The sequence below is a fragment of the Coffea arabica genome, chromosome 11e (genome assembly GCF_036785885.1).
Source record: "Coffea arabica cultivar ET-39 chromosome 11e, Coffea Arabica ET-39 HiFi, whole genome shotgun sequence".
Lineage (NCBI taxonomy): Eukaryota > Viridiplantae > Streptophyta > Magnoliopsida > Gentianales > Rubiaceae > Coffea > Coffea arabica.
The window spans coordinates 55,117,140-55,261,318 of record NC_092331.1 but is presented as its reverse complement, the minus strand read 5'-3'; the positions used below and the strand labels follow the sequence as shown (position 1 = coordinate 55,261,318).

General features: G+C 35.3%; 12 protein-coding genes and 1 long non-coding RNA gene across 34 annotated transcripts; 1 reads left to right on the top strand and 12 right to left on the bottom strand.

The window, feature by feature from the left end:
- Nucleotides 1-10,328: 10,328 nt before the first annotated feature.
- LOC113719107 (auxin efflux carrier component 7-like) lies at nt 10,329-14,138 on the bottom strand. Its single transcript, XM_072072390.1, has 6 exons — nt 12,689-14,138; nt 12,301-12,598; nt 12,116-12,201; nt 11,436-11,593; nt 11,234-11,310; nt 10,329-11,126 (listed from the first exon to the last, which is right to left on the bottom strand). The coding sequence occupies exons 1-6, from the start codon at nt 13,995-13,997 to the stop codon at nt 11,060-11,062; spliced, it is 1,995 nt and encodes a 664-aa protein (XP_071928491.1). The 5' UTR covers nt 13,998-14,138; the 3' UTR covers nt 10,329-11,059.
- Nucleotides 14,139-29,744: 15,606 nt separating this feature from the next.
- LOC140021639 (homeobox-leucine zipper protein HOX3-like) lies at nt 29,745-33,171 on the bottom strand. Its single transcript, XM_072072928.1, has 4 exons — nt 32,813-33,171; nt 32,168-32,361; nt 31,933-32,012; nt 29,745-30,277 (listed from the first exon to the last, which is right to left on the bottom strand). Exons 1-4 carry the CDS (start codon nt 32,898-32,900, stop codon nt 29,938-29,940), a joined length of 702 nt encoding a protein of 233 aa, XP_071929029.1. The 5' UTR covers nt 32,901-33,171; the 3' UTR covers nt 29,745-29,937.
- Nucleotides 33,172-40,745: 7,574 nt separating this feature from the next.
- Nucleotides 40,746-58,498, bottom strand: LOC113716407 (ATP-dependent DNA helicase homolog RECG1, chloroplastic/mitochondrial). Of its 21 annotated transcripts, none has more exons than XR_011825084.1 (19): nt 58,287-58,471; nt 56,913-56,964; nt 55,067-55,149; nt 54,849-54,984; nt 53,799-54,332; nt 53,587-53,699; nt 51,906-52,140; nt 50,651-50,814; nt 48,565-48,646; nt 47,808-47,897; nt 46,548-46,781; nt 45,854-45,925; nt 45,262-45,414; nt 45,036-45,179; nt 44,450-44,608; nt 43,316-43,399; nt 41,925-42,497; nt 41,049-41,223; nt 40,746-40,831 (listed from the first exon to the last, which is right to left on the bottom strand). XR_011825084.1 is itself a non-coding variant. In XM_072071850.1 (19 exons), exons 2-19 carry the CDS (start codon nt 56,949-56,951, stop codon nt 41,131-41,133), a joined length of 2,904 nt encoding a protein of 967 aa, XP_071927951.1. In that variant the 5' UTR covers nt 56,952-56,964; nt 58,287-58,472; the 3' UTR covers nt 40,842-41,130. The 21 variants fall into 21 exon arrangements, 20 of the variants coding, with proteins under 20 accessions (XP_071927951.1, XP_071927952.1, XP_071927954.1 ...); XM_072071850.1 differs by lacking the exon at nt 40,746-40,831 and having other exon boundaries at nt 40,842-41,223; nt 41,925-42,235; nt 42,320-42,497; nt 58,287-58,472; XM_072071851.1 differs by lacking the exon at nt 40,746-40,831 and adding an exon at nt 56,265-56,369 and having other exon boundaries at nt 40,842-41,223; nt 58,287-58,470.
- A 1,656-nt stretch (nt 58,499-60,154) lies between these two features.
- On the bottom strand, nt 60,155-62,065 carry LOC140021606 (serine carboxypeptidase-like 50). The gene has a single exon (XM_072072864.1). The coding sequence runs from the start codon at nt 61,743-61,745 to the stop codon at nt 60,429-60,431; it is 1,317 nt and encodes a 438-aa protein (XP_071928965.1). The 5' UTR covers nt 61,746-62,065; the 3' UTR covers nt 60,155-60,428.
- Nucleotides 62,066-70,766: 8,701 nt separating this feature from the next.
- Nucleotides 70,767-72,509, bottom strand: LOC113716547 (serine carboxypeptidase-like 50). The gene has a single exon (XM_027240933.2). The coding sequence runs from the start codon at nt 72,221-72,223 to the stop codon at nt 70,907-70,909; it is 1,317 nt and encodes a 438-aa protein (XP_027096734.2). The 5' UTR covers nt 72,224-72,509; the 3' UTR covers nt 70,767-70,906.
- Nucleotides 72,510-75,022: 2,513 nt separating this feature from the next.
- Nucleotides 75,023-76,790, bottom strand: LOC113719482 (serine carboxypeptidase-like 50). The gene has a single exon (XM_027244680.2). The coding sequence runs from the start codon at nt 76,578-76,580 to the stop codon at nt 75,231-75,233; it is 1,350 nt and encodes a 449-aa protein (XP_027100481.1). The 5' UTR covers nt 76,581-76,790; the 3' UTR covers nt 75,023-75,230.
- Nucleotides 76,791-77,689: 899 nt separating this feature from the next.
- On the top strand, nt 77,690-80,133 carry LOC113718800 (uncharacterized). 2 transcript variants are annotated; one of them, XR_003454632.2, is made up of 6 exons: nt 77,691-77,828; nt 77,987-78,143; nt 78,405-78,486; nt 78,588-78,704; nt 79,697-79,866; nt 79,969-80,133. XR_003454632.2 is itself a non-coding variant. In XM_027243715.2 (5 exons), the coding sequence occupies exons 2-5, from the start codon at nt 77,995-77,997 to the stop codon at nt 79,745-79,747; spliced, it is 399 nt and encodes a 132-aa protein (XP_027099516.1). In that variant the 5' UTR covers nt 77,690-77,828; nt 77,987-77,994; the 3' UTR covers nt 79,748-80,133. The 2 variants fall into 2 exon arrangements, 1 of the variants encoding a protein (XP_027099516.1); XM_027243715.2 differs by having other exon boundaries at nt 77,690-77,828; nt 79,697-80,133.
- Nucleotides 80,134-80,634: 501 nt separating this feature from the next.
- Nucleotides 80,635-86,046, bottom strand: LOC113719139 (mitogen-activated protein kinase 9-like). Its single transcript, XM_027244218.2, has 11 exons — nt 85,824-86,046; nt 84,569-84,962; nt 84,352-84,479; nt 84,085-84,144; nt 83,489-83,638; nt 83,225-83,380; nt 82,980-83,117; nt 82,824-82,897; nt 81,644-81,745; nt 81,288-81,546; nt 80,635-80,868 (listed from the first exon to the last, which is right to left on the bottom strand). The coding sequence occupies exons 1-11, from the start codon at nt 85,824-85,826 to the stop codon at nt 80,797-80,799; spliced, it is 1,536 nt and encodes a 511-aa protein (XP_027100019.1). The 5' UTR covers nt 85,827-86,046; the 3' UTR covers nt 80,635-80,796.
- Nucleotides 86,047-91,017: 4,971 nt separating this feature from the next.
- On the bottom strand, nt 91,018-94,558 carry LOC113717756 (uncharacterized). The gene is made up of 2 exons (XM_027242555.2): nt 94,119-94,558; nt 91,018-93,422 (listed from the first exon to the last, which is right to left on the bottom strand). The coding sequence occupies exons 1-2, from the start codon at nt 94,347-94,349 to the stop codon at nt 91,245-91,247; spliced, it is 2,409 nt and encodes an 802-aa protein (XP_027098356.1). The 5' UTR covers nt 94,350-94,558; the 3' UTR covers nt 91,018-91,244.
- A 10,290-nt stretch (nt 94,559-104,848) lies between these two features.
- LOC113718680 (uncharacterized) lies at nt 104,849-109,578 on the bottom strand. Its single transcript, XM_072072163.1, has 2 exons — nt 109,224-109,578; nt 104,849-106,654 (listed from the first exon to the last, which is right to left on the bottom strand). Exons 1-2 carry the CDS (start codon nt 109,512-109,514, stop codon nt 104,849-104,851), a joined length of 2,097 nt encoding a protein of 698 aa, XP_071928264.1. The 5' UTR covers nt 109,515-109,578.
- A 1,369-nt stretch (nt 109,579-110,947) lies between these two features.
- On the bottom strand, nt 110,948-114,407 carry LOC113717905 (uncharacterized). The gene is made up of 2 exons (XM_072072749.1): nt 114,272-114,407; nt 110,948-113,072 (listed from the first exon to the last, which is right to left on the bottom strand). The coding sequence occupies exon 2, from the start codon at nt 113,008-113,010 to the stop codon at nt 111,109-111,111; it is 1,902 nt and encodes a 633-aa protein (XP_071928850.1). The 5' UTR covers nt 113,011-113,072; nt 114,272-114,407; the 3' UTR covers nt 110,948-111,108.
- Nucleotides 114,408-116,478: 2,071 nt separating this feature from the next.
- Nucleotides 116,479-119,842, bottom strand: LOC113717970 (nudix hydrolase 25-like). The gene is made up of 6 exons (XM_072073011.1): nt 119,627-119,842; nt 118,302-118,352; nt 117,888-117,980; nt 117,320-117,417; nt 116,827-116,938; nt 116,479-116,733 (listed from the first exon to the last, which is right to left on the bottom strand). Exons 1-6 carry the CDS (start codon nt 119,690-119,692, stop codon nt 116,629-116,631), a joined length of 525 nt encoding a protein of 174 aa, XP_071929112.1. The 5' UTR covers nt 119,693-119,842; the 3' UTR covers nt 116,479-116,628.
- A 9,354-nt stretch (nt 119,843-129,196) lies between these two features.
- Nucleotides 129,197-134,149, bottom strand: LOC140021772 (uncharacterized). The gene is made up of 2 exons (XR_011825752.1): nt 133,714-134,149; nt 129,197-129,871 (listed from the first exon to the last, which is right to left on the bottom strand). It is a non-coding gene; the product is annotated as an uncharacterized lncRNA (long non-coding RNA).
- Between the last annotated feature and the right edge of the window lie 10,030 nt (nt 134,150-144,179).

Sequence of the window (144,179 nt, the reverse complement as noted above, 5' to 3'; positions counted from 1 at the left end):
CGATGTCTCACCTCTAACAACTCAACACCACGTGTGTATGTGTGTTTGTGATTCTGAAATAAATGTACCAAGATTTCTTCACAATGTACCCATCAATTTCCAAGGGCAATAACTTATGATTGGACTAAGTTAAATTTTGGAATAGTTTAATCACTTTTTTTTTTTTTTATCTTTCACCTATTTTCACACCCTCTGCGTTCCTAACTGTTAGGTCTGAGATTCGAATCCTGAACTTGACAGTAAGAAGAACTCCACGTTAAACTTGAAATAGATTAATCCCCTTCGACACACTCCATCATGCAGTATATTCAAAAGGTATTGAGTGATTTTCGCTATCCTTACTTAAATAAAAAAGCAAATTGTTTTGTATATTTATGTCCAAATATTTTGTACATCATAAACGTGCTTTCTTATGCATTCACACTATTCATTGGCCCAATTTTTTACTGGTCGTGCAATGAAAGGTTGAGATTCTCTCCACTGAATTTATCTCTATTTATTTATCTTTAAATTATTGTATTTTTTTAATAAAATCATCTGATTATGTTATTACTTTCCTTTTAATTTCCAGACCAACATATTAAAACGTGATATTTCTTGAAGAATATTTTGTCATTCAATTTGCACAAATATTTAAACAGTGAAAAACGAATCAAAATCATAAAAATATTTATAATAACTAAAAAAACTTAATCAATTTCATACAACACTTTCGTGTATGACAAACATCAAAAATACTTTTTTCAAATTAATTTCGTGCAACGAACGATACACATTCAGTCAGTCAGTTAGCTTCGATCACTTACCCATTGTAGTACGGTTCCTGCAAGGGAAGCTCAAGGATCGTTGTTTCAATATGTCTACGTCGTTTAGGGTTGGGGTGTTGGGCGCCATTGATTGAGTCCATGCGCATTTGCTTGTCGTATTAGTCCATAATTGATTGTTCCGTGCATGCCACATGATCCGTCCGATCATTATCAAATGGTCATTGTCGCTTCTCTTTGGATGGTCAATGAGAATAAAGGCCAATCAAAGATTTGACTCATGATGGTGCCTAATGGAATGTGACTTATGATGAGGAGCAAAGCAAATTCCAGTAGATTTTGTAGTAGCTGCAATGAATTATTCAAGATCTAATTGCTTTATACAACTGTAATTACGGGTACTGTGGCAGACAACACAACACAGCCTTTGAAGTGCTTCCATTGGAGATGTGGAGTCGAGGGACATCAAAAAAAATCTCCTCGTAAAAGGGACATGCATAATAATGCAAGAATGTCGACCTCATAAGCAATACTGCAATCTGCATCAGTTAGCTAAAACATAAGTACCCCAACGATCTGTATTTAAGCTTTTAGTACCTTATTTGTATGTTTGATTATCAGAAAGGGATGAAACCCGCATGACGAAGCATAAAAATGAAACAGTTTGCCACAAATACATGATAAGAAATTGTTCGAATGCAGGAGAATTAATGCAGTAATATGGGATAAGATTTGTTGTTAAGTTTATCTTGCTTGTATTTGACCACACAAAACTTCCTACAGAAAATAGGCTGCTATTAGCAGTGACTAGATAATTATGTTTAACTAACATTTTCCAGCAAATTCTGGCAAACATTAGCTGGGCAGAAAATGAAATGTGTTTCCTGTACTATGCCCACAACTTTCCTTTGTAGAAAAGGCACCACGAATTTCTATAAGGCTTTATTTCTTTCTTTTGCTTTCTTGTTTAGATGCCAAAAATGGAACTAAAAGGCACGATAATCTACACTACATTGACATGTTTGTAGAGATATTTAAAAGAAAAGATACCATTTCCTTATGATATCTCTGGGGCATCCAGAACTGCAGAATGACTAACATACGACCCCAAAAAAGATGACGTATACCTTTCGTAGAACTCCCCATCTGGACTTGGAATAATAGCTGGTATACCAATAAGAATTTACATTGTCAAAGGAGTTAATTTTCTAGAAAGTTGTAAGCTTTCACGATTGAAATATTTGCTTTTTCAAGATAAGATTTTATGCATGATTTTTGAAAACCATGTGTGCTAGGAGATATTAAAGGCATACGAGTTATTATGAGCATTTTAAAAACAGCTGTGCTCTATATTTCCTTATGGTTTTTTGGTTATACATAAGTATGTCATCCTAGGAAAAATCATATTATAGAAATTTGAAACAAAACCATTAAAAGCTGAAAAAAATTCTCAATTGCTATCCTACATTTCTAGATTTATCTTAAAAGAACATTATTGTTCATTATAATATTGTCTATGACCAATAGAGTAATAAAGTAAAGATCAATGATACCAAGGGAAAGTCATGAAGGTGGACCATCTTGTCTCTAAAGCAAGGAACACTAGAGAACCCGTCTAAAACAAGAAATTCCAACATTCTTAAGCTGATCAGACGAGATACTATCAAGCAACTTATAGATTAAAAGGAAACCACGTTTCTTCATCCCATTAGTTTAAAAGGAAAAAATCTCAAGTGAAACATGGAGTTGAAGGCACCCACAATATACAGAAGGATAAGAGATGAATTGATGAAAGTTTCGTCATTCTTGCATTTGCTTTCAACTATCAAGTTAAATTATTTCTCTCAAAAGATTTGATGTAAAAAAAAAAAAAGGAAGGGAGTAGAGGTGTTTGTTTGCAAAGTCCAAGCAATTGAATTCGCATATATTTGGGCTGATTTTCAGTGTTCGTTCTTGCGTCTCTTGACATTTAATTCGTCTAGTATTAACTCCTAAGAAGATGGCTCTTTGGTACCAAATTACAAGGACAATAGCAACCTTCTAATCCCACATCGGAGCGTAAATTTCCACATTTACAGTTTCATTGCTCATACGGGTTTCTCTTGGTGGTTAAATATATTCTGGTTGAAACTTAAATATAGAAGAAGAAGGGATAATTTCAGAAACCTCCCCTAAGGTTTCTGACAATTTCACTGAGTTCCCTTGAAGTTTAAAAAATTATACCTACCCCCTTGATTTGATAGTTTTAGTAACAAAACCTTAAAATAATATTGACTTGGTCAAATTTTTAAATGAATACCCAAAAATGCCCTTGTATAATGAATTTTAATTTATTTTCCTATACAATTATAAGATTATCTAATATACTTTATAAAAAAGGTGCTAAAATTTTCATGTCCATACCTAATATTTGATAAACAACTATAATAATAATAATTTTATCTCTATGATAGAATATTTTTTATGGTATTTTATTAGGGATTTAAATTTATAATACAGAAAAGAAAATATTGAAATAATTCATTTAGAATTTATGAATTTTTTGAGTATTGGAATTATTATAACTCAGTAGTGGTATTGGACCGTTTCCTTTTGATTGTATTGTTAATTTTAATACCAAAAAATAGAAAACAAAAATCAACAAAAACATTGGATTGCATATAAAGTTAATTCATCAAAAAAAATTATTAGTTAGACATTTGGTTATAATAGAAACTAGAGAAGATAGTGGTAGTTCTACAATTTTATTCACAAAAAATAAAAAAAATGAATAAGAAGGAAAAAGAATAAAAAATAATTTTAGAAGTCATTCTAAATATAAGCATACCAAACAAGAGGATTTCATTAAAATTATAAGGGTAGTATTGTCATTTTAAATGATAAAGGACGTATGTATAATTTTTAAAATCTCGAGGGGGTTAAATGAAATTGTTAGAAATCTTAAAGGAGGTTTATGAAATTATCCCGAAGAAGAATTAGGTAGGAAACCATAAATAAGGATAACTTTTCCATTGAACATTCATTAAAAGCTAAGGATAGTAAAAGAAGTATATCTAGTTTATTTTTATGCTCGTTAACGACATGTTTAACTAGTTAATAATGTGTTTAACTAATTAAAGACTAGTGGCTTTTTCTACTCTATGTTTAACTAGTTAACATGTTTAAATAGGAATGGGTGCAGTTTTACATGGAATATTTAAACGCTGATAGATACAGTATTACTGTCTCGACCTTTTATCCTGTGCCTTTAAGATACATAATAGAAAAAACCAACACTAATAATCATATACTCCTACTACAGTCTTCGTTTCAAAACACTTTCTTTGAAAGGTTAAAGATTTCCAGGAAGCAAACAAGTAAAGGACGGTTAACATTTTTGACACCCATCACTCTTAATAGATTTTTCGTGAGTAAATATACTTTTCACTTAGAAGTTTTCTAGCAATTTTGGTCTGCGTTCATATCAAGGATACGAAGATGATTAAATCGGATTGAGTGCTGATTTTTGTCCAAGCTGAAAGCTACAGCATGATCATGACAAAGCTGAGGAGTTTTATACTTATCCTAATTGGGACATGTCAATACTATTAATATAAAGGAAGATTTTGTCAATGAAACTGTACATCAACTATAAAGCTACAAAAAAATTCTGGCATAAGTTTGTCAAACATCACATTTTTCTTCAAGGTCAATTCTAATTTACAGCAGTGGGATTAATCGCATGATCAAAGCCACACAAAACACTGAATCGATCCCGAAAGCTTTCTTGAAGATGCTTCAAGAAAATATGCCATCAAATATCAAAATTAGTAGTATTTTTAGGCAAAATATTAAGATTATTTCTGGGGTTATATAGTGAGAAATCAATTTCTTTAGAGCAACTGCACATCACAAAGAAATTTATTTCTTCCGCTTCAAATGGACCATGTGGGAATGGGACTGCGTACGTGCATAGCTTGCAGCTGCAACGATTTCTTGGACAAGGAATGTGATAGTCCAGCTGCTTCGAATTAACATTTTGACCATTCTGGTCCCGACAAAATTATTTTGCCTTGTTCCGTAGACTTTTTTCCTCCAATTCAACACAGCTATAGAAATTCAATGGATGATTTGCCTAAAAGGTAAACACGTTTGGGAGGTGTACAAAAATAGTCGTTAACAACTTCTTTGAAATTCTGCATCATCTCCGTCAGTTGATTTCCATATATAGGTTGACATTTATCAAACATCTATTGAACTGTCAAGAATCCATTGGATTTCATGTCTAATTGAAAGTTCAGAAAAGCCATAACGTGTTTAGTTGAAAGGAGACTTGTAGAAGAAAGTTCAGTGGTCAAAAAGGCAAAATTATTCACTGGACTGTTGTGCTTTTCAGTTTCTTGGTAAATTATTTTTTTTTTCAAAGATACATAACAAAAAAATAAGAAGATATTGTTATATCTTGGTAGTAGATGCACCTAACAAAAGTTCCTTCAACATAACGGAATTTTTTTACCTAAGCATGCCTATAAGAAACTTAAAAAAAAAAAAATGAACTGCTCTATGTCCTTTCATGAATATGAGATCTCACTTAAGTTCTCCAAGTTTGAGGCCTCAAATTATATTTGTCATCCAATTTTTTGACTCCACATGGGATTTGTAGTTACTTTTGTCCACTACAAATATTCTAATGTGTGCCATTTAGCTGTACAATAAATTAGCCACCAAATTCAAAACATAATATCTAGCTGAAATTTTGAAAAGATTGAAGTAACAATGTAGATTTCAATTGTTAAGAATATGCTGCCTCAACACTTGCGTGTGAAATATCTACCTACAAACATGCAAAATAAAATTTGTGAGAGTAATAAGATATAGCAAGCAGTCTTATAATCCTAGGGCATCTGGTTCTAAATTCTGATAACTACTTGGGACGAATAACATAGCAGATATTTGGCATTCTCGAAACCTGAAAAGATGGAGAAAGGAAAAGGATGAATGAGTGTATTAGATTATATGGAATCACAGAAAAAGTACATGCAGCGCATGCATCAAGATTCTTCTCTTTTCTTGGATCAAAGAAAACTGGAATAGAACCTGTTGAGGACAGCAGACCGGCAAAAATTTCTACGTCTGGCAGATTTGATAAAAAAGTATGGTTGATGGTACATAGACCTCCTAAATATGATTGATAGCATGCTTTGAGAATAAAATCCTGTTGAAAAGCGTAGTTTAGGGTGAAGGGATGAGTTGCCCTTGTTGCTCAAGTTTGAACCTTTTCTCTCATAGACTTTGACAAGGGGCGTGGTAAAATACATTGGATCATGGGAATTTTGTGGGATTTTTATCCCTTCATACTCAACTTGTTTCTGCTTTCAATTGATTAATTAGACCATTTAATTTAATTCTTTTTATAGCAAAAGACTGAATTTACATTACGACAAACAATAGATTCATTACAAATTAAAGCAGTGCAGGTAAAAAGAGGCAGTGAAAATGTTCATTCCTTGAAATATAAATATAGAAATGATCAGGGACATATGTATAATTGTTGTAAGGTTAAATTGTTGAGACATTCTAGGATAAAGATTTGCTACAAGTTGAGCAAAAAATAATGTAATGTAAATTACTCGAAAATTTGATAATTTCTCATTCTGGTTTCATGAACTAGATGATGAGTCTTTGATATCATCTTATCTTATAATTTATATATATATATATATATATATATATATATATATATATATATATGTAAATCGAGAGTACGTTGGTCTGTACTTTGGTGATATCTTCATTTAACTCTAACATTCATCAACAAATTTTAGGAAGAAAAAGAGCTCCTTTTAAATCAATTAGTAATTCAATTAAAGTATCTAATTGTATGAAACAAAATATTCAAAATTTTAGTACAATATTCTATGGTCCTATGAATTTATTATTTGTTTATATTAAGCTAATGAAATTTGTAAAGATAATTTATTTCCTTATTTTTATGAAAGTTACACACATTCCACTGCATCTCCGTTAGCAAGGAAAATCTAACTAAAAACAAGAGTACATTTATAAAAAATAACTAAAAATGATAAGCAAAAAATACAAATATAAAAAAGAAGATCGACCATCATTTAATTTGTGTTTATCGTCCATATAATGTATGTATGTCACTTAGAATAAAATTTTCTAAAAAAAAGAAGGAAAAAAAGCCTTGACTCTTGAGTCAACCCATCAAAGAGTGTGCAACCCAACAGAGTCGTAGCGCGTAAAATCAGGAGTCCGCAGTAAAAGAAGCCGCATTTCTTTACTACATTCCTACAGATCACGTGACTCGTGAGAATCGCGGCGTCTTCTATGTAAACTCGCTGGATGACTCGTAAAACTCGAATGACCAATCGCTTTCTAGGCTTCTGGCAAGGGTATGTTGGTTCGCGTTATTTAATGGCAGAAGAGTCTATCTTTCCATTTCCCAAATCACCCCTACATTTTTTCCATCTTGACAGAAACACCCTTGTTATTGCTTTTCGGTCTTTTTCTTTCTTTTTTTTTTGAAACCCAAAAAAAATCACCATGTCCATTGAGAAGTTGAAATTCATTCCCTGATTAAATTCATTTATCGCTAATGCTCGAATTGAATCAGTCTTTTTACTACTCTTTCATAGATATATATATATATTGCTCCAATTAATTTTTAGTTATTGGTTTGAAAATATACTGAAGAATTCATTGTAGTTCAACATAGATTTTAGGTTCGTTTTGATATACAAATTGAAGCTCGTCGAATTTTGTTTTCCCAACATGAGCTATTTAGTGAATGGCTCGTGCCATTAATGAAACATTTAATTTGTTATCGAATTTTAGAAAAGGAAATATTGTTGTGAGTTATTATATGGATTTTCATATTGTTGGCGACAAAAAGAATTAGACAATTTTTAATCAAAAAAAAATTCTCTAAACTATTGGTGGAAATGACATTAGATGATCTTGTAAGTGATGAATGTGTTACAATTTTGCTGACCTCCTAAACAGGTCAAATTTCTTGAAAAACTCAAAAAATTGAACTCACATTTTTCCGCAACAACTAAGTTGAGCTTGTAAATGCATCCAAGTTCGAGCTCTAGCTAAATTTATAGTGTTCATTGCTCAATTCAACTTGCTTATTGTCTTAGATATGATGTAGTCTCATGTAAATTACAGTCTCATCTACCAAAAAAAATCGTGCAAATTATGGAAAGTTTTCAAGAAAATCAGAAAGTCACATTATTGTAAATCTTGTGGAGTTGCAGGGCATATTTCAACAATGTGGGCAATGTGAATTGAAGACTCCTAGGCTATGTGCGTGTATTGCGTGTGTCCCCTTCCGGTATAACATTGCGTAATCATCGGATTTTCACTATCGCCCCTAAATGAGAATGATTCATATTAGTGAAAAATGCAATTTGGTACCCTATTTATTCGTATATTACCTGTCCTACTACTGAAAGACTCGAGGGGTTCCAAAAACTAGAGGAGATTCTATAATTCTTTGAATTAATCTTATATACATTGACAGTGTATATAATATTACAGTTGGATATATACATATACAAAATTTGAATTTCAAATTAAAATTCATATTAATTATCATGCATTCAACAGTGATGATGTATATATACTATCAGTTTGACAGTGTATAGGAAATTAATCCTAAGAGAATTCTACAATTCTGGTGGGGATTCTAGAATACGTCGATTAGCACATCTCTGCATGGTGGTGCGTAAAGGATTTAATGCATCTCGATTTAAGTTCTCTTTAAAGGAATTTGCAATATTTATTAGCATCTTGAATTTGCAAAAAGAAAGAACGAAACTAGAAGATTATGGCTGATGATTTATGATTGGAAGTACTAAATCCATATACCATTATCACGACTTCTAGTAGTCAATGCATGATTATGGATCACGAATCTTTTCTTACTTACTATTTTAGATGCTTTCGATGTCAAGACATAATTAATGAGATTAATCGGTAGTTGTTTCTTACTTACTATTTTAGATGCTTTTGATATCAATACATAATTAATGAGATTAATTGGAAGTTCTTTCTTACTTACTACAGTATTATAGATGCTTTCGATATCATGACATAATTAATGAGATTAATCGGTAGTTGCTTTGAAGTATACCGAAGTCGTAGTACTGTTTCTCAGTCCATCTTTGAAAGAAGACCAGGCCATTGAAAACATTGCTGTTTTATTAAAACGGACAAAGAATTAGGTAAATTGTCTGGTATATTTCCGTGGCATATTTTGATATACTATGCAAATATCATATTAAAAGTTCGCTCTCTAAAACCGAGTAAACTTTGAGTCCCAAACCCTTCTCTTTTGTCCCTTTTTTTTTTTTTTTGCTTCTTTTTTTTTTTTTTTTTTTTTTTTTGTGAAACAGAGGCGTACCGGCCATCACACAAAAATTAAACGATGATGGAAGGCTCTCATCAAATTTTTGATTTTTTTTTTGGTAGCTAATTGATTTATTCGGATCAGGAGAATCTTGAATAAAGTCACCTTCAATTACAGGTTGAACCTCATTTCGGCCAAGATTGATTGGTCCAAATGATCAAAGACAACTTTTAACATCACATAGTTGTTATGGTGGTATGATATTTACTCACGTGCGAGCATTTTGCATGTAGCATCACATAGTTGTACCACCTGCACAAAGTGCCCTTTTGAGAGGGATGATTTATTATTATTATTATTATTATTTTTTGAGATGGATGATTTTTATTTTATTTTTTGCAATTAAATGTCAATAATTTACACCTATTCCTACTTGTATACTATCGAGAGGGATATACCCAAAAAATCGAAGGAGACTGAAACAAAAAAAATTATTGAGTCATTGAGAATCGAAGAAGACTAAACCATCTTTGAACCAAACAAGTCTCAAAGGCATCCATTAAATTTGAAGAAATTACGTAGAGTAGAGGGCAATTGACGATGAGAGGTAAGATTCCAAACTCTGACTTCTCACCCTACAAAAACCTTGAATGCCTTTGTGGTGGCTAACAAGTGATGGATTAGCGGATCTTGGCAATTTGGCGTAGGATAGGGCAATAGGGGTGTAGTAGGGTTAGGATTGTGGGCGCATCAAAGAGCCAGAAAAAAAAAAAAAGAAACAGTACTAAAAAGCAAAAGCAAGCAGCTTTTGACTTTGATCATCTTTCTGCTTTCTCTTATCTCACATTCCTCTCAAGAAAGAAAGAAAAGAAAGAAAGAAAGCCCCCCTAAAGTGCTTGTGTGCCAAAAAAATTGCAAAGATCCACTGAGCAAGCAGAAAGATGATGTCCTTTCAAGCAGTCTCTCACTCTCTTATCTTTTCTTCCCAATTGCTTTCTCACCAAGTGAAAGCAGAAAGTGCAAAATTATGCCTCTGTCAATGGAAATGAAAGCTCCACTATTTTCATATTCCCAACCAAAATGCCTTTGGTATCATATATCTGGATGGTCAAATTCCTGCTTCATAAAAGGATGAAAATAACTCCTCTTTCTATTGATTCTAGAAGAACAAATATAATATAAGTGCCAAGAAAGAGAGATGACCCTAACTCTTTGATGATGAACGCATACTCTAAACTCTGATGTAATTAATTAATTACACGACAACATTGAACAGTTTAATAAAATTACAATACAACCCGACCCAAAATTAACTGATCAAAAGCTGAGGAAAAGAATTGAAGCCAAGAGCCAGCAAAAGGACTAGACATAGAAAAGATGATACCAAAAGAAAAAAAAAAGGTAAGAGATCCTATAACTAACTATTCCTCTGCGCTCCAATTCAAGAGAGCCTTGACTCAAGTTGCAAAGAAATGATTTTTCCAAATTGCATTCTTTACACGCGCAATGATTACTGATGAGAAATTCTCAGTTTACAACTCATCTCTCTATCATTCCCTCCCTCCTTGATTTACTGCCTCCTGTTCCCTTTCTACCAGACTAGCTTTCCTCCAAATTTGAAGAATTTTACATAACGTGCCTGCTTTAGATGGGAGCATGACCCTTACATCAGGGATTCAACTTAAAATTACTAAGCCAGAATTTTTTTTTTTTTTTTTTTTTGGCTCCCTCCTTCTACTTTGGATGCAGTCATTTTCTTTAGATTCCTCGACACTTTCTGACTTAAATCAACAGAGTCAAAGAGTAATTATGCCTTCATCAGCCTCCTGCTCTCAACAAGTAAGCAATCACCCCATCCAAACTTTAGAAACATTTATCAGTCAATGGAATGGAAAATTTCTTCTTTCATATTCACTCTATCTTTGCTTGCTCCGTGAAGATCTCATAATCCAAGAAGAATGTAGTAGACCAATGTAATTGGTAATGCAATCAACATCCCAAAAATGACCCTGAAATTAACACAAAATTTAAAACGAGAAACTTGTTAGTTGTTAACTTGGAAGAATTTTTTTTTTTTTTTTGTTAAAAAAAAAAGATCGATAATCTTTTGAGTTACCCTGTGCTAAGAATAGCTGGATGGATGTTATATTCTTTGGCAAACACAAATGGAACAATCCCTTGTGGAAGTGCAGCCTACAATGAAACAACCCATAGTTAGTTTGTAGTATATATCAGTCAAATTCACAGCAGAAATGCTTCAAGCGTATGATAATTTTGCTAAGCAACTAGAAAATGCCTCTCAAAAGTTGTTAAATTACCTGAACAATGGCTACATGGAGAAGGGTACCACGAAGGCCAATGGCAATGGAGGCAGCTGCCATAACTGCTGGACCAGTGAGAAACCTGACAGCCATAGCAAAGGTGGCCACCGAGTTTCCACATGCAATAATCTTTGGCTGAAGAGCCATAAACAGACCTATCAAATCAAATCAAAATTCATTATAGTACTGGTAATTAGCCAGACAACTCACAGAAAAATATGTTTCAATTAAATTCCAACTACCCTTTACAACTCCACCATACATACATATGCTACATGATCATGATTCATGATTATACACAACAAGTTAACGGCATCAATCAATCATCCACCGATTCCTGGACCGCTAGGGGACATTGCTCCTCCTCGGTCCCATATGTCGGGTAGATGATGGTGATAATGGATGAACATTTTCTTCAAGACAAGTGGTAGTAGTAGTAGTAGTAGTAACAACACCTTTATTTATCAAGAATCAAGGAAAGAAAAGAAGATGGATGGTCAAAAAAATTTACAGTGTCCATGAAAAAGATTACATGGGCATTGACCACCAACCATTTTTCACATTGCCGGGGTCACTCCCCAAGTTTTGAGTAAAAAGGGTCATTCTCATTCATTTAATACCAATCATGTGACCCTATGGACTTGTTAGATTCTTCACTCTTGTCGTCGAGAACTTACCTAAGCTAAACATTGCCATTCCAAGCCCAGCATCGGATAAAATAGAAATAGAATTCTTTACAATTGCCGGCATATGCACATTCCACCTGTGCGTACCAATTGAGCAGCCATGATGATTAGGTAATTAACCAAAGATCATAATTATCACAATTAGGTTAGGACTCAGGAGTGTTTAGTTTAATTACCGGAACGCAATTAAGGCCCAGATGACACCGATAAGGCTGGAGTAGGTGTTGGGATTTCGGATAAGCTTCCTCCAAACCATGATTAAGATGAGCCTAGTCATAACACTGGCCGGAGGCAGCTGTTTTCCGGCACCGGCATCTTGGCCTCCGGCTGCCTTCGGATGAAGCTCAGCGGTGGAGCTGGACCCCAGTTTGGACAGCCCTGTGGGACCCTCTTTCTCTTTTTCCTCATCTCCATCCCTTCCACCACCGCCGAAGGTGAAATCCGCCCCGCCGAAATCCCCGACTTGTGGAGCGGCTTCACACATTAAATTCCAACATTACCATCAAAAGAAAACCATACTTCAAATAACAACTAAAAAAAAAAAAGAAAAATATTGATATTCACCTTTGTTTTCCCCATTTTGGGGGTGATCAGCAACCAACATCCTGATTTCCTTGGCACCATGATCGGACCGTCCAGATTGTTGCTCGTTGGCCCCGAAATCGGGACCACCGAACACGTGGAGCCCACCAACTTCCGACACCGGGGAGGCACTAGAGCTCCATACGAACATGTGAAGCTCCTTAGCGTCATGGTTGGGTTTATTCCCGCTCGTCTGCTGCTGCGGGGGCTGCTGCTGCTGCTGCTGCTGATTATTATTATTAGTAGCACTAGTTTTGCCCTGTTTGGGAGCGGCTGATGCAATTTCCGGATTTGGAGCAGGATAGGATGACGGATTGACGGGTTGTCCCGGATAAAATCCGAATCTAGGGGAGCTCATTAGACCTCCCGGGGCACAATTTTCTTCGAAATTGGACGGCCTAGGAGTAGGCGCTCTGGAGGAATGAACAGAGTACATGTCCGCTGGACCAAAATTTGACAGCCTCCCAGTGTCAGAATTCCCAAAATTGGATAATCTGCCTCCGAATCCCATCATGGAGTAAAAATCTGAATGATTGAAATTTGACCCTCTTGGCGTAGGATTTCTTGAGGAGCTCAAGCTGTAAATTTCAGCTCCAGTGAGATTGGATGGCCTAGGAGTCAATGCAGGGAGGGAACAATGTCCTAGGGATCTTCGGGAAGCATTTGATTTCCTTACGGTCACATGGAGTTTCCCATCGTCACCAATTTCAGCGTCTGTTTCGAGAAAATCTTGTCCGTCGAGGGAAACAACGTCGGACTCAACCTTGAAGGATACGATTGAGGCGGCAGTTTCCGGGAATTGTTCCATGATAAGCATCTTGGCGCCCCGATATTCGAACAAAAATAGCAACAGGGTGTACCAAATGATGCATTGCAAGACAACAATTTGTACCATTAGGCTCCCAGCATACGGGTTGTACATGGCAATTAGCAGTGGAATGCCCATGACGAGTGTGTTTGGAAGCGTGGATAGGGAAAAGATTGTGATGCTCCACTCTAGGCTGCCATTTTTGGTGAAGTTAGCCCAGAGAGCAAGCACCACTAGCATGATGACTTTCTGGAGTGTATCGGCCGCGATGAACTTAAGGTTCATTTCATAAGGGTTGTTGGTGGAGATGAAGTGGAAGGAGAGTAAAGGGACCGCGAAAACCGCCACAAATCGGTTGATACCGGAGCATTGGTCCGGCGTAAAGATTTTCCACCAGCGGACAGAGCCATAGGCCAGAATCATGGCCACATAAAGAGGGATCACGGCTGATAAGACCACATAAAGGTCGTGCCAACTGATCATTTTTCTTCTTAAATTTTCAGAGAATATACTGCAAGAAACTTTGAGCTAGCTAGAGGGATTTCTTGTTTTTGGCTTTTTGGGTTTGCAGATCTAAGAGTGGTTGTTGAGCTTGAGAGTTGAGTAGTAGCAGCAGCAGCAGCAGCAGCAGTATTGTTATAGGGAGGAGCAGAAGGGTAGAATGGGGAGGGAAAAGGTCGTTATTTAACTGTAAAGAGGAGGAGGGTACTGCTGCACTGACTGAAGGGATTTATGTCTTCTGCCGTGCTGTACTCTTTTAACTGTTGTACATATGCTTGAGAAGCTTTAAGATTGATTGAATCAAGAAACTCCTTCACTGGCTACTACTGACTCCAGTGACTTTAAAAAAAAAAGGGTTGAGCTTGAGAGTCTGTGTGGAGGGTTGGAGACAGTGAAAAATACATGGGGTGTAACAATGGCTCAATTATATATAGGGAAAAGTCAGTACCTATGTGTGTGTGAAAGAGTGCGTGCGCCCCCTAGTTGCTTTAATTAGTTGATTTCTTTATTTATTTTTTCTTTAAATGATACTTACAATTGAATATGTATATGTATACATGTATATGTATATCTTGATGAAATCGGACATAAGGAGTTGCTACACGTAGCTACGTTACAAAGTCCGTCTTAGATCTCGAGAAAGAAAAATCATACTTATTTTGTTAAACAATTTAATCAAGCGTTAAAACCTTTTCATAAATTTGAATCCAGAATTCATAATTCGAAGATGAATAGTTATTTCATTTTATCTAGTCAATGAACTGGACGAATCCGATTAGTTTCGAAACTTGTACGTAAGTAAGAAGATGCAGATTTAGAAAGAAGACGTGTGAATTTAGCCCCTTCAAGAATTGGATTAGAGTGTGAACTAAGCAGCATTATCTAGTTATTTACTTCAGTTGATGCCTAGTTGGGAGTATTATGAGAGTTCACGAACTCGTATAGAAAAAAGGGAAATTAATTGGGATTGGGAAAGCTTGGAGTTGGGGACCAGATGAGCTAGCTAAGTCCGGATGTAATTGTTCCGAGGATGTGTTCTGTGAACGTGGCCAGTCTTGTATGGCATGGCTTGTTTTTGTGGACGTGGACGCTTTTTTGTCTTTGCAAAATTTCTTTTGTTATATGTCAAAGTTTTGGACTTTGGGTCTGGTTTTTCGCCCTGTAGTTCAAGCTAAGATGCTGGCCGGGTTGAATGTGGCCCTGTATGGGAGATGCTTTGCCATTTTAGTTGCTTAATTTAATTTTAGAGGGGAAGAGTGAAGACCTTAATTAGATTAAAATAGCATATCTTAATTGATTTCTTATCAATTACGTGACAAACAATATGACATTTTTCTCATGTTGATTTTGATGAAATCATGGTGTATTATTAATATGTACTTTAGTTTATGTGGTTGTACAGTCAATAAAACATAATGATATTTTAGTGCATCATGATCCCTTCATAAAGATCTAGCAAGAATGGATTCTTTTTTTTTTTTCCTTCTTTTTTTTTTGTCCAGAGAGAAACTTAACCATGTCGTGGGAGATTGAAGTAGTTATTGGTTTTGTCAGACAACATAATTAATTTTCCAGCCAAAATCATATGCATTTATATTTGGAAAGAAATGTTTTAAGAGATTAATATTTGTTCTCTCTCTAGTTACTGCTAGGAGTGCAAACGAGTCGAATCGAGTCGAGTTTTGGTCTAATCAAGTCGAGGTTCAAGTTAATTTTATTAAACTCGAACTCGAGCTTGAGTTCGACGAGCTTAAAATATCAAACTCGATCTCCAGCTCGACTCACTCAAGATTAAAAAAATATAAAAATAATTATATTTTTAAAAAAATAAAAAATAATTATTTTATTTTTAAAAATGAATAAAATAATTATTTTTTAACAAATAATAAAATATTGGAGATATATATGTAATTTTACTATTAAAATAAAAAATAAAAAAATATATATATATAATCGAGCTCGCGAGCTAACGAACTTGGTATTTTTTAGCTTGAATTCGATTTGATTAGCTCGATCTCGACTCGAGTTTGATATTGACTGATCTCGACTCGAACTCGTATTTGAACTGCTCACATTGCAGCCCTAATTACTACCCTAGTTACACCAAAACTGTGTTGATGTAAATTGACTTCCAATCCAAAAGAGGCTAACAAATTCGCACATAGTCTAACTCCTAATGCAAAATCTACCAATTGTAGTAACTCTTTACAGAACGCCTCTTCTAGTTTTGTTAAGCAAATTGTAAAGAATTAATTTTCTATACACGGATAGTGCATATATTTTCATCATTAAATACATGACATATAATCCAAATTTGAATTTGAAATTCAAGTTTTGTATATGTACCATATATCTAACCGTGACAATATATATATATAATTACTTAATTATAAATTGTGCTAAACGATTTGCAACCATCTTATCAGTAAGTCTTCCTTATTTATAAAAAATACCCTTGTTTTCATATCCTATTTGGGAGACAGCACGCACTTCAGTTGCATAAATTTGTGAAACCCCTTTTCTGGCAAAGTTATCCACTAAGCAATGATGCATAGCTTGCTCTTATAAAAATGTGCTTACCCTAGAATGGCACATTCCTCCCATTGCTCTTCTTTCTTATTTTTGATTGGTCAAAGTTTTGCAGCGTGAAGGTGCAAAACTGACATCTTACCTAGTCATCCTGTTAGATTTGAGAGAACATAAGTCAGAAGGAATGTGACTGGTTAATTGCCATAATACTACCCGAGAAGAAATCAATATGAATACGGAAAACTATTCAAATAGTCAAATTCCCAAAGAATAAGCAATGGAAGACTCAAAACAGTATTCAGGTGGCGCTGATGCTTACTGACAGACTAAAACCACACAGAACAACTGAACTATTCAATCAATCCATTGATCTTCCAATCTTGTCTTTAATTCAGCAGTCTAGTTTTATATTCGGAGGGAAAAACAAAAACCATACATGCTCAAATGAGGCTTATGAAATTTGCACTCTTTTTTTTTTTTCTTTAAAAAAAGTCACTTCTCTATGTATCGGTAATGAAATAATTACAATTGTAATTGCATGTTGCTTGCAACTGCTAGTTAGTCATTGTATGTCTCCTCTACAAACTACACAGAGAAGATCCTTTCACCTAATATGATTTACAAGGTTAATGGCTATTTCAGGCACTTTTAATGCAAAAAAAAAAAAAAAAAAAAAATCCAATGCCAAAGGAATATTCTCAAAAGTTTGATGTATCTATGACCACACCTAGCTAATTGATTGGATATGAATTTTACAAGAGGGTTACAAATTCAAACAGGTCTCAAGTTCGAAGAAGTAAGTTCAAGAAAAAAGTAGAGGATATTAGTAAGAGCCTTGTGAAAGTAGAGGAAATTAAATACAGGATTGAAGAGGTGAAACTTTGAGGAATTCAGTCTATTTTTTGCTTGGTAAAACTATCAAGGAAAACATGCTCATGCTTATTTGTCACTGTTTTTGTCAAATAACTTTTTTGTTTCCAATTTTAGAGGATGTTTAGACAATAATTCATACATCACATGCCCTAGTTTGCTGGATTTTGTCTGTCCGTGACTAAATTTGATAGTTAAGTAGCATACACTATACAACAAATATTGGAATGTTAGTTGACCCTTGATTTTTATATTTCTTTTCTTTTACCACTTATTAATTAAGAAGAAATAATTCAACACTTTGTTTCTCTTAGGATCTTAAGATGCCATAATACTTTGTGAAAGGGACTTCGACTATGAAACCTAATTTTTTTTTGTTGTGTTGTCTACGTGTCTTGGATTTATCTTCTTTGAGTTGTTTTTATTGGGGAGATGAACTTCCATTACTACTGGAAAAGTTTGACAATAGAAACCTTTGAGGGTTTCAGCCTCCAAATTCTTTAAGTTGAGACACCTACTAAACCGTAATATGCGGAAGACCTTCTTCGCTATGAAAAAGTCAAGTTTCTGCCCAAATGCTTCGTAAGTGATTTTGAAAGCAAAAAAGAAAAAGAAAAAAAAATGATGTTAGAGGTAGATATTTCAATAATACAACTAAACGTCTATTTTACATAACAGGATCTGTCTAACAGATATCCATTAAGATGCACTTTAAATAATAAACTTTATGAAAAGTAAAGTTAATCGAGAAATATATATATATATATGAGGGAGAGTAATAATTATTAGTATGCGTATTTATATGATAATTTAAGTGTGATTTAGATGTGCTAATGAGTAAACCTTACGTAATAATGATAAACTGGTCTGGCTTTCAAAATATATAAGCAATATCTAAAATATTTTAGAATTTTTTAAGGGGATTCATTGGAAACTCGTTAAGACACCTAAATTCCATATAAATTACACATACTAACAATTATTTCCCTCTCTTGCATTTATACACTTTTTCTAATTAATCTTGTCTTTTAAAAAAATTTAACGCTTGAACGACATTTTAATAAGTGCCCAATGGACATCCATTAGACAGACCCAATATTTTATTATTCTTTTCACAACATACGATAACAATGGAAAATAGAGACTATTTTACTAATAATTAACAAGATAAGATAACGATGGAAAATAGAAAATCATTTCTTGTTGCGATCTTTATTAGCACTGTTTTTTTTTTTCTAAGTTGACCCCAGAATTTGGGGGCAAAATGACGAATTTTACAAATTCCCTTTATATTCTTTTCCTCTGTCCTTCATGATTCTTTACTTTTTAATTGGTCTTGCATTTGAGATTGAGTTTGCTGGAATTACTTAATAATCACTGACGTCATATGATTTTTTATTTTATCCCTTGTCAATTGATAAAAGAGTCCTCTTTTACTTTAGCACAAACCTTAAGCAAGTCTACTGACGTTTAGTTGTTTACATTATTTTTTTGTACATCAACTATTTTCGTTGTTGCATCTGGTTAAGTTCTTTTCAATTGCTCAAACGGCCAACGAATTCCTTCCCCCTACCCCACCAAAAATTATAAAAGAATCCTAATATATATTTAACAATATCCAAAATCGAGTAATAAAAAAGTTACAAGAAGATAGAAAAAGTTATGCCATTTTGATTTAACATGAGATTAGAAGCCAAATTTCAGAACCTGGAAAAAAAAAACAAAGAACAACTTGCACCTTCTCATTTTCCATTGTTGGTTATCTGTCTAATACCAAAAACTGGTCTCCTATGTTTCAGCATATCATGCTAGATAATATGCAAAAACAAAATAAGGAGGTTGCAACCACATGAAGAGTGTAAATTACTAAGCACTGCTGGAATTATGCTGTTTTTTTTTTCACAAAAATTTTTTTTAGTAGGAGAACGGCGGAATTTAAGAAACAGAGAGGAGCAAGAAGGATTTGAACCAAAAACCTCTAAATTTTGAAGTTTCAAACTTAATCACTAGACTAACCTGGTCAGCTGGAGAACTGTGATGCTTAAAATTGGTCTTTTTGGATCTTTGTTACATCATTATCGTCAAAGAAGCTTAGAGAAGACTTGACATGTGAATTGAAATTGGATATGTCGAGGTATCACATTTGTACAAAACTTAAACTATGCAACAACAATGAAAGATCTCTCTCCAAACAAATGATTTGAATAGTAATATAAATCCAAGCGAATAGTTTAAGGGCTTAAGTTTTGGAGTAATTAACATCTGTCACATTCACATACCTAAACTATCAGTCACCTTCGTGCCAGCATGATTGAGTAATCACTATCATATTCAGGAAAAGAGGACGTATGCCTTTTTTTTTTTTTTTAAGACCTCACAAATAATTAATCTCCTCTCAAGAAGACCCTATAATAGAGTTAATTTTGGACCTAAGTTATGCCAGAACTACACATTATCATATACATTTGACGTTTGATGGAAGGCTTTATCACAAATTCTTGGCATCCCCATTGCGTTGAATAATTCAAGATATATTGCAGTGAAATTTAATATTCTCAGAAAATCTTTAGCCAGATAAATCGTTTTGGCCGATAACATCTAGACCTTTGCTTCTTTTTTTTTTTTCCCCCTTGTTTTGGGGATCTAAATTTGAATTCAAAAAATAAACATTCATTGGAGTGTTCCATGAAAATCTCTGATGATTAAGTGATCAATAATTGAAGCCCTCATTCCAAGAAGAAATGTCTAAAATTTGGTACTACATGCATCTTAAAACAGTGTTAAATTTCATGCATAATATCTATGAAGATGGGGTCATTTAATTATGCACAAAACATATGCTAACATGCCCTATGGTCCTTCAGGACATAGAGAGAGGTGGGTAGGATAAAGAAAAAAGTGTAAGGTAGTAATAGTACGTAGTAGGGTAGTAAGCAACTTCACTCAAGGACCATATCTCCTATGGATCAACTCGATTGTACACATCCGATTACGAATCTCACCAGTCAAAATCCCGTTATAATTCATAAAGGAGATAATAAATAAGATTCTTTTGTTAGGTTAGGACTTAGGATCCAGACCAAATTCAAACCACCCCAAAAGAAATGCACTAGCATCACAGATGTCGGCATTTATATACATATATTCAAGGTCATATTTTACTACCATGCACTCACAGGTTTTGATACACCTTTATTCAGGGAGGATTCTGAAACCCTTTGAAACACAATTAATTAATAGTGATTCGCCCCTGTAAAGGCAACCTTTTTATGTACTTATATGTTCTTTCTATGTTAATGATGCTTGGACCAAATAGGACCTTGATTAGGCTTTTGTTCGTACATGAGAAATTTTGTTTTGGTATTTGTTGTGGAAATGTCTTGTTAAATTGGACAATTTTCTACTAAGCTAAAGATTTCTAATCTTGAAACCTTTGACTTGATTTTCTCACCTTTTCTTGGGTATCAAAATTTAATGAAAGGAAATGATCGTCTGTACAGTTTATATGGCGGAAAATGTTATTAGCATTCTATTTTTTGTTATTTGCATTTTGACTATTTATTTTATCATATAATCTAATAAATGAAAATTATATGATCAAAATAATAGTGGGAGTGTGACTAACAAAAAGAGAAGTGTAAATAACGTTTTCCATAAGAATTTGACAAATTGACAGTGCTTTGCAACATTTTTTTTTTTCTGTCCTGTATTTTCCTCCATGATAATTCTATCATTTTGACATTAGGAAAGAAAATAGTCAAAGAAAAGACAATGAACAAGACATCACGTATGTGAATAAAATGCGACTAGAGCATGTGCGTGTTAATTGAGTATCACAGGCTAAGACTTTCAACGAAACAATTCCTTCTTCTTCTTGTTTTTTTTCCCAATGAAACCAATTCGTTCAGTAGAAAAGTAATTCTCAAATTTCAAAAGGTGAAAAAGTATACTGTATTAATAGTAAGCACTGACCAGTTTACACGCCAATAATTCTTGAAAGCAACGTAATTGCTGATAAACTTTACATAAGCATGGAATAGGAGGCCCTTGTAAGTAGGAAGTTCTGAATTCAAAACCTCCCACTTGCAAAAAAAAAAAAAAAAAAAGACGAAAATTACATAGAGGAAAGGCAAAATACCTAATAAAAAGTTCTCAACAATATTGGTTTTTTCAATTCAAAAAAAAAATTAAAAGAATAAAATGTTGCCTAGAAACCTTTATGGTTGTGCTCAAAATGTAGATACCCTAGTACGTCACCATGAAGAGCAATTCTAATGAAAGCGACTTGTGATGCCAGTTCTATTGCTAATATAATCTCACTTTGTTGTACAAGGATTGATTTAGTAAAAGCATTATGTCTCCCATGATGTTTGGTTAAACTATTATAAAAGAATGGCTGCTGACAACAATATGAATGTGTGTTAAAAAAAAAAAAAAAAAAAAGCTGAAATAAAGCCATTGATGAGTAAAGCTAAATGAGCTTTGGTAACTAGGAGCTGAATCCAAACCGAGATATCATATGGGTTCTATAAGGAAGAGAGATTAAGACAGAAGAGATTACACCTAAAAAAAATTTAATAGAAAAAGTCACAAGACATAGTACAAAGTTGAGTGGTTCCAAGTCGCTCTCGTGTCTCTAAATACGTGCAATTTGGTGAGACTTGAAATTAGAGTAGGGAAAGGCATGTGAGTCAAAAGCGGTGCGCCGTCGGCCCAAGGGGACTCCCCACCACCCAACCTCCCCCACGCTCATCTTACCATCGTATTGGAGCCCCCATGTAAAACCCCACCACTAATCCCTTTCTTTATTGCCTCTTGCCCCCAATGGCCCAACTGTTTTTTTTTTCCTTCTTTTTTGGGATAAACTTCAACCTACTATTTTTATTGAACAATTTACATGTCATACTCACAACCATAATATGCGTGCAACCTTTATCTTTGTTCTTTCTTTTCTTCGATCTTTTCTTTTTTGTTGTGATTTGTATAACTTGAGTACTCTTTCGTCTCATTAAAAGTTTCATACTTTTTTAATTTTGAGACGTTTTTTAAATGTTTGTCATCTTACCAAAGTCAAAATTACTTTTGATCTTCTTTTTCAATATTATTCCTATCTTTATCCATATTTCATACTGAATCTGAATTTTTGAGAGAAATTTTGAAAATAAATTCACTAATATCACCATCAAACCATTGTTTTTTAAAAATTGAATTTTCAAAATGCGACAAACAATTTGGGATGGAAAGAGTGGTAGTTTGCATAGGCAATTGACCGGTCAACAACGATATGTATTAGTTTGAGCTTTATATAAATTAATCAATTATGAGTAAATTTTATATGCACTTATGATGTATAATATACGACACATATGCAAAATTTGATTTTCAAATTTATATTCAAATTATGTGTCATACATCTAATGGTGAAAGTGTATATACTGTCAGTGCATAGAAGATTAATCCATCAATTATTCATGCAACAAGTTGCAAAGTGTGTATTCCTAAAAGTCAATTCAATTGGCAAAAACATTAGGTAAACAATAACAAGAATCGCAATTTGATTTTGAGTTCTCTTCTTTTTGCTTTTCTTTTGTAAAGTTTAAAGTTTCGTTGAATGGAAAAAAGAATGAGTGACAATATGTTAATGACAAGATTTAAAAAGGGTGAGTGGTAATGAAATTTATGTGTACGCATTGTTGAGGTTTAAACCGGACAACTTATCTATCTGTCATCTATCTTAATTAAAATGTCAGCCATAATAAAAAAGGAAAACAAATCCAACTACACCTTATATTGCATAGAAAAACCACTTAGTAATGATCTCACTTTCCCTTTGTAAAACTTCAAGTGATTTTCTGGATGGTTTTTTGTTTTTGTGAGAGGAGGAGGAGGAGGGGGGGGGGGGGGCGGCGGGGGGATTGGTTTATAGATTCAGATGATTGCTAAGATCAAATTCACGGGGCTTGACACTCATAATGTTTTCCACCACACTCTTAAGTTATCTCTCATATCCTTCACCTTTTTACCTTTTATCTTTGCCCATTCATTCATCCTCTTTAGATAAGAAATGACCATTTTAACAACCCCATTGATGCCAAATGTGTACTAATTAACTTTAACACAACTAATCAAGCACATTATCCACGACCCGTGCTAGCTACTGACTGCAGATCAAACGATGCATGATTCCTCAAGAAACCAGCCGAATGATTTACCATATCGAATTGCTCCAAATGGATGAGTAATCAAAATAAAATCATGATCACAAGTTTTGTGACCCGTGCAAGTATAAATGATTAATATCTTCCCACGTATTTTGTTTGCTTTGGATAAGCACCAACTTCAGAAATGATTAATGAGTCCTAAAAAACCACTACCAATTGTTGCTTTCATCTTTTATACCTGCAAGCCATTTTTTTTTCTTTTTAAATCACTTGACACTATGATACCTTTAATAACCTTTTGGCTTTAAAGGGTAACATCAAAATTTTGCAATTTGGACTCAAAGATTGAAAATTCTAATGTTTGAGTATCATGAGAGTAAGACATGTCTTGTTCTAAGATGTATGATAAAAAGTATTGAATACTTGCAACATTTGGTTCCTGCATAATGGAGAATTTAGTTTTCACTTTTCTCTAATTCAAAAGCCAACCCGACAATTAGCTCCTCTTTTTAGTTTTTTTTATTATTTTTATTTTTATTTTTTGTCGAAATTGAGGGTAGGAGCCAGAATTACACTGAAATAATAAGACCGGAATAGACAGCAGTCCTGAAATGGTTTCATGCATTTTAACAAAATTTAAACCGATTTATTCAGAATATAAACCAATGTAAACACGACGTAAATTTAATACATTTTTTTATGAGTCCCTCACATGATATTAATATGGACATATATCTTCTAATTTAACTCGCTATATTCAAAAAATCCAAAACATTAAACCTTTTAGGAATGGTTGTCGAATTAAAACGACCATGATGCCTCCAAAATTTGGCGGACAATCAAGTCTGTCTATTAAGGTCTTGTCCCGCAGTAGTGGGCTTTTCTTTTTTAAAGGTGGTCTTTGCCCACGAGGCCTAGTCGACTAAACCTAATACTTTGGGACTTATACTATTCCATGTGGCATTAACAAGTCCTGAGCCTTGTTTTGGCCTCTTGGCTTTCTTGCGGTAATTGAATCCTACTTAATGAAATTGTGGTTTTCCCCTCCCAAAGAACTAAGGAATAAACAAAGGGAACAGAAAAGAAAGATGGTTGACGCCCGACAGATCTCACCAAAATCCATTTTCATAATTGATTATGAGTTTCGAGAATTATTTTCTGATTAAGTCAGTCTCATGAATATAGATAATGGTACCAAACCCCAGAGGGTACCCTAATCAAGTTTAGCCTCTAGTGCTTCTTTGATAGTGCCAATGAACCTAATATTTCATACATAGAACGCAGCGATTTTGATACTTGTGAGGTTATATTGTCATGTGATGGTGCTACGTTCCATGTTGACTCCAAAAACTGAAGAATGTGAATCGACCACTCTACTTCCACAACCCTCAAGTCTAACTGTTTTGGTCTTGGCTTTGCTTTTTTTGTCATTACAAATGAGTAATTTAAAGTAAAATAAAAACAAGTCTTGAAGACTTCAATTTTAATTCCAAAACCCCTGGTAACTCATGCAAACTTGTGACTTGAATGTTCAGGATTCAAAAAATATATATATATTTATAAACCGTTACAGAAATACAAACTCCAAATTATAATTCATTTGAAGCTAATATCAGTACGAAGCAATTTATCAAAAGCAAAAAAAAAAATTATCAAAATATATATGGAGTGCAGGCAATTTCCAAGAAGTAGTACAGAATAGTAGTAGATAAGAATGATACCCACTTTTGGACATTTTAAGATTGGTTTGAATGGAAATGGGGGCAAATGTTAGTGGGATTGGAGACATGTCTTGGGTATGGCTTGGCAAAGTTCAGGTTAGGGAAGCAAATGGATCTGACAATGTGTTCTTGGTGCTGAAATCAATTCTCTCAGACCCCTATATATGCTATGGTTCAGGTGTGTAACTGGCCACGAAATTGTGCCATGTTCGGTTGTAAGGGAGTTCTTTTAAATGTCAGGGACAATTCCATCTTTATTTTTGACTAAGCACATTGGAGAATTGTCATATCATGTCTAACTTTCTAGTTTTGTGGCTTGTAGGTACGTACATAGGCTAATACTACTGATTCATTTGGTCCTTGGTCATAATCCTATAATGATTGAAAAGTTTTATTCTGAAAACACTTGTATTTTATTTTTCAGCATTTTTTCTTGGAGCACTATCTATCGATTAAACCTTTTCTCTTAGCTAGTAACGATATTGCTGATTCGTTTCAATGCTCTTTCATTTGACCAAGAACAAAAATTTCGTAAATTTCAATGCTTAGATATATGATGTTGTGGTGCCTCTTTCACAACTATAAGGTCTATCATAATACTTCTTTTTTTTTCGATCAATTATTCTATGCTACGGGAAAAGGAGGACCTGAAGAGATCGAGGAGAAATCGAAGGGGACTGAACCACCTATCGGCTCAGATGACGCACTCGTCTGGAAGCCACTTGAAGTGGCCAACGATGGGAGGCAGGGTTCGATCCCCCTGACCTCCTACCCCACCAACTTTGATGGTGGCCACTGAGCTTCTATCATAATGCTTCTTGTGCAATAGTGAGTTTCGAAAGCACAGAAACTTAGGTGCTAATAATGCCCAACAAGAACAGAAGAGAAAAGATGAAGTGAAATGACAGAAGGCATGGGACTCTTTAACAGTTTTGTATAATTCCCAAAACCAATATAGGACAAATGAGACCGCACAAAATTAATGGAATTCATCCCATATGCCTTATGATGGAGTGAGATTTTGGGACTTAGATTTTGGTGTATGTCCTACAAAATAAGATTAGTTGTAGGGCGTGATTCTTGTCCCAGACAGGATTAAAAGTGTCTATTAAGGGAAGAAGCTAGTCTGCATCCTTTTGCTGTTGGTTCCCTCTGCCTGTTCTCTCCTCCATTCCCTTGTCATCTTCTGTTTGCCTTTACACAAACCACCCTACCTCCCATTATTTTCCTTTTGGGTTTAACTTTTTTCGTCATGGCGGAGGCAAAGTTATAAAGTACCTCACAAATATATATTTTTTTTTGTTGCAAGATATAAAAGCTAAATGACAATCCAATTGGAACCTAAAGTACTGTTGACATTCCAATTATATATATCTTTAAAAATGTACGAAATTTGTTTCTTTTTAGGTGTAGTTTTTCTCTCTTACACAATAATATACAATAATTCATGAAATTATTTGGGACAATTGAGCTTCAACCGTCAAAACCCCTAATCCATGCGGACCATACCTGTCATAGTTGGTTGGCAAGTCTTGAAATGATCTGCCAACTGCCCTACGTACCCTTGGCTGAATGATGCAAAGAATCCTAAGCACATTATTATCACACCCTTTTCTCACTCGGATTTATATTCTGGTCGTTTTGCCTCCTTTGAGTTTTTCTAAAGTCACTTAAACTTGTCTTCTTAATTTGATTATGTGAACATGAAAAAATAGCTTAAACACACTAAACTGCACCTATTAAAATAAAGCTCATTGGCGTCCAAGAGAGTTTTTTAAGGTACCCAAAAAGAAGAGAAAATTATGAGGAATATCGAAGTCAAAAGAACTATAATCGAACACTAATAATGTCTAAACATTAAGTACTGAGTTTTGGGGAAGAGGTAAACCATCTTGACATAAGAACATTCAAGCTCGGAAATCCTTCTGATTCATAGCTACTAGAACAAATTAGATTCTTCCTACAAACCATCAATAGGAATTGCAGCTAAAATTCATGCATTTTGACAAAATTTTGTATGGTTTCGCTGAAATTTTGAAGTTTGTAAGCATTGCTTCAATGGCTTTCACCTGAAAAACACATTAGTCCAATAATAATGTAAGGATGAAACTGGCGGAAAATGAATAGGTTAGGGACCGTATCCATTTTAGTGAAAATTTGAAGGACTGAAATTGTTATTTTCCCTAATTTTTTTTTTTCTTAAATTTGACTTATGGGCTCGAAGAATATAATGAGCTGTTGTATCCATCTGTTTAGTCAAAGCTTGGGCTTTGGTTTGATCCGGGCCAACAGAAGAAAAATTCCAGTTCACGCATAGAACTTGTAGGACAAGTTTCGGTTCATACATGAGGCTAAATTGTGTCCTACACAGGCCCAAAAGGGGAACCGATTTCCAGCTTCAAAATCGATAAAAAAAAAAAATCAAATTAAGTTTAATGAGTTTGATAAGTATCGTCAATACAAGTTAGTTTAATTGATAACGATGAACCACTTTCTCACAAAAGATCGTATATTCTATTTCGCTGTCGATATGGGGGTTATGTTAGTAAGGGAATTGTTAGAACCCCTATAAGTAACTTACGGTCCAAGGGTGTGTTTTAATCTGTGGTGCTGATCGGAATTAAAACTACCCAAACTAAGACTCTAATCAGGGGCATGTTTTGACCCGTGGTGCTAATCAAAATTGAACCCATCCAAACTAAGACTTTGATCTGTATATAATCGGAGAATTTCCACCAAATAGAATTTTACGATCTATGACTAAGTTCCTGGTGTTAAATTTTTCTTTTTTATCAAGAAACTACAGTTCTGTGGTAGTCATTCTTGCTTCGTCACAAAAGTCAACAACTGGATTCTTTGAAAAAATGAGAAACCTTCAACTGTTAATGGTCTTGTATGAGATGCGCATTGAAATAATACCCCAGATGTTATTTCTTTCAACTTTGACTTTTGATAGACCATGCTAAACATGCCACGTTCACAACGAATAATATGTTTTCCTACCATATCATACAACATTGCTAAATTGCAAGAAAATTCATTTTTCATAGATACAAAAACCAGACAATTTGAATCCAATATTTGATTTATATTGGTTAATTCCGTCACCTTTTAGTCTTTTACATTCTTGGTTCACTTAAATATTAATACTACTACTATAACTTAAGTTTTTTCTGTTCATGAAAAAATAATATTCATGATGTGCCATGTATTTTAAATTGCTTTGACATAAAACCAACTTAAATTTTTTGGATTTCTTTTTTCTTTCCTTCACTATACATAAATTCAGAAAACCAACTTTAGTTGATTACAAAAAAAAAAAAAAAAAAGGATCTGTTATTTAGGGCACGTTAAATGTAATTTTAAAGTCTAGCTCCTTGCGCATTGGACTTCAAGTTGTTGAAAGCTTCAAGGTTTCTGTTACAGGATAGAAAATGTCAGATTCTGGAATATCAAATGTTTGAAAAATCTTTCAAGAAAACTGATGATACTTTTACAACTTTTCAACCTTAGAAACGTATGTGCTTTTTTACTTTGTAAGTTTCGCTTTTGTCAGCAATTCAATACGCAGGTTGACTACTTATAGAGTTAGGTTTATGATCAATAATTGAGATGATTTTTTTTCCACATTTACATCTTCAAAATTTTTCACAAGGGGTTGTCTAGAATGACACGTGCACGTAGATACCGTACTCAGCTAATTTTGCCATAGTCCCATTCATGAGATAGTAGTTGGAAGCTCGAAAGCAAAAGGCAAATTTTGGTGAAAAGAAGAAGAAATGTTGTGAAATCTTGGACATTGTCTAAAGTTTGGGGAGCAAAAAAATGTTTGACGGTAAGTACTTCAAGGTCTAAGACCAACGACATTTCATGTGAGAATTGAACACTTGGATTTCCAATCAACATATACAATAATTGGAACGCCAACCACACATGACCTTAATACTCAGTAACTTTTGATTATTATCATATCTTGTAGCCAATTTGAAGTGGATATCTCTTTCTTCCTACATTACATTATGGCCTTGTTTGGTAAGCAAGTTTTTAGTCAAGTTTGTTTGCTACAATTTTTTAAATAACTTTAGATACAGTAACCTTAAAAAATTTCTCAAAATTTTTAAATTATACATTTCAAAATATCCAAAAATTTTACAACCTTTACAGTAAGATACAGTAAAATTTTAGACAAACACCCAAAAAACTTACTTGCCAAACATGGCCATATATTGGAGAAAACTCTCTGTTGCGCTCTAATAAAAATTATTTTCAAAAATCAACATTATTTATAATATATTTCATTATTTTTATTAAATTTCATATAGAATTGACTAAATCCATATACATTTTTTTGAGTCAGATGTGAATATATTGAGGGAATACAGAAAAATGCATATGGACTAAAACTGGAGGATACCAAATTGAGTTGGTTAGCTTAGTAGTAATATATAGATGCCAAGTTAGTGCTTTGAATACCGAGTTCCCACTACATTGTACGCCCTACAGCCATTACTATTGAATTCCTAACAAAAAGAGAAAAGCAAAAACTATTAATACTACTATGAACAAATCTTCAACAATCTTCTACCATCTTTTTTTCCTTTCTTCCCTTGCTCATTGCAACATAATGAGAAGCTTTCTTGACTAGCAAGCTGCGGAAGGATGTCGGGGCCGAACAAAGCCCACTTTAGCCGACAACGTGGGGTTGGCCGAAGTGGTGGTGCCGGTGGCGGTGGTGGTGGTAGGGCCGGCCCTGTCTTGCTGGACAGCAATGGTGGCTGTGACACGCTCGCACCTAGGACACATGGTCAAGGTGGATGCTGGAAGAGGCTCACAATTGTGCGGGGATAGCACGGTTGGTGGACCAACTTTCATTGCCCTCAGCTCTTCCACCTCCTTCTGCAGCCTCCTGTTTTGTTCTGTTAATGATCCAAACCACCTTTTTAGGTACTCGCACTCCATTTCTGTTTGCTTCAGCTTGCTCCTGTTTAGAGCAAATCATGCATGAGAAATTGATATAGAAATCTCCATTACCAGCGAATAGAGAAAATGACACACGGACAAAAAAAATATTCATGTGAAACGAGGAAATGTTATCAGTTTATTTTGCAGGCCACATTGACAAGTAAAATCTAATTTCACACTAGCTTACATGTCTAGAAGGGATGATATAATGTTAACCACGTAAAATTTAAATATAAATTGTTAAAGTTTGAGGAATTCTAGCTAAGAACAGAAAGTATAATCCTTGAATATGTGAACTTGTGGATACGAGATAATGAATCTTACACTAATTGACATATTTCGAACTCATTGAATTTTGTAAAATTAAATAAAAATAAAAAATAAAAGTAACATATCTATGTACTGGATGAATCACTAAAACATGCATTTGTCTGATTTTTTGTCTAAGACAATTATACTACCAAAGGATAAGTTCTGACGACCTTTAAAGACCCGTGGTTTTCAGGTGATTCCTGCAAAATCTGTATAGAAAACCTCTTAAAAGTAGTTTGTGAATGGTACTTTCAAAGTTGTCTGCTATTATTAGCTGAGTGCACAAACCATCAATATGTTCCCATCGTACAAGAAATGAAGGCACATAATTCACGCTATTCTCAATCCCATGAGTCATTTTTATGGTCCCAAAACTCCAGGATTAATGACCTATAATATATTCTTCGTTGTTATGGGTATAAACAATGACAAATCACCTAGAATTATGCAAACATGAGTCTTGGATGTTTCTTGTCCCCAAAAGAGGGTATACAATCAACCTTTTTTTTTCCCCCAAAACTCAAACTCGAGCTACGTGAAGAAACTACAAACACTTTAAGCACTCATGATTATCATACACATTGGAAAGATTTCGGTTTGCGAACAGTATAAGAAGGTGTATAAAATTGTGCGTCGTGCAAGCACCACTCTCACATGAACAAAATATCAAAAAAAAAAAAAAAAAATCTTACGTGCACATACAAATACTTGAAATTTATTAACGGTTGAGGGTGGAAAGGGTATAAAGAGAGGTGGGAGGGTTAAAAAAATACTTGAAATTTATTCTCTCAATGGTACATATGCACATATATATGTAGGAATCGTATTAATATAGCTATCTTGGAAATCAATGAATTAGTCGCACCATGTGTCAAAATTTTGAAGATTCATTCTTTTGAACAATTTTGTTTGTTCCCGTTACTTAATACCCCTTTTCCAAGGAATCAATTATTTCAACGGTCTATGTAGACTTTGAAGCAAGTAACGTTCTCAGAAAATGAGGTAAATAGTTTTTAGTCTTGAAATTTAATGCATTGGGCGTCAGCCTCGTGCCGTAGACTTAACAATATTCCAACACTTCTAGACTTAAATGCTGTATTGACTTCCAACCGGCATTCAAGAATGAAACCCCAACACAAGATACCCAAAAAAAAAAAAATTTTACATCAAGATGGTAAAGAATGTGGTACCAAAGCAAAACGATGACCATCTATTTTCTCTACTCTTTAAGGTATTGCCAAGAATGGTCAAGGCTCGGACCCGTCTAAGTTGTGTTTTTGAGGAACAAAATAAATTGAGTTCAGTCGACCCATAATAATAAGGTCCATTTCACCCGTAAATTGTACTAGTAATAAGTAGTACCTTGCTCTACGGTTCTGAAACCAAACCTCCACTTGTCTCGGCTTGAGCCTTAATTGCATGGCCAAAACTTCTTTTTGTTTCTACAACAATTAATACATAACTGATTCAATTGATGTGTGAATTTTGCCATTTGGTTAAAAATAAATCACAATTAATACCTTTTTTATTTCCCCTGAGAAAATAAGTAGATGATAATCAAGAAGCACACACACAAACACACACTAGAGGTGCTCACAGGGTTCAAGGTGTGGTTTTGCCGGAAACTTTCTTCGAGAAGACGAGATTGTTCCTTTGTTAAACGGAGTTTCTTCCTTGGATGGCCTCCAAATCCATTTGGGCTCTCATCTTCATCTTCCATGCATTCTTCTTCACCTCCTGATGGGATTTGATTTATGTCCAAATCTTTCATTGAAACTCCACCACCTTCCCCTGCATTAATTATTATTAATGTTTACATTTGACCAGGTGATTTACTAGAAAGTCAGAAATTAATAACTTGAAAAATAACTTTTTCAACATGAGACTAAGAACATCAGATGATCATATGTGTATCTTTTCATATGATGAAAAGTTCATCCAAAAAATACGAGATGAGAAAGCGTAGTCCATGTATATGTGTTCGATCAGATAAACAAACCTCCATGCAGGAAGCCCTAAAAGATCTTGTTATAAGATATCAGTGTTAAGTTTTGCACCTCAAGAAATTCGTTTATCATTTCAGAAACAAGAAATCAGGATCAAAAGAGGGTTACTAGAATCCACCAAATTCGTAGAATCAAAAGAAAGAGGGTGTAACTGAACAGTTAAATTGGAGACGCACAAAAGCAAAAACAAACAAGGATAAAATCAAACTGGAAAAAGATTGATTATAGTTTCATACCTGAAGAAGGGATAGACAAAGATGAAGGTAAGCCTGGGATCGACATAGTTAGCTCCAAACAAGTAGAAGTATTAGGAAGAATCGCCATGGTGATGGTGATGCAGCCTGCAAATGAAAACACAAGAGGACCGCCTCAACAAGCACTATATATCTACACACACACACACACTTTTGTGGTGTTTGGAGAGGGCAAAAAGTAAAAAGGATGGGGGGGACAGGAATGAAAGAAAATAATGGAGAAAAGTGAAGAAACAACCAAAAAATGGTCAAAATGAACAAGGGAGAAGAGTTCGTAACAAGAGTTGTTGGAAAGAAAACTTTAATACTAATGCTACTAGTTATGTAGTTAAGACTTAAGAGTAGTAGTCCTAATGGTTTTTTGGAAGAAGGGAGATGGCTAGCTTAGCCTTAGGGTAATAGGAATCTTGACTATGGTCGTCAAGTCAAAGAGTCTAACCCTTCTGATGGAAGACACGTGTCCTTCACTTCACCATTGGGAAAAATACATTGGGTTCAAATTGTGGGTGAATAGCCAGCAGGGTGCTCTTATTCTTTTGTTTCAACTAAATGGGCGTTGTCTGGGCTGTCGGTTCAGAGGTCAGCTGCTGAAATGATTGGCAGTGGACATTGAGCCTCAAACTTGAATTAATGCCCCCTTATCTCTTTCTCTCTTTGATTTATTCCCTTCAAGATTTATTTAAATTGGCATTAAGGGCACATCCAATATGTATGAATTTAAAAATAATTAATATTATATGAATTTTATTTTACACATAAATACAATTTATATAAATTAATTGGAGAACTTTGATTTATATGGCTATATTAATTTGGTAATTATAATTTTTAAGGTAGTTATATTAGTAAAACGTGATCATGTAATTGAAATAAAAATTAGATTTTATAAGAATATAATTGAAAGTTGAAAAAATGATTAAAAAAATTTACACCAACTGTCACCCTTCTGACTTTATATATTGTACAGATATCTGTGAAATAAATTCTAATTGAAATATTTTACACGTATAGAAAGTGATATAGTAAATGATTGTCGTGACAAAAAATGTTTTAGTGTTGTAGCAAAAACACGTAAGATCTCAAAAAGGAAAAGAAAAATATAATAGGACAAAGTATGTATAATTTTCTTTCCAATATGATATTCAACCATAAAATCTACTTGGATGTAACGCTAGAAGTAAATGGTCAAGATTCTGATCTCGCAAAACTTAAATTCAGCACTATAAATGGTCCTACGCATTAGAGATGTATGAAATTGAACCCACACATGCATAGATATTTGTACAAGAAAAACACATAGTGTTACACGGTCAAAGACACGCACCAACCTGACACAGCATGTATGTAATTCTTGGTCAATCCTGAATTATAAAATCATATGAATATTCATATATATCATATATGTGCAGCAGTATTTGGTGATGATGATTGACATCATTGAGTGAGATGGGTGATCAAGTGATCAGTTGGGAAACATGTGATTCAATGGATTAATGTGCAAGGGAAACTGTAGCTCTGGTGGGAATTATATATTGGTGTGGTGCATTGTCAATGTCATCTGTTAAGAGCTTTGGAGATAATGAGGCATTTATGGCCCTTTACCTCCTTGCAGGTTTGTTCAGACTACAGATGGGAAGTATTTTGTAACGCTTCTTTCACATTAATGTCGCCAGTAGGGAGTTAAAAAGAAAGAAAAACACAGAAACACGCGGGCGCGCACACACACACACACACACACCCCTCCCCTCCTTTTTTGAGGTTATGAAATTGAACAAGTTTATTAGAGCATTTTGTTTAGTGAATTGCCCTTTCCTTCTGAAGTTTGACATAATAACCTTTGATCTTACTCTCATCTATAAAGTTGCACTTACTAAGTAACTATCTCTTCAGATTCTTTACTAAGGGTGCATTTGATAAAACTGAAATTTGAAATTTAAAGTCTGAATCCATTAAGTTATTGAATTGTTAAGTATTAAATCTAATATATTTGAGTGCATATTACATTCAATAATAAGTGAATAGATTATCACTTAATTTTAGGAGTAAGTTTTACCTAGAAAATTCAGTGCCACTTAATTAATTCAGATATTCAATTTTTTGTTATCAAACGGTCTGAATATGTTAAGATCTGAATTCATTAATTTTAAGTGCTGAATTGAATTATCAAATAGGGCCTAAGGCTAATTCTTGAGGTTTCAACATATTTTTTTGCGAGTAATAATAATTAATGAGAGATGAAGTTTATGCAACATACAATATAAAACTCAAGTAGTACGTGATTTGCTATTTTGACATAACAGCGTACCACCAAATTACTTTATGTGGCTAATTTAATGTTTCTTTTCTTGTAATTGCAATTGCTGAATACATTCATAATGACTCTCTGCGAGTGGTAACTTCTTTGAGTACTTCAATAAGTGTAATATTTAATGGACTTTCATGCATAATAATGGAGCCTTTACTCTTCTATTTCTAATAAATGGAATTTCGATATTTTATCAAACTGGAATTGAATAAAGCCTTCATGACTTCATCAGTCTCTTAATAGAAGTAACTGATGGTGGGTTTTTCTTTTTCTTCTAAAACAAAAAGAAGAAAGACAAAACATCTCCGTCAATTGACAGCCTTTCTGCCGCAAATTCCGTTGTTTGCTCCATGGCTTGAGAACCTTTTTTTTTTTTTTAAAGTTTGAATAGGTTCGACTCTCGCCGTTGTCACCGATCAGGGCAATACTCCAGAACCATAGATTGTTTGTAAAAATTCTTGTATTTACAGAGTCTCATATCGAACGTATGATCTTTTGTGAAGAAGTGACACGTTTTTATCAATTGAGTCAACTTGTGTTGGCAATTTGAGAATTAGATTTATGATATAACTTAAGAAAATAAAACAAAAAATGTGATAGGTAACAAGGGGAGGGGGACTAGAAAAAAAAAACAAGGGGAGGGGGAATAAAAAGGCTGTCAAATCATCTGCTTGTGGAAATGTTACATACGCAAAGTGACAACTTTTTGGTAAGAATCAGGCTTAATTTTACTTTATTGAGGATCTGTCAACATCCTAATGATCTGTTTCTTTGAAAATCAGAGATAATTAAACACAAGCAATTAACTTGTAGACAAGAAATTTCAAAAAAAAAAAAAAAAAAAGCTTCATGTGTTATTTTTTTCGTATGTTTTTGTCCCAAGACAAATATTATCTGTGTCCTCTAAAATCCATGCATAGGTTTATTAGTTACAGGCTAACTCCATTGTCCATATAACCTACTCAAGTTAACTACTTAGTATAGTGCATGCCTGGTAGGACAGGGATAGAGATCAAGGAGAAAGGGAAAGCTACTGCCATTGGATCCCATGAACAAGCAAAATGACATAAATTAAGACAAAAATCATCTCGAACTTTGCCTTCGGGAAACAACTATCCTTGACCTTGCTAATTCACCTTCTTTGCCATTGGACCATGAACTAGCAAAAATGACATTAATTAAGACGAAAATCATCTCACGAATAACTCTACTGCCTTCGAGAAACAACTATTCTTGACCAAAGTATGAAACGACTGATCTAATTATGTTTTCTATTTGAGAGGTACTTTGACAAAGTCTTAAAAGTGTTTTAATTGTAATCACTGCCAATTACTTGATGAAGTGGCATTGTTACTTTTGACAAACATGGGTTTAAACCTTAAACTCCTCTTTAATTAGCTACGTACAATGAACGTATATCATACAGTTTAATGTCTCATAATTTATTGTGCTGTTCATATTGTCATCTTTGGAGACAGCTTCAATGTTTGGATGAGAAACCGTACTTAGATAGCACTAAATAAGAGAAAAAGTTTAAGTCTGTTTTATTCGGTTTTTCATTGGTTAGATCAAATAAAACCCAAACAAGGAGGCTGTGAAGTCCACAATAAAATTCCAATCAAATTCACAAAGAAAGATTCAAATTAGCCAAACTAATTCGGTCAGATCAATTATATATATATATTTTTTTTTCATTTTTGGTCGAAATTATAGTGCGTGTTGATGTCTCAAATTAATATGAACTTTTCTTTTATTCTGTGAAATGGGCTATTACCCACATTTATCTTAGGCCAATCCAATCATAGCTCTGAAACAACCATACAAGGCATACCCTTGTAATTAATTTCACTTCAAACACGTAATGATAGAATTTGCAATTAGCTAGCTAAGAGTAAGGTTAGCAGCACTAATAGTATTTATTATGTTACCCCTTGGGCAGGTATAAGTATAAAATTCTAGTTCTCGTAAACTAAATTCTGTCTTGTAGACTAACACAAGCCCTAGAGATATTCAATTGTTCCCCTTGAGGTTCAGTGAATTTTAATCGTGAGCATGATAAGATCATGCAATTATTCTAAGCAAAAGAGAGAAAATGTTATAGCATGCATAAACTAGCCAATGCCATACCCACCCCCAAAAAAAAGAAAAAAAAAAAGAACGAAGAGTTGGGTGTCACCCCTTTGCTTTGGAATTCTCTTTGGAAATATAATTCAAGTCTCATCTTGGACCGGATTTAGGACGATCAATCGCAATAAAAAAAAAAACCCTTTTCATCTCATTCATGTATTTTGCTTTGTCCTTCATGCCTCAGCTCGATTCTTTATTCCCAAACAAAATACAAATCCAAGTAGCTATGGCACACAATTGCAGGAGGAGGAAGAGGGGAGGCAAGGCGGCTGCCGGACGGAAGTTTTGCTGACTTTGAGTCGTAAAAGAAGAGTCATATTCTAATCTACAGCCTCGTACATACTTGAGTTTCTTTGTCTTACTTGTATATTTTATTGGCTCCAAGTAAACGTAGAATGGTTTAGATTTTCTTGAAGAAATATACCTCCATTTGTTAGAGAATTTCAGTACCATACAATTTAAAACTTATAAGAATGATGGAAACCATACTGGTTCCAAACTAAATACTAACAAACATCAATTGAATGGTCTAAGGTGCTTAAGTTATTGGAAATCTTTAATTTGGGAACAGAGAAGATACCTTCTTCTTTTTTTCCCTAACGTTGTTATTGTTCTCTTTTATCAGAATCCTATCCGCCACAATGTGTACGTATTCCATCTTGACCAAAGTCGTGTATATATATATTCTATAGACTATTTTTTTTTCTTTACTATTTTTTATAGAATATTCTACAGAATATTTATCTACACAACAACGTTACAAGATTCTACTTTCCAAATCTGATTCTTTACCAAATCATTGTAGGATTTGTCGAACAAAAGGAAGAGTTAAGTATATGTCAATTCAGAATCTAATCACCATGTACAATTAAGAAAGAAGCCAAGTAGTTCATGCCACAAAAGGTACTAGTTTTCTATAAATCTTTCTTCTTGTTTTCATTGGAGTACTTTTTATTCTAGACCATCATCATGCCATCCAACGTGCGAACGCACATGAACGAATTCACGCTACAAGTTTTACGTTTCAATGGAGAAAATTTTGCACACACACGTTACACGATGAGTATGTTAGTGATGAGTTAGGTAAGTTTTAAGCCGTCTAGTAGTGCGTTTTCAGCATTGTTATCGAATGGTATTCAAATGTTAACGAATAAATTTGAAATATGAATCTGTTAAGTTGCCGAATTGTTAAAATATTAAATCTGATACATTTGATTGCATATCGAATTTAGTGATAAGAGAATAATTTATCGTTTATTTTTGGAATAAATTTTGTCTAGAAAATTCAATTTTACTTAATCAATTCAATTTACATGTTCTATTTTTTTATTATTAAATGAGTATGAACATGTTAACATCTAAATCCATTAAATTTAAGTGTCGTGTTCAGTTAAGAAACAGAATCTAGAAATATAAAATGGGTACTCCAAAAGTGTGAAATTAGTATTCGCTGGTAATAAATTATTCAAGAAACCGAGTTATAATTGATATTCAACATATTGTCAAATTTGATATGGTAGAACTCATCATGTTATCATTTGAAAAGTAGGAAAGAGATAAATAAATACCGACAAGAAAGAGATCGTGGAATCAGCCTTCTTTTGATGATTAGGTTTGGATAGGCCGCAACAGACGAAGAGAGAACATGCAAGGGCCTGGGTCCCGAAATGATGATTGGGTAGGGGACAATGGGGACCCAACTGTCTTCTTGGATGTCGTCCCTGCCGTCTGATCTTTTTGATTTTTGATTGCACCTTTGTGGCATTGCACCATTTTTCCTGCATCGTGAATCGTGATGTGTGGCATCAGTGGATTACATGTAGGTCCATCATACCACCAAATATATTATTATTTACAAATTGTTTTGCTGCATCTAAATTTCTTCCCCCTATGCGTGATATGTCCAATTGAATCAGAATGACAAAATCATATGAACTGCTTAATTTTCCTCTCTTGCCGACTTCTTGCCGGATTTGGGGTGTAATAATTGCAAGCAGCGGTTGCATAATAATAGTATAATGTCTAGCATCTCTACATATAGAGATTGATTGATATTCCCGTAAAGGATCTATTATCTTGAAAATACGATTTATTTGATGACGCTGATCAAATCGAACTCAATTAAATTTTTTATATTAACAAAAAAGTAGGGAATAGTCGTGTTTATGCAGTAGCTATGGCCCAATATATTTTCTTCAATCACTCAATAGAATGCTTTGGTTGGGATGTCAATACCATAATGTTCATGTACAATATGTTATCATTAGTGGCAAGGAAAATTTGTTTTGCCAAGGAGCTATGTATGTTTTGTGAAGTCACAAATATGAAGTTTCTTTGAATAATTGAACTATAATCTTTTCATTTTCTTTTCATATACAATCACGCCGTTATGAGCAAATTTTAAACGAGTTCTTATTAAATCAACCTCTATTTTATTATCAAATAGTTTGATTCATCCTTCAAGAAGGATAAAAATGTAGTTACCTAACAACGTTTACAAGCTTTAAAGACACACTTATGTTCGACTTCAATAATTACTCTTACCGAACCGAGTTTCATTTGAGTGTCAAATAGTTGACGCCCATCCAAATGGAACCATGTCTGAAAGCTTTCAAAACATGTCTGCGGCAAACATGCCCATCCAAATACAACCATGCATGTCAGTGTATCTCGATAGCGAAAGTATCTTTCAAGAATCAGATGATGGGCAAATTAGAATTATGGCCATAAGCCTGTAGGAACCACTGCAACTGGTGATCCTTTCTATTTTTTTTGTCTGAACTCAGCTCGTTGCCTTCTTGTTATATGCTCGAGTAAATCTATGTTGGACACTTCTCATTATACATCTGACTCCGAATCTAATAGGGAAAAAAAGTTTCTTTTAAGAAACGAAGTGTTAGTGTAGGGCGATGCATGCCTAGCCTAAAGTTTTTTCTGATCGAATGCTGTATTTTTAGCAGAAAAAGTTTAGTAAACAGATTATGATAATTTTGATTTGTAAGGGAGAATTTCAGTTTACGTTGGAAGAAGTCATCAAAGTTATTAGTGCACTTGATGTTTTTAGTATTTTCTTCTGAAATAAATAAATATATATAAGAATTCATATAATTGCAAACTTTTATTTTCAGCAATTTGCAACTTAAATTTTGATATGTATTTGTATGTTTTTGCAGAGGAAGGTACAGCCACAAAATCGAATCGGAATGTTTGCAACCTGCTGTTAAATGCAACTTAAAGTTTTGTTCATGAATAGGATCTGCTAACAAATTCGTTAAAATTTTCATTGTGTTTATCCTTATTTGACAAATACAACAAAAGAACAAAATATTCATCTTTTGATTCTTCATATCCCCCTCCCCTTTCGTGCTTCTTAGATTCAACCCCTTCCCTGCTGTGAATTTAACAGAGCTAAGCAGTAGTCTAGAAATGTGTTCCTGTACATCTTTTGGTTACTTTCCTCAATTACAAAAGCTGATCATCAGCTAAATGCAAACTACACCTGCTATTTATTTCAAGTAGAACCTTTCTGTTCATAATTTTCTTCTACTTCCCGTCATGGATCAATTGTCCTAGGACAAATAAAAAGTGAAGTGATTGTTCACCATATAATACACAAAAATGTACAAAAGTCATATTAGAGCCCAGTTGTATGTTGCTGCAAAACTCTTTTAACTTGCAAACTTTGTCTATTCCCAAACATATATACACAGACATGTGCAAGCAAGAATGTTCATGCAAGATGTATACTAACAGTAGATCTGCATAAGGTAACCAGGCGAAGCATACCACACTCTCAAGGCCCTTTTGTCCTTGTAGGCCTGCATAGCATTACATGTCGATGATATACACAGTGGCAGATGCACGTTGGTTAATCACCAAGAGGAGAAAGGGGCTGTCGCATGCTAAGCTCAGCTTTAAGACTAGGGAAGCTCCCCAGATCGTGAGATTCTCCCAAGATTTTCTGCATAAACAGCAAAGCAATCAGAGGCTGTAAACGCTAGGTTAAATTTAAGTGCATCAGATACTCTTCGCATGCAAGTCACATGTGCTAGCCATTCCATAATCTCACCCGAATAGTTAGAAAGTTTTACATGCGAAGAAACCTTTCAGTGATAGATTCCCAACCCCCAAAATAAATGTGTTTAGCTCATGGGTGAGTTTCATATAGTTATAGGTTCTTTACGAGGTAGATGTTCCCCTGATGTACAAATGAGTGTGTCATTTTGAGAACCCAATCACTCTGAATTGCACTTTACAAACAGGTGCATTAGCTGTAACGGTGCTTCTTTTGAATTGAATTAAATAGCTACTTATAAGGTCAAATCCAAGATACTTTCTAAACGATGCCAGTGCAAGACTTGCGAATTTGCTCATCCCAACACACTGAACTTTTATGAATAGAACAACAGTTGACCCTCGTTCTGTTTCTAGAGAAACCAAATCATACTTAGAAAACTTTTGAGGGTTGCACTCCATGTATCATTTGAACCCCATTACTGCACCGTGAATAAGCTCTAAATTTCGTGTTCATTTTGACACAAAACTTAAACTGACAAATAATATTGCTCGCTACCATAAGCAGATGCATACTTGTGGAATCGGTTCATATAGGAAAATATCATACCAACTAGATATAGAAAAGGGAAGTTAAAAATTACTCACCAGTGCAGCAAGATGTGCTTCTTGTAGGATGTTTCCATCTATCTCTAATCTAGCAATAGGAAACTCTGGAAGATGTCCTGATTGCTTTTTACCAAGTAAGTCCCCAGGTCCTCGAAGGACGAGGTCCATGCTTGCAAGCTGAAAACCATCAGATGATTTTTCCAACACCTTCAAACGATTCAAGCTACTTGGGGTGGATGCTACTAAAATACATTTAGATTTCCTATCACCACGTCCAACTCGCCCTCTAAGTTGGTGAAGCTGAGCTATCCCAAATCTCTCAGCATTCATTACAACCATCATAGATGCATCTGGAACATCAACACCAATCTCAATCACTTGCGTTGAAAGTAGAATATTTGTTTCTCCAGATCTAAATCGTCTTAGTGCTTCACCTTTCATGTCACTTTTCATTTTTCCATGTAATAACCCGCAATTATAGCCCGCAAATCTACTGGATATGGTTTTAAGGTCAGCTGAAGCAGCACGAAGCTGCGGCAGTTGCTCAGATTGCTCTATTACTGGATATACAAGATATACTTTTCCACCTGCTTCCAATTCATCCAGCATCATCTGTTGCAATTTACAATACAGAATTAGGTAAACAAGTCCTAGCGGAATGTTGAGCACCAAAATCAGAACCCATGGTATTTCTTTTAAGAAAGAAGTGATGATTAAACTGAACAGTTCTTCCTAGTCATATAGCCTGCAAACTATTCCCTTCAGAGCCCATGGTATGTTTTAAGAAAGAAGAACTGATTAAAATGAACTGTTCTTCCTAGTTGCATAGCCTGCAAACTATTTCCTCTCTGCAAGACCTAAATGCATTGGAGCCTAAGTTTACAGATAGACTGTTAAAAAATGTTCTTCAGTATCAGTAATCCTATGGATGCATAGTCATTCAAACAACAGTAGAGAAGAAGAGCAAAACAAAGTGGTATTGGACCCATTCTTAAGGCTATCCTGGAAGTAAGCGCAGGGCAAGATGCCCAACATCTTAGTTCTCAAGGAAGTGCCCTCCAACAAAGTTCTTATCCTTGGACTTTGAGCAGCTCTGCCATCAAACAAAGATCTATATTTCTGCATTAGGATATTTTAAATTTCAATTTCAATGTCAGCTTTGGCAGAGATAGCACAAGATTAACTTCAACAATGTAAGCTATTAGATTCTAGACGACAACATACTTTCCCATGGGACTCCTAGATTACCTCCATTTTCTCTTTATCTCTGCTTTTTCCAGAACACAGAACCAATAAAAGAAACCTTGTAGTACATTTCCAGAATTTTTATACCAACAGATCACGAGAGGGTCACTTTAAAACTCTTGTCCAGGATAAGTTGATTCCTATGCTTAAAAGATGCTATCAATTTGCCAAAGAAGGATCTTTACCTTATAGACGATCTCAATGCCATCTTCATTCCCTTCAATAATGTACGTCTCAATAGGTATCCTTCCTGGAGGTAGATCTGTGATCTGTCATATGAATTTGTTTTCATGTTTTGGAAGAGGTGGATTAGTGGGCAACAAAGAAAAACAAAGAACAGTAACTAACTAATGTATAAGTTATCAACTTCATCTTGAAGATTTTCAAGCTAAAAGAAAACAAGCATTCAGAATTTAGTATTTGAATCTGCTCGAACTGAGATGCTTAATGTGACTTTACTCATCATTCTTGATCCTTTGTATTTTATGTTTCTTTCCACTTTAACCAGCGGACAAATTGGTTTAAGGTGGATAGGTCAAAGTGTTGTCCCAGAAAATGAACTTCTACACTAGAACAGGTTATCTGGAACCAAAAATTTGGAAACAAGGCATAAAATGTTTAAAGCTTTTCCTTCTTGTCCACTTTACACACATGGTGGTCCACGTTAAGGTTCAGGATCAAAAAACTGAATCCAATATTATCCAGACTAAACTTGAGTCTCCTCACCGACTAACATAAAAATGCTTGAGTGGAAGACACTGGAACATACATTATGCCTCTCCAACTGTCAGCTTATGAATAATTTTGATTTTTTGTCTCTTTTTTCCTGGGGGCGGGGGGTGAAGGCAGATGAAGACCAGATCCAAGCAGGCAACAAAAGCACAGCACACAATACAAATTAAGATAAATCACCTAACAATGCAATGTATATTGGAATCGGGACAATCAAGAGGTTTTAGAAGTCAATCAAGGCCTGACAGCAAACAAGATATCAGTTATGTCTTCTACCTGCCTTTTTATCCATATAATTAAAAATGAGCACTGGTTTCTATTTGGCACTCATCTACCCACAGAAATCAGGTGTTCATGAACAGAGACTTCATTTTCTGCATAGAGTTTTGTATCGCTTACAAAACTGCACTATTCCTGATGGTATTGAAACATGAAAGCCGCAGATGCTGGTTTTACACCGATTTTCCTTTTGCAAACATGTAGAAAAACTAAAAAAGAAGATACATGGAATAAATTTAGCGGCATCTGATGTGGCATTGAATCTGATGGTATAAAATTTGGAAAGAAAAATATATAATTCCACATACTTGTGTAAGGGACATGTCTCCATATAAAGCCAGAGCAAGAGTCCTTGGAATAGGAGTAGCTGACATAGCAAGAACATGCGGAGCCATAATGTTGTCCCCTTTCGAGGAGTCATCTGACTTAGCTGATTCCAGCTTTAAACTTGCAGGGTTGAAGTATAACTGAAACATTATAAGCCCCAATCATATAATCAACACACATCAAAAGGAAACATTCCAAGCAATTTGCTAAAGCATATAAAAACCAATATCTAGGTGGGAATCTCATTGTTTTAAGTTTCTAGTTTCTGTAAGGACTAGAAATGACCACTGAAGAAACTTTCCACTTTGCTATACTTCCGATGCCTTTAACCATCGTCAAACAGTGATATTCTAGTTGTTACTGTCTTTCAATTTTTCTTATGTTTCTTCTGATCAGATTAACTATGAAACTCATCCAATTATTCCCACATTATCCATATTAACCCTCTAGCACCTCTATACTAACTCCTTGCCACAATTTTGCAAGCTCAGAGCTTCAAATGCATGCCAAGTGTGAAGAACTTATCTCATTATTGATAGGTAAAACACTTTTCTCTGCAAAGACTACCTTGCTGTTAAACAGTCCTCTCTGAATAACACCAAACCGGTGTTGCTCATCTATAACAGCAATGCGTAATGATGAAAATTCTACTTTATCAGCTATTAGACTGTGGGTACCAATGACCAAAGAGATATCTCCATTTTTGAGACCCTGGAAACCAATTAAGGGAACATAACCCGTTAGAAACTGAAATAATAAATAAAGAAAGATGAGTGGTATCTTCAAATCTTGCCTCACGAATGATATTTGACTGCCTTGACGAGGTTGAGCCTGTCAACAGAACAACAGATGGTGCCATTTGGCGGTTCTCCATATTCTCTAGCAATTTAAGAAGATGCTCATAATGCTGAACAGCAAGCAACTCAGTTGGAACCATAAAAGCTGCCTATAAATGGAAAATAGCTGTCCAATCATTATTTTTCGCATCGAATTCATGGAACAAAGTTTTGCAAATTGCTTGGGCAGAATAAAAGATACCAAACTTCCACTCAAATAATAATGTTAGTCAACACCAAAAATGTATCCAACATGGAGATTTCTCTTTCCACTTTGAGTTGTCCAGAGTTAAGTGTCATTTCTGTGAATATAGGATCCTTTTTCCATGCTATTTCAAGTTAAATAAATAACTGTATCAAATACGGAGGACCAACTTCGATCTTAGCATGAAAGCGTTAACCATCTACTAAAATATTTTCAACTCATGATCCATTTAATAAAGGGTAACCTCAAAACTTTTTTTTGCATACTTGAGGTATACAATGCGCCCTAGGGAAATACTCGATCTGGGATGTAATAAAAAAGTGCAAAATCTCACAAACGCATACCTGATACCCTGAGCCAATAACCTCCATACATGCCAAAAAGGCTACTATGGTTTTCCCACATCCAACATCCCCCTGATAAGAAAGAAGTTTCAAACTGTCAACCGTATAAAAAGATTCAGTGAAGTGACAATTACTGAAACCTCACATAGGTATCAACTTTGTTAATGTACAAGTTTGTACTAATAAAGCTTTTATCTGAAACAGATAATGCGACCACTAGCAAAGCAGTAAATAAACTAAGCATAAATATTCTTGATGCTCAATCAATTTAACAATCAACTATTATTAAATGGCCACAAAGAACATGAATTATATTATACACTACCATTGCTAGATGATAAATTGTTTAAGAAAAATCCTGGAATACTGATGTAGGAGAAGCATCCATTCAAATCCTTCATGCTTCTCATGCAGAATTAACCCACAAAATGCACCAGCTGATATTAGCAATGCCATCTTGGTAAAGCATATTTACATCCCACAATTATCCACATAAATGATCAGTCAATGGAAAAGTAGTCCTTTAGAAAAAATTCAGATTTAGTTTCATTGCCACTTTGAAAACTGACACTGAGTTTCAATTACTTTTATATAATGATTACTTCCACAAGCATCAGGGGCATTCGCATGAGAAAACATGACAACAGAACAAAGAGAGAGAAGGGGGAGGGGGGGGGGGGGAAGAGGAGCAGACCTGCAGTAGTCGATTCATTGGGACAGGTCGCTTTAGATCCCAAATAATTTGAGACACGGAGCTTAGCTGACTGGGTGTCAGGGAATATGGCAAAGCCTTAAAAAACTCCTTGGTCAGAGTAGACCAGTCTTCTACAAGTACAGCATTAAGTTCAGGTTTCCTGTATTTATCCAGTAAGCCATCTTTTTCTAGTTTGGTACCGAGACCTTCTAGCATTTGATACAGCCGTCCCAACTAAAAGAATAAAATTCAGGGACAGAATTTAGAAATATTTGAGTCAACATACCCCTATGCCTGGAAGGTAATCTTATACCAGCAAAGACTACACTATCAACCATAGACCCAGCAGAAATTCTTTAATGAAACATGAGCCACAAAAAGGCCAATATAAACAATGACTAAAAAGTTTCACGTAAGTGAATCTTCAATTGTGTAGGAAAATTTTCAGCTAGAAGAATCTTTAAGAAACATATTTTCCCTATCAGAAGAAGGGTTTTTAGGGCAAAGGATCAACATGAAACGTTGATCAACTCAGCACCTCATTCTCTTTAATTATCTCAAATTTCAAGCTGATGCAACAAAGTTCTTGATGAAGGAAATTCAAGTTATCTACTAAAACCCCGTCTATGGTATTTAAACAAATCAAGTATGTTCAACAAATTCAAATTGGAAGTCCTTCCTAGGCAAGAACTGTCAGGCAGATCTATAGTATTCATCTTTTGTTTAACAATTCCAACAATGGTTACTAAAAATAATTTATGTACTTGTCAGATGAAATGTGCATATTGACTTGAATTTCAAGAGTTACTGCAAGCTTACAGGGAAATACACTCAGCTTAGAAACAAAATAATTAAGAACAATCCCAGACTCAATTACATGCAAAGATGGAATCTGCTAAGTCACGTTCAATCTTGAATTATGACTTTACCTGAAACAAGGCCAAATTTTATAAAGCTCAATAGAGCCAATACAGCAGGTCTTAATCTTGTACACCCGTTGAAAAAAAAAAAAAACAGAAAAAAATGAAGGAAAAAAGTGGGTAATCTAAACAAGTCAGGTCAAATTGAAAATGGGGATTGTAAATGTGGCTAGTTGTCTGCAGCTCTAACAAGAGAAAGTAGAGTTATACAATCAAAATTTTCTAAGAAATGGTAGAGGATTCAGGTTACTGGTCCAAGAAATCAATAAAACTGAAAAACTATTATTTCTTGCTAAGTATAATATGATTTCAGTATGAGACAGACGGTAAGTGACCTTACCTGAAGATAAAAAAACTCATCAAATATAAGCCTCCTTCGAGCTGAATCGGCCTCAGCTAGATTCTTTGGCTGGTGAATTCCAGTATATGCCTACAACATCAATACAACTTTAATCCTGAGACTACACTGATCAAGTAGAATTATCCTGTACATTCCACGCTACACTTCCTTTATTAGTTATCTGTATGAAGTAGATTGTGAGTCTCAATTCTGTCATACAACAACATGGTGAGAGAACCAGTTGCATTTAGAGAAATGACAAATAATGGAAAAGATAGTCAGTCTCAAGGACTCGGTCAACAGTAGAAGTCTGTGCCTGCATACATCATGCATGCTTAATAAATGGCAGCATCCTTATCTAAATTCTTAAAAAGAATAAAACCTACTTCAACGGACAATAAAATCAACCTGACAAGGAACAGGTTAGAAAATGTCACATGACTAGTTTTCTTGATCTGACAAGTCAATTGTCAATCACTAAGAATTATCACAGCCATGATTTGTGAATTAAATAATAATATTTCAGCCTACTTTCAACATGGTTGCCCTTCCAGCCAATCAACCATAACTATATCAGACTTTCACGTAAAGTTCCAACTAAGCCTTTTGGTTTATGTAAAAGTTATTTTCAGTCACTCAGATTGTTGTTTTCAATATCATAAGAACTGGTAACACACCCAATGGAAAAAAATCACAGAAACACAGATAAACCATCGATCAAAAATGATACTGATCAGAAAGACAAGTAGCTGCTTACATCACGAAGGCATATAAGTTTAAAATCCTCTCGTATAACTTCAGGAATAGGATCAATATTGGGAGGCAATATTAGTAACCCTCTGAAAGAGATTAAACAAATAATACTTAGTGGATAATATAAGTAAATCAGCAATCGGAATTTCACATTCAACTGAGAAGAAGAAAAATATATCACAAAAGGAGCATTTATCCTCAAACAAGAAGTCTTCTATGGTTGACTAGACAATCTCCCCAACAAAAAGTTGGACGACTTCATGCGTAACTCAAACAGACATCATTAGCAGCTCTAGATAAATTGCTCACAACTCTTTCTGTACATTGAACTAAATGATGGGGTACTGTAATGCAACACAATTATTTATAGTTCTACTGTTTCATTTCTTAAAAATACCTGTATTGCCACAAATTCATCTTGTAACCTGTAAGACGCATTTAAAACTTATCATCTTTAAGATATAAATCTCAAACCTGGGATTCCTTATAGGATTTGATAAAAACAAAGCATTTTCTAAGTTAAGATATCAGCACATTTGCTAGCTACAGATGCCAAATCTCATCCTCAAATTCCCTACATTAGGACTATGACCATTTCGCTGAATTAGCAGCTATTGCTCATAAGCATCAGCAATTTATGATGAGCATCAACTACTACCAAGGCAATAGCAAAGCACCTAATTTGAGCCCTTTAGAAACATCAAAAGCAAGCATTTGAAATAACAGCCATCATTAGGAAAACTACAACAATAATTCACCTTTAACCAAAAGCTGTCTTCTCACAGGTAGAACCTAATAACCCATGCCTATCCTTACATTATAATATAGGACCATTAACACCTTTTTGATCCAAATCCTCACAACCTGGATAGCAACAGGAGTTCCATCCAAAATCATTAGAACAGATCATCAAACAGTTTTGAGCTACAAACCAATTAAGCAGACTATAGCCAGACTTCTAAAAGGCTATCATCCTAAGAAGCAAGATTTACAGATGATGAACTTTCATACGTGCCACTATAGCATTAAACTTGATCTGATTATATGAGATAACTCTAAATGATCTCTGAACAATTTGCAAAAAGTCCATAGCAACATTAAGCCCAGCAGCTTTGTCCTCCAGCAAATTAGATACAGCAAACTCTAGCCAAATGGACCATTACAACTCATAGACCTGATCAGGGAACATAAATTCAAACAAACTTCAACAGTTGTGGATCCAGTAAGATCCTAACTTAGATCACTACAAAAATCTAAATCACCAAGTCTTTTCCCTTTCAAGCCTATGAACCCCAAAGCATTATAACTGCAAATTTGTAGCGGCAACTAGAAGTATTGACAAAAAGTCATGGGTTAGCACCACCAGACGGGTGTCAACAGAAAAAGGAAATAAGGTCCTGAATTGCAGTTTGGCAAATGTAGTGTAGAAGAAATATAAGAACAATATAAAGGATCAAGTATTACTGGATTTATTCAAAAGGTGTCTCAAAGAGTTTGTAATTTACTAAGAACAACGCTGATAGTTAGCAAGCTAGAGGAGGAATGAAACAGGTGAAAGGAAAAAAGACTGACAAAAAGGTAAAATTAAAATTTAAGATTGTAAACACTTTCAGATTTAACGAAAGTACAAATACTCGTACAAAATGGCATGAAGAGAATATGATGGATTAGAAAATAATAATAAATAAGCACAAAAAGGACCAGAATGAGGGAAGCAAAGCAAAACAGAAGAAAGAAACATAGCTATCACTACTTAACATCTATATAATGTTTTATCTCCTTATAGATAAAATAAAAGGAAAACTTCAAAATTCAAGAAACAGTTATGCAGACAGAATAGCTTAGATATCTTTCATCAGATACAATCTCTTTTCTATGCTAGATGCTAACAAAGAAATTAGCCCCAACATAAGGAGAACAAAGAATAAGAAAGCAGCAAAGAAAGAAAAATTCGCCAGATCCAAGGTCCTTCAACCCAGAAGTTCCAGATAAATTAAGAACACAAAGAGGCTCTGACAGAATAAATTTTGAATCCATCTTCTCATACCAGGAAATTTTTTTTCAGCATGACAAGAACTAAGTATGCAAACCTTGAGATAATATCTTTAAGAAAGTTTGGTTTTAATCCTCCTTTCGAGGGATATATAGGGTAAAGAGTCTCTTTGCCACAGGTGGATGAATCTTCTTCATCCTGAAGTGTATCCAAAGTGTACTCCCTCATTTCATAGTGATCTTTTGTACGCATTGTGCGCACCTGCAAAACAAGCCGTTAAATTCAAGCTTTTGAATACAAAATCACAAGCAACAGGACATACTCTAAAAGATGCAGGAGACCAGCAAACAATGACAACCACTACAAAGTATGTATAGTGGCCTCTAAGTCCATCCAACCACCAGCCAAATGGTTTGTCATGTTCTATCATTGTTAAGCTACTATGCTTCTTCCTTGTCACATCTTATGAGCAGGACGACCAAGAAGGTGGCTGGTTGAAAGTCTGGGAATGCCTGTACTATCAATGATTGAAATTCCATTTCCTCTAGATTAGTATTACAACAACATTCAAATCCAGATTGAAGTTGGTACGGGCAAATAAGAGACGGATTTAATCACTGAAATGTCTGATTCAGTTGGATGCTTGCCAAAGTAGGAACTCCCGTGCTACTGGAAAAATGAAATTCTGTTTCCTCTAGAATAATATACAACAGAATTCAAAACCTAAATTGAGACAAATGCAGGCAAAATATGAGATAGAATTTAATCAGGAAAATGTCTGATCCAACTGGATGTGTCTCTCGTTATAATTATTTTTACCCCAGAGGAAAACAAGTAACGATTATGAGTTAAGGAAGTTTACAACTATGCATATTTGTAAAACAGAAAGACTCAACGAATGAAGTTACTTGTTGGTAACAAAATTACCCGTTTTTTTCAAATTTATGCTACAGAACGTGGCCATGACAAACATCTTTTAGCAACAGGAATCTTATTATCCACCAAGCAACACTTATTGCATCAGAATTCACAACTTCGGGTTGGGCGACAAGCTTGAAGTGAACTTACACAGACAAGGCATAGTCAAGCTTTACCATTAATTAGGAAAAAAGAAGTTTTTGAGTACCAAATGAAAATTCAAAGACTGCAAGAACGCATCACTGAAACAACTACTATGGTTACTCTCAACACAAAAGCAAGAAAGTCACTGCATGCAATCCAATTTATGGAGTCACAGTCATGCCTCTTTTGACTATTCCAAGGAAATAATCTCAAAAATAAAAGCAGTATTCATGTCAATAATATTGAGAAAGAACAAGAATAGCGCAAAACATTAGGTTTAACAACCTCACCTTACCACTAACGCATACAACATCTCCCTCCTTGTGCTTTGACTCAAGACTTCTTAGAAAAGGTTGGTATGTGAAGCGAGTACCACGGAAAAATTTTTTCAAATGTAAATGTATTGTTCTCAATTTCCTGCTTTCAGTTTCATCTACAATGCATTCAGAGGTTGACCCATTTTGCATAACTTCACAAGCAACAACAACCTCAAGAAATGAAAATGAATAACCAGCTCTAATACCCCTGCAAGAGAAACACAGTTTTCAAACTATTAAAACAGTTCGAGTCCTGCTACTTGATTCTACAGATGCAAAGCAAAACAAAACTCCTAAGTAACAAGTGAAAGGATAAATATACAATAGTCACTAACTTAATCATTCCTATTGCATTGTATGTATTTTGTATCAAACACTTCTAAGTTACATGTTATGCCTAAATGTACTGTGAAATCAAAACCAAAATGTTCAAAGGAAATCCTCATACATAAGAATTGCAGAGAAACGAGGGTTCTCAACCTGAAAAGATTAATCAATGCAGAAAGAATATGTCTAGATCAGAAGTAGAATTTTAAGTCTACAAGTTGCACCCTTTGTTATTAGGCTTGAAGCTTGACTTAAATTATCTAACTCAGATTAATTGAAAGTAAAACATATTAGTGCTTGAAAAAAATCACCGAGTAGATTATTTAGCAGGTAGACCTTATTATAAATTAAAAATTCAATTTTCTACCTTTTTAACTGAAATTATTTAGACAAGGTGGTTTGCCAATAAGATCATTGATATTTCCAGTGATATTATCCTGTCTACATGAAATTTCAGCAGCACTGATGTCCCATATTCGTTAACCTTAACTTTTATCCCAATCAATATGGTGAAATTTCAGTTAACCACTTTTATAATCTTTATCTTCAGCTAAAAGAAGTGTGATGTAAACGGCATAAAAAATCTCATTTTTGTTGCAGAACGGAGTTGAGTCAAGGAAAATAGACCCATTCTGCTGGGTATTTTAAACTCTGATTATGCAAAGTCAAGAATGGTCTAAATAGATATTTAAAACCTCAAACATGAATTGGCGCTTTTATGTATTGACAGCATTGAAGAGTAAAATAAACGCAATTGCGCAATTCCATATCCTAAGAGAAAGCAGGAGTGAGGGTTTTCAGGTGCTAAAGATCGAGGATTTTTAAGCTTAAGTCCAGGAAAAAAGATATAGAAATGTAAAATACATGCATGAGTTTTACTAAAAGAAATCTAGAATAGCAAGTAGCATATTCATGCTGAATAAGAACTTTCTGTTCCTTAACATCAGGGAGAGGACTTTCTAAGAAAAACAGGGTCAGAACAAGATGAAGAAGAACAAAAACATTTAGCAGATTTATTACTCAGCCAAGGTTTCTAAGTTTATTGGGTTTGTGGTTGGAATGCATTCATCTTTCAAATACTCATATTTGGACAGATATAAAACAGGACAGGGGTTGAATATTCTCTTCAAAAATTTTCCTGATCCAATTATATTTAAGAAACTGGATTACAAACTCCAAGTAAAATTTCAAAAAGCAGGAAGCTCAATCTTAGTTACTGACAAGCCTTTATTATGTATATATTTCAATGCATAGGAAAATTTCTAGAATGGTCATTAATCATTCCAAGCCAGATGAATACATAATCAGTTACAAATCTAGGCAGGACCTTGAAGATAATATTTTCCCGACAAAAATCAAATACTGCCCATCATCAATGCTGACTTCTGCATTTTGTAGATTGGCATATGTTCGAGGATAATGGTACAGCAATTTCCGCAGCTACAACCAAAATGTTAAAAAAAATATATCAAGAACAACAACAATTAGTTGCAGGTTGAAATCACAAATGTCAAAGCTATAATCTAAAACAATGCCCACCGTGTGGAAGCCGCAGTTTTCCAGCTGACTATACTGCCTTTTAGTGAGTCCAGGAATGCAATTTATGGATCTATCAAGAATATCTTGCATTGGTGCAGCAGTATTTTGTGTCTCAAGCATAGTGGTAGCACTGACAGGTTCGTCAAGATGGAATTCTAAGTTGCTTCCTGCCTTTGGCTTCAAAGTTGGTGACCCTGAATGCATATGTTCCGTTAAAGAAGATGAGTTCCCATCTTCTCTTCCCGGACATAAAGATGTCCATGTCTCATATAGAGAATCAGGTTCAACCAACTTAGGCTCACTAGAATTGGCTAGAAATTGTTGATAAAGCTGAGATGCTAAAAGGCCTTCATCCATGGAGCTGCATGTTGCTTCATCATACAATTCCACCGGTGGAAAGAAACCCAATGATATGGATGGGAAACGTTTACAAGCCAATGAGACATCAAAATCATCTTTTCCACCATTACACTTCTCACATAGTTCATTGTCTATCGAGTCATCAATGCCATCATAACCAAGAAGGACAGTTACCTAAAGGTAAATCAGATTGAGATAATAAAAAAAATCCCCTTTAGATGGCAAAAATCAGATACCACTAACTTTAAAATCGGAAGGGAAACTGTAAATGTAGTAATCATGTGAAAAACTAAGCAACCTTCAAGCTAACAAATATCACAAAGACTCTGATTTCTCAATATTATTACTGCTATACAATGAGTATTAGCTTAGTTGGACTAGCTCCAGAAGGATTAGAACTCAGAATTGGGTACATGAACTAAATGATCTTGTCAATAATCTATATTACTAAATACTGATAGTTTGTCTTCCCTTTCTTGAATTTTTCAGCAATCTTTGTATTTGATAATAAAAAATCCAGTTTCCATTACATGAAAGTAATATCATTTTCAAATAGACATAAAAGATCTAAGGGCATGCCTTGCAAACTAACAAGGTACATGCCTGACATAAAGGATGAAAGTGAAGATGTATGCAAAGTGCTAAAATGCAGGAGCAACAGTTGTGGACAGGTAGCCAATGCGCACACACCTTTTCGAGCAACTTTGAACGATCAGGATATTTAGCCTTCCTCTGTGCATCAACTTTCTCCAGAAAGTTTCCAGATGACTTATGCTTCGACCGAAAATACAAGTTTGAAATCTTTGGAAAGAAAAAATTACTGAACCTGCTTATCATTGCAAGAGGCCCTGATTAACAAATGGTTACAAAAAACTATATTCAGTTGAATATAGTATTACCAATTTTACCTCATATTTCCAACCAAAACATTCCTAAAACCTCTCCCAACTTCCAAAGTAACTGGCAATCTCGAGAACTGTTTAGCTAAACACTGCAGGATAGAACTCAACTTCAATCCAACTCATCCATGCATGGTAATAAAACAGGAAAGAAAGCATTTGAAATAGTATTTTCATAATTTTTAAAAAAATTAAAACAAACTTAAACACAATAGACAAACATTTCTGTGCATGTTGTAGAAATGTTAAAATTACAAAGTTCAAATGAACTTTTACGTTCTAGTGTATAATTTATAGCAACTAGGATAGTCCTTAAGTTCATAAAAAAAATAGGAATCCACGATTGGTTGCACGAGCCACAGAAAGGCACTGGTGCTGTCATTCACAAAAGGGAACAAGACAAGACAAAATAATACCTCTACAAAACATATAAGCCAAAGGGCAAAGTGACAGCAGAATAAGCCACAATGCAGAATGTACCAGAAATTTGTTACTACAAGCACCACCAGAATAGAGGAAAGAAGAGTCTTTTAAGGTCATTCAAGTCAAAGCTTTTGCACTCCGAGGGCAAAAGAATGAAAACTTTAACCAGAATGGAACTAGGGAAGAAAGCTATGCCATCTTATGTTGAACAAAAATATACAGCAATCCATCCCTCTCAAATTAGAAATAACCCGTAACTGAGCTAAGTCAGGAGATGATATTGCTGAGCCAGTCTGAAAATGTCCTGTTAGGCATTCATTTTGTGTGTTCTTTGACTTAATTCTAGTTAAAAGTGTTGGCCCCAAGCTTGTGACATAGACATGGTTTATAAACTTCTTCCATTTATAGCATGGAATTCAGACATTTTAGTAGTCATAAATTCTATGAGGGAGCTTTCAAATTAATCAAAGAAGAGTTAAATGATTATTTATATTACTGAAAAGGGACGGATTTGGGACGACCAAGCCCATGATTTTTTTTTTTTTGGCCAATTTGATGCCGTTAATTTAGGAGACTGTAGCATGACCAACTTGTTCTCACAAAATAGTACCTCTCAGGGGCACAAGAGTTGCCTAAAAAGCCATATAAAATTCTAACTTAAATTGGTGAACTCCCAATCAAAAAAGAATACTAATGAAAGCTGTGAATCAGAAACGGGAGTAGGCATAATATGAGAGTGAAGAGAACTGAAAAACAAGATTAAATAAATAAATAATAAACAAACTTATTTGGAGTATATCTGGCCACCAGCTCACTGTTCAAAGAGGTTTACTGCCCTGGTCGAGGATTAATACCCTATAAGGATGCATCTTTGCGAAGCCTTTTCACACTAAACAAAAGCAGTGGTTTCAAGAACACAATTCCCAAAATAAATGCACAGATAGTTTCATTAATAGTGTTACTATGTTGAAACACATGTACAGGCCCATTTACCAAGTATTACATCACTGACAAATGGAAAAGTTGCCTTAGTATTACATCAATGAAAAACAGAACAGTTGCGTTACTTTATTCAAATTTCATGTCAATGACCCATTTGGAATCACTCCCTACCAGTGCAATTTCATGTCTAAAAAATTTTTCCGTTTCAATTGCACTGTATTTCTTTATTATCTACATTATCCATCATCAATCATTTAAAATCACTTCTATTATTTCTCATGCAATTTAAAAAGATGCTTGTACAGATATTCAATTCTATCTTTTTCCTATTATTCCTTATCTATCTTTTATCTTTGCTAAATAAGAGATAGAGGAACCTTTTTTCATGTTATGTCCATCAGGGTTACAAACTATTCTGATGTTTTTGAGTAAATAAATTGAAAAACAGAGAACCAGCGAATAAAGGCTACAATGTGATAGTATCTTTTACCTGACAGCAACCTTGCCCAACCAATCCTGATACTGCCATGTGCACATGTCTCCTGCACAAATAAGTGGAACAACAACGATACAGATATTAAACCTGAAAAATGAAAAGGTGTGAAGAAAATATTATTATGAATGAACTAAACATAAAAATGCTAAATGACAGTAGAAAGACTTGAAAAAAATAATAAATCAGCACAAGAAGAAAAGGACCAAAGATAGAGCACTTTTTCTTTTGCAATTAGATCCTAGTGGCGCACAACCTTATCTTTTATTTTGCTTTAAAGGGAACAAAAGTTAGCACTTGTGTATCAAAGGCAACATCTCAACTCAGAGGTGACCAAGTCAAGAAAGGCATCTAGAGTAAATAGGTCAATACTGAGAATATAACAGGAATCCTTGCTAGCCAAACCAAAACCAAAGCGAACTAATCTCATTGAAGGTTTGTTTCTGACCCAATCATAAATCGAATTATCCTAATGCTTAGCTCATTGTGTACTCCAACCCTCAAGCCGTGCAACTGTTTAGCAAACCCAACCAAACTTTGTGTCAACAAGCCAATATAGAGCATAACAAGCGATGTGGAAAGCTAAATCTTTTGCCACCCTTTATTGATTAAAATTGTGGCATTGAGGTTCCAATATTCAGATAATTTAAATCACCTTCCCCACTGATGGACCCCATATTTGCTGGTCTTTTGGCAGCGTTCTACATAAAATTAAAACTGCAAGGACCTGAACATGCAGCAATTCCAACAATTATAGACACCATTGCAGTATCAGCCTATTATCTAAGCAATCAGGCAAATGCTGAGATTTTGGCCAATAATATCAGCATATTGACAAGAACTTAATGCCTTCCTCAAGGGGAATTCGCCAATATATAGCCCACACGGAAACTAAGTATATCTTGGGCAATTGATCAACCAGCTTACTGTAATTGAGCCGCCAGTTATTCAGTTCTAGAGCAGGGTCCTTACTATTTACGAATTTGCAAAACGGTCAATTCTTTTTTCCTTGTAAAAGGGCAAACAAGAATGGTGAAAGGAATCTCATTCCAATTGAAGATACCGAATCAAATCTTAAGCTCTAAACTCCACATAATTCTCAAATTTAAGCTGAATATTTCATCCAAAACTGGAACCTCCTAGACATTAAGCAAATATATACTCACGTTCAAAGAACTCAGACAACAGAGACTATATATCCAAAAGCCAAAAGGGTTCAATTCATCATGATAAAAGAAACTATCTTTCACATTCAAAGCACAAAAGCAACCCAAAATAAGGAATTTTTCACCCATGAAGCACATAATGGACTCTTCAGAGTTAAAGCTTTGAATTCTGAACAGCTAGCAGATAAGAAGACGCTACTCGTACCTTTTATATTAAATTAACTACCGCAGGTAATAGCAGAAATGTGCCTGTGAGTGAACTCACCCTGGACTGTTTGATAATTTGGAGCAGAAGAAGCTATTTCTGTTACATATAGCTGTCTACATCGGACACGTCCTTTTATCCCCTCTTTTCTTGTCAGGGTTTAAGGATTGTTTACTGGGGAATCCAAAGGTGCAATTTGCAAACTCCAAAATCCCTCTTCAGTCCTCACTTAAATACCTTTGTCTTTTTTTTTTCTTCCATCTTGCTCCTTTTTTTTTTTTTTTTTTGGGGTTAGAGAGGGCTTTTCCTGGGCAAAATACGTTTTTTCAGTTTATTTTCTTTTGCTTTTTTTTTCTGGTTGGCTTTTCTTATCTTTGCACAATGTACCAGCGAATTTCCCTAATTATAAATTTTTTTGGTACATAAATTAATTTAATTGTCAACACTACATGAAAAATAGAATCTTCTTATTCGTCAATTTATATCATGATTGTTAATCAGTTGATGTTTAATGTGAGGATGTGATAAACTCGAATTTCAATTTTAACTAAAATTATGTTGTGAGTATTAGCTAGTAATTTATTTAAAACCGAAATACATATAATTAAACAATCTAAGATAAAAAAAAAAAAAGAAAAGTTACATAAATATGTTCATTAAAGAAGATATCTTTTATCACGTTACATAAGTTTTTTGTCGATTAAACCAAAATCAATCAATAACATTGAAATAGAATTAACCGTTAACAAAGATAATTATTTCCCTCCTTTACAATCACAATTCAATCATATGACAAAAATTTTGCTTCTGCAAGGTTAAAAGTGAATTATTATGGAACCGGTCCACCTATACAAAATGATAAAAATCACTACATTCTTATTTGAAAGATATAAACAAAAGAATTGTTGAATTTTTTTTTTTAATTTGTATGTATCACTTAAGTCGTATGTTTAGTATTGAATTATTCTCATGGAACGCCACGTGCAAAGTATTTCGTGGCATTTTCATCTAACATCTTTCCTGTTTGGGCTTTACAGGACCTATATTATATATACCCAGTTTCAGAAGGCCAGAGGCAGTCACCTCTTCCTAAAGGAAGCCAGGAAACCCTAGAAGCAAAATAGAGACCTTTAGAATTTGCAGCTCTTCCACTACCATCGCCTCTCCTTTCCTTCTCCGCCCAATTTTGCCTTTTTCTTCTTTTCTCCAATTGATCATGCAATAAAGGGCTGGATGCACATAAGGGGAGAGCTCTTGTTCTAATACCTATGGCTCTGAAATACCTGCAGGTACTCTGCAGGTTGCCCTGCAACTCCATGCCCTATACAACAAACTATTATGGCATCATAGTACGGGTTTGTTTGCTTCAAGTGGGCATCTGTTAGAAGTTAGTAGTAATTCTTTTGGTCTCTTTTTGGGCCAAATTTATTTTACTTTCTTCTCATCGTTCCTCACTTGGTCCTTTTTATCACAAGCCTGCCTCCAAATGCCATTACATTTCTTAGATCCATTCTCTTTTATTGTTTATTTTTCTGATTTAGAAATTATATTCAAGTTTGGAACAAGAAAATTTAATAAGACTAACGTTATTTGTGTTGTTTTTGTGTTGTAAGTTTATTTTCAAGGTTAACTTCTGATTGACCGTTTCGGCAATGTATTGACAAATGAAACCAATTGCTTCTCAAGAAAGCAGCTGATAGTGTGTGTTTCTTGGTGAGCCGAGGCAATTCATTGGGCATGAGACAAATTTACATGCAGAAAGTAGTTGAATCAGTCATGGAGAAGAAAATTCAAGAAAAGCAATTGCATATTTTTGAAGGAGTTGAAAGCTCCAAGCTCAGCAAGATTCTACAGCAAACAATTGAACAGAGTTGAACTGGCTCCTATTGCTATTGGTATATATTCATTTGAACTCATTAGTAACTTAATGAGTATCGATTCATTAGGCTGTGCCTAAGAACAAAGATAGTAATAACTAATTTTTAATGGCTATTGAAACTGCTAATGCATCAGCCCAGATGATAAAGTTCTTGGCTTCAAGAGTAAATACTGGAGCTGAATTACTAGGACAGATGTTACAGCACACAACAAAGTAAATAAAATATGACACAACAAAGTGATATTTGGTTTGCATTTTGTTTGCTAATTGGCAAACAATCCCCTGTCCAAAACCCAGTCTTCTATCATTGCTTGAGAATTCAAAGGCTGATCAGCAGGCACAAGGTGTCCAGCATTCAACACCACAACATGACTCAAATTCTCATACTTCTGCACAGAACCTGCTAAAGTCTCATTCACTCTCCAAACTTTCTTTTCTGCTTCCAAGAACTCTCTCATTTTTTCCCACTTCAATTTCTTCACCCAAGCCTCATTCGACACCACATTATCCAGCATATCACACTGGCCCTGGTACAGTAAAACCTTAGTTTCCTGAACTAAGTAGTCAACCATATACCTCACACTCTTCATGTGATCTTCATTCAGTGCCTCTGCCACAACTTCGCTACAATCTTTGAACACAATATCTTCCTTAGCCCCTAACGCCTTTTTTACCTCTGAATTTGTTAAAAACTCAGCCACTAAATAATCTTGATATGGAACTAACCTTCTAAAATCATACATAGTTGCCAAGCCAGTCATGTCTAGCAATGTTTTGAACACTATATGCCTCGCATCAGCAGCACCAGTCCAGTTCCCAATTTGTACCAATTCAACAGCCTCCTTTTGAAGATTCTCCAAGACTTCCTTCTGCTTATCATTAATGAATCCAGAATAGTAAGCATTCAAAGCATGTGTGGTCGTTTGTGTTGCAGGATCAGTTATCCCATTCCCTATAGCTACACCAGCTAAATTGACCCTACTAGAAACTGGCAACATAGCATTCTTTGTCAATATGTAGTGGCCAAGTGCTGGAACGTATTTTCCAGCATAACTTTCCCCAGCAACATAAATTGGCCTCGTTTTAAACAAATCATCTAGCTTAATAAACTTCTTGATTGCAATGAAAAGATGTTTCGCGACATCATGCTGATTTCTTGGGATTTCTTGAGGCGAAGCGGCAATGCTGAATCCTGTTCCAATTGGATTATCAATAAAAAGGAGACCAAATATCCTGTTCCAGGCCCCTGGATTAGGCTTAACTGAAACATTAGACGAAACCAGCCAGGGGCCTAGTTCATAGAAGTTTCCAAGCATGGAGGAGCATCCAGGCCCACCTTGGAGCCAGATGAGAAGTGGGGTTTGACAGAGGGGTGTGGCGGGCTCTTGTGCCTCGTAATATGTGTAGAAAAGGGCTGAACCAGTTGTTGAGTTGACTTCGAGGTATCCAGAATTGGTCGGCAGTGCTTCTTTGGGAAGGAGATCGAGAGAGGTGGTTGAGTGTTGTAGATGGTGGAGGATGGTGAGGAAGAGGAGGAGTTTGAGGAGGTTGTGACTGTGCAATTGAATTACTGACTCCATTTGAGTTGAGAAAAGTGACAGAGCTAAGAGCTTGAATGGATTTTGATAGAGCAAACAGAGCCAACAGATTCCACTTAGCCTCCTGAAGGTCCAGACAAGTTCAACTGGCGTGCAAACAATTCAGGGTTGTATACTGTCAAATCTGGCTGCCAATTGGCAAAAAGGCTGGAAGTCGAATACAGTGGGATGAGGGAGGAGCATATGAATGAGGAGATACTAGATTATTTTGGAAAATGTTTTGAAAAAATATCATAACACTTTTTTTCATGTGATATACGAGAGATTAAAATATAGTTGAAAAATGTGTTAATAATATAAATAAATAAGTTTCTGCAATTATCCACTATCCAAACAAGCACAAATGAAGCATTGGTGGGGCTTAATATCAAGCACAAGATAAAACACTTCACAAATTTTTTTTACATCAAATGTCAGTAATTTATACCTACACTTACTCCATTCTCTTACACTGTGGGAAAGGAGATAGATTCAACAGGATCATTGATAGGGATAGCAATTGGGGCGGATGTCCTCGGGGGACTAATGGGGCGGGGCCAGGGCGAGGGGAATTTTTCCCTGCCCTGTCAGCCCATTTAAATATATGTATACATATATTTATGTGTTTATATATAATATTTAATTTAATTAGTTACAAACTTATAATAATGATATTATTAGTTATAAGTGTAATATAATGCATATTAGTATACTAATAACTATACATGTCTACTAATAAAATTTATTAATTAGTTATACTAAATTTACTATACATTTATACTAAATTCCTAATTACACTTAACAACACTTTTTTTCTCAAAAAACATATAATAATGACTTAGTGATTGTAGTTATTCAAAAGTGAAAACTTGACTACTTTAGTTGTATTTGTTTCATCATGTTAGATTGTATTCAAATAGTTTTTGTTTGATTGTTTTTATGGGTTTTAATTGTGAAATTACAATGCATAATAATTTGGTGATGTGTTGATATTTTAGTACTTAATTGTTTGTTAAAATTTGACTACAATAAAATTATATTACAAGTTTTTATTAACCTCGCAGGTGCCCCCACGGGGGAAGCGGGGCGGGGCAGGAGGAAGTAGTAGGCAGTGAGGCAGGGGGTGGGGAAGGGTCCCTCCGCCCCAAACTCGCCCCGTTGCCATTCCTAGTCATTGAGAATCTGAAAAGACTAAACCATTTCTGGACCCACTGGATTTGGAGAAGCCAACAAAGAGTGGCAACACCCGCTAGATAAGGCCTCCCCCGCCCCAAGCCCGCCCGTTGCCATTCCTAGTCATTGAGAATTTGAAAAGACTTTAAACCATTTTTGGACCTACTAGATTTGGAGAAGTCAACAAAGAGTGGCAACACCCGCTCGATAAAAGCACTCCATATGGAAATGCTTGAAGAACATCCTCTCAACCAATGGAATTATCAGTAGGAGAATAAATTAGAACTGCAAATGAATCGAGTCAAATCGAGTTTTGTTTTGATCGAGTCAAATCTAGACTTAATTTTAGAAAATTCGAATTCGAACTCGACGAGTTCTCATTGTAAAACTTGAACTCGACCTGAAATTCGAGTCAAGTCGAGTTCGCGCTCCAGTTTAAAAGGATAAAAAAATAATTTATTTTATATTTTTAAAAAATGAATAAAATAGTAATTTTTTAATAAATAATAAAATATTATAGATATATATATGTAATTTTACTATTAAAATAATATATATATATATATATATAATCGAATCGGCTCAAGAGCTAACGAGTTGAGTATTTTTGAATTCAAATTCAAGTTCGAGCCTGATTTGATTAGTTCGAACTCGAATCAAGTTTTGACTCAACTTGCTCGCGAGCGATTCGACTCGCATGCAACCATAGGACAAACTATGGCTTCTTTCCACTTCTCTTCGAAGACAAACTGTCCAACAAAATAGCTGTGTTTCGGATAATTTACTGAAATATGGTTGGATTTCTATATGTTAAAGTTGTTCTCACTTGTGGGGTCGTAGGATAAGAATATGCAATTATTCATCAGTATTTTATGTTTTTTTTTAAAAAAAAAAGTTTTTGGAGTGGCAATGATCTTGCATTCTGAAGTTGTTGACGTTTTCCTTTCGGTAAGTGTCTCTATTCTGTTTTACGAACTGATAATTCTGTTTTAATTGCTCAAATGTTGTTCAAAGGATGATTGCTTTAATTGAAGTCTAAATTGGAAGAGTGCCAGACCACTGGAAATTGTGATGCCCTCCAAAGAGAATTTCTTTTGGTGAACAAATCAACTACTGGTAAGACTATTGTACGAATGAGATTAGCAGTATTTTCTTGGGCAAATACAGAGGGCTTTTTATTTTTCCTTCTTTCCGGCTTTTCTTGGGGACAATAGGTTCTTTGCCATAGTATCCCCTTTTACTATGAATGTTTTTGGGACATGTTTCATATTAGTGGACATATATTAATTCACAAGGTACGTTAGAGATTTATCGTTGGATGGTAAAAATCAGAGATTTTGACTATTAATTGTAACAATTTAAATAATTTAAAATATACATTACTATCATTTTTAAAGAAAAATATAAATTGAGGGAATGGTTCTTTAGAGGGACCAAAGAATTGCACACTTGGTCTTTTTTATCACAAGCATGCCTCCAAATGCCATTACATTTCTTAGATCCATTCTCTTTTATTGTTTATTTTTCTGATTTAGAAATTATATTCAAGTTTGGAACAAGAAAATTTGATAAGACTAACATTGTTTGGTGTTGTTTTTGCTGTGTAAGTTTATTTTCAAGATTAACTTGTGAGACTTTGGGGAAATTGTTGGATGGAAGTCATATAATGGATGATTGACCGTTTGGGCAGTGTATTGACAAATGAAACCAATTGCTTCTCAAGAAACCGGCAGATGGTGCGTACTAGAGGTGGCAATATGGATAAATGGTTCATAATTGGTTTTGACTAAATGGATGGTGTATGAAATTTATCCAATCCATATAGATCCATTTAATAAATGGATCTAAATGGATGGATCTAAATGGATTAAATAAAAACCAATTATCCATTTATAATCCATTTAAATATTTTGGTTACTTTGTTTTTGTATTACCATTTCTTGTAATATGAATAGCTTTGAGAAAAAGCCGGAGTATTTATAAACACAATAATCTTGGACTAGTCTAAATCGCGAATTTCTGGACGTCCTAATCACTTTTTTTCTCACCTTCATTAATTTGATGCGGATCTATTCTGCAAGTTTCCGTTAATAATTCTACAGCATCTGAGATGTCAATTAACAACCACATGCCCCAAGTCTTCAGCGTGCAAAGGGCGTTGGAAATTAGTTATGTTTAAGTTGTTAAGATTTTCCCACTCAATCCTTCATTCAACAGCTGTCACATGTGGTCCTTCATTCCCAGTTGGTTCTAGTTAGAGGGATCTATCCGTTTCTTTTATTTGGTTTTTAGGGAAATGGATATATGTGGTTTTTGTGGATAATCCATATAAATCCATTTAATTTAATGGTTTTACTTGGATCAACCATTTAAAACCAATACCATAAATGGATAATCCAAATCCATTTAATTATGGATTATATGGATGGATAAATGGATCTCAATCCAAATTGCCACCTCTAGTGCGTACTTTTTGGTGAGCTGAGGCAATTCATTGGACATGATGCAGAAAGTAGTTGAACCAGTCATGGAGAAGAAAATTCAAGAAAAACAATTGCATATTTTTGAAGGAGTTGAAAGCTCCAAGCTCAGCACTATTCTACAGCACGCCATGTTGACAACTTTGTGTCCCCTTTGAACAGAGTTGAACTGGCTCCTATTGCCATTGGTTGCTTCCAAAAAGCAGCATATATTCATTTGAACTGACTAGTAACTTAATGAGTATGGATTCATTAGGCTGTGCCTAAGAACAAAGATAGTAATAACTAATTTGTAATGGCTATTGAAACTGCTAATTCATCACCCCAGATGATCAAGTTCTTGGCTTCAAGAGTAAATACTGGAGCTGAATTACTAGGACAGATGTTACAGCACACAACAAAGTAAAGAAAATATGACACAACGAAGTGATATTTGGTTTGCATTTGGTTTGCTAATTGGCAAACAATCCCCTGTCCAAAACCCAGTCTTCTATCATTGCTTGAGAATTCAAAGGCTGATCCAGAGAGGTGGCTGACCGCTGTAGATGGTGGAGGGTGGTGAGGAAGAGGAGGAGTTTGAGGAGGTTGTGACCGTGCAATGGAATCACTGACTCCATTTGAGTTTGAGAAAGTCAAAAACTGTTCTGCTCGACAAAGCTAGCTGCGTCTTGGATAATTTGGATTCCTCACTTGTTGGGTTGTAGGATAAGAATATTCATCAATTATTCATCACTAGTTTCTGCCCTTTTCTAATTTTGTGATCTTGCATGCCAAGTTTTTGAGGTTCTCCTTTCGCTAAGTGTCTCTATTCTGTTTTTGAATTCAAGGGATGATTGCTTTAATTGAAGAGTGCTAGACCACTAAATTTGTGATGATGCCCACAAGAGCCCTTGACGAGAGTTTATCTAAATACTAGCAAGAACCTCAGGGGTGGTTTCTAAAATTATCCCTAATAAATTGGAGAAAAGTTCCGTAGGATGTCAAAAAAGGGGTCAATCAATCAAAGATGTGGCATCCGGAATCTGGTAAGAGGGTAAGAAAAGTTTCTAATGCTACGTCCCTCCCAACTGCGTCCAGTCACATGACTGACAACTTCTCCTCTCTGGCTAGCTCTAGTCTAGACAGGTGTCCGGACTCATTTCAAGACAGGATTAAAGATGAGTTCAGATTTCGCTGATAGTACATAGAAATGGCAAAAAGTTCAGTGAAGACTAAAAGACACGTATCCCCACCCCAAAAAACGAAAAGGCACAGAGATAAAGTTGCTGGTGGCAGCGGAAGAGAGAGGGGTGTCCGGATTCGTTTCTCCTCTCTGGCTGGCTCTAGTCAAGACAGGTGTGCGGACTCGTTTTACTTGAGACTTCATACTTTCTAGTCATCACGGGAAGAAAACTATTTTCATTTGTGATGTAAATGGGCTTCATGCAGTTTTTGCTGAATAATTTTGCATAATGAGTCTAGCGCTTAAAAAAAACTTTTTTGCGTAATGAGTTTTCCCATAGGATGTCCTGAGCAAGTTCTTGCCCTGATGGTAATATACTATCTTTCTGTGTTGCTCAAATCGCTGGTAATTGATAGCTTTCTAGCTTCGGTTACCATATATTCTAATAAAGCACTACATACTGCTTCTTTTGGTAAACATATCAGCTACCGATAAGAAGATTGTACCAATGAGATTTTCTTGGGCAAAGACCGGGGGCCTTTTCTTGGGTAAATGCCTTATTCCAATTTTTTTGTTTTTCCTTCTTTCGCCTTTGCTTGGAGGCAATAGGCTCTTTGCCATAGTGTCCCCTTTTATTATTATTGTGAATGATGCTAAATCCACACCCCTACCTACGGTCTAAATCTACATATGGTATAACTATTAATGCTAATAGTACAAATTATCAATTCTCATGATACAAGTCATTAATGCATTAGGGGTGTGAATTTAGACTATCCCAATATAATATATGTCCAGTAATATGAAACATGTCCAAAAACATTAAGGAATGGGCTAAATCTACAATATACGTTAGAGATTTATCGTTGGATGGCAAAATAAAAGATTTTGACTATTAGATTGTAACAATTTAAATCGTTTAAAAAATAAATCACTATCATTTTTTTAAAATATAAATTGAGGAAATAGCTCTCTAGAGGGACCATAAAATTTTCTCATAAATTAGAATCTTGTGCTTCTTTACCAATTTTATATCATGATGATTGTTGATCAATTGGTGTACATAGGAGAGGACCCGACGATGATTTCAACTAGGTTATGTTGTGATCATTAATTAGTGATGTCTTTAAGATAAGATCCATTACTCAATATTGACAATGATGTAACTCCCAAATGCATATAATCTGCAACATTTTTTGTGATGTAATTTATGTGAAATAAAAAAGTAAATAAAATTTTTTGACAAAAAAAGTGTTAAAAAAGTTTTATTATGCAACAAACAAACAATTTTTTTTTTTTTTTTTTTTACAAATAATTCACTGTTTAGACAAATCAAAAAATATTCCAGTATTCCATTCTAGAGGAGGACTGGAAACCCTGCAAGCAAAACATAGACATTTACAGGTTGCAGCCCTTCTACTGTGTCACGTACGTTGCCTTCTTCTTCTGCTTCCACCTTTTCCTTCTTTTCTCCAGTTCATCATTTTAGACGAACAAAAATTGCAAGCAAGCATATCTGAAGAATACAATAAACGGCTGGACGCAAATATGGGGAGAGTTCTTGTACTAATCTTTATGGCTCTGAAATACCTGCAGGTTGCCCTGCAATTCCATGCCCTATACGAACAACAGTAATGGCAATCATAGTACGGGTTTGTTTGCTTCAAGTTGGCATCTGATCTGGTAGAAGTTAATAGTAATTCTTTTGGTCTCTTTTTTGGGCCAATTTATTTTATTTTCCTCGCATCATTGCTCACTTGGTCTTCTTCATCACAGGCTTGCCTCCAAATGTCATTACATCTCTTGAAATCTACATTATATCTGGTCTAAATAAGACTAACAGAATCTGTGTACTGTTTTCTGTATGAGATTATGATGAAGATTAACTTCTGAGACCTGGGGAATTTGTTTGGTTGAAATCATAAATATCAATGGACGATTGACCGACTGTTTAGGCAATTATGGACAAATAAAACCAATTTCTTCTCGAGGCAACCAGCTCTTATCATACATTTGTTTGGACATGAACTGATTTACATGTAGAAAGCGCTTGGAGAAGAAAATTCAAGAAAAAGTAATTGCATTTTTTGTGAAGGATTTGAAAGATTCTACTGCAAACCCTGTTGATAACTCCGCGTCTCATTGCAACACTGTATGACTCCACTAGTTTTTCTTGTATGACTCCAGAAAAACGTGTGTTTCAGGTTTTGAGTTAGTCAATTGTGACTTACCTACTTAGTCGTATGTTGGCTGTAATCAAGGGGGATCTTTGCATAAAAGTCACTTATATATTGATTGTTTACTAGGGAGAAATAATACCGTGGCATGCAAGCCATATTGGTTAAATTTGAAGTTGGCTACAAATTGGGTAACTGATCTTCAAAGTTTGAATTATGTCTGGGTTTTCAAGTTGATTTGTGAATCATGAAATGGACCTTTCATCTGTGAGCAATTTTTACTAAAGTTCGGATCAACATTACTTGGTCTAAAGCACTATTTTAGTTGGACTACAAAATGGTTCAATTCAACTAGTCGATATGTTTTAGTAATTAGATCTCAAATGTTGGTCATTGACCAATTGTGTAAAAAAAAAAAAAAAAAAAAAGCCTCGTGTTGGCATTGTTAAGCTGGTGCCTTTAGAAATGCTTAGGCAATGACTAAATTGTGATTGACCAAGTTAATACAGGGACAACTATCATATAAATAAACTCCAGATTTATAAGTAAGAAAAGTTTTGAAATCGAGGAACCTTCTGGAAAAAAAATTAAAACTTTATAAGTATTTTCTAGGAAGGGGAACCATTCTATTCTTCGGAAACTATTCAAGTACGTTTTATTGAAAATCCATATATGTTTTATAGAATTACTTGAGAAAGAAATAAGTTCTTTAAGAACAAGACATGAGAACTAATTATGGTATACATGTTATTGACAATAGGTTTGAAGCACGTTTAAGGCATGTTAGCAGTTCGAGGTAGGTGGTGCTTACCCCTTTGGGTTTTCTGAAATGTTATATATGAATTTTTCTCAAGTGAATGTTTTATTTTGATATATGCAAATTGGATCATGTATGCCTATTTGAAATTTATTTGTAGTTATGCTATATTAAATAAAATGAGTGGCATACTTTTATGAATTTAAAAGAATTATGCATGTGACATGTGAAATGATTTTAAGTTATCCAAAAGCTCTAAACGATCATGAAATAAACGATATGGGATATAGTCATATCAGTGTGACGATCAAGTGAATATTAGGGAAAATGCTTGATCGGTTATAAATAGTCATTATATGGGTAGATTAAGTGAAGATCAAGGACAATGCTTAATCTACCACCCTCCTAGAAGAGGTTCAATATCTAGGCGGAATACTCAGAAGCCGAATATTGAGTGTACTTGTTTATGAGCTATATTTATGAAATGAGATGACGTGATTGATATGTTTTATAATTTGCAAGTATGTTTAATGAATACGATCATGTCATGTTACGTGTATTTCTACGCTACGTTCGACGGAAGTCACCTCTAAAACCTGCGAGACTAAGTGCCACGTCGGACGGACGGAGGCAAATTATGTACATACCACTAGCTTTCAATGAAGTATGTTTATATAATATTTGAAATAGGATGACAAATGTTTTTAATTGATTTAGTATGCATGTGGTATGGAGTGACCGAATTTGCAAATGTATATAATATGTATATAGTTACATGATCCGACAGGGGAGTAAGTACTATCTACTGGGCGTACATCGCTTAACCCACGTCTCTTTATCTTTCTTGCAGATCAAGGAAGTCAACTCGTGTACATTTAGAAGATAAGTGAGAGAGGTAAATAGATAGATGTTTAAATTTTAAGAAGTTAGAGTAAAGCATTTTGTAGATGCAATTTAGTAAGATGTATGTATTTCATTAGTATTTGTAAGTTCTAAATTTTAGTGAAATTTTATAAGTTATGATCATGATACCTTGTATTTATGGGAGTAAGGTCTCATAGATACGATGTGCCACGTTGCAAATTCGGTCCAAGGACCCGGATTTGGAGCGTGACAGTTGAACTGATTCCTATTTGATCCTTTTTTTTTCCGGGAAGCAGAACATTTTATTTGAACGTATCGATAGAATTCAGGCTACGCCCACATCAAATCTATAATGGCTATTGAAGCTGCTTGTTCATCAGCCAAGATGGCCAAGATGATTAAGTTCTTGGCTTAAGAGTAACAATTGGAGCTAAATTACTAGGTAAATCAAATAATACAAATTATCAATTGGAGTAACAAATATAACAGCACACAACATAAAGTAAATCAAATTTGACACAGTAAAATTTGGTTTGCATGTTGTTCTACTGCTAATTTGCAAAGAGTCCCCTGTCCAAAACCCAGTCTTCTATCATAGCTTGAGAATTCAACGGCTGATCAGTAGGCACAGGGTGTCCCGCATTCAACACCACAACATGACTCAATTTCTCAAACTTCTGCACAGAGCCAGCTAAAGTCTCATTCACTCTCCAAACTTTCCTATCTGCTTCCATGAACTCTCTTAGTCTCTCCCACTTCAGTTTCTTTATCCAAGCCTCATTCGACACCACATTAAGAAGCATATCACACTGTCCCTGGTACAATAAAACCTTAGTTTCCATAACTAAATAGTCAACCATATACCTCACACTCTTCATGATATCCTCGGTTAGTGCATCTTCCACAACATCACTACATCCTTCAAACACAATATTTTCCTTAGCACCTAACGCCTTTTTTACCTCCATATTTGTTAGAAACTCCGCCACTAAATAATCTTGATATGGAACTAACCTTCTAAAATCATATACACTTGCGAAGCCAGTCATGTCTACCAATGTTTGCACCACTGTATCTCTTGCATTAGAAGCCTGAGTCCAATTCCCAATTTGTGTCAATTCAACAGCCTTCTTCTGAAGATTCTCTAAGATTTTCTTCTGCTTATCGTTAATGAATCCAGAATAGTAAGCATTCACAGCATAAGTGGCCGTTTGTGTGGCCGGATCTGTTAGTCCGTTTCCAATAGCTACACCGGCTAAATTGACCCTACTGGAAACTGGCAAAATAGCATTCTTTTTCAATATGTAGTAGCCAAGTGCCGGAACATACTTTCCAGCATAACTCTCCCCAGTAACATAAATTGGCCTCGTTTTAAACATATCATCCAGCTTAATAAACTTCTTGATAGCGATGAAAAGATGTTTCGCAACGTCATGCTGATTTCTTGGGATTTCTTGAGGCGAAGCAGCAATGCTGAATCCAGTTCCAATTGGATTATCAATAAAAAGGACCCCAAATATCCTGTTCCATGCCCCTGGATTAGGCTTAACTGAAACATTAGACGTAACCAGCCACGGACCAAGTTCATAGAAGTTTCCAAGCATGGAGGAGCAGCCAGGGCCACCTTGGAGCCAGATGAGAAGGGGGGTTTGAGATAGGGGTGTGGCCGGCTCTTGTGCCTCGTAGTATGTGTAGAAAAGGGCTGAACCAGTTGTTGAGTTGACTTCCAGGTATCCAGAATTGGTCGGCAGTGCTTCTTTGGGAAGGAGATCGAGAGAGGTGGTTGAGTGTGGTACATGGTGGACGATGGTGAGGAAGAGGAGCAGTTTGAGGAGGTTGCGACAGTGCAGAGGAATTATGAACTCCATTTGAGTTGAGAATAGTGACTACGTAAAGGGTAGTTTTTTTTTTTTTTTTTCCAGAATATTGGGTAAGGCAAGAGCTTGAATGGATTTTCAGCAATGAGATGGATGATGATTTATAGTTGGTAAGAAGGGAAAGGAGTCAATGTAAAAACAGCAAAGCCATCACCAAGCCTCCACTTCACATCATCTTATCAGTCAGAACAAAACATCTTGAGAGAATCTGCCTTACCTTGGTGTATAGAAGCTCAATTTGAAAACTGTTCATTAGATTTGAAATTGGAGTCTTAGATCATTCTAATTATATAAATATTTCACATTGACTCCTTAGATTAAATAATCCATGTCTTCAAACGTGACACGCAATTTGCTTCTAGAAATCTAAACAGCCTTTGAAAACATGACACATACATGCTTTCTTGTTAATAATGGCATGCTAATATGTCAAAGTTTTGGTTTTATGCCACTGATAATATGTTTTTTTTGGTGTACAGATGTTGTTGTTGTGACAGGTGAAAGAACGTTGGTATACCAAGGTCCTTGCTCTGAGTTTAAAAATTGTAACCAAACTTGCATTGACAGAAAATTCCCAGGGGGAGGCATTTGTGAACAGCCTGCTCCTGGTTCGCCCTTGGGTTGCCACTGCATAACCAATTGATTTGGAATAAAAGGCTTTGGATTTGAACTTGTAACTTTATTCAACTGCTCTTAATAATGCATTAAGAGTTGTTATGCATTGAGGATCTTTATTTACTAAATAAAAATAGCAATATTGGATAATATATTTTGAGTACTTCAAGGCTTTTCTATTGCCGAATTGATAAGTTTGGCGCAATCAAGATTATTATTTTGTAATTCTCTAAGGGCACGCAAGAGAGAGAGAGCAAGAGCTTATGACCCACCTCGCAAAAGAGATCGAAAACAAACACCATAGATTTGAAAAAAAAAAAAATCCCAAATATACATGCTCAAAAACATCAGTCATCATTTTTTATCGCTATGCTATCCTATGAGATGTTATCATTGATGATCTTTATTTAGTAAATAAGCATATCGATATTGGATAACAATATTTTGACCCCAAGGTTCTTCAATTCTGCAAATTAAGTAATTTTGGCATAATCATGTTTAGGGTTACAAACGAATCAAACTATTCGTGAGTGTTCGTGAGTCAGTTCGATCAAAACTCGATTCGAATTTGAGCATAGAGAAATTCAATTCATTAGCTTGCGAGCCACTCGATTATATATATATATATATATATAGTAAAATTGCATATGTATTTCTAATATTTTATTATTTGTTAAGAAAAAATTACTATTTTATTCATTTTTTAAAAGTAAAATAATTATTTTTTTAGGCTCGAGTTTAAGCTCGATTTGACTCTAATTTGAGGTTGAACTCGAGCTCGAGTTCGACTTTAATAAAATTGAATCGAAACTCATCTCGATTAAGCGAAAGGTCGACTCAACTCGACTCATTTATATCCCTAACTATCTTGAAATTCTATAAGGACACTGCACGCCTAGACAGTGCAAGATCCTATGACAGAATCTTGCAAAAGAAAATGTAAATAATGTATTGATATCTACACTTTTATGCCAATTATTTATTTTTCTTCACTACAATAAAATGTTTTCTCAAATCAAATCATCCTTGGAAAGAGCAAGAATCTACAAACGAACCAGTAATAATATAAAAATCGATTCTTTACCACCAAACATTAAAATAATTTCCCTGTGGAGCCAGAATACGCAGCATTAATAGTAGCAGTAGCATGACTACATATAACAACAATTACGCAGCAACAAACCTCTAGACAAATAATTTTCATTTTCTTCGATAAATGAAGTGATTAGAGGCACACTTTCGTAGGGGAGACCCCAAATAACCTTAGTGACATGACAATGTTGAACTCAAATAGCTGCTACGTATGATGATATACATACCAACAAACAGACTTGCTATGGTAGAAAACAGAAAATGGTGCAACGGTGCTTTATATGTAAAGTGGCTGGAATTCAAAGTTTAGTGGTTTATATGTAACTGAATAAAAGTTTTTGGGGGCCAACAACCTCTTGGGTGTTGGTACCACCAAGACTTATTAGTCTTGGTTAAGTCTTGGTGGGAGTGGGAGGTCAAGAACTGTTGGTACCACCAAAACTTAATGTCTTGCCTTCCATCTTGTCACTTAATTGTGGCTTCCTATGACGGGAAATCCCTTCGGCTCCTTTTCTCTTTAGATTAAGTTAAAGTAGGTTATACAAATATTACCGTTACGATAAAAAAAAAAAAGAATAAAAGTTTTTGGGGAGTAAATTTCAATTAGCTTCATAAAAAATTTAAGAGCTCAACTGGTTGATTGCAAACGACGTCGTCGTTCTGTCGGCAGATTGCTTGACGTCCTATTTGTCTTTGAATAGGAGCTGTTCGGTAAAATGTCTCCAAGAGCTTACATGAACATCAGTCTTGATATAGTTGCTTTTGTTACAGTAATTACCTCAGCCTACTCCAACAAGCTGATTAATTTCTTCTTCGGAATTCAGTTTATTACTCGGGAAATTATATACCGTACGTGCAGGATTTTCTATGTTTACATAATCGCTGTGTCTAAGCCAGTAAAGAAGTTTTCAGAAGTATACTGCTGAATCTTTATGTTCTTGCAAAAAATGGAGCTGGGGTACAGGAATTGTGAAGACAGACGATTCTCAGCAGCTCTACCACGGGAACTTGCAGAAATGTCTGCAAATTTTTTAAGCTGAAGTCCTGTGTAGGCTTTGTAACATAACAAAAAAAACGTAGTAGTGGCAGAATCGGATTCTGAGTAAACTATAGATCAATGGTTCCCAAAAACAGACGACACACAAGTGTGACTAATTTAGAGGCTGCTTCTACAGAGAAGAGTGTAGTTAAGTTCTGGTTTCTGAAATTAACAGCTCACTTCGGTCAGACATTCTTATGCTTGGAGCTGAATTACTATTACAACAAATAATGCAGCACACTACAGCTAAAATTAAAGCGAGCCACTAACATTGGCGTGCAATTTGTTAATCTGCTGATCAGCAAACAATCCCTTCTCCAGAACCCAATCTTCTATCATTGCCTGAGAATTAACTGCCTGATCAGTAGGCACAAGATGTCCAGCACCCAACACTACCACATGGCTTAAACTCCCCAGCTTCTGCACATAACCAGCTAATTTCCCATCCACCTTCCACACCTTCCTTGTTGCTTCCAAAAACTCTCCAATTTTCTCCCACTTCAATTTCTTCACCCACGCCTCAGTTGACACCACGCCGTCTCTCAAATCGCAGTGTCCCTGATACAACAAAACCTTTGTATTCTTAACCAAATAGTCAACCATGTATCTCACACTCTTCATCACATCTGCATGCAATAACTCGCCCACAGCATCACTACATACTTCAAAAACAATGCTTTCCTTCGCCCCTAGCGCCTTTCTGACCTCCACATTAGCCAAGAACTCGGCTACTAATTCATCTTGATAAGGAATTAGCCTTCTGAAATCATACAAAGTAGCCAAGCCAGTCATCTGCTGTAATTCGTCTAACACCCTGCTTCTTGCATTTGTAGCCTCGCTCCAGTTGCGATTTTGAGTTAATTCAACAGCCTCCTTCTGAAGATCCTCCAACACCTTCTTCTGCTTATCGTTCACGAATCCAGAATAATAAGCATTCAAAGCATGAGTAGCCACTTGTGTAATAGGATCAGTCAGTCCATTCCCTATTGCAACTCCCTGCAAATTCAGCCTCTCAGAAACTGGCAACTTAGCATTCTGTTTCAATGCATAGTATCCAAATCCCGGAACATATTTTCCAGCATAACTCTCTCCAGTTACATAGACAGGCCTCGTCTTGAACGAATCATCCAACATCAAAAACTTCTTGATCGCAATGAAAAGATGTTTCGCGACATCATGTTGATTTCTTGGGATTTCTTCAGGTGAAGCAGCAATGCTAAATCCAACTCCAATAGGATTATCAATAAAAAGCAGCCCAAAAATCCTATTCCAAGGCCCTGGATTAGGCTCAACTGACACGTTAGACGAAACCCGCCAGGGGCCGAGTTCATAGAAGTTTCCAAGCATGGAGGAGCAGCCAGGGCCACCTTGGAGCCAGATGAGAAGTGGGGTTTCAGAGAGGGGTGTGGTGGGCTTTTGTGCTTCATAAAAGGTGTAGAATATGGCTGATCCTGAAGTAGAGTTGATAGTCAGGTAGCCAGATTTTGTTGGCAGGGCTTCCTTGGGGAGAGGGGATGGTGTAGAGGATGAGATTTGAGGTGGTAGGTGGAGAAGAAAGGCGGCGAGGAAGAGGAGGAGATGGGGAAGAAATGAATCTTTCATTTCAGCCGGAGAGCGGAGTACTGACTACTGAGTAGGACTATACCAGTACAACAGCGGTCGTTGGATGGCATTTGCACTGAGTTGATTGAAAGCCAGGATATAAAACTGTAAAGTTGGCAAAGTCCGACAATTCAGAGGTTCTGGTCCCAATGAAATACTGGCAGATGGTGAGAAGATTTACCAAAGAAATTTGTGTAATTGCTGGATAGTGACAACGGGGAAATTGCAAATAAAAATAGCCCTAAACTGAAGTCTTCAATTCAGTACTGCCGCATCTTTGGAATATAGCATTTGGACCATGATTCTTCACCAAATTGGTCAATGATCCAATTTCATCTAATCATATTTTTTTAGCTTATAAAGTCATGGGCACGAGTTATGTCGTCCCATCCCATTTCATGTCTTCTTGCAGATCAGATTTGAGATTTCTTTATTGCGTCCAAGATTTTGATATTTTGTATTGAGGACTTGAGCATGAGCTTTATCGAGTAGGAAAGAACAACCAATATGGTAATAAAGACCTCTTTAGGAACTTTCAGGCATCGGAAATTTATAGGTCAAAATCAAGTTCCAACACATTACAAGTCAATTTGGTGTTGGATTACATAAATTTTGGCATTGGACTCAATTGTCACTAAGAAAATCAAAATATTTGTATTTCTTGGAAAAAGATTGACAAAGGGGCAAGTTATGATATCTTGATATAAAGGCCATTTATATTTAATTTTATTCAATACACTACATTTATGTAGTACATTATATTACTGTATTCATATCTTTTAGCGTTCGAGTATTTGGTTGGTAATACATTTGTGGCAAAATCGAAAGTCATACAAATTGGATCAAGGCTAGATAAAGCAATTGATTTTCAATTAAGTCAAATAAAAAAACCAAGCAACTGAATTTATATCATTTCATCTCGATTTGGATTTTAATTTGATTTTAATGAATAGTATAGTGCATCCCATTACAAACTTTTAATGCTAGAATGATAATTAAAAATGTGATCGAAGTTCAAATTGATCATTTTTTAAGATATGAGGGACGAATATATAAATTAGAGAAATTTGAAGACTACGTTATGAACGTGCCATCCACCCCACATCTACAGCAGTAACATGTCATGAAGTACTAGCTACTAATCGCCTATTGCGGCGTCGTTTTACCTGCTGATTCAGTCCATTGTCGTCCCCAGAGTTCTGCTGCAAACTCCGTTCTCGTTTCACCTGCTACTTTAGCTTCTCACAAGTAACTTTGTCTCCAGTCTCCATCGTTCACACACATAAATTCACAGGAACTTGCATGTTTTTACGTGTAAAAAGAAAAACAAGTTGCATTTATATGCAAATAGCATACTATGAAGATGAACTGTTTGACAAAATGTCTGACTGAAGCTTTGCTTGTAGGAGATTAGATGGCCCTCTGGTGGTTACTGAACATGAATATGAGGCTGTATGATGGGTGGAAGGAAATTTTGAAAATTCAGAAGTTCAGGAGAATAGTAGGTTACACTGGATTTTATTGTTTCACTGCCCTCATCAGCTATGCCTACACCAGCAACACGTAAGTTCAATCCCTTCTTACAGAAAATTTTGGATTACTTACAAAAATAGAGAAATTTACGTGCAAGAACTTTCTGGGATTTTAAGTTATCGAAAAATTTAGAGCTGGGTTTTTATATTTTGGTGAATATGGCTTGCTTTGGACCATTTAAATCCTGAAACTTATCATTTCAGAGGGGAAAAAATAGAGAACGGAAAAGGATAGGAAAAAAAAGTGAAATGCATGCTTAATCATATTTGTGTTGTTAATCTGGTATTGCAGAACAAGGGCTGGGTACTCTCGGGGTGACCAATTCTATGCATCTTATCCGGCTGGCACTGAGCTCTTAACTGACACTGCCAAGGTATGTTGTATGATTGGGAATGTTATGTATTTTTTATGCCAATTATTGTTGTTTTGAGAAGTATTTGTTGATTGTAGTGATGAATATTTGGTTTTCGATAGTTATACAAAGCGGCACTTGGTAATTGTTTTGAAGAGGAAGAGTGGGGACCTATTGAATGGTTGGTTTTGGCTAAACATTTTGAACGCCAAGGGAAATCTCCATATGCATATCATGCAGTAAGTCAAAAGTTTGATCACTATCTGCCTTTTTTCACCATATGCATATATAATGATAGTTATTGAGTTTGCACTTCTGAAAAGATGTCTCTATTCTGTTTTACAGCCTAACGATCTTTGTTTGAATAGCTCTATGTTGCTTGTAACAATGGTTGGTTGTTGGGGAAAAATTGGTGCTAGTTTACAACATTGTGATTAATTCCGTACTCCATAGTGGTGTCCTGATGATCTTAGATGTTGAATTAAAGGCTTATAGTTATGTCTGCTTTAGATGAGAACATCTTCTTAAATGAATATAGATGACATGTCATACTGAGAAATTAAGATAAAATTTGAGGTAGTGATAATTTGTGGCGCTATTCTGTGGTGCTTGTTCTTTTGCATCTCAGTTTAGTCCAGTTAGTAAGCTGACTTTAGATTCTTGCCGAGGCCTTTGATCCACCCCAGTAAAGGTTCAATATCTTTCATGAGTTTCTAGAACCAACTGCACTGAACTTGCTCCACTAGGTGTAGAGATTTCTAGTCTGAAGCCGGTAATGGAAGAAACCCCACATGACATGAATGCCTGAAGAAAAGGAAACTTTGGCCTAATTGATGTTGCTGCAAATCTGATATATCCTTAGAAAGACTTTCAAAATTTCTTGTTAATCTTCTCAAAAAGTCAACTGTCAGATCGCGGACAAGTATAATTACTCATGTCTCATCAACTAGTAAAATATGTATGTGCATCTCCATGTGGTCTGATAGAATCCAAATTGTAGAATACTACATGTTTTTGGAACTGCTGATTCTTTTACATATAATGCTTATTCTGAAAATATACAAGTGTCTTATCCAATAAAGCTTCTTCTTCTTCCTTTTTTTTCAAGGAAAAAATTTATATGAGGCTGCAAACTTTATTGTGTTTGTTCCCTCTGGTAAAGTAGTAGTTGTGGATGGTTTTGCACACTTTAATCTAACTAATATTCTGAAACAATCTTTCACTGCTGCAGCAATACATGGCACACCTTGCCTCCCATGGACAAGTTGATGGAAGTGGTTAGCCCCAAAGATGCCAACACTCAGCAGTAATAATATGTTACGGAGGACATGCGACCAAAGTGAAAGAAGCAACACATGCTCTTGATTAATGACTTCAAAGTGCAATCTGATTCACAGAGAAGTATGTTGTATACTTTTTAGTTGCATAAACAAATTATCCACAACTCAGCAAAATGTGCACCGTAAAGCTGAAGTTTGTGCGTCTTCTATTACTTGATTGTAGCTTCCCTAGAGGTGCAAGTAGCAGTATCATTTACTTCCTAGAGCTTCCCCTCGAGGGCAGAAATCCACCGATGGAGTATATCGTCTATCCTTTCAGAACAATCTGTTTGTAGTTACATTTGACGGCTAAGCAGTGATTGAGGATATGGTTTATCCTTCCACAATATTTTTTAAGGTTTGTGGGGATGCAGAATGCTCTGATGGAGTATATAGTTTATTCTTTCATAAAAATCCGTCTGTAGTGACATTTGCTGGCTTGTGGGGAAGCAGAGATGTACTGATGGAGGATATGGTTTATCCTTCCAGAACAGTTTCTATGTTCTGTTTTCAGCACAAAAGAACAGCATATGTAGAGCTAAACAAGAATTAAAAACCTAATCTGGTTGAGGCTAATCTAGATCAGGCATTGACTTCATTGTTGATTTCTTCCAAGCAATGATTATGCCGATTTGAAACGAATGATTATGCCGATTTGAAACGAATGATTATGTCGATTTGAAACGAATGATTATGTCAATTTGAAACGATACATTCTTTTCAGGTTTTAGCCGCAAATTTGCGGAATTCTTTCTACCTTCTACTGATTTGCGCAAAGGTGTAGGGTGCATGGTGTGCCAGCACTTGATACATTGACCAGAACAAGGACACAGCACAAAGATTTCACAAGTCAGAAAAGAAAATCTGTAACGTGATTCCTATTGAGTTACACCAGAATGATTGTTGACAGTTTAACAACAATGAAAGTGGTAAAGTTGGTAGCATACATCAGCAACTACAGAATCACACTTGAGACATTAGCAACAAATCTTAATTAGCCAAACTAAACCTATCAAGCATACAAAGCTGGCACCTTCTCTGACAATCCACCAATCCCATTCATGCGTTGCTTGGAAAGTGCATCCTGGGGGCAATGCAGATAGAAAAGAAAGCAAAATTTAGAACTATCATTCTTTTCATGCTCGCATTTGAATCCCTGTCGCATAACTTTGAATTTAAACTAGAAGAATAAGAAGAATAAACTCAACAGTAATGTGGTTCCCCACCCCTTGAACGGATGGAGGAGGAAAATAGGGAAAAAGGAGAAGACCTCCAACCCTTACCGATTGGAGAAAATTGGAAAAAAAAAAATTCAATTGGGTATATTATTAGGCTTCTTGTAGTGAAGATTGGTGTTTTCCTCTTTCTCGCTCATGCTTACTGAAGCACCACTACACTAGCACACCAAGTTTTTTTCAAGTGGTCTATTTGCTTGATCCCCTTTTTTGTATTCGTTTAGTTACTGCTGACAAGGCCATACATCATAGGGTATAGGACACTTACCTCACAACCGCCACTTTTAACTTCAATGCACTTGGAAGCACTAATACTAGAACTTCTTAATATACAACGTGCACTATAGCATGGTCTACTACGGCAATTGGGCAAAGCAACCATACTAGAATTAGCAGATTCTGATTCTTTCTTCTCCTCTGATCTTGGAGGGCTCTGGAGGCAAGTACGTGCAACAGCATCCATTGCATGTTTTTCGAGTTCTTCTTTCTGGTCTGGATCCTCGTCTATAGGTGCACAAACCCTCTCCCTGTTGATAGAAGAAAAGGCTGGTCATGAAAAAGGGGACCTTCTTGTCGAATTCAGATTCTTCTACATTACATTTAGTCACATGCAGAACACCTCACCTGGGCAAAGAAGCATACCGCCTCAGTAGTGGAAGCCTTCTCATTCCTTTACCAAAGTGACCCTCAAGATGGTCAAATTGCCGCTTAAATTGATCAATCCCACTGAAAAACAGAGATGTCAACTAACATTCCATGAAAAATGAATTCCCAGCGCACGTTACAAGGAGAAAGCAGCACAAGCATAGTTAATAAAAGACCTACAAAACATGCAACAGCATACTGTGAAGTGACATAATATAACCCTATGCAACTTAATCACCATCAGCCTAAATCCATTTTTAGGGGTCATATTAAAACTGCATGGTAGTCAGCAATGTTATCTTAACTCTATCCCAGAAAGTAATTCACAAAGGAAAAGAAAAGCTTAAATATGCAAATTTTGAGACAACACCTAAAAATGGGAACATGTAGTTCATATGTATGAGAAGATCCAGTATTATGGTTACTCCTTCCATTTCGAAAGATATCAAAAATGTACATGTCCAGGTTCAACTACTGAGAAAGAAAACTAATTCATTGTCATATGAAAATCGTCTGAATGATTGCGTTACTTGGCTTAAATGATAGTAAATCTTTGGTGGTGATATCAATGTTTGTGTCAAGACAGCCCAGCAAAGTTAAAAGTACTTTCGGACATCCTATTGGTATCAATGTGACTAAACCTTCCCAAATAGAAGCTGTTCAGAAGGAAGATGCAACCAAGCTTGCCCCACGCACGATGGAATGCATGCAATTCACCAGGCATAGACACAATGGTTCCCATTTTCAATTCATCCTGAACCATAATATACGAGCAGAATCAACAGGAACCATAATATACGAGCAGAATCAAGAGGGGTCAGGCAGGTGTAGTTTTCTGTTCAAAAAACCTGAAGCCACAGTATGCAACTCCTATTTTTACATTTTACTACTAAATCCTAGCATTCAACGCTTGAGGATCCAGTGGATAACAGAATCCAGCTCCTAAATTATTTCTTTTTTGAAAAAGAAGATTTACTAAATACATAGAATCACTTGAAGAAGGTTCCAAGACAGTGGGGTACTTATTTGTAAGAAAAATAAAAGAGCGCGTGGAAGTAACAAGAACAAAAGAATGTTGACATAGCTCTATAAGAAAACAAAATTATGCAAGTAAATAAATAGATGTATAGTCAGTGGAAACTATTTTGAAAGGCCCAACCTGGGATACATAAAGCTAGTTTGATCCACGCCAAGAAGATACTCCTGGAGCATCTGGGGATGATACTCCAAGATCTGTTTTCCTTAAATTTGATCAGAGTAAGTACTGGTAACAGATAAAGAATACATTAAATAAGATCTATTGCAATGCTCGCACCTCTCTGTATATTAGCTCTCTCACATCATCCTTCGACAGTTTTCTCCTTTCAAAAGCAAATTCAAATTTTGAAATGGGATGAGTGGATGGTTCCTCTTCAACATTCGCCAAGCCATAAAAATATGGATCTGCCAAGGCCTGCAGGAATATAGCACATAGATATCGGTATACCATTCTAATGAACATAACACTACCTGACTAATTGACAAATTTAACATTAGAAATTTGCTTTTACTAAAGCTTACCTCTTCAGCAGATATACGGTCTCTGGGATCAAATGCAATCAATCGCTCCAATAATTTAAGAGCCAGTGGATCAGCATTTGGGATTTTCTGTGAGAGGGGCACTGGTGTTTTTTTCCTCATGCTACTTAAATATCTTCTGGCCTTATCATTTTTTATCTGAAAACATCATCAACAAAAAATTATTCGCAAACAAAAAGTATTCATAATTGTATTAAAGTAAAAATTACAGCCAATGCCAACTAAAATAATTGACAGAGAACAAACCCTTGCAATGGATTCAGCAGCAGGAGTACCAAGCAGATCAGTTATGAGATCCAACTGGTGAACCACATTCTTTCCAGGAAACAGTGGTTTTCCCAAAAGCATTTCAGCATATATGCATCCTATACTCCAGATATCAATAGCGGGGGTATACTGCAAAAATTTACATGTCAGACAATGATAGACAAATTGAAACCATAAAAGACCTATAAATTGTGAAACAATAGTTGATTTTTCAGCAAATATGCGTCCTATACTCCAGATGTCAATAGCAGGGTATTCTGCAAAACATTATGTGTTACACTATGATAGATGAATTGAAACTGCAAAACACCTATAAATTGTGAAACGATAATTGATTTTCAGCAAATATGCATCCTATGCTCCAGACATCAGTACAGGGGTATACTGCAGAAAGTAACATTTTACACAACTGGAACTGCAAAAGAACTATAAATTGTGAAACACCAATCGACTTTCCAATAAGAATAATCAACAATCTATCAACTTAAAGAAGAAAACAAGACCAAACTGTCATATCAGGAGAATGACCATAAGATGTGTCTGTACAATCCTACCAACAAAATGTAATTACTTACTTTGGAGAAGAAGGACCCACAGAGTTCAGGAGCACGATACCATCGAGTTGCTACATAATCCTTCAATAATCAGCATATAAGTAAGAAATTACTAACAAGAAATTTAAATTCTCAAACTCAGTAAGTAGTAATAATATGCATTTCCAATGTTCCAATTGTAAAGCTCTATCCTCATTTTAGAAGGACATCGCTTGTAGAATATTGGTATGAAACAAAGCAAAATAATGATTTTAAATTAGCAGAAGGCTGCACTACTTAAATACTTACAGTCCAAAATACTGCTGATGGAGTATCACCAAATGATGCACGAGCAAGGCCAAAATCGCAGATCTTCAACTTGCAGTCTGCATTGGCAAGGATGTTTTTAGGCTTCAAATCTCGATGGAACACATTTGCTGCAAAAAGAACGGTGAGTTAGGAAGTGGCACAGAGATATAGAGCAAAAGTACGTTAAGCACCAGTATAAGACAGGACAATAGCCAACCTGAATGAATATACTTTAATGCTCTAAGTAGCTGATACAAAAAGAACTGAAAGTGTCCAGGAGTGAGATCATCATTCGTCTTAATAACATGATGGAGGTCAGTTTCCATCAGCTCGAAAACCACAAATATATCCTTGAACTCCCTTCGACAAGGAGGCAACATTATATGCTTAATTTCTACAATATCTGGGTGACGAAGCAGCCTAAGGAGCTTGATTTCCCTAAGGATTCGGGTAGCCTCAGAAACATGCTCAAAAACATCAGTTATCTTTTTTATCGCTACCTTCTCCCCAGTGTGAGTATCAACTGCAGCTGCAACAACACCATAACTTCCCTTGCCAACCACCTCTTGAATTTCATATTGGTTTGCTTCACCATATTCAGTGAAGAATTCCTTAAAAGGAGTATGCCGTAAAGTAACAAATTAGTATCAGAATCATGCATTTATGAGCAAAATAAATAAGAACCGCAAAAAAAAAAATAAACTATGTTTTGTTTCTCAGTTTAACCCTTTCTTACGTAGTAAAAGATTTTAGATATGATGAGTATCTAGCATGAACATGCCGTGCTTTAATACATGTATGCCTCTCCACCTAAAACAACACTAGATCTACTGATAACTAGTTGCCTACTTGCTTCAACCTCAAAAGCGAAGCTAATCTTCTACAAAATTCAAGCTAAGAATAAGATACTAGGCTAGTTATGTTGCAAGAAAACAATCTTAGATCGACAGTCGGCATTGCTCAGAAGCAGAATAATCTGAAAATTACACATAACCAAGAGCTTGGAGAGAAGCCCCAGAAATAATAGCAATATCAAATCAAGTAAAGAATTATTAGATCTCATATAAAAAACTAAACTTGGATACTTTTGAGCTAAATTATTGCAGGCCATGATGATGTAACAAACCAGTCGAGAATTTTAAATAACCTCAGTAACTTGAGATGTAGTACAAAACACAATTTTTAAGAAAAGATGTAGTATAGGCGAGCTCCCAAACGGGCATCTCAAGACGAAGCAGATAGAAACAGTGCCAGAAATGAAATTAAAAAATATATATATATTTATATATATATAAAACAAACAAGGATAAAAGAAACAAATCTACCTTGAATTATTATATTCTTAACAAATTTGAGAACCCTCTTAGCAGAATAGAAGAAAGCCAAATTCAGACTCATGTTCATAATGTTTCTACAAATTTAATATGAACCCAGAAAATTGGACCAAAGAAAGTTAAATTCAAGAATCTTACCATTTCTACGTCAATTTGGGGAAGGCAGAGAACCCTTTACTTCTTTCTCCTACAAGAATTCAAGCCTGGAAGCATAAAGGGTTCTGAGATAATCCTCCCCCAAGTAGCCGGGGAGAAGGCTGATATATATTATATGAAGAGAGATGACGAGGTAAAGAAAGAGGAAGAAATGTTTTATATAATTCCATCAAAGTACGCGAAATACAGACTAGCCAATGACCACTTCAAAAAGTAGTCTGAACGGTTCCCATGCGCCAGCTTGATGTAAATCTGTACCCTGAATTTTCGGACGCCATACGCCAGCTTGATATAAAGTTGTACCCTGAATTTTCGGAAAATAAAATAATCATGGAAAATCTATTTTGTTTTTTATTCTTTGGGATAATTTCAAAAAACCTCCCCCGAAACTTCTGACAATTGCAATCACCTTCCCTAAAGTTTGAAAATAAAGAAATCTCTCTGAAAAAGTATGTCTTGGTAAGCACCAAAACTTGGTGATGTTAGATCGAAAAGTCTTTAAGTTATACAACATCTATCGTTGTGAAAAAAAAAAAAATAGATCGAAAGGTTCAATGAATTTATATTGCCACTATTTGATTTCTAAAACATATCAAATGCCAAAAGAAGTCAAATATCACCAGTATCTATTAGGTAAAAATTTTAAGGTAGTTTATTTTTTGAGCAATTTTAAGATAGTTCTTTGTAAGGAAATCTAAGTCACGTTTTATTTTTAAAAAATTGGAAATGGAATATAATATGGATGAGATTAGACCTTTCAAACAAAGAAATATTAGCAAGAAATCATTTAGTTTTTTACCTCTTAAACTAATTTTTACGTGTTTTTCTATAATACTAAGGGAGGTTAGCATAATTTTCACAACGACAAGAGAGGTGATCACAATTGTTACAAACCTCCGAGAAGGTTTCTAAAATTATGCCATCAGTTTTTTCGATGACGATTGATCAAGGGTAAGATCGTAATTAACTGGTTACTATTTCCATACGTGCCTCACTAGTTTGCCTGCCCTCTAATGGATCGTGTTCGCTTGTCCAACTTGTACGAAGAAATTGGGTTGAAAAGTCTAATTCATTTCTACAAATATGACGCAAGTTTGGCCTGAAAGACTAATTCATATCATTGGACAGCATTTTTTGGCAAAAATAAAAAAGTTATTTTAAAATTTTCGGATTAACCTTTTCGATACCGATAGCATATACACAGTCAGTATTAGATGAATAATAATTGTGCAAAAATTGAATTTTACGTCATGAATCCAACGTGTATACATTACTGTTAATGTACATAAGACTTGCACATTTTTTAACATATACTTTCAATCCACTTTTATCTCACCTACACCTTTTCCATAAAGGGACTGCAATATAAAATTTTTCAAATTACTTCAAGTTTGGCTCGAATATAATTATGCTTTTATTCTATTTTGTACTATTATTGTACAAAAACATAATATTGTTATATTGGTAAAAAAAAATTATGTATGAGAAAAAAATATTTAACATATAAAAGATATATCACTAACATATAAAATACAATAATTTAATACTATTGTACAACAAATATTCTAACAAATACAACAACTAGGAGAAAACACAACTATCCTAGCCCTAGGTATCACTATTCAATAGTAATACATCTCCACACTTGCTTTAAAATTTAAAGGGCGTGTGGACCTCACGAGCCGAAAAAAAAAAGAATTGAATATGTCAGATCAGTCCATATCATAATGATTCCGCGGCTAATTTCGGGTAGGTGCAGAAGATCTACCAGCCAGGACCGTCATTGCCACATCTGAGTTATTGGAGGGGCCGGAAAAGGTAGACCACGTTTATTATTTATTTTTGCGGGGTCTAAAAAAGGCTGCATTCTTTATTATTGTGGCCTGTGGGGTGGTTATTGACCATGTGAATGCGAATTAAAGGTGTACTTTTTTTTAAAAAAAAAAAAAAAAGAAATTTCAATTCTCCTAATTTAAGTAGTTTCTTTTTAATGATAGTACAAACTTTTGCTTTTATAATAGTGGTACAGATTATCTGGATTTAGCATAAGTTCCATCTTTAATTGTTAACTTTGACGTATATCAGCTGCATTCGAAAATGTTTTACTACCATATTTTCTCTCAACATGGCGGTTTGTTTGGATTGCTTCATATTTCCCCAATTTTATTTGCTTACATTATCTTTACAATTTTCAATACACCTTTTTATCTTCCCAATATCTTTTTATCTCACATACATCAAATCACAAAAAGTGCTACAGTAAAAAATATCCCAAATAATCCCAAATAACTTACAATCCAAACAGACCTACGTACATAGACAAAAAAGAGACATTTTACCGAATTTTTCATGGATGTTTGATCTAGTGATGTTTAATATTTCAGGTTTACATGTTGATAGAAGTAGATACATCACAGGTTCTAACCACGAACGTTGCTTGTATCTATTGCAAATGAATTTCAAACGTTATTGTTTTCTAAGTTTAACATGGAATTTGTGTCATTAGTAGGTATACTAGAGCTCCCTTGTCCGTTTTGTTTGAATTACCTTTACAGATATTTGCAATAATTTTATCATCATGCTATGATATGAAAGAGAAACAAGTTTTTCTAATAACACCTCGACATATTTACAGATTCAAATACGGTTTTCTACAAAAAAAAAAAAAAAACTTTCAAAAAATTATAATCGAAATTAAAATCTTTGATGCGTCACATCACATGAAATTGAAATTATACCTAATTGTTGGCTTGTTTACACAAGGAACCACAATTAGACCTTATGCATATAATAAACATTTTGGTCCACGGCAATAGGAGTTGACTTTCATTTTCTTTTCTAAGCATCCCACCATATCAAAAGGATTTATGAAGTTCAGACACTTCAAATTTTTTTCCTAGTGATTGCTTAGCATCTTAGTCACCATTACCAAATTATGTCCACAGACTAATGACAACATTTTTTTCTTAATCCTTTATCATTAACACACGTCATTTCAAATTAAAGTATAGTTATTGAATAAATAATTCCGTTTACTTTTTGTTTTCGTCTTCCCATTTCGTACAACATTCACGAATCTAGGAATAACTAAGAAATGACTAAGAAGGAAGAGAATTGACAAGAGAAGAAAAGGTCATAAAAATTTATTGAATATATGCTCTCTTTTTTTTTTAACATTGCCCCCTTCATTTTGGGTTGACAATATTTGTGGATAAACAACTACTATTCGGAGCACAATCAAATTTTTTTGTCATATTTTTTTATGGTGAAATCAACGCATGAATGAAGGCTGTGTCTCGGAAGGCGAGCCTTATCTTGTCCCTCATTAGTCATTAGTCTCCACCGGTAGGAGGTCATTAGTCTCCACCGGTAGGAGGTCGCAGTTTTGGTGACCTTATTTAATTGTCATATACTTTTGTCTTCATTTGGGGGAGGCTGCTTTGGGGTTGGATCATTTTATGGATTCTTTGAACTTTCATTGCCATTGCCATTGCCATTGCCACAAGAGGAGGTACCTCTTTTCAGAAAAAAAGAAACTTTTGTTTTTTTAACAAACTACAGCATATGGCCTATCTTTATCAAGAACAAGAAATTCAACTGAATTATATAATAAGAGGATGCCTTAACTCCTCTAAATTAGAGGGGTGTATAATCTTTTGAATTTTTATTACGAAATATAAAGTTTAAGTATTTATTTGCCCCGGACAACAACGAAGTACAATTTTGATAATAAGACGTTTTATCTATAAATAATGGATCACGGGTTCAGATCATCAAGCGATATGTACGTAGAGTATTAATTCCCTTCTTTGGAAAAATGTATTATTGTGCTTAAATTAAACGAAACTTCGCACCAACAGCATGGCTAAATGAGTGGGAATCATAATCGCTTTGGCTTGGTGACTTGACGTTTCAGTCCATAGAAAGGACACAAATAGTGGTGCATAATAAAATTGTCCAAGTGGCTGGAACGTGCATGGAGGGGTAAAAGCATATGCAGTCCCATGAGGATGAATTGACACAGACTCTTTTTTTTTTTTTTTGATACATGTGTGGAACAAGTTCCCATTAAGAGACATTTTGAAGCTGAAATCAACTTGTGATTGGAGGATTTTTCAACACTATCCAAATTGCATGTTGTATATATCCCACAAAAGATTTCTGTGTTCCCTCAAATTTGTGTAATTTTTGGACTAGGATGAAAAGAAAATTTTAAAGAAATCATGTTCAAGTCATATTATAATGATACATATTCTCACATCCACCATAAAAACCTAATTACCGTCCAGTCCATATAAAAAGTTAGCTCAAGTGGTTGGTGGGCAGCTGTGGTGTGGTGCCTTTGTTGACTTTTATGAACTCTTTAGAATCCCCTAGTAAAATTTCAACTTGCAGATGAATTGTCCGCGTACATGGATCCCAGCTACAGTTGGGGTCAATTTTGGGCTGCACTTTTTTTTTTTTTTTTTGTCGTCAAACAATTAGCACTCAAACATCTGCTGCATCACCAGTATTTGCCCTCCAAAACTATGTATTGGTTCTTCTATCCCACTTTATCTGAGTGAGTTTGTAGCCTTTTTGAGTTGTAATTCCCATCATTTGTAAGTTGTAATTTGCCTTTTCTTTGGCCGGGGAGGAATGAAAGAGCTGGTAAATATCAGAAGGTCATTTCACAATCTTGTAGATTCCATTCTTCCAATATTCTCAGCGTGCAGCCAATGGAAGGTGTCGCTCCCATCCACCTATATAGTATTTGATTCTGTCAAGAATTTTCTTTAATCCCCAAGGGAGAAGTCAGATAATGCTGACTCGTTGCTGATCATTTTCCCACAAATCGGAATCGTCTCATGGGGTCAATTACACATTTCACAACCACTAGCACCTTCTTGATGTGCTCAGCTTTCAAACAATTCACACCTTTAGAACCAAATTATTCTATAATCACACAAATGGGAAAGAACTTGAGGCAGGGAATCAATAATACTAGCATGATACTGGTACCATTTATGCTCTCCACAAAGTATATCTCTTTTTGCTTCTTCTTTCTTTTTGTAATTGAGGACCTTTTTTTTGGGGGGGGCGGGGGGGAAGGGGGAGGATTTCATGATAGCAGGTGGGGCAGGAGAAGAGGACAGCATGAAGAGGAAAGAACGGTAGAAAGAATACAGGAAAAAAATAAGACTAAAGATGATCCTTCGCCTCCTGTTTTTCACTAAAATCAAAGAGGAAAACCAAAGTTTGGGATGAATATACCACTAACACAATCTATTACTATTAATATCAAGTTAATAACATGCAAAACCAAGAACGCAAACAAAGACATCTAGCATCAATAATCCTCCAATGCACAAGCCAGGATATATCCTACCTGAATAATTTAATTATTTTAGTTGTCAGTTGCTCTCATTCTAATAAATCTGTCTTCCTAGGTCTTCCACGACCTAGGTATTTGGTTGTTTTGCGCTGTTGCAAGTCGGATTTCTTGACGTAACTAGCACCTCGTTTGCGTTTAGGAGGCCTTCCACGACCTCTATATCTTGGTTTCTCCAATTGCTGCTCCAAATGAGGATCTATAGCCAGATCTAACTTTTCTGTTGGCGGCTGTGTGAGATGCTCATTGTGCTGCTGGTTTTGATCATCATCAGGTGTCACGTCCTCTGGAACCAACGTACCAGATTTAGCTTTTGCACCACACCTAGATTTTGGAGGTCGCCCTCGACGTCGAAGGCCTATTTGCTGCTTGATTTTGCAATGATGCTTTGGCGACAACTTTTCCTGCTTTTCACCTTGAGATGGTTCACATTTGGCTCCTGCTGGAAACAGGTCTTGTTCATCCTGATCAACTGACATTGTCAACTCATTTGTGACTTTCGTACTAGGGCATTGAGATTCTGGTGTTTGCCTTTCCTGCTGATCAAGCTGTGATGAGAAACTGTCTTCAGTTATGACATTAGATAATTGAGGTTCCGGTTTAAGAGGCCGAGGCCGCAGAACTCTAGGTATTTCAGTTCCTTGCACAACTTGATTCTTTCTCTTGTGCTTTGAAGGTTCTGCCTGGCATTTCGGTTCAGCAGGATAGTCACCTAAACATGGGAGCTTGCTCAATGTTTCTGAATCCGGCTGCTGCAAATTTTTTGATGAATCAATGGCAGCTTTTTGCAGCTGACTACATTGCTTTTGCTGCACCTCTGTAGTCAGAGTTGACTCCAATGATGTGTGATGTTTTCCATAAGCACTACAATGATCAGAAAGTTGCAACTTTGGAGGATTGTCATCCTGCAACTCTGGAAAAGGTAAGATATCTGGCATCGAAGAAGCTTTATCTCCAGATAGCCTTCTGCTATAGCACTTCATCTGTTTTCCATGCGCCTTATCCTGATGAGAAAGTTCTGATTTTGGAGGGCATTTATCCAGTAAATTTGGATGAGGCAAGATATCTGATATCAAGGAAGCTTTTTCTCCAGCTAGCCTTTTGCTCCAACGCTTCTTCTGCCTTTCCATCCGCTCAGTTGGAATTGACTCTTCAACAACAGCTGAGTCAGGCCCTGACGCTTCCACATTACCCAAAATATCATGTTCATCATGTTGGTTGAGCTGCTCTTGGTGAATTGTTAATTCAGAAGAAACTGTGGTCCAAGGCTGAACAGGGGATACTTCCTCCAAAATCACATACTCGAAACCGGGTGGCCTCTCTGGAGATGAGAGTTCTGTATAATTATCTTCAAGATGTTTCCCCCCTATCTCCAGCTGTGCATTCTGGCTACAAATGTCAGTTATTCCCAACATAGGTTCACTACTCTGTTGCTGGACAGTGATTAATTCGGGGCTCTCCTTTCCATCTGTAATCGGAAAGCTAGGAGTCACAGTGGGAGGAGCATCTGAGTTACAATCAATACCTTTTTCTTCAGCAACACATAATTTCTCTGCATCTTTACTAAACTGAGCTTCTAGCTTCTGCTGTCCAATTCCCTGCATCATGCAATCTCTCCCTTCATGTAGTTGATTTGAAGTTCCTTGATCTTTTGGTTGGCAAAAGAGCAAGTCAATGTCATTGCCATTTGAATTCTGCTGTTCAACTCTTTCAACCATGAGTACTTGCTCTACTACTTCCTTTGATATTACTTGATCTTCTCGTTGGCTTAAAAGCAACTTGTCAACATCACCTCTGGGTTCCTGCTCTTTAATTCCTTCATCCACAGGCTTCTCTTCCTCATTCACTTCAATTGGAGTTCCCCGATCTTTTTGTTGGTCACAAAGATATTCAACACCATTAGCCTTCCCAGTTACTTTTTTACTCTGCTTGCTTCGCTTCTTCTCCCAATCCCACCCACGTTTTCTCTTCATCCACTTCCTCCTGCTTTTTCTTTTTACTTTCAGATCTAAATTTCCACTAGCAAGCAAGTATCGCTTGTCTTGAGTTAGAACTATACAGCCACTTTCACAAAGCTGTACAAGATGATGTTTCAGCATTGTATGATGAGCCCATGGTAAATCATCATATTCCTTTCTAATAAACTTTGAAACCGATTCCTCTGTAGAGCCTCCTCTTTCATTTAATTCTTGAAGCGCCCTCTCTATCATCTACACCAGAAAAACTTATTATCAGATAAAATTTAATTCAAAACCAAAATAGGCCAAAAAAGAAAAGAACGGACACTGGCCTCTGAATTAAGTCCAAAGGATTTCCACCAAGAAAAATCACACGTCTTGTTGCAGAAGTTCATAATCAAGAATTCGTTGCAGCATTTTACCATAAACTCTATAATATATCTCAACTCAAATCACAAATCAATGGCAAATCGTTACTGCATTTTGTTCATTTGTCAAGAGAAAGATATTAACCTTGTAACAACTATAAACAAACAAATAAAGAGAGAGAATTCTCCATTACTTCAATTTTCTTCACAGTCCAACATGCGTACCTCCACAATCAGCAATCGCAGGCAGTATAAATTTCGAAGATTTAAACAAAATCAAAATTAAACAAACAGCAACTAGCATTCCCAAATGCAATCAAAACCATCCCAACCACAAGATTAACAAGCCAATCCCAAGATTAACGCTTTGAACAATCCCATTAACCAGAACGGTCAACAAATTCCAAAAACTGCAACAAACAAACGTAAAAGAAGCAAATTTTAAGAAACCCGTTAATGAAATAATCCTAATTACCAAGAACATCAATCGTCCAACAACAAGATCAAATTTTTAAACAGACAAACCCATCAAAGAAAATCGTCATAAAATCGAAGAAAAAAAGGAATGTGATTATCATACCCACGCATAAGGCGGATGATCAGGTGAGTGAAGAGGGGACAAGAATTGAGTTAAGCGTTCTTCGACACGGGCTTTGTGAGTTTCTGATAAAGGCGTGTTTGCTTGATTGTTCAAAAGTTTCATCACCGCTCCTTTCAGTTTCTCCATATTGGCTGCTTGTTTCGTCTGTGCGCTGTTTTCAGAAGGGTTTTGAGGTTTTTGGAAGTGAATTTGAGGGATTGGGGAGGCCATGCTTTTTGGGTGGTCTGTTACAAGACTTGCATGCGGAATCAATCCTCCTTGGTACAGCAAATTACACTGGTTTTTTACCCAATTATTGGGTATATATATTTCGATCAATACTTTGCTGAAAATAAATATGAGAAGTCTTCGTGCTGTTGTAGAACTCAGTACTTGGTTCCCTTATTAACCAACGGTCTGTTTCGGATTATTTTCTCAATACTTACTTGGTACCTTTTTGAGAGAATATTAAACATTTCCACACTATAGCCATTGGACTTTTGAACACAGATGTTGCTTAAACAGTTTTACAACTACTATTGTCTTGAACTTTAATTCAAAAAAATGAGTTTACACTCTAATTTGTATCACTAAATTGTCAGTCACAACTAATGAATAAGTTTTAAAACCTTCTAGGGTTTTTTTTTTTTAAAAAAAAAATAGTTTCTGACGAAAAAGACGCGAGATGAGATGTATGTAACGCGCGAATTAAATACGTGTATCTAGGAAGAATTCAAAGCACGGCACTAGTATTTTAATTTTTAATTCTTTCTTATACCGCTCATTCCCATCCACGAACAATAATTTCACATTTTGATAGCTTGAATTGTTGTTATCCTTAGCATTTCTTAATTTATTTTTGAAATAAAAAAATAATGCATACACTAGAACAATTAATTAGTTTTTTCTCTTATAGGGATCCAACACGCCAATAATGGCACTAATTGTATGTAAATGTAACTCGTTATTTAGACAATTATTTAGAGTTCCTAGACCTCCCTATAAAACTTGTTGGAAAACCCTTTTCTTGAACTTCCATAATAGTCCTTTGTGGTTCAAACTGAATATTAAAATTTCTTAATTGCTGCAAAATCTTATAAGTTGAGTTAATTAATTCCAATATTTCTCGTTCTATCTCGGAGTACCCATCACATGAAAAAGAAAGGAAATCTACCTAAGAAAATAAAGCTAGTACTTTAATACTAAATGAATAGTCTATAAAGTAAATTGTATGAAATGTGGCTCATGTGTTGGATTAAGCATTTTGCGTAATTTGACGGTCAACTGTTGTAATATGCGGTAAGATCCAAGGTTTAAGGTAAAAAAATAGGAGGACTTAATAATTGACATTTAAAATATGGACTTCCTGAGACAAACTTCCATATGCAATACACTCTTACCAAAACAAGAAAAAGGGAAAGATTTTTGAGATTTCTCTACGTCTCTTCTTCATTTTGTTTAGGATTTCGAGTTTTTGTTGCATAGTGTAAGGTGGTGGTTCTCATAAATGTGAAAGGGATTTTTCAACGGGACGGGACGCACATAAATTTCACCCAATCTACTATATATATATATATATATATATATATATATATATATTAATAATTACTTCTTCCTTATATTTATACATTTTACCTAATTAATATATATATATATATATTAATAATTACTTCTTCCTTATATTTATACATTTTACCTAATTAATCTTATCATTCCAAAAATCTAACGTCTGAAGTACATCTTAACAAAAAAATGTCCAATGGGTATCTGTTAGACTAGCAGACCCAATGTGAAATTAGACATTACACAAGGATACAAGGATAATAAATTACAGTTCACATTAGTTCCAAGCGGTTGTAAACAGCAACGATGTTAGGTAATATCTCTAGCAACTAGTGTGTTTGGTATCAGAGCTTGCCTTCCCGGTGAGCCTGATTCCTTAAAGTCAAAGATAGATAAAAGATTAGAATACTTAGATCTAGAAATAAAAAATAGATCTAGAAACATAATAACTTTGGATAACCATAAGCATATTTGTTATTTTCAAAACACCTATAAACATATTTTACACAGCAAAGAAGATAAAAATTATAATAGCCTTATTGATCTAGTAATATCTTTAGGGGAGTCTTTAGAGAAACATAAAGAAAATAATTCTCGGATAATAGAAAATTTATTAGAATCAATAAAGAATAAAAATAAAGTAATAAAGACGCTAGTAGAAAATCAGGATTACTTAAAGGAACAAAATAATAAAATAATAAAAAGAATAAAATATTTAGAAGAACTAAAACAATTAAAAATAGAACATAAAATTAATACAGAAAAAATAACTAAAGAAGTATTAGAAGAGATAAGACAAAAATCTATAGAATTAAAACAATCTTACAATCAAGTAGAAGTACTATTACATAAAATAGAAAAAATCATTTTAAGTTGATATATGAGTAGTAATAGTAATAAGCCACTTCCCTCACAATATGTCTTTTATCCAGATTATTTAAAAACATTAGAAGAATTAAAATATTATCATCAAGACTCGTTGGGATTAACAGATTATTCAGGAGCTAGTGCATCAGATAAAATATATCCTAAACAAAATAACTCTATAATAGCATTATTAATATCCTTACATAAAAAAGTAGATACAATAACAGAAAAGGTCAGAGTCTTACAAATAAATAAGTTTGAAAAAGATTTGGAAGAAATAACGGACCAATTTAAAAAATTACCTGTAACAAAGAAAGAAAGTAAACCACATCTTAGTAATATATTTTCAGTAAATCCTAAACCACAAAAATTTTAAGATGGCTAGTAGAACATCATTTTCAGGACCTAGTAGAACAATCAACGAAAACACACAAGTAGGAACTAGTGTATTAAATATAGGGAGACAATTAAGAAGGAGTAGGAGCATGCATTTAGAAGAAGCAATAGACGTAGATAGAGACTTGGAGATATATAGGAATAATGAAATAAGTTTATTAAACCCAAGAACCTTGTACTCAGTAGGATTTCTTAGAAGTAATACAGGATTATTTAGACAAAGCAGAGAAGAACCAGTGAGCGCATTAAGTAACCCCGTAAATCTTAGAATGATAACACAACAAAGCATAAACCAAATTAGAAGACAGTATACATATATGCATATAGGATTAATAGTTATAGGAATTAAAGGACTAACAAGAAAAGGATTGGGGAAAAAAGTATTATTAGCAGTATTAGACAAGAGACATAAAAAAGTAGAAGATGCATTAATAGCCAGTATAGAAGTAGATATGAATCAGAATGGAGGAATATTTTATTGTAGCCCAGATTTTATGATAACCTTAGAAGATATAAAAAATTTAGAAATAGGAATACAAACTAAAGGATATGAAAATTTTCAAGGAGATAATTTAACAATAAGTATCAGATTTATAGGAAGATTAACAAATAGTAGTAAAACCAGATATAAGGTAGAAATAAAGCCAATAGTAGAAGCTATGGCAAGTAAAGGAATAAGATTAATAAAACCAATAGAAGTAAGTTCAGAAAATTTGGCAGGAGAAGAATGGGAAATTAGTAAATTTGTAGAAGAAAATAATCCAATAATACCAAAGGATAGTATAATATATAAAAATAGTCAAGGAAGAACAAGCCTTAGATTTTTTAATTATGAACCAACAACTTTAGGAACAGATAATGAAGAGATAGACAAATCTGACATAGAATCAGACCTTATCGAAATAAATTTATTAGAAGAAGAATTAATAGAAATAAATCATAGGATCCTTTATCCAAAAGAATTAAAAATGGACTTAACAGAGAAAGAACTATTTGATTTAGAAAGAAAATTAGAAGCAAATGGACAAATAGCATTAAACGAAGTATTATACTGTGATAACGTAGGAAATATTAGAGTTAAAGAAGAAGAAGAAAATTCTGAAGAAGAAAATTTAGAAGTAGCCAGCATAATGTCATATAGAGAATTAATGGACCAACAACAACAAATTGGTGAAAGTAGTAATAGGTCAACAGATATGCAGACTGATCCTAGTCAAACAGGAAATGTTAGAACATATGAACCAGGACAACCACCCAGAATAGTCTATAATGAATATAGAGAACCAGAGGAAAAATATAGTTCTAGGGGAAAAAGAAGACCATTAGAATTAGAAATAAAAGAGCATTCAGTAGATGAAGGAAAAACTTTAATGTTAACATCTTACGATCCACAAATGATAGAAGATGTAATAGGAAGCTGGAAAGCTAGAGTAGTAAGAAATTATATACAAAAAGGATTCGATCATAACGTAATAGAGATGTATACATATTTAGAAACATTTTTAGGAGGAGTAGCAAGAGCAGCATGGGAAGCATTTAAACAAAAATTTCCAGATAGGTTACAACAAGATCAGGCACATGGGGTCAATCCAATGAATTTTGTTAATCGAGTAGAAGAAATTCTATTAGCAACAAGTCCAAATAGAGGAGGAGTAATGACACAGATAGAATCGGTAAGAAAACTAGAACAATTATCAATTAGAAACTGGAAATATATTAAACCTTTTTTACAAGACTTTTTATATTATAGTTGTTTAGCAGGATGTTTTTATGATGAAGGAATTATAGAAAAATTATTTGCAAAATTACCAGACGACTTAGGAAAGAAAATATATACTTTATATAAAGCAACGCCCATGGAACCAACATTAAAAAATGTAAGTACGGCAGTAAGATTTATAATCAATAGACTAGTAGAAGAATGTACTTTTATAAAAATACAAAGACAATTAAAAGGAGAATATAGCTTTTGCTCAGAAATATACACACCACAAAAATATGGAGAAAAAGATAAAGATAAAAGAAAATATAGAAAGCCTTATAAAAATTATAAAAGATACCCTAGAAAACAATATTATCTTAGGAAAAGCAAAGCTAGAAAACCATTTCTCAAAAAAGAACACCATGTTAGAAGATATAGACCAGAAAGAACTTATGGAAATAGATTATCTTGTTTTATTTGTAAACAACCAAATCATTTAGCAACAAATTGTCCACAAAAACATAACTCTTTTAATAGAGAAGCTCACTTAATAGAATTATTTTCGGAAGATTTAATAGAAATAGATGATAATATACTAGAGACAGAAAGTATTTATAGTATAGTATCTGAAGACTTAAATTTAACAGATTTTATAGAACAAGAAGACACAAGTTTTATAGATGAAATTTTAGAAAAATCAGAAAACAAAACTATCATGGATAATATATATTTAGAAGAAATGAAAGAAGATTTTAAAATGTTAGAAGACTTAGAACTAGTTGAAGTAGAGTGTATCCATAAATGGGAACATAGAAAAGGAAATTATAGTAAACCATGTTATAACTGTAATAAATATCCGTCAATAGAATTAAGGTTTCAATGTCAGCTATGTTATATAGAAGGATGCAAATACTGTTTAGAAAAGTCTGCACAGGAATATGTTTTAATAGAAAATATTAAAAAAGAAAAAACTGAAGAAAATCTGCCTTTAGAACATTATTTAGAAAGAAGGATAAGAATTTTAGAAAATAAAGTTGAACATTTAGAGCAAAAAATAGAAAAATTAAATAAGGGAAAAATAATAGAAAGCGAAGTATCTATTGAAAACATAGATCTAGAAATATTTCCAGAAATAGAAGAAATAAAACATAATTATGATTTAGAATTATTACAAGCAGGAACATCAAATATAACATCAATAGAAGTAAAAACTCGAATAAAAATAGGAGATTTTGAAACACAATTATTAGCAGTAATAGACACAGGAGCTAGTAATATAGTAATCCAACAAGAATTAATTCCAGAAAAATATTATGAAAAAGCATACCATATTAGAACGGCTAGACAAATGGATGGAAGTACATATACATATGACACAGCATTACATAATTCTTTATTATTTTTTGAAATAGATAGCATGCACTGTACACAACCATATCCGGTAACAGAAATATATATTAGGAGTTTTCCTTATCAAATGATATTAGGACTATCATTTATTTTACAGGCATACCATGGCATGATTCTTACTAGAACAGGATTAACATTCCTTAGAGAACATTTTTTACCATATAATACCTTTTTAACAAACAATAAATTTAAAGATAAATTTACAAATAAACAAATAAGACTTTTAGGATTAGAAGAAAAAGATAATTGTAAATGTGATATAAAAGGTAGCTGTAAGAATGATTCAACCCAGGAATATAGGGGGAAGAATCAGAAAATAAATTCTTTTGACAATATGGAGATGACTGGAGAAAGGCCTTTATATTCGTCACAAAGAATTCAAAACTGTTTAGAAGACAAAGAATTTGAAGAATATTTAGAGATAGAAAATTATGACATAATAGAAACTATTTTAAATAATGAAAAATTATATGATCTGTTAGAAACGGGACATAGAGATATAGACCAACTAATAAGTGAATTAGAAAAATTAGAAATTTTTGGAGAAAATCCAACTATTCATTGGGATAAGGACAAAACAGAATGTAAGTTAGATATTTTAAATCCAAATTTAAAAATTAGCACAGCAAAAATAGAAGCTAGTAATGATGATATAAAAGAATTCGAAATGCATATAGCTGACCTAAATAAGTTAAAAATAATTAGAAGAAGTACTAGTCCACACAGAAGTGCAGCATTTATAGTTAAAAAACATAGTGAAATAGTTCGAGGAAAAAGTAGAATGGTAATAAATTATAAAAGATTAAATGACAATACTAAAGAAGATAGCTATGATATACCAGATAAAAATGAGTTAATAAATAGAATCCAATATAGATATATTTTCAGTAAATTTGATTGTAAGTCAGGATTTTGGCAGGTAAAAATGCATAAAGAAAGTATAGAATGGACAGCTTTTACATGTCCTTTAGGACACTATGAGTGGTTAGTAATGCCTTTTGGGTTAAAAAATGCACCAGCCATATTTCAAAGAAAAATGGATTATATTTTTAATAAATATAAAGATTTTGTCATAGTATACATAGATGATATATTAGTATTTTCAAAAAACAAAGAAGAACATGTAAGCCATCTAAAATTAGTTTTCTCAGAATTTATTAAACACGGAATAATAATCAGTAATAAAAAAGCACAATTTTTTAGAAAAAATATAGAATTTTTAGGAACAGAAATAGGACAAGGAAAAATAAAATTACAACCACATATTTGTAAAAAGGTTTTAGAATTTCCAGATAAGATAGAAGAAACAAAGAAACTTCAACAATTCTTAGGATTATTAAATTATGCAAGACCTTTTATTAAAAATTTAAATAATCTAGTAGCACCATTGTATAATAAAACCTCTTTAAAAGGGCAAAAATTCTTTAATAAAGAAGATGTCAAACTAATACAAGAAATTAAACAAACAATAGGCAATTTACATGATCTAAAATTACCATTAGACACAGATTACTTGATAATAGAATGTGATGGCAGTAGTACCGGATGGGGAGCAGTTCTTTTTGCAAAACCAAACAAATATAGTAATAAAAACAATGAACAAATCTGTAGATACGCTAGTGGTAAATATAAGGAAAAAGGCAATAGAAGTAGCATAGATAATGAATTATTAGCAGTAAAATATAGTTTGGATAATTTTAGACTCTTTATAATCAACAAATCTGAAATAACTATTAGAACAGACTGTGAAGCAATAAAAAAGTTTTTTGATAAACATAATGAAAAAAGAAGTTCTACTAGAAGATGGTTAAATTTTGTAGATAGTATTATTGGTAATGGATATAAAGTAGTTTTCGAACACATTAAAGGTAAAGATAATAATTTAGCAGATTTTTTATCACGACTTTTTAACAATTCTTCTGATCTCTTAGCAGATGGCATATAACTTCCAGAAAGTCAAAATTGGCCAGTGGGAACTTACAAAGTACCCTAAAGGTACAAGTCTACATTTCCATAGCCAAGAGGAAGGTAATTTAGAAGACATCCAGCAGGATATCTTAAATAACCTCTGGAATAGCAGAAATAGCACTGATAAAGTTAGAAATCTTAATATCTTAGCATTTTATTTTAGTAATCTTCCAAAACAAAGTTTTTCATATTATGTAGTGGTAAAAGGAAAAATACCTGGAATCTATTCTAAATGGATTTCCGTTATAGAACAAATAAATCATTTTCATAATCCTTTATGGAAAGCATTTCATAGCATACATGAAGCATTAGAATTTGCTAGGCATAATATAGGAACAACATTTTATGTAGATCCTAAGGCTAGCATGGACAGCATGAGGGCTCCAGTATATCAAAATACAGATGCCCCTAGTAGCAGTAGAAATTATCAATATGCATTAGAAAAAGATAACACAAATAGAATAGAATTTTGTAGACATTGTAAGAGCATGGAGCAAGCTATTAGAAGTTTAAATTTAAAGTGTAGAAATTTTGAAGAAGAAGATCTTTCTCAAAAAGAAAAGATAAAATCTTTAACTGAACAACTGAAAGAAATGTATAAGATCTCAGGCTCACAAGGAGATACTATTCTCTCACAAATTTCTGAAATTGGGGAGCTCAAAGGAAGGCTGTCTCATACAGCATCTCAAATGGCCAGTTCTTCATCCGGCCCAATAAAACAGACAATTTTTATAAAAGAAAAGCCCATTTCAGAAAGACCATTTGAATTTCTTAAGCCCAGAATATCCTTTAAACCATATCACCTACTTAATTTCCTCCCTTTACATATCCAAGAAATTATTAGCCAAAAAGCCCAAGCCCAATATTATTCAAAATTAATGGCAGTCCAACAATACTTTTATGAAATAGCAAAAGACCCAATTAGAAATACAGCAGCCATTAGACTACATCCATCTTTCTTCATTAACCCAGAAAAACATTGCCCAAACAATCCAGAAGCCTGTGACCACCAGAAAATAAATAGCCATTGTATACATACACTCAGTCATTTTTTCCTCAGAGCAACTATTATCTTATCAAAATATTCATCCCCAAAGATACTAAGAGTGAATGGGGAACGAGTTATTTTAACACCACAATTTCTTATGGATGCCGGATTCCTGGAAAAAATTATTGTTACAAATCCAGAAGATACTCATTGTCTTGGAACTCATCTCGGATACTTCATCAGAAAAATGTTAGACTATGGACAGTGGGCAACTGTACATATCAAATCCGCGCCAGCAGAATGGATAGGACTTTTTGATATAGAACCAGCAATACATAGAATGATGATTACAGTTAGCAATATACCACCAGCAAGGAGAACGACAGAAGAACTAGAAAAAATCAGCAGCAGTCTAGTGGAATGTCCATTAGAATTAAAAGAACAATTGATAAATGCTAAAATGATCCAATTAGCTTACAGACATTTCATAGATCAATGGGAAAATGGGATTAGATTAGTATATGAAAATAAGATACAAAAGATATATGTCCCATATAGGTTTAAGTTAGAAAAAGATTTCACTATAAGCACCAATTATCCAGAAGTTTTTGAAAAATATTTAGAAGGATATTATATGAGCTCAGGAGCAAGGCATTTGGATATCGAAGCAGATGAAGAATATAATGATGATCATTATTGGGAAACAATGGGACCAGAAGAAATGAGCAACATCGAGAATATGATGGAAGGATAATTCTTCGGCCATCTTGTCCAAAGCTATAATAGATCGGTCATAAAAGCTTTTATTGTATAGTTTGGCCAAATTACTTTTTGTATAGGACGGCCATAGAGCTTTTAGCCTTTATTCGCTGACAGCCACATTGTATAGATAGGCAATATTGATTTGATGTTTTTACGGATTTCAGTAGGTTTTAAGTCCGTAAAAGTTAACATGTCATATCCACGGACTTTTAGTCAAAAATTTTAAGTCCGCACAGTTTACACAGGAAGTCTATAAAGGCATACGTCCCAAACCAATGTTGGGTACGATGCACTTACATCCTGTAAATTAAAGCATCCAATAAAAACTCCAATTTCATACGTTCTTTAGCAGTTTTTTACAAGTCTTTAGCTCTCTCATATTTCTAAGCATAAGACGAAAGAGAAATAAGAAAGTAGAGATTTAGGCAGCCAACCCTAGATTAGATCCAAACAACCGGAAACTCTGAAAAAGATACCTTGTTTTTAGGATCCTAAAAGACCAAAAGACGGTGTAGTACCCATTAAAGCCTTTCAGTTACAAAGCAGGCGCCAGGGGAAGATCCGGTGAGGCAAAACTCCTAATCACAAGATTCCCATTTTCACAGCATCAGAAGGAAAATTTGGATTTAAAGCAAGGAAGGTAAAATCTCAGTTATCTTTCTTAAAGTATCTAGTAGTCATCAATTTCTTAAATTCCAGTTAATCATCCTGATATTTTATATGAATTTTGAACCGCCTTTTCAATTTACATCCACTCCAGAAAACGCATACAGATTAGCATTACAAAGCCTCAGACAACCAGATACCTATTATTATTTTGACAAAATTTTAGAGGAAATTGAAACAACAGACCAGTGTTTAGCACATATACAAATAGAAGAAGCTAGATTATCTAAAGTAGCACACCACCATCCCGCATCATTTCTAAAAAATTTAAGACAAGCAAAAGTAGATTTACTTTGGCATAAATACTCTGAATTAAAATCAATAGAAAGACAAAAATTAGAAGAACAAGAAAAATATAAAAATAAAAGGAATTTTTGTAATAAAGTTTGTAGAACATCTGATTAACATTTAATTAATCACGTAAAAGACTTTAATTAGAGCCGTAAAAGTCCAACATAGTCCAACATAGTGTAGTCCAACATAGGTCTTTAATTGGAGCCGTAAAAGTCCAACCACTAGTGTGTTTGTCTGATTGTGCATATCATGCATTTCAACTTCCTGTGCAGTACTAGATTCAATATTCTTTTCTACCAGCTGATTCTGCTCTAGGTTCTGTTGCCTATGTGGCTTATTTTGCTCTTCGAAAGCTTCATTTTTGGCTTTTCCAGATAGATAACACTCCTGGTCAATGTTTTCATGTTCCTGTTGTTTGTCACATCTTTCAGTGCCTCCAATTAATTGTGACTCTTGCTTGATCACCATATTATGCTGTTCTCCTGATACAATTTCTTCTGCAATAACACCAGGTTTTCCAATTTCAGTTTCTGTCACGGTTTCCTCTGTTAGACTGCATCCAAAACTTTCTTGTCCATGTCCATGTACTCGGTTTGTCCCTTCAATCCCCAAAGCCCCTTCTTTTACTTCATTTTGTTCCTTAATCACTTCAGTTTTCTCTTCTAACATCACTTCTTGAGTTTCATTAGCCTCCATTTCTTCAGCATTAGTTTGGCTTGCTTCTACCAACAAATCCTTCTTTGGCCTACCCCTACGCCTCCCAGGTATCGGTACACTCTTCTTATGAGCTTTTCTTCCTCTCACAGTTCTTTTACAAGGTTGAGCCCTTTTTCTTTGCTCCTCCGTTGACTCCCTCACAGTCTGAATGTCATGTTCTTCAAGTAAACTAGGTTCTCCAGTCACTACAAGCACTGTATCTTCCATACAACTCTCTCTTGCAATCACCTGAATCACCTGATTCTCTTCTTTTGCAATATCCAATTGTGCAGTTGTTTCTCTAAGTCCATCCTTCAAGTAATCTTCTTGCCCCACCACTTCAACCTCTGCTTCTTGCTGCAGCATGCATACAAGATTTACTTCACTGTGATTTTGCAGTGGCTGATCCTCTTCTTCTTTTCCTTCAATATAATGAGCCTGGTCCTCCCTTTGTTTTTCAAGCTCCTCTGCTTGACTGTTGTCCCTGCTAACTGATTTTTCTTGTAATTGTTTTTTCCGCCATTCCTCCTTAGTTGCCACTTCAAATTGGTCAAAGTCAGTGTCTCTCAGTGCCCTGGTTTCTTGTCTTTGACCACACTCCTTTATCTTTCTTCTTTTCCTTCTAACTTGATCACAGCCCTCAAGCACCTCATTTTGTTCTTTCTTTCTGACATTTTGCTCTTCTAATTCTTTGACTTCCTCTTCTAACATCAGCTTGTCAGAATATACTTGATCTTCTACATTCTTCTTACGTGGTCTACCACGTCTCTCGACTCTCTTTCCTTTACGCTTAATCTGTACTCTCTTTCGTTGAGTAGTTCTCTTGCGCTGTCTTCCCCTTTTTTCCCCTCTTTTCTGCCTTCGAGCATATGGACGGTTACTCCTTGGGCTAGAAAAGCTGCTGCAGGAAGTGCTTGAGCACCAGCTGGGGCTACTAGGACTGGACTCAACACCATCATGAGAGGTTGGACTGTAAATATTACTGTGAGTGACTATATGACTAAGATTATAGAGACTGTCAGGACTATGTTCATCTCCAGTCATATAGAACCTGTTACCAGCTTTTACAAGAGCTCCATCCTCACAGAGGTTTTTCAAATGGTACTTGAATAAACTATCATGAGCCCTTGGCAAATCAGGATACTCTTTCCTAATAAACAGTGATATTGCCTCCTCAGTAGATCCACCTTCCTCATTCAATTTTTCAATTGCATGTTCAATCATCTGTGCAAAGTGCATGAGACAATAGAACTAAGAACGTAGCTGAAATTTATTCCATGCAATTTAAGAATTTGGTTGGATGTACTATCTTGAAATTATAGTAATAAGATTCATTTGCAGATTTATGTGGCGCTCTCAATCAGTCAACAAATAATCAAAATTTCTACCAAATTCAAATTTAACTTACACTTCCCAATTACCAACCTTATTTGAGGAACACATGTTTAGCACAGAAGTTAACTCATCATAGTTGTAGCACTTCTTCCTAAACACAGTCACATGTTTACACATTCACTTCGCATATATAAAACGAAAGATCTCAATTCACATTAGGCTACACGAAATACCCACTAGAGTGTGCTTTTGGAAAAAAAAAAAAAAAAAGGGTTGTGAACTGAGCTAGAATTTCAACATCATGTTGAAACTTTAAGAATTTTGTGTTCAGGAAGTGGTACCTAGAAGCCAGTACTACAATCGAAATACATGGACGGAATCTGTCCAAATCCATTTTGGAACAATGAGCACTTGATGATGACCAAAATACAATTTAAGCAAGAAGCACCCAATAAGGTGTGATCTCACAGAAAAACCCTCTTACCCCAACATGGTCATCCAAGAGTAGTGGTGGCAAAATGTGCAGGATCTACTTGGGTTTGAGATGGGACCGTGTAATATGGGTTTAGGCACAACCTTATTCATATGTGTTTTGGGACTAATTTGGACTGGATTACTTTGGGATGGGTTTAGATTTATCCCGCCCAATACCCAAATCTATTTCCTGTATTCTTTTTTCCTTTATTTTTTTGTATAACTTTAATATTTTTTATTTATTAAATTTCTTTTGGTCTTATTGGGAATTTATATTTTCCTAAATTCTTTGTTTCCTCAAATTTTCCTTTATTTATTTTCTATGTATATATATATTTTTTAATCTTTGATTTCCAATGTTGCTAAATTTTAGTTGAGGAAAAAAATAAGTCCTACAAAACTTAAAAAGACATTTATTTATGAATATAAAGAAATGCCATTGTATGGACTTGTATTTATGCTATTGCAACCTGTACAGCTAGTGAAATTAGTTGTAGCCCAACAATAAGCTACAAGGATGAAAGTTTAGTAGCATTAAAACCCTTCACATATGCAGCAGAGGCACATCAACCTGAATGCTTCAGCCTGAACAACTAAAAAATAACACAGCTTCCTATATTTTATATTTTTATTTAACGGCCAACAATTTTTCAGAATCATTTAATCTAGATAACTAGATGGTTTAAATTAAAACTCAATTTATAATTACTATTTTAATCTTTCCCTTGCAATATAGAAGAGAAAGGAGAACAGGATTTGAAAACAAAAGAATTTCTAACCACATGACCCTGCTTTATTCCCCATATCTTCAGCAACAACAACAAAGTTTATTCGTTAGGGAGGGAGGAGCTTTAGGATTAATTAAATTTTTGATGAGATGTTTGGGCCCCAATGGGTATCCAAATATTTCTCAACAATTTCCATCAATTGATGGGTATAAATGGGATTAGTCCCATCTCAAGTCTAAGCTCAAAATTAGAATACCCATCCCGTCCAAAGTCCCTTCTTTGGACATGGATAACCCATTGGGACTTGGTACATATTGCCATCTCTATCCAAGAGGCAGATTTCTCCGGAGAGCAAAAGAGTGAAGTGGAGCTAATAAGCTTTGAGAAGTGAGCTAAAGCTATTTACACCTCTCCCTAAAGCATCTAACCGAATGCCCTGCTGTAAACGAAACTTTTCTTGAACGCATCATCCCAATATAGTCACTGAAAATTAATAAAATGCTGCTAGTTGTTTTGAGGATAACCTACAAATTTGGACACTGACAAGATTGGATTTTCACAATTATTTCAAACAATGAATTTATTAAATCTGACCGTCCTCTTGCTTAAACACACAGAAAAAGCAACCAGCCTTTGGGATTATTTTTCAAAAGTGTAAAAATTTCTTAAATTCCTCCCTTTAGGCATGGAGTTCAGCTCGAGCAGTGCACTACTCATACTCGACTCGATTCGACTCGATTGCATAATCGACTTGACAAAGTAATATTCAGAAGTCGACTTTGCCAAATAAAACTTAAAAAAAAAAAAAAAAAGGTGAAGTGGATTTTTATAAAGTCAATCTTTGAGAAAATAGACTTTGCATTCGGTTAAAATTTGACTTTACCAAATAAAGCTAAACATAAAAAGAGAAGTCGAATTCTAGGAAATCGACCATCTTAACAGCCACATTTATTATTACATATTTTTTGGGTGAGTCACATTTATTATTTATGCTTAAAAAGCTGATCTTTTTCAAGAATAAAGCTCCAAATACTGCAGCATTACTCAATTTGATCATCAATCAGCATTTCTATTACAAATGCTTGTAAATCCAACAACCCTTTTGAGAATAAACCAATCACAAGCTTGCATGTTTATACGCAGGGCAGATTACAGCATTAAAAGTGCCAAAAAAAATTGTATTACGGAAAATTATAAAAAAAATGGTAAAAGAAAAAGAAAAGGAGAAAAGGGAAAAGGGAATAATGCAGACTTACAGCAGCATAAGGGGGATGATCAGGAGTGTGAAAATCAGGGAAGAAGTCATGAAGGCGCTGTTCAATCATGGACCTTTGCAGGGGGGATAAAGACTTGGTTGGAGAAGAGGATACAACATATCTCAACAAAAAAGCTTTGAAGTTTTCCATTTTAGTACCAGTTGCATGGCTGTGTTTTTGGCCATTATCGAAAGGGAAACTATTTTCATTGCTGAATTCCTGGGTCTTGGGTAGTGGGTTTTCAGTTTCAGGTGGGATATCAGGAGAAAATGGTGGTTCTTGATCGTCCATTTTTGGGGTAAGGAGGAGGGGAAGTTGAGGTCTTTATTGTGTTGACTGACGAGTGAAAAACAGAAAAGGGTGAGATAGTTTGTGGGACTTTTGTGTTGGATTTAGGAGTAGGTAGGTACAATCGAAACTGAGTCTATTCGAGTTGGTTGAGTTCTTGAAAGTTAAGCTTTAGCTCGCATAATATTTTACATTGTTCGAATTCGAACTCAATCTCCCGCTTATCGAGCCCAATCAAATCTAATTGAGTTTAAGAAATATAAAGTTATATTTTATATAATTTTAATCAAGAGGTGAAATAGACATTTTATATTAATAAATAAAAAAATTAATATGTGTGTGTGCACACGTACGTGTGTGTGTGAAGGTCGATTCATTAAATTCGATGAACTTTTAAACTTCATATATTAAACTTAAACTCAACTCATAAAGTAGTTTGAACCGCTCGAACTCGGTCCATGCGAGTTCCAACTCGAGTTTTGACTGATCAAGCTGGCGAGTTACTCGATTAAGTTCGACTCGTTTGCACCCCTATTTATGACAGTGACCGAAGTACAAGAAACTAATACCATGTAAAGAGACTTTGGATTTTCCGAGAGGGCCAGGAGGACTAGTTTTATATTATATCATTTGATCAAATAAGGATTATATTTGAAACAGATCCCTGAAAAATAGTTAATGAATATATAGATAGGAGATTATTTTTTAAAAAAAGAATAATTATTGTAGTATTTTTTTATAATGTGATATATTTAAGATTAAAAAGATAGTTAGAAAGATTAAAAAAAAAAAAGAGTAATTAAAAATGTGTATTTACAATGCCAACAATTTTTTTTTGGGAAAAAAATTGGCTAGCCAAACAAACCCGACCCTATAACTCTATTAGTTATGCAGTACAATATATCTTGGAATTTTTTCCCTTTTTCAGACGCAAGTTTAATAATTGGAGGACTTGTATGGGATCCTGGAATAATGTTGGTTAAGATTTTAGAAGACAATACAGCACTAATATTGTAATAAATGTCACTGGAATAAGAATTAACAACAAAATCATGGAGAACGAGATATTAGTTGAGCACTCGACATCGAAACCTCAAAGAAGCATAAAATCTCTGGCTGGATTTTTGCATCATTTCTTTATACCTTATGGTGAGTAGCTTTTACTGCCAAAATATCATGTAAGATTGAATGTACTTGTAGCAATTACCCATTTGACTAAAAATTAGCATTAAAAAAGAGTTGTATGATGAGATTTCACGCACGAAACTTAGTTAATTTATTCTAGGTGGGGTTTTCTGCAACTAAGCAAAACTGTTTTAGCTTTGGCCTGATGGTTTACACTTTTTAGCACAGTTACAGGATACGGAAGTGCAAAAATGTAAACTGAAAAAGAAGAGAATAACTGAATGAGAAACCAAGGATTGCACCAGAATGGATGCTCGCAAAATTTCAGCTGAAAATTTTCAATTCGACATATGCAAATTCACAACTGCTGCTCCGCTAAGCTCATACATACAACATATCAATTCCCAACCATCAAAATTACTCGGTATTCATGGATTACAACAGCTGTATCACATGAAAAGTAATAAGCAGGCTATGGGACAATAGGCTTGCTATCCCAGATCTCCCTAGCTTCGAGTAGATCTGGACAATATCGCTTTGCCAGTACTTCAACTTGATCAGCAAATGAATTGCTTCGACAGTCGCCAATGTGAAGAACCATTTGCCTCCAACGTTTTCGACACACATCTCCAGACCTGTGCTCAAGAAGATTGTCCCAATCCACATCTTCAGTGCAGCTGGCATCCAACTGAAAAAGTGCATCAATTAGGCGATAATCATCAGCATCAGCCCATAAACCTTCAGTCACCATAGATGATGTTAACTGGTTGTACCATTTTAGACAGCAGTTAGCTTCAGGTCGTGTGGACAATTTATCACTAATTGCAGCCCAAGGAATATTATCTCGTAACATGCCATGCTTGGATTTCTTCTCTTCACAATACTTCATTCTCAGATCTGTGTTCACTAAATCAAATAGAATCTGGTACTCCTCCTGAGACCAACGTCCTTTTCTCATATTTTCATGTCTTATTCTGCGCCAAGTGTCCTTTACATGAAACCTATGTTTGCCAAGTTCGTCAGCCAATTCCTTCCATTGGTTCCCGCGCATCTTGTGGGACTCACGGAGCATTTCAATCTCTTCTTCAGTCCATTTACGCTTTTTATCCCTTCGAAACAGAACCTGAGCACGATAATAGATGGCACTATGAGGCCGATGTGGTAAGCAAGTTGTTATTTCCTTCCAGCAATTCTTAACTTCAGGGTGTGACCTGCAGTTCAAGACCATGTTCAAACCTTCTTCACCTAAACAATGTGCCTCTATATAGTCAAAGACAGCCTGTTTCACGATCTCATCCTCTTCGCTAGAGAAACGTTTACCCCGAACTAAGTTATCATCAGATGGAGGAAAAACCTCCGTAGTGCCTGAAAACCTTACTTTTTTCTTGCTTTTCTCAGCTTTAGGATCTTTGGAACCATTTTTCACTGATTTGGCCTTTTCCCTCTTCCTTTTACCTCCATTTTGCAAATCTTTGTCAGATTTCTCATTCAAGGTTGAATTAGCATTGTCATTCATGGACTCTTCAGCCAGAATACCTAGCCCACTAGCACCTGCAACATCATTTTCTTTCATTTTCTCTCTCTTCTTCTTCTTCTTCTTCTTCTTCTTCTTTTGCTCCTCAACGTTTTCCGTTTCACAGTCTTCATCAATTGCTTCAAGTTTAGCTTCTTCTCCACTTTGATCCTTGTTCTCCTGAGCTTCAGTTTCGTTCGAACTAGTGTTTCCCTGCTGCAAACCACCAGAATGAACACTAATTAATTTCTTCTTTTTCTTCTTTTCAACCTTCACCACACCATCCCCCTCTCTAGCCCCTCGTATTGCTTCAGAGCATGTCCCATTCATGCTCAACTGACTTCCATGCTTAGCATCCTCAAGTTCTTCCTGTTTCAATTGGTCGTCAGAGCCAATTCTCTTATCCTTCTCTCTCTTTCTCTTCTTCTTTTCGACCTTCTTCAGTACATCCACACCATCGTTCCTTCCCCTACTATGCTCAAAATCTTTCTTCGTATCATTTCCTCTCTCCCTCCTACCATTACCTTCATTACTGCTTTCACTAACTTCATATTTCTCCTCCTCTTTTTTCTTCTTCTCAAAATTTCCACCTTTGCCACATTCTTTATCAGCACTTTTACAACTCTCAATTACCTTATCTTTACCTCCACCATTACCCTCATAAATTTCGTTATCCCTAACCTCATTTTTCTTCCCTTTCTTAGACTTTTTCATGTCTTTTTCAGCACTTTTACCCGAATCTTTGCCTCCACCATCACCCTTGCAAATATGGATATCAGCAACCTCATTCTTCTTCCCTTTCTTAGACTCCTTCTTGTCTTTCTTCCTAACCTCCACAGTCCCCTCTTCTTCCGCACCCATTCGTATTCAAAATACCTATTCCTATCCTTCGCAACTCTCTCACAAGTCACAACAATTAATTCCTGTAAACAAGAAATTTCAAACAAATCTATCAATTTAGGGAGAGTAAATCATCAATTTTTCATAAGTAACATTTTCGTCAAAATTAATTAAGTTTGTAGAAATTACAGTTCCCATTAAGTAAATCTTATTCTGCTGTAGTCCAAAATTCTATTCTGGTGAAACTCAAGAATCTAATCTCCTGAAATCCTAACTTACAGTACACAATTAAACCCAGAAAAGGGGGGAAGGGGGGGGGGGAGAAAGCACAGAATAGAGCTAACAAGAGATGAATTTCAGGGTTCGATCGGGGTTGGAACGGTCTAAGAACTGGGTGACATCATCATGATGTCATAAATACATATTAAATATATATATATATATAAAACCTGAAATACCACAAAAAGTACATACACGTTGGTGTTTTCCTTCTTCCTACACATTTCCCACATATCATACGCACAAAGTAAAACCAACTTTGAAAACTCAAAACACATACAATCCAACCAACAACTTCACAAATGAAGAATAACAACCTCCAAATCCATCCAAACTATCAAACTAAACTAAATAGAAATCTAATACATCTTAAAATCTTAAGACAATGAAAAGATATAAATGAAAAGTACACCTATTTATGTACATTCATCAACTCCCTCAAGTTGAAATACTGTAATAACTTGTTTCAATCTAAAACCTTGACGCGGCAACATCATCTGAAAGAAAAAATGCAAAACAAATTGAAGTATACTAAGTTTTGCTTAGTTGAAAACATATCACAGTATTTATTTAGGCATTGAAATATTAAGTTTCTATACATTGAGTTATTCAAAAATTTTCTAGGCCCAATATATACATTTTAGTTCTTTTTCTTACGATCCATATGTCATAAATTATTGCAGAATATAATCTCCGGCATGTTCTTACTTCTTACACGCGAAGCTTAATCTAGAACACGAATGCCAAATATGAAAAAACACTAATACAAAACTTGATTCCCAAATAGCAGCATCAATTATTACTATTCTGCTTCTTATATTAATGCACATTTTTAACTACTACCGGTACTATCTTTCAAACAGTAGGCCTATGCTGCTGTGAAATCATTCCACACATCGAAGTGTTCAGTCAAACATCAATTTGCCGTCCCTTTCACAGCCAATCTCCCAAGAGCAAAGCACATGCCAATTAACATATTTATACTTGCGAGAAACAAACTTACCTTAGATAGATGAAGCCGCCGGCGTCTGTACTGTCATGTCTCTGAGGAGACAGGAGGCGAATTCGGTGAGGAGGAAGGGCAGTGGGGTGGTGGCGAAGGGCAAGATCAGGAATAGGTCTGGTCGGTCAAACATAACTTAGGCAAGTCAAGCGTCCAAAAAATTTAAAAAAAAAAAAAAAAAACCCGGTTTTGAAACTCTTAGATCCTTTTACAAGTATTTTAATCCGTGGATTAACGCGATTTCCATTTAATACATGATTAGCTGTGAATTTACGCAAACATAAATAATTCAAAAAAATAATATTCGTACGTATTCATGAATATTTATTTTAGCAAATTAATATAAAAGGCGTTGAGATACCATATTAATCTTTGAATCAATTATTAAATTTTTATATGATTAAAAACCTAAAACTATATGTCTGTATTCAATTAAATACAAAAGATATAAAAACATATTTTTTTTCTTCAAGAACCGATATTTAGTTTCCAAAAACTTTAATGAAGTTACAATTAAAACAAAACTAAATAAGGTTAATACACGTAGCTAGAATAATTAAGTGAATTTATAAATAAAAATAAAGTTTGCTAGAAGAGAGAGGAAAATCATAACTAAATATAATTTAAATTTATTAAAAACGATTAAATTTTAAAAGAGAGAGAAATTATGAGGGGAATTGGTTAGATGGAGTTGGATATGAATATGGATAAAATTCAAGTATCCAGTATCCACCTAACATGACAACTAAGAGAAAGAAAATGAATAATTAAATTAAGAACTTACACGCTCGCGCGTACTTCGGTATTCGTTAGTTCATTTATGAAACTATTCAATTGATGTACTTGAAGCACTAAATTCATGAATAAATGTTTAATAGAATTCATGTACCTTTATCTTGTATTACCTATATATAGAGGTATTCTAACCTCTCTCTTGTAACAACTTTTTATCAGTTGAATATAATAAGAAAATGCTTCTTTATTCTCTTTACTTCTTTCTCTAATATTCTAATCCCAATTTTAGTAGTTTATTTTATTCGTTTTACAACATTTTCAGCCAAAAGGGTATATTTTTACGGTAAACTATGAGTGGAAACTTAATCTGATTGGGTATTCCACTCTGTAGACAAAATCCTAGACTACTTGCACCATTTTAATGCAATTACTTTTCATCCTGTGTGTTTTCTCTTGATGCAGTAAACTATTTACTAAACTAGAAGATTTCATCAACTCTCTTATTACTTTTGGCCCCTCGCAGCTTTCTATTTGCATTAAGCTAACTTTCTTCTTTGGGACTGCAACCTCTTTGTGAATCACATTCTGATACATCTTCAATTTCATTAACTTCAGGAAGAAATTCAGGTTGGTAGCTAACTAGTGCCAACAGATACTACTAGTTAAACGAGCTCTGGTCTTAATTTTGAGAAAATTGTTTAAAACGCGCAATATATTTCGTCAAATGAATTTTTTCGTTCTTCACTTTTAAAATGGTAATTTTATATCCTTTATAAAATTAAATCGGTAAAATTTGATTGCAAAATAAATTTTCGACCATTTTTTACTCTGAATCCATCATGTGACCTACGTATGGTTATTTTTTGGGAGGCTAAAAGGTTAAATCCTATTTATAATTAAATAAATAATTCGATTCATATTCATTTTTATCCCTAAAATGGTAGAATCTGACCTTAACTATATTCATCTTTTCCCTAAAAAAGTGATATTTGACCTTTTTTGTGCATAAAAAGTTATTGCATGTGATCACGTGGTGATTGCACGCTAAAAAGTGGTCAAAAATTTATGTTGGGATCAAATCCTACTAACATAAATTTGTAATAGATGAAAAGTTAACATATTAAAAGTGAATGACGAAAAATTCATTTGACGAAATGTAAGTGACTCTGAATGACTTTTCCCTTAATTTTTATAAAAGTTAATTTGGAAAAATGAATAAGTTCAAGAAGGGCAATACACATAAACCTGGAAAAATGTGTGTTGACCAGACTGTAAACATCCAAAATTTAAACATTCATCGTGCAGCTAATTGCTCCCCTCTTGCTCATTAACCAGAGTTAAAAGTTGGAGATTTTATCAAAGAATCTTGCATTATATTCCAGAATTGTGTTACTAATTGTGGAGAAGATCATTACCCGTTTTATAGCATCAATGCATCAGCGTACCCTTCCAGCACAAATCATGCAAGCCCGTTAAAACCTTAAAGAAACATATACCATAAAAACGTGATAGCTAGCTAAGGTTTCAGATTGCCATATTCATTTACAGAGAGCTCTTTAGAATCTAAATACTGCAAACTCAGCCAGAGAAAGAAAGAAAAAACTGCATATCTGCACTTATTTTCACCACTTTGTCGATTGGCATTTGGCAGCCTTTCCATTATCATTAAGGTAGGGGCCGAAGGTTCTCATAACTTCCTCATAGGTAGGCCTCTTGTAGTCCACTGCCTGTTATCAGTCACATTATAACTTGCCCTGGTAAGCTACCATGAAGACAAAAAGCACTGAGAACCTTAGCTGGGAAGGCATAGAGAACAGTACCTGTTCGATGACTTCTTCAGGTCTAGCCCATTTCCAATCAGCAAATTCTGGCTCAACTTCACCGTTTGCTAAATTGATCTCACTTTCATCTTTTGTCAATCTCATGAGAAACCTGTTGAGAACAAAAGTTAAATTATCGTGCAATTGATTCGTAAGTAGGAACTCTAAGGGGGAGAACTAGGGAGAAAGAACAAGTAACATGTTGGCTGAGGAGGAATTGATGAAGGGTAGAGAAGCCAGTTAAAGGAAGATTAGAACTATAGAAAGAGTGGAGGAGACAGCAGAAGGGGAAGAACCAGAAGTCAAGAAACAAGGATTAGTTGAAAGCACCAGAAAACAATAACGATGGAATTAACCTTTGACAACACTGTGGAGTAGATACAAAGGTACATCTTCTACACATGTATGAATTGCACGTTTCATTCATCTATAAACTCCAATAGGCTTCAAAAACACCAAATAGGGATACTGAAAATGTACAGACACTACTCACCACTTTTGTGCCTGACCATGCCATTCTCCTCCTCCCCAAAGGCGATTCACTTTTGCCTTAACAGCAGGAGGAAAATCATAGGTCAACCATTGAGGAACCTGATAAAGGACAACAACATTTAGCAAACTACTAAGTTTCCCATTTTCTCCTGAAACACTAGAACATACACTGAAGTATTAGATTATTTCTCCTAAAGCAATTTCTTATGGAAAAATGTGCAAATCATAACCAGAATCACCATTTGAAATCAATCTGCTACATAATTTTGTCAGAAGTTACGTAATTATAGTATTTTCACCAACTTATTTGTCACGATTGTGCACACCAGATGAATCACGTTTAAAAGGTTTCCAATGTTTCAGAAAGTCAAAAGGTTCTTAGATGTTAAGACCTATTTTCTAAAGCATTCTCCAGAATATACGTACATCAACCTAAAAAACAAAAGAATATATGTACATAAGTGCTAGAATACCTAAAATTTAAGGATACTTAGGAGGAACATAAAGCATACCCGTTTGCATTATAAGCAAGAGGCTTGAAGCATAGTTGAGATTCAGTTTAGACAAACCTCATCAATTATTTCAGCAGAGACAATTCCAGTTTCTTCTCGCAATTCTCTAGTCGCTGCAGACCTAGGATCCTCCCCATCTTCAATTCCCCCCTAATAGTAATAAATCAAGCATGATTCAGATAAGGATGCTGAAGCAGTTGCATCACCTCATGCAATGGATTAAATCCCAATGAAACACAATGATCATGTAGGGAATGTATCCATTAGAAAAAAAAAATTAGTGGAAATCTTTCTCTTGCCATATATTGTTGAGCATATAATACACAAACAAATTCAAGGGAATGATAAAAAGAGATGTAGGATAAAGCTGATAATGAACTCTTCCTTCAGTCATTAAAAAGAATCAAACAGCAACCTGGTCATAACTTCATTGTAACTATAGCATTAAGCAAGAAAAGTAGATTGCATTACCTGCGGCATTTGCCAAGCTCCTGGAACATTTAATCTGGAAGCTACAAATACCTGCAAACCAGTAGTATCAGATCCATGATTCAAAATCTGTACACTCAGATCTATCATACTAGGATGAGGAATACTCTAATACTGGTGAAAAGGAGTCTTGTGAAAGAAGTGTTTATGCATAAACTTTTTGAGTGGAAGACCATTGAATAAGGAGTGTTTATACATAAACTTCTGCACTTCGTTTTATCCCTAATCCATATCAACCTAAGGAAAAATGGAACATCTTTTTCCTTTTCTTTTCTATGGATTCAAATTCACTAATAAGAATCCAATAGGCTAGAAAGCTGCTACCACATCACGAATAAACTCCCAAAAAACTGGATGGTCCGTAAGCACTGCACATATTATTTGTAGATGCGCAACTTTTCCATGTAGAATTCCTGTTACGTTCCATGTAGATATGGTAAGAATGATATCCAGAACAAGGGTGGCTTCTACACTCTATAAGGAACTTTATTTTTAGCACTAGACAACCTAGCCGTACATAGTATATCTTCGCTCAGGAGGAGAATATGACAGAACTCAATGAGTAGAGATGCCTACATACTTTACATGTCAATTTTGAAAGACACCTAGATTTCAGACTAGAAAAACCTCAGCAATTACAAGAACCTACTTTCCATCTGCCTACAGGAAATCATTTTTTGCTTGTTTTCCACCTCAGCTACGTTCAATCACAAGAATTAACAAAGTTCTGAGCATGAAAGTTGTTCTGAATGCCAAATCCATGGCATCTTGATCTTTCTACAGATCTATCCACTACAGTTCAGAGAAACATATATGAGCAAAGCAGCTAACAAGACTGGAAAAATAATTCACAAAAAGGAATAAACTTTTAAGAACATACTAACTGTTATCCAGGAATCAAGAATTTTTCCTTCACTAATTTCCTTGCCAAAACTCTCATGAACAGTACCAGGTCAAAAAATTTTCGTAAACTAGGTACTACTACCATATAACACCCCAATCCATCATCAATATTCTTATCTTAATTAGCTTAAAACAAACTCTTTGCCGGGTCAAATTCACAACAAAACATCGTCATCATCTACTGATCAAGCAAAGCAAGAAACTGGTGACCCTTTACACTTCCCTTTCCATTACCAGCAAAAATCAATGGAAACAGAAAAAAGAGAGCAAGTCAACCAGAAACATGAAAAACCCCATTAAGGAAAAACAAAATCGTAATCACTTAAACAGAAAAACACCCATCTGGATTTTTCAACAATCAGAGTTAGAAAAATTTACCAGTAAAAAAGAAAAAGAAACAGTACCAAATTATCATCATTGATGAGACAAACTCCAACGTTGGGGCGATAGCCAGAGGGCAGGCCCTCCATTTCTATTCTATTTTCCTCTCTATCCTGAGTTCAGCTGAGGAAAAAAGGTCAGACAGAACTGAAACAAAAGAAAGGTTAAGACTTTGAAAGAGTTGAGAACAAGCAGGAAAGGAAGAGAGAGAGAGAGAAGAAGCATATAAGGACAAGTCTAGTGTTTGATGACGGGATCACTATCATTATACCACTAACTGAAAGTCAACCCATTATTTGATTAAATTAATGTTTGCAGTACTATATTTTGTGTGTATGTGATGATGATGATGATGATGTTGGAGCGTAGTGGCAGTGGTGGGGGATGGAGTTTTTATTATGTGGAGGGATGACTTCTGAGTTCTGAGTGGGTTGGGAGGAGTTGAAATTCAGCATTGCATGTGATCCCAATTTCCATTTTTTGTTTAGCTCTCAATTGGGGCCTGAATTCAGCTTTAGTTTAGTAAAAGCTTGTTGAATTCAACGGAGTGATTTCTGGAGAGACTTAAGACCAGTATGATTTACGAGCCTCCTTTTTTACCCCTATTCTTTCTCCTTTTCTTGCAAGGGTTTGACCAAGGGATGTCCATTCCTTGTTCAGAGAAGTCTGAATTTGAGATTTGAGAGAAGTAAAATGTATAATTAATGTGGAAGAGTGTGTAAATGCACTTAGATACTAATTATCAATGTACACACTCACATAGTAAATTTAGTATAATTTAGATGATAGGTACATATGCATAATTTTTTAAAAAAATTATCTTGATATTGACTTTTCATTTTTCACATTCACAGTTAACTATACAGAGGTGGTGTTCCTATGTATGGTTGGACTTTGGGGGGTTAGATTTTGAATAAAAACTATTAAATGAAAACAGAAAAGGTAGATGATCGGCAGCCAAGTGAGCTTACAAAGTCCTTATGCAAAAGAGTTGACAAAGTTAAAGCTTAATCTAATACGTCCAATGTGGTTAGAATGGTTGTCTTAACTCTTAAGATTAAGATCCTGATTGATAACTCAATTTAATATTTAAATTTAATGGATTCAAATCGGATTTTAAAATGTTCAGACACATTTGATAACCAAAAAATAAAATAATTAAATTAATTAAATGATGCTGAATTTTCTAAACAAAATTTGCTCTAAAAAATGTGTGATGAACTATTCACTTATCACTTAATGTGAAAATGTGTTAGATTTAATACTTAACAATTCAATAATTTAACAAATTCAGATTTTCGATTTCAGTTTTAGACTTCAGTTTTATCTAAAATTTGTGAATGCAAAGTCTTTTTCATTAAATGACGTAGAATGCTATGCTTGCAATTTGTAGATTAAGTGGAAATGAACTGGTAATTTCAGTTCCTGTATCCGCTAATAGCTCATGGACGGTGGCCACATAAGGCATTAGCCACTTACGCTGTACTTATTTCGTGTTACTTAGGTTAAAAAGTTATTAGGGCACATGTTTAATGTTTCGTTCAATTAGGTACAGAAGATAAGGTGTTACTCAGAATGAAATCAGACATTTTGACTTGGAAAACTAGTTTGCTTTATGGTTGGATCATAATAAAATGAAAAAAAAAATGGGAGAAAAAGGCTCAAATTTGATTAGATGAGATCAAAATAGTGATGGCCTCACCAAATTTTTGCCTTTTTCTTTGTTTTTTTTCACTTAATTGATGTTTGATTAATATGTTTTCTTTGCATTGATATATCATACATATACGATATAATGAGATGTGTAATTTTTTCTGACTGTTGCGAATGAGGATTTATTCAAGTGACACTTCATATAAAGTTTTAATCGATCAAAATATTACGATATTACACATACAATTTGCGCACGATTAAAATGCAATAGTTGTGTGAGTTGCAATCTTAAAAGAATAGTAATTGATGTTTTCTTCTTTTTTGTTATGTAGATGAGGAAGTAATCAAATAGGATAGATTTACTTATGTGTATATTTTTTCTGTTTTTTGATGTGACAGCCCCACCTTCCCCTAAAGCGAACCAAAGAGGTTAGCGGACTGCTTGCACAGCTCTCGTCAGAACTAACGGTGCAATTAAACACTATTTAAAACGTTCCGGAAAATAAAAGCGCGCTCAGACAAGTCAAAATCGCAAAATAGCCAAATGAAAATCCAAAACCGTCGATGAATAGTGGGTGCCATGTCATATAACTCGGAAAAATATTTCCAAACCAAATAGGACACATAAACAGGGTTAAACAGTGTTATATACATACGTTTGTAATTTACAAAACAAAATGAAGATAATTAGATCAAAATACATTTAGGATTTTTTCAACTATCGAGGAGCTTTACAAAATATATTAAAATTAGCTCAACTCGTGCTTCAAAACATCATAGTCCCCAAAAGTGGTTCCCTGTAAGGAAAACAAAATTTAATGGAGTGAGCTTACGCCCAGTGAGGTACACTCATGCAGATCAGTAAAATTCACATAAGCACATAGTTGCTCAGTCCAAACGTTCAACAAGTAATTCGAACTAACATTACATTTAAATTCAATAAAAGGATATGGACGGCTCTCAAGAGCCCTTATCCTCGCTTGCCGTACTTGATCTCACCCCGTTGACCCTCCGTCAACGCTTAAAGAAATAATCAATACCGTAGACCCCACTTTTTCCACTTTTCATCCACCTCACATATCCCTACCGGACCCGAACTCCAACTGTGGAAAATTGGCAATACTTGAGTATACCGGAATCGAGAGTCTCATACTACAAGATTCCATATAACAGTCCCCATTACTCGTCAATTTTCACAACCAAACCCTTGCCGGCTCGATTCAATTGACACCAATGGATTTGAGTTCAGTGATAACAATAATGGCCATTGGATACTCGTCCAACCGACACCAATTCAAATATATTCATATACCATTCAAGTAACACAGTCATATGTAAGACATAAAGGGTGAGAGTGATCAAGTACACCCTCGCTTGAACCAATTTCAACGGTGCAAATAAGCATTCAAGGCATCAATTTCAAGTGTAACAAAGCCATATAATAACAAGCAAGTGAGTGGTACACTCACCAAGCAAATAAATGAAATTTCATACACTTTCGCCCAAAGAGCGTCTTGAATCACCGTCACGCCTTAAAACATTCAAACAAGTACAATGAAACTCGAATACGAGTCATAAACCGAATCCACATACTACTAAAATAAGGTTCCATTAGAACGTATAAGTACCAAAGTAAGTTAGGGAAAGTCCGGAAATGAAAGTTAAGCCCTAAATTTCAAAAACAGTTTTGACGTCGTTTAGCGTATTGGACACAACTGGCTCTACGATTATCGGATGGATGTGCAATTTATACCGCTTCGAAACTAAGACAGAGGGCTACAACTTTGATGAAAGCTACTCAGTCCAGTTTACAATGTATCTAGGTCAAATTTACCAAAATAATCCCAGATTTTCCAGTTCGAAATTTACTGTGAAATTCAACTAGCAGTCCTGATTCATTCAATCATATCTCAGCACATACGACTCCAATTCCAGTGATTCCAAAGCCTTTGGAAAGCTAAGATACAAGGATATAATTCTTAAGAAGACATCGACAACCAAATCAGTAGTATTCTCGGTCAAACTAACCAATTACAGAAGCTGATTATCAGTTTTGGACAGAAACAGGGCAGCAGGGGTATTTTGGTCTTTTCACAGGCTACGTTGCTCCGATTGGGCTGAAATTTTGTAAGCAATCATAAAACATCATTCTCTACAACTTTCATGTTTTACACTAATGTCAATTCGACCTCTAACTAGGAGAAACAATACCGGGCAGAGCAGGGGAAATTAAAACCCTAATCTGGAATTTTCCGCACAACATGAAAATTTTCCACAATTAACTACAATTTACGCACTATGGCTTCATTATGGACTATCCCAAGCCATCATCCATAGCCACACCATACTGAACATATAAAAATAGAAAAAATCAATAATAAATATAAAATTCACCCATCTCTACCAAAAGTCAAGAATTCTTCCACAAAATCACTTATTCAACTACTATCAATCACTAATTGAACATTATCAAGATCAAAGGAAAGATTCTTTAACCACTCACCTTGTAAACTCAAGAAAGAAAGCAACTTAGCCCCTTTGCTCCTCAAACCACTTCACCACTCACCTTAATCCTACCAAGGGAATGATTTTTATGGAGCAAATCAAAGTTTTAACGGTTGGTTTGTGAGATCAATGCAAGAAATTGAAGAAAGAAGTTGGAAGTTTTCTCTTCTTTTTCCTCCAAGAAAGTCGGCCAAGCGAGGGAGAAATAAGATGATTTTTTGGTCAATTTTTGGTTAATTAGTAAAGGTAAGTAAGATGTCAAAATCAAGAATTAATCACAAGGTGACACTTGTCACCCTTCTTTAATGCAACTCTATCCTTTTGTCTTTCCAATGATAATCCATTTGGGTAACTTCTAATTATCTCTTAACACCTGATAAATTAAACTCGGTATACACAACTTAACCTAATTGGCCGAATTTTATCGAACTTTTCGCACTAGCGGGTCCCACGTCCGGTATACGCTCTTAATTTCTCAAAAACTAACCGATACTAGAAAAATTATTTAAAAATTATATTTACTCATAAAAATTATCTAGAAAATTTTTCTAATAAAGAAAATGTAGAAAAACATGCACTTAAATAGAATAAAACCTAGAAAATGAGAAAATTTACGGGTTCTCACACCCTCTCCCCCTTAGAAGAATTTCGTTCTCGAAATTTCTCACCTTGACTCACGAAAAGTTCAGGGTATTTCTTTTACATTTCTTCTTCTACCTTCCAGGTAGTCTTTTCGATCCCATGGTTTCTCCACAATATCTTTACCAAAGGAATCTGTTTGTTTCTCAACTCCTTAACTTTCCGGTCAAGCAATTGTACAGGTTTCTCTTCGTAAGTGAGCGATTCATCTATTTCGATTTCCTCTGGCAGTAAGATATGGGATGGGTCGGGATAGTACTTCTTAAGTATCGAGACGTGGAAGACGTCGTGAATTCGAGAAAGACTGGACGGTAGTTCCAGGCGATACGCTACTTTACCAACCCTTTGGAAAATCTTGAAAGGTCCAACAAATCTCGGTTGGAGCTTTTTTCCTCTACCCGCTGTGATGCTCCGTAACGGTGTGACCTTGAGGAAAACATGGTCTGCCACTTCGAACTCCAAGTCTTTTCTTAGATTATCTGCGTAGCTCTTTTGTCAGCTTTGAATTGTTTGGAGTCGTTGTCGTATTAACTTAATCTTTTCTCGAGCCTCCTCCATCCATGGAATGGTCGCTGGATCTAGCGCCTTCCTCTCGCCAACTTCGTTTCAATAGATCGGTGACCGACATTTTCGTCCATATAATGTCTCGTATGGAGCCATTTGAATCGACGAATGGTAACTGATGTTGTAAGCAAACTCCACTAAGGTTATGTGTTGACCCCAGTTACCCCCACAATCCAGAATACAGGTCCTTAACATGTTTTCAAGAGTTTGGATTGTTCACTCCGATTGTCCATCCATTTGCGAGTGATAGGTGGTGCTTAAGTTGAGTTTGGTCCCCAGAATCTCTTGAAATTTCTGTCAAAACCTAGATACGAAGCGGGGATCTCTGTTTGAAACGATGCTCACAGGAATGCCGTGTAACCTTACGATCTCGACCATGTACACCTGAGCTAATTTCTCCATGGAGTATTTCATGTTGACAGGTAAAAAATGGGCCGATTTGGTTAATCGATCGACAATCACCCAAATGGTATTGTGTTCTCGTTGCGTTCGCGGCAAACCTGAAACGAAATTCATTGTAATGTTTTCCCACTTCCACTCAGGTATCTCAAGGAATTGTAACAAACCTGATGATTTTTTATGCTCCGTCTTAACATGTTGGCAAACGAGACATTTTTGTACGTACAGAGCGATTTCCTTCTTCATGTTATCCCACCAATATGTTCCTTTTAGGTCCTGATACATCTTGCTACTGCCCGGATGGATCGTATATTTGGATCGATGAGTCTCCTCTAAGATCTTCGTCTTTAACGTTTCATCTTTAGGCACCACCACTCGATTTCGATATTTTAGAGTACCTTCGAGACTAAAGTTGAAGTCGGTTGATTCCCCTTTTTTCACCTTCTCTCCCCACTTTCGCACCATCGAATCCTCCTTTTGTGCTTCTTTAATTCGCTCCAGTAGGGTGGATGTTACCTTAATATTACCAAAAATCACCTTATGACTCCCAAGGCAGGGTTTCCACTCGCAAACAGATTCTAACAAATCCCACTCTTTGATCATTAACCCTGCTATTTGAGCCTTGCGACTTAAGGCATCAGCCACCACGTTTGCCTTCCCCGGATGGTAGTTGATAGTGCAGTCATAATCCTCCAGAAATTCCATCTATTGTCGCTGCCTTATGTTTAATTCCTTCTGCGAGAAGAGGTATCTAAAACTCTTATGGTCTGAGTACACCTCGAACGTTATCCCGTATACGTAGTGTCTCCACTTTTTCAGAGCGAAGACGACGGCAGCTAGCTCCAAATCGTGGGTCCGGTAGTTCCGCTCGTGGAGTTTTAACTTTTTAAAGGCAAAAGATATCACATTCCGGTTCTGCATTAAAACGCATCCTAGACCTTCTCGCGACACATCGGTATAAACGGCAAACCCGTCTACTCCGTTAGGCAAGATTAGAACTGGCACCATAGTTAATCTTTTTTTTAGCTCCTGAAAACTCATTTCGCATTTGGCATCCCACACAAACCGACCATGCTTCTTTGTCAAGTCGGTTAAAGGACCGGCTAGTTTGGAGAAATCATTAATGAAACGCCGGTAGTACCCAGCCAACCCTAGAAAACTACGAATTTCCGTGGGATTTTCTGGCCGTTTTCAATTGGTCACCGCCTCTACTTTCGCCGGGTCAACCGAGATGCCCTCATGAGAAATTACGTGCCCTAAGAAAGAAATTTTCTCCAGGCAAAACTCGCACTTACTGAACATGGCGTATAACTGATGCTCTCTTAGGGTTTGCAAAATAATTCTTAGGTGTTGTTTATGCTCCTCGCGAGTTTTGGAGTAGACCAATATGTCATCAATGAAAACAACGACAAATCAATCCAAGTAGGGTTTGAAAACCCTATGCATTAAGTCCATGAAGGCGGCAGGAGCATTGGTTAGTCCAAAGTGCATAACTGCGAACTCGTAATACCCATATCTCGAATTGAAAGCGATTTTCGGGATATCCTTCTTCCTGATTAACAACTGGTAATACTCTTGGCGAAGGTCCAATTTCGAGAAAACCACTGCTCCTTGCAACTGGTCGAACAACTCATCAATGTGGGGCAGTGGATACTTATTTTTAACCATGATATTGTTCAGGCCCCGATAATCGATACATATTCTCAAACTTCCGTGCTTTTTCTATACAAACAACACAGGGGCTCCCCAAGAAGACCCACTCTCTTAAATGAACCTCCTCTCCAAAAGGTCTTGTAACTGCAACTTCAACTCCTTAAGTTCAGTAAGGGCCATCCGATACGGGGTTTTTGAGATAGGCGAGATTCCCGGTAACAGGTCGATCTTGAATTCTATCTCTCTCTCCGGAGGTAGAGCTACTAACTCATCAGGGAATGCATCCAAAAATTCCCGTACTATGTGCACATCCTCTATCTTCAATTTATCCGTGAGAGTGTTGATTAGAAAGACTAAAACTCCTTGCACCCCTCTATTTAGTAGTTTTCTAGCTCGAATGCTTGAGATCAGGGCGGATGAAGCTAACTTTCCCCTTATGTCTAACCTTAGGGTCGCCTCCCCAGGAATGCGGAATTCTACCATCTTTTTCTTACAATCTAGTTGGGCATTATACCTGGCTAACCAGTCCATACCCAAGATCACGTCATACCCCTTGATGGACAGGCTAATCAAGTCCCCTAACAACTTTCTCTCTCCTACCCAAACCTCACAGTCCTTATACACCATACTAGTAACCAAGCAATGATCCCCCGTGGGGTACTAACTTCTAGATCGTAAGGTAAACTAGCAGGTTTTATGTCAATGTCACACATGAAATTAGGGTTAACAAAGGAATAGGTGGCACCGGGATCTACTAAAACCTTTGTAAAGCGGTGGAATACATGGATCGTACCTTCTACGACCTCAGAGGAATCTGGAACCTATTGAGCCTCTAACGAGTACACTCGAGCTGGCACCTTAGGTTTAGTCCCTTCTCCCTTAGCTGGTCCAGCGTTGGTCTTTGACGGTGGTTAACTTCCCTTTCCATCTTGCTTTAAAATTGGGCAGGTGGCAAGCTGGTGGTCTGCACTTCCGTAACGCAGACATTTCCCATCTTTCTTCTAGCAGTTGTCTTCAGAATGATTTGGCTTTCCGCAATACCGACAAGATCCACGGGACGCCGAACCTGAACCCCTCTGGAAATTTCCTCTATGGCCTTTCCCAACTTGGCCACCTCTAGATGGAGTTCCTCTGCCTACTCCCGACTGCCGTCCACCTCCAACTCCCCGTCCGTACTTGGGAGGAGCACTCTTCTCCCCCTGTCCTGAACTGCTCCCAGAAAAGTTTCGCTTCTTTGCCTGAAAGTTCCTTACTTGGAGTCTAGCGCTTTCCACCCGTTGGGCTTTCTCCACGGCCTCGCTAAAAGCATTAACCTGGGCCACTGCGACGTCTTTTTGAATTTCTATGTTCAAACCCTGGATAAAACGCCTTATTCGCCGCTGTTCGGTCATGATCAGTTCCGGAGCAAATTTGGATAGACGGGTGAACTGACTCTCGTATTTCGCTACAGACTGGGTTCCTTGGCGAAGTCGGATAAACTCATCTTCCTTCCGTTCCTGGACTAGAGGAGGGAAGAATTTAGCGTTGAACTCTCACATGAAATTCACCCAAGTCCGGGGCGTTTGCTCCCGTTCCTACTTCTGTCGGATGACGTTCCACTAGGAACGGGCTGCCCCTTCTAACTGGAAGACGGCGAAGGTCACCTGCCTTTCCTCGGTGTAGTGCAAGGCAGCAAAAATATCTATCATTTTCTCTAACCATCTTTTGGTTACATCCGGATCGGGCCCCTCAAAGAATTTTGGTGGGGCAAACTTCTGAAATCTCTCGAGAGCCCTGTCCTCGCTCTCCACGTGGTTGCCAGGGATCCCAGAGTTGGGGTTAGGGTTTTGACCCTGTTGCTGCATCACTTGGGCCAGTAAATTAGTCATTTGCTGCATAGCAGCAGCTATTTGAACGTTGGGGTCAACCCTAAGTTCAGGGTTGGGCCCAAACGAAGTTTCCCCAGCGCCCCTGTCCGACGTGGGTTGCCTACTCCCGCGCCCACGTCCCCGACCACTACGGGTGCCCTCCATAGAATCTATTCAATCTAAGCAAATGTAACTAGAATAATAAAATAACAATACATGTACATAAGAAACCAAAAGCTTTTGCAATAAAGCATATACACATTTCAAAGCAAAGTCACCAAAACAAAGTCAAACAAAGCACATATTAACAGTCAGTCAAGTACAACAAAGACAATCCACAAGGGAACGGCATCATCAACAGTCGTATACACATCACTAGTCCAAACGTACAAAAATGGCTAGCTAAAGTTCTTTCCCAAGTCTACCATTCCCTATCCATCCAATACACAATAGTCAAAACCATCCAAAACCCTAAAACTAACGGCTTAGTCCATCGTCGGGCTAGTGGACCCACCCGACGGGGTGGATTCACCTCCAACCTCGCCCCCCATACACGAAGCCTCGTCACTCTTCTCCTCAAGCAAATCGTCGCAAAGGTTGAAGATCGACTCGACTCGAACCCTAACTTTCCTAGCTCTCTTAGTTATACGCTCACGTGCCTCTCCAAATTGGGCGCAAAGGTCGTCCACCCTATCTTGACCTTCGATCACGTCGTACTCTAGCTCCTTGATTCGCTCCACTTGTTTCTCGTTAGCTGCCCTTAGTTGGTTCACTTCGGCCTCAAGCCTAGCGTTATCCTTCGCCAACTCCTTTCGTTCTTCTACCACACCCAACAATGCGGTGTTAGGGCAGGCTTAAGTGTGATGACACTCACAACGTCGGAGGCGATTAGCCGGGCTCCAACGTATGACGACCCCTCTTGGCCGAATCTGGTACTTAATCGTCCGGAGCACTCCACGGGGTCGCTCACCAGTAGGGCTACCCCTAGGCCCACTATGCCCGTCTATCCTACACCAAAAGAGTAAATAATCAAAAATAATCTTAAGAGACACAATCAAAATAATCCTCAAGTCGAGCATTTTTAACACGCTCAGGCCAATTCAAATCTAAACTCTGATACCACCTGTGACAGCCCCACCTTCCCCCAAGGCGAACCAAAGAGGTTAGCGGACTGCCTGCCCAACTCTCGCCAGAACTAACGGTGCAGTTAAACACGATCTAAAACGTTCCGAAAAATAAAGGCGCGCTCAGACAAGTCAAAATTGCAAAATGTCCAAATGAAAATTCAAAACCGTCGATGAATAGTGGGTGTCATGTCACATAACTCGAAAAAATATTTTCAAACCAAATAGGACACATAAACAGGGTTATACAGTGTTATACACATACGTTTGTAATTTACAAAACAAAAGGAAGATAATTAGATCAAAATACATTTAGGATTTTTCCAACTATCGAGGAGTTTTAAAAAATATATTAAAACTAACTCAACTCGTGTTTCAAAATATCATAGTCCCCAAAAGTGGTTCCCTGTAAGGAAAACAAAATTTAATGGAGTGACCTTACGCCCAGTGAGGTACACTCATGCAGATCAGTAAAATTCACATATGCACATAGTTGCTCAATCCAAACGTTCAACAAGTAATCCAAACATTTAAATTCAATAAAAGGATACGGACGGCTCTCAAGAGCCCTTATCCTTGCTTGCTGTACTTGATCTCACCCCGTTGACCTTCCGTCAACGCTTAAAGAAATAACCAATACCGTAGACCCCACTTTCTCCACTTTCCATCCACCTCACATACCCCTACCGGGTCCGATCTCCAAACAGTGACAAATTGGCAATACTCGAGTATACCGGAATCGAGAGTTTCATACTACAAGATTCCATATAACAGTCCCCATGGCTCGTCAATTTTCACGATCAAGCCCTTGCCGGCTCGATTCAATTGACACCGATGGGGTTGAGCTCAGTGATAACAGTAATGGTCGTTGGATACTCGTCCAACCGACACCAATTCCAATATATTCATATACCATTCAAGTTGTCGAGCCCCATTTTTCGCGATGGAAAATAAAAGGTGTTTATAAAAAGATGGTTTAGAAAAGATGTGATCTTATTTTAAAACAAGTTAAAAGGGACCTAAAATGGGACTTAAAAAAAATGCGACAATTTGGGTCCAAAATTTAGTCTAAAAGGGTTTTTAAGAAAAAAATAGGAGTCGCCACTTGGTATGGAGTTTTGGTGTACCAAGTCACCCAAAAAATATTTTTTAACAAAAATAAAATAAATCAAAACCCTTTTTAACAACTCCAGGTCTTTGAAAACAAGAGAAAATAGGTTCGGGAGTCACGGTTGAAGAAAGGGAAGGCAAAGGTTTAATTGACTCAAACCTAAGGCACCCTTTCAACCTAGTCTAAGCTAGTTGCTAGATTTAGTCAAAATTTTCCTAATCTAACCCTTAATTTTATCATATTTGGATGTTTCCTATGTGTATGCAAATCTAAATTAAAAAAAATATCGAAAGGGACAAAATGTTCATTCAAGGGTTTAATTGAACCAATCGCATTAATTGCGAAGGCCAAAATGATTCCTTGAAAGTGTCACGAGTATGCAAATGATGAAATTAAAATAAAAGAAAAGAAATTAAGTTATATACATATATATAAGTGATCAAAGAAAAGGGAATGCAACATAAAGGGTGCGGGAGACAAAGACTCGTGACATAATTTTTATATACAAGGATTAATGGGGTATTTAAACTATAGAGTTATAATCACCCATTTTCCATGTTTGAAAAATAATTATCCTAACATGAACAAGCAAATGAACTAGTCTAAATGAGATGCAATTCTAAATGACATGATTAGCACCTATAGAGGGTAGGGGGTAATATAATAAGGAATATCATGCAAATAAGAAAAGATCCTAAAAATGAAAATATGCATGAAAATGTAGTGAATATCACACAAAGATGAATCTAGCGCAAGACGACCTAAAGGGTCTAGCGTTGGACTAGCCCATTTCTAAAAGTCCTTACTAGCGTTGGACTAGTAAGTAAGCGGAGGGAGAAACCACAACTAGCGTTGGACTAGTGTGGTGACGTCATGCATTAACAATTCATAGTGAAACAAATAAAACATAAATTAAAACAAATAAACACATAAGAGCACGTAGCACATAACACGTAAACATAATATCTAGATGCCAAAATCCTAAGAAAAGCGGATAAAACACATAACACATAAACCACATAAACACGCAACCTATCTATTACATCGGGGAGCGCCTAACTACAATCTAGAAGGGAAAAATATAATAAAACAAATCTAATTATCCTATCTATTACATTTTTGAGGTATTTAAATGCCTCTTGAATCATTGTAAAAATTAACTAAAACATATATAAGAAAATTTGAATGAATATTTAAATCAAATAAATAAAGCATATAAAAATATAAACACATAGGAACACATAAGAGCACATAAGAGCACGTAATTGACATTGAAATAATAAAAATAGGGGTACCTCCCGTTTGAAGTGGTGACTAAATGGAGTTAAATTGTCCTATTTATACTCACAATGAACAAAAGGATCATGGCACCAATTTAATAGAAAAAGAAAATAATAATACAAGTACTAAATTCACACTAATATATCAGACGTAAAGAAATTTAAGTAAATCTAAAAATTCCAAATTAAGTATATTCAAAAGTAGCATAATTAGCTATTAAAGAAAAGAAACAATCATAATAAAGAGAGTCAAAATTCATCAGGGACCGAATTGCAAAAATTGAAAACTTTTGGGGGACAAAAATTATATTTTTCAAAGCTCAGGGGTCAAAATTAAATGAAAGATAAAATTCAGGGACCAAAATTCAATTAATTTAAGGACCTAGGTGAAAGGAATTTAAAATGTTCTGGGCCACAATAAAACTACTCCAAAGATCAGGGGCCAAAGTGCAAATCGTAACCAGATCTGGGCAAGAAAAAGGGCATCGGGCTACTCTTTTTATTTTATTTGGGCCAAACCTACCTAAGCCCAACTGAAAACCCAAGCTAAAACACACAGGCCAGCTCGTCTTTTTTATCCCTCAAACCCAGCCAAAAAAACACATGGGCTCCAAGCTCCTAGCCTAACTGAAACCCAAAAGAAAACATAAACCAAAGCCCAGCCCCAAAACCTAACAAAACTAGCTCTTGGCCCAACCGAAAAATAAACATTAGCCCAATCCCCTTTTTTCTTTTCTTTTCTTTTTCTTCTTCTTCTACCCTTCCGGTTCTTCTTTTCCTTGCCTGGCCGGCTGAAGCTCCTCGCCACCGCCAACCATGGCTGACATGGCGGCTGCCGGCGCCGCCACCGCCGGTCGCCGGCCATTTTTCCGATCACAAAATTTCACCAAAATACACCCCCTCACTCGATTTTTCGCGTAGGTTCCATTTCCGGAGTTAGTTTTTACAAAAAGTGAGCCGAAAGTGGTCAAAATGCCAAGAAATCAGTTCAGTTTTTATTTTTTCAAAACACCATATCTTTCATCAAAAATCATGAAAATTATACTACAACACTCTTACAACTCCTACAATACAAATATGATTTTATTTTGACAAGAAAAACAACATAAAAGGACTAAAATAAATCAAAACAGTCCCCTAAGATTCTTTCTTTTCATTTTGGTATTTTTTCAAACGGTTAACATGCATGCATAAAAAACATTTCCTTTTCCTCAATCTAGTTCATGCCATTTCCCAATTTTCAGCAATACAACAACAACAATAAAAACCAGCAAAAGCAAGATAAATTAAAATCAAAATGCATCTAATATGCTTAAAAAAAAAACTGGAAAATACCTCAATGAAAGTGGAATTGCCTTGGCTGAAATTTTTTTTGATGCCTTTCTTTCTTTTTTCGGTAGAGAGCCAAGAGAGAGAGCCGAGAGCCTCCCTTCTTTTTTCCTTGTTTCTGTTTTTGTTTCTTGTCCTCCGTCTGTGAGAGCCGAGAGAGTAGATTGAGGAAGTAGTTTTTTTCTTTTTTTTTTCTTCTTCTTTTCGGTCCAGCCCAGAGAGAGCCGAGAGCCTTTTTTTTTGTGTCATTTTTTTCCTCCTTTTTTCAAGAGAGAGCCCAGAGGGATGGAGATTTTCTTTTTTTTTTTTCTTTTTGGCTTCCCTGTTGTGTCCTCTGGGAGAGAGCTGAGAGAGGAGATCGAGGAAGTAAAAGGTGGGGAGTTTTGTGTGTTGGATTCCCCAAAATGATGGTTTCTGCGGATGAAAAGAAAGGTCCTTGGCAATTGAGTGTGAAATGGGTTAAATGTATTTGGTGGGGAAAAAAATGATTAGGATGATTTGATTTCTTGATTTTCTCCTTTTTTCCTTTTTTTTTTGTTGCTAGTTTGCTTTGTTTTTTTTTTTTTGTTTTGTTTTTGTTTTGTTTTTTTTTTCTTTTCCTAAAATAAACCTGTAAAAATGAGAAAATTACACATTAAAATGCTAGAAAATAAATAATTCATTAAATAGAAAAATCTTGAGAAGATATTAAAAATTGACAAAATTTGGTGTCTACAGCTTGCCCCTCTTTGTCTAGAGTTTCAAAGAAACTCAAGACAAAGACGTAGACACCAAATTGCTTACCTGTCTCTTGTAGCTGCACCTGAACTAAAATAAACAAGCCAACACTTGGCTGAAATTATTGGACAAAATGATGCAATAACATTGCAGAAAATGTGATCGAACCCATGTAGAGTTGCCTACGTATCCCACCATGGGAATCAGGTCAAACGTAGTTCGAATGCAAGTGAACCACAATGAAACAAGTGCATTGACCAACTGTGATCTTTGCAAAGTCGCAAAAGTCTGAACTCTTAGAACTTCTAAACATGAAACACAAAATGAATGAGATAGCACAATTATTAATCAAAACAGTCAAGAAAAGTAACTTGTCATAATTAGAAAAAGATGCGCGGAGGGACGCGGTTACGCTCCAACAGAAAATTAAATTGTCAAGAAGGAAGATAGAAGGGTGCGCGGTGGAGGCTGAGACTCACCAACAGGAAATTAAATTGATCAAGAATGGGAGGTAAAAGGGTGCGCGGTGGGCGCTGAGACTCACCAATAGGAAATTAAATTGATGCGCGGAGGGACGCGATTACGCTCCAACAGGAAATTAAATTGTCAAGAATGGGAGATAGAAGGGTGCGCGGTGGACGCTGAGACTCACCAACAAAAAATTAAATTGTCAAGAAGGGGAGGTAGAAGGGTGCGCGGTGGACGCTGAGACTCACCAACAGGAAATTAAATTGATACGCGGAGGGACTCGATTACTCTCCAACAGGAAATTAAATTGTCAAGAATGGGAGATAGAAGGGTGCGCGGTGGACGCTGAGACTCACCAACAGGAAATTAAATTGATGCGTGGAGGGACGCGATTACGCTCCAACAGGAAATTAAATTGTGAAGAATGGAAGATAGAAGGGTGCGCGGTGGACGCTGAGACTCACCAACAGGAAATTAAATTGTCAAGAAGGGGAGATAGAAGGGTGCGCGGTGGACGCTGAGACTCACCAACAGAAATTTAAATTTGTCTTTTTTTAGAAAAAGATGCGTGGAGGGACGCGATTACGCTCCATCAGAAAATTAAATTGTCAAGAATAGGAGATAGAAGGGTGCGCGGTGGACGCTGAGACTCACCAATAGGAAATTAAATTGATCTTCTGATCTGTCAAGAAGGGGAGATAGAAGGGTGCGCGGTGGACGCTGAGACTCACCAACAAGAAATTTAAATTGTTAAGAAGGGGAGGTAGAAGGGTGCGCGGTGGACGCTGAGACTCACCAACAAGAAATTTAAATTGTTAAGAAGGGGAGGTAGAAGGGTGCGCGGTGGACGCTGAGACTCACCAACAAGAAATTTAAATTGATGCGCGGAGGGACGCGATTACGCTCCAACAGGAAATTAAATTGTCAAGAATGGGAGATAGAAGGGTGCGCGGTGGACGCTGAGACTCACCAACAGGAAATTAAATTGTCAAGAATGGGAGGTAGAAGGGTGTGCGGTGGACGCTGAGACTCACCAACAGGAATTTAAATTGATCAAGAATGGGAGGTAGAAGGGTGTGCGGTGGACGCTGAGACTCACCAACAGGAAATTAAATTGATGCGCGGAGGGACGCGATTACGCTCCAACAGGAATTTAAATTATCAAGAAGGGGAGATAGAAGGGTGCGCGGTGGACGCTGAGACTCACCAACAGGAAATTAAATTGATGCGCGGAGGGACGCGATTACGCTCCAACAGGAATTTAAATTTGTCAAGAATGGGAGGTAGAAGGGTGCGCGGTGGACGCTGAGACTCACCAACAGGAATTTAAATTGATCAAGAATGGGAGGTAGAAGGGTGCGCGGTGGACGCTGAGACTCACCAACAGGAATTTAAATTGATCAAGAATGGGAGGTAGAAGGGTGCGCGGTGGACGCTGAGACTCACCAACATGAAATTAAATTGATGCGCGGAGGGACGCGATTACGCTCCAACAGGAATTTAAATTGTCAAGAAGGGGAGATAGAAGGGTGCGCGGTGGACGCTGAGACTCACCAACAGTAATTTAAATTGGATCTTCTTGATTGATTGATTTTTTTTTTTTTTTAAAAACAGATTGGTGGGATTGACCCGAGCCCAATTAAACACTGAAAGAAATGAAAATGCAAGTTCAATACTATCAAACTGAAATATAAAAATGCACGCTACTCAAGTTGGTGGATTTGCAATCTCTCTCTTTTTTTTTTTCCAAAATTTAGAAGAAATGAAAGAAACACACCTTTTTTTTTTTTTTTTGAAAAGGTCCAAAGTGACGAATTTTAAAACTAGAAGGATACCAATGACAATTCTCCATTCAAGAGATTCGAGAGGTACATACATATGTCACTATCCTCTCGATTTTAAAAAACTCTTTTTCTTTTTTTCACTTTTTTTTTTTTTTCTTTCACAAAACCGATTTAGAATGCATTACCAAAATTGGAGCTCACTCCTTTTGCTATTTGCTCTAGCGTAAATCATGTTTAACAAAGACCACATTTTTCATGCTTTCGAAAATGCAGAAAAAGTGATCACATAATGCCACCACCTCATGTGATCCCTTGTGATTCCTTTGGCCTTGAGAACCATGCAAGCATGATCTTTTGATGTCAAAACTGCTCCCCAAGAGTTGTGCTGCAACTTGTGTTGAATCTTCTCAATTTTCTAGCATCAGTCAGTCATACTTCCCTTTGTACCACAAATCAACTTTTCTAATGACTAGATCTGAAGGACTGCCCGTTTCAAGTTTCAATACTCTGCTCTTCATTCATGATCTCTTGTGCTCCAAAACCTTACATTGATGACCTTAGCATTTCGGATTTTCCCTAAGGTCACCCATTTTCTTTTCCTTTTTCTATTTCTTCTCTTTTTTCTTTTTTTTCTTTTTTTTCTTTTTTTTTCTTTTTTCTTTTCTCTCTCTTTTTTTTCTTTTTGAAAAGACACCCATTCGAGTTTTCACTCAATGAACAAATCTTGCCAACGACCTTTATCAACTCAGAAATATATTTAAAGAATGATGACATCAGTGCGACAATCCTTCCCATGCAAAAATTGGTGAAGGTGTATTGACATCATTTGCCATTTGATTAAGTGATTTTTATTAGAAATACCACTAAAGCGGAGGTCGAGACTTTATGATTTTTATGATGGGGTCAGGTGGGGTGTGGAAGAAATGTTAAGGCTTGAAAGCAAAATCTTCAAAGAGGTTTCAAACCCCTAAGATCACGTTCTATCAATATTTGCTCCAGTATGAGGGTATTAAAACTGAAAAATTGCCCCAGTTTAGCTTTTGAATCTTTTTTTTCTTTTTCTTTTTTTCTGACAAATGGGAGATAAAAATTTACCCCAGGATGGGGTTTGCAATCTTTAGGAGGGCTATCAAATGAAGGGTTAAATTATTCTAGAGGTTCAATGGGGAAAACTAGGAGTAAGATGTTCAAAGAGAAAAGAAGAAAGCTCGCCTTTGATCCGCTATAGATGGTATTTCAAAAGAAAAATCACATAATCAGATAAAGAATTTATTACACATGTCTGGATTGATTGGCAGAGGAAAGACCTGTCCATCCAGTTCTGTGAGAATGGGCGTTCCTCCGAATAGCACTCTTTGAACAATAAATGGCCCTTGCTAAGTTGGAGCAAACTTTTCTTTAACCTCCTCTTGAATCGGAAGAATTTACTTCAAAACCTTATCCCTCATTTCAAATAAGCGAGATTTGTCTTTCTTGTCATAACTAACGAACCATCCTTTGATGATAACATTGTCCATGACAAACATTCAACCTCTTTTTCATCAATTAGATACAGCAACTCATTGTGCTCCTTAATCCATTTGATTTCTTCTGCCTGAGCCTTTGTCAAAATGTGCAAGGACGAGATCTCGATTTTGGCATGTATTACCAATTCCATTTCGAAGCATAAGAGGGCAAGGTGTTGCCCCAACTTAGAAATGTAATTTCCAATGAAATGCTCCCAGAGTTCAATTGCAAAATTTGCAAAATCGAAGGAAAAGCTTTCTTTTTCTTTTTTCTCTATTTTCAATCTCTTTTTTTCGTTTTTTCTTTTTTTTTTCATTTTTTTTTCCATTTTTATTATTCTCTTCTTTTTTCATTCCCCTTTCTTTTCTTTTCTCTTTTCTTTTTCTTCTTTTTTTCTTTTCTTTTTTATTCTTTTTTTCTCTTTTTTTTTTTTTTTTTTCAAGTTGACTGTTGAAGTATGTACTCCTTTTGAGCAAATAGCCGATCCTCCACTTTGCAATGTAGCATTATTGCTCCATTTTTATTCGTGATTAATCTCCAAATTTGCAAGTTGAATTGCACTTTTTCCTCGATTTCAACCATAAACACCTGCATAAGGGGAATTTTTCAAAGCACTTGAATTTTTCAATTTTCAATTTTTGTTTTGTTTTGTTTTTTTTTTTTGAGTAATGATATAACAATTAACATTCATGCAAAGTGTTGACTTATCAAGATTTGAGAAATATACTTGACCTTGGATATACCCTACAAATGTATTAAAAATTTTACCTCAATTTGAACCTATTTGACAAAATCTCACAGATATATTACAAAAATTTTTGCCCCAATTTGGGTCTATTCTAAAATTTTATTCGAGTGATTCTCCATTTATTCGGACAAAACAAGAAAACTGTGTCTTCCAAAATTTAAAAAAAACTAACATGCAATGTGAGTTGATGTACAATAGAAAAAATGCATTTTTTCACAAAAAACTTTAAATGCCATTTAGAAAGCTCCATGATAAATCTCTCAAAACAAAACCAAATTACAAAAGATCTCTTCCTCTTTTTGGGATCGATATCGAGGGAAAAGGGTCCTCTTCTCGTTGGCTCATCTTTTAGGACCAATCAAATGGGTATTACTCATGATTTTGAGGTGACTCAGGGAGATGGTATGTCAGGATCTGTCTTTTTTTTTTTTTTTTTTTTTTTTTTTTTTTTTTTTTTGTATCCAACACATTCAGTATCACATCTTGGTGAAAGCAAATAGCTTATCACCCTTATTTCTTAAGAAAATTCAGTTAACATATAAGCTCTATGGGCTTGTAATGTATGGGTAGAAACGATAGTTAAGCATATGGAAACAAGTTATGGCCTAATGATCATGAGTAATTGGTAAATTCCTTAAAGGCGAAATCTTCACTTCAAATTGTCATGAAAGATAAGTCAGCAATGGACTTTATGAGCTTGTAATGTGGCTTAACAATGATAGCTAAAAAAAATAGAATTTTCAAGGACAACGCACTTAAGATCGCCTTCTTTCACAAAAATTGCCCCAGTTTTGGATTTAAAATCCGGGACCCCTTTTGACTCCCTTTTTCTTATCAATCCTCTTTTTTCTTCAACAATCACTAAAGGGAATGCAACATTGGATGTCTTCGCATTTTCTTTCTTTTTTTTTTTTTTCATCATTTTTTCATTTTTTTCATTTTTTCTTTTCTCTCTTTGCCCTTTTTTTTTTTTTTTTTTTTTTTTTTTACCAATACTGATATCCCAATGTCAATGATAAAATTGAAAACTCCCTAATTTGGAGTGTAGATGGCCCCTGTTTCTTTTTGATATTGAAGACCAAAATATCAATGGTAGAGTCAAATTCCCCCAACTTGTAATTTTTCTCTTGCAAAAATTTTGAGCATCTTTGCCATTTTTTCAATTCTCAAATCTCCTTCCCCAGTGTGGGGGTGCGATCATAAGTGCTTTTGAAACGAACCACCAATTTAGGCTCAAACGAGGATGCAAAGAATGGATAGTGTTTGGATAGTAGAAACAACGGCCAAAGCATCATTCTTATTTTTCATGACAACCAAAGTAAAGAATAGCCCGTTGAGAAAATCCATTTCCTTTTGACGTGTAAAGTTATGATCACTAAGGCTCTTATTTGAAATGAAATTGTACTTTTAAAAGGTTCAAATGGGAGAACAATTGATAAAATCTGTAGAGATATAGAAACGAAAAGCCTAAAGTATCATTCCAAATTTTCAAAACAAATAAGAAATAATGGACATTTTTGCTTTCACTCAGATGTGAATTGAATCTGGTTAGACACAGTGAACATTTCACGGTAAAAATTATCTCACTTTGAAACTAGTCAACCAAGGTGACTGACTTTGGAGGTTCAATAGAAGTGGACAAAAAAAATGAAAAAGAAAAGTGTCGGGGTTGATATTCTATGACAAACTATCAAATTTGAATGACCCCTCTTTATTTTCGACTGCTCTCATTGAATAGTTTAGACCACAAATCTAGTGTATGCAAAGAATTTTGAGAATTGGACATACACTCATGAATTTCGAACAAGAGGTCAAAAAATTTCAATTTAACCTTATTTCTTAGGATTCATCATGAAATCTCCCAATGAGCAAATAAAGAATGAGTATATACAAAACAATAGTTGTCTAAATAAAACTTTATTATTCAAATGTTTGAAAATTTCTCAAATGTGATACATGTGAGAAAAATAAAAATCTCTAAAGAATACACTTTCTCTTTCTATCTTTTGAGACAAAATGGATTAGGAACAATGAATCAAGAGATTTTTGAGATGCTTTACACTAGCATTTTCAAATGGATTTTTCATTCTTTTTTTTTCATTTTTTTTTTTTCACATTGTAGGATCTGCAGGATCTGCCCAAGAATCAAGTAACATTTGTAATTTTTCAAAATTTATTAGACCCAAAAATATTATCAGATATAGGAAAAATATTTTTTTACCTTGTTAAAACAACTTTTATAAATGCAGGGGAGGGGGAAAAAATAAAAGCAAAATACCCAGAGTTAGTAAGCAAAACTGCAAAATCGGTATGCATGTCCTATGGGGGAACCCTTTTATGCCAAGGGTTGGCCTAGTATGAAAAATGCAATCCTCTGGGGTAGGCACCATACAATACCTGATGGATCCGATCGACTTATTGAGATTCAATGAAAAGACAATTTTGAAAAAACTAGATAATTGGAGTGACAAGAGACAATTTGTCCTAACAAAATGAGGACAAAGTCCGAATGGATTGATTGCTTTGATTGACACATAAAATGATATCAAAATCAATTTAGTGTGTAAAACTTACTTTTGAAAGGATTGAAATGTCTCGACTAGTTTCTTCGGTGAACCATAGATCGAAACTTTAAAAGAGAATAAATAGGTTAAATGAATCGAATGAAATTGATGGTTAGTTCAAAAATTGACTGGATTATCCTGAAAGTGAATAAAATCGATCCAATGGATTGGAAGAAATTGAGAATTTATTCAAAAAAATAAATTTGATTAAATGAATAATGAATTGAATGAAATTGATGATTAATTCAAAATTGATTGTATTGTCCTAAAAATGAATAAATTCGTCAAATGGATTGGATAGAATTGACAGTTTATTCAAAAATCGACTGGATCACTGACCAAATGAACAGAATGAAATTGATGATTTATCCAAAATGAAATTGAATGAAAATGAAATTAAAAATGAGCAAAATTGTAAGGATCGAATGATCTATAAAAAAATCGATTCAATCATCTTAGATGTAAAAATGGAATGAATGAAATTGATGATTTATCAAAATCGATGGAATTGTCTGCCCATTGGTAGTTTCAAAAAATTCATTGTGATTCATTAGTCTATGAGCCTTCGGAAATCAAGATTTGACCTTAACATACTTATCATCTCAACAATGAGGAATTTGTGAATTTCTTCAACTTAATGTCCTTTACGCAAGGAATTTTTACCAATTCTGATAAAATGGCCAAAAAAAGTGATTATTAAAGGCTCATATTCTAATGCGTAAAAACTGTTCCATCATTCTCAATGCCGTCGCACAAAAGGGATCGAATCCTACCTTACCTTGTGCACTACCCCTTTGGATGGTACAGAAAATATAAACGTGCAAATCTCATTGGATTACATATCCGAGACAAAAGGTGACTTATTCCTACCGTGGGATTCCCTATGCGGCATTCCCTCTATGGTTAATGCATGATGACAATTTATTAAAGCATATTAAATATAGAATGAAATAATTGAAATGTGACCTAAAAGTGCCCCCTTTAAATGCCGGGGTAAGCCTAAAATGATGTGCAGTACATATGCATATGCAATTGACTAAAATTTAAACATGCTTGATATAAGAGGTGGTCTTATCTTAAACGAGTACCATGTTAGGACTCTTATTTCTAAAGTTTGTGTATGCAGAAAAAGGGAAAACAATGAGAGGTTAGTTCAACAAGTAACATATAACACGTTGTGACAATAAATGATACAAGAATGAAAGGTAAATAAAGCAAAGAAAGAGGGGTGAAATCCCTCCCCTCGTGCTTAGTGCTCCTAATTGGATAGGTTGACTCTATCCTAGGTAATTTCTAATATGAATGCATGAGGTTTGGCTTACTAATGCATCTAGACTCGATAAGGTTTTAGGCTCCCAAGCCTTCAGACCAAAAAGTTAAGGGTCATCAATCCCAAAACCTTCGGTCGGTGGCTTGAGTGATCCCTTAGGCATCGCTATGGGCGCAGAGCACACCATCCGCCTACCTAAGAAAATCGATCCTAATCCTACAAGGAGATGTGGGATGGCTCCCACGAGAAAAAATAAAAATAGGGTAAAAATAATGCATGCACGTATGAAGTGCTTCCTTTTGAGGGGAGAGATTATAATTAAAACACGTGTGGAGGCTCTACGGTGATATCTTCCCCCACCCAAATGCAAAGCGCGATACGAATAAATAAATAAACAAGCCATTCATCACATACACGTAAGACGAGGAACGATTACGAGTGTGAAATGCAAAACATCCTAAAAAAGAAAAATGCAACCTAAAACATCCAAATATGATAAATATAAGGGTTAAAAAGAGAAAAGACGACTAAGCCAAGTGCTTGGACTCTCTAACGTCCCCAGTGGAGTCGCCAAGTTGTCGCGCCCCATTTTTCGCGATGGAAAATAAAAGGTGTTTATAAAAAGATGGTTTAGAAAAGATGTGATCTTATTTTAAAACAAGTTAAAAGGGACCTAAAATGGGACTTAAAAAAAATGCGACAATTTGGGTCCAAAATTTAGTCTAAAAGGGTTTTTAAGAAAAAAATAGGAGTCGCCACTTGGTATGGAGTTTTGGTGTACCAAGTCACCCAAAAAATATTTTTTAACAAAAATAAAATAAATCAAAACCCTTTTTAACAACTCCAGGTCTTTGAAAACAAGAGAAAATAGGTTCGGGAGTCACGGTTGAAGAAAGGGAAGGCAAAGGTTTAATTGACTCAAACCTAAGGCACCCTTTCAACCTAGTCTAAGCTAGTTGCGAGATTTAGTCAAAATTTTCCTAATCTAACCCTTAATTTTATCATATTTGGATGTTTCCTATGTGTATGCAAATCTAAATTAAAAAAAATATCGAAAGGGACAAAATGTTCATTCAAGGGTTTAATTGAACCAATCGCATTAATTGCGAAGGCCAAAATGATTCCTTGAAAGTGTCACGAGTATGCAAATGATGAAATTAAAATAAAAGAAAAGAAATTAAGTTATATACATATATATAAGTGATCAAAGAAAAGGGAATGCAACATAAAGGGTGCGGGAGACAAAGACTCGTGACATAATTTTTATATACAAGGATTAATGGGGTATTTAAACTATAGAGTTATAATCACCCATTTTCCATGTTTGAAAAATAATTATCCTAACATGAACAAGCAAATGAACTAGTCTAAATGAGATGCAATTCTAAATGACATGATTAGCACCTATAGAGGGT

Coding starts and splice junctions, on each gene's coding strand:
- LOC113719107 (XM_072072390.1), bottom strand. CDS start 13,997: ATGATCAGTTGGCACGACCTTTATGTGGTCTTATCAGCCGTGATCCCT. Junction 12,599..12,688: donor CCAAAATGGGGAAAACAAAG/GTGAATATCAAT, acceptor TAATGTGTGAAG/CCGCTCCACAAGTCGGGGAT. Junction 11,594..12,115: donor AATGGCAATGTTTAGCTTAG/GTAAGTTCTCGA, acceptor TTGATTTGATAG/GTCTGTTTATGGCTCTTCAG.
- LOC140021639 (XM_072072928.1), bottom strand. CDS start 32,900: ATGGCGATTCTTCCTAATACTTCTACTTGTTTGGAGCTAACTATGTCG. Junction 32,013..32,167: donor AAAACCACACCTTGAACCCT/GTGAGCACCTCT, acceptor TAATTGTTGTAG/AAACAAAAAGAAGTTTTGGC. Junction 30,278..31,932: donor TTTCAGAACCGTAGAGCAAG/GTACTACTTATT, acceptor TGCTCTAAACAG/GAGCAAGCTGAAGCAAACAG.
- LOC113716407 (XM_027240733.2), bottom strand. CDS start 56,951: ATGGCAGTATCAGGATTGGTTGGGCAAGGTTGCTGTCAG. Junction 44,609..45,035: donor GAGGACTGTTTAACAGCAAG/GTAGTCTTTGCA, acceptor ATAATGTTTCAG/TTATACTTCAACCCTGCAAG. Junction 43,400..44,449: donor GAGACATGTCCCTTACACAA/GTATGTGGAATT, acceptor TTCATATGACAG/ATCACAGATCTACCTCCAGG.
- LOC140021606 (XM_072072864.1), bottom strand. CDS start 61,745: ATGGAGTCAGTAATTCAATTGCACAGTCACAACCTCCTCAAACTCCTC.
- LOC113716547 (XM_027240933.2), bottom strand. CDS start 72,223: ATGGAGTTCATAATTCCTCTGCACTGTCGCAACCTCCTCAAACTGCTC.
- LOC113719482 (XM_027244680.2), bottom strand. CDS start 76,580: ATGAAAGATTCATTTCTTCCCCATCTCCTCCTCTTCCTCGCCGCCTTT.
- LOC113718800 (XM_027243715.2), top strand. CDS start 77,995: ATGGCCCTCTGGTGGTTACTGAACATGAATATGAGGCTGTATGATGGG. Junction 78,144..78,404: donor TATGCCTACACCAGCAACAC/GTAAGTTCAATC, acceptor CTGGTATTGCAG/AACAAGGGCTGGGTACTCTC. Junction 78,487..78,587: donor TCTTAACTGACACTGCCAAG/GTATGTTGTATG, acceptor GGTTTTCGATAG/TTATACAAAGCGGCACTTGG.
- LOC113719139 (XM_027244218.2), bottom strand. Junction 83,118..83,224: donor ACCGTATATCTGCTGAAGAG/GTAAGCTTTAGT, acceptor ATATTCCTGCAG/GCCTTGGCAGATCCATATTT. Junction 82,898..82,979: donor GAGAGCTAATATACAGAGAG/GTGCGAGCATTG, acceptor TAAGGAAAACAG/ATCTTGGAGTATCATCCCCA.
- LOC113717756 (XM_027242555.2), bottom strand. CDS start 94,349: ATGGCCTCCCCAATCCCTCAAATTCACTTCCAAAAACCTCAAAACCCT. Junction 93,423..94,118: donor ATCATCCGCCTTATGCGTGG/GTATGATAATCA, acceptor TTTCTGGTGTAG/ATGATAGAGAGGGCGCTTCA.
- LOC113718680 (XM_072072163.1), bottom strand. CDS start 109,514: ATGGACGATCAAGAACCACCATTTTCTCCTGATATCCCACCTGAAACT. Junction 106,655..109,223: donor ATCATCCCCCTTATGCTGCT/GTAAGTCTGCAT, acceptor CACTTTGCACAG/ATGATTGAACATGCAATTGA.
- LOC113717905 (XM_072072749.1), bottom strand. CDS start 113,010: ATGGGTGCGGAAGAAGAGGGGACTGTGGAGGTTAGGAAGAAAGACAAG.
- LOC113717970 (XM_072073011.1), bottom strand. CDS start 119,692: ATGGAGGGCCTGCCCTCTGGCTATCGCCCCAACGTTGGAGTTTGTCTC. Junction 117,418..117,887: donor CTGCTGAAATAATTGATGAG/GTTTGTCTAAAC, acceptor GTCCTTTATCAG/GTTCCTCAATGGTTGACCTA. Junction 116,734..116,826: donor CTGAAGAAGTCATCGAACAG/GTACTGTTCTCT, acceptor GACTGATAACAG/GCAGTGGACTACAAGAGGCC.